Source organism: Archocentrus centrarchus, chromosome 3 (genome assembly GCF_007364275.1).
Source record: "Archocentrus centrarchus isolate MPI-CPG fArcCen1 chromosome 3, fArcCen1, whole genome shotgun sequence".
Classification (NCBI taxonomy): domain Eukaryota; kingdom Metazoa; phylum Chordata; class Actinopteri; order Cichliformes; family Cichlidae; genus Archocentrus; species Archocentrus centrarchus.
Genome location: NC_044348.1, coordinates 11,632,421 through 11,776,599, shown reverse-complemented (window position 1 = coordinate 11,776,599; position 144,179 = coordinate 11,632,421). Strand labels below are relative to the sequence as shown.

Below are 144,179 nucleotides of genomic sequence, written 5' to 3'. Positions count from 1 at the left end.
AAAGAGTCTAAACAAATACCAGCAGTGCTGAAAGCAGCCGAACATGAAGAATAATCTTTGAGATGGTTATGAATAATTTTTTCTCTAATGTCTAAAATTTTATTTGTAAAGAAATCCATGAAGTCACTACTAGTTAATGTGAAAGGAATACTCGGCTCTACAGAGCTCTGACTCTTTGTCAGCCTGGCTACAGTGCTGAAAAGAAACCTGGGGTTGTTCTTATTTTCTTCAATTAATGATGAATAGTAAGATGTCCTAGCTTTACGGAGGGCTTTTTTATAGAGCAACAAACTCTTTTTCCAGGCTAAATGAGCATCTTCTAATTTAGTGAGACGCCATTCCCTCTCCAGCTTTCGGGTTAACTGCTTTAAGCTGTGCGTTTGTGAATTATACCACGGAGTCAGGCACTTCTGATTTGAAGCTTTCCTTTTCAGAGGAGCCACAGTATCCAAAGTTATACGCAGTGAGGATGTAAAACTATTGACGAGATAATCGACCTCACTGGGAGCAGAGTTTAGGTAGCTGCTCTGCACTGTGTTGGCACATGGCACTGAAGAGCATAACAATGAAGGAATTAGATCCTTAAACTTAGTTACAGCACTTTCAGAAAGACTTCTACTGTAATAAAACTTATTCCCCACTGCTGTGTAATCCATTAAAGTAAATGTAAATCTTACTAAGAAATGATCAGACAGGAGGGGGCTTTCAGGGAATACTGTTAAGTCTTCAGTTTCTATGCCATATGTTAGGACAAGATCCAGAGTATGATTAAAGTGGTGGGTGGGCTCCTTTACATTTTGAGAGAAGCCAATTGAATCTAACAATAGGTTAAATGCAGTGTTGAGGCTGTCATTCTCAGCATCTACATGGATGTTAAAATCACCCACTATAATTATTTTATCTGAACTGAGCACTAAATCAGATAAAAAGTCTGAGAAATCAGACAGAAACTCTGAGTAGGGACCAGGTGGACGATAGATAATAACAAATAAAACAGGTTTTTGATTTTCCCAATTAGGATGGACAAGACTAAGAGTCAGGCTTTCAAAAGAATGAAAACTTTGTCTGGGTCTTTGATTAATTAATAAGCTGGAATTGAAGATTGCAGCTAATCCTCCTCCTCGACCTGTGCTTCGAGCATTCTGACAATTACTGTGACTCGGGGGTGTTGATTCATTTAAACTAACATATTCATCCTGCTGTAACCAGGTTTCTGTAAGGCAGAATAAATCAATACGTTGATCAATTATTAAATCATTTACTAATAGGGACTTGGAAGAGAGAGACCTAATGTTTAACAATCCACATTTAATTGTTTTATTTTTTGGTGCAGTTGATGAAGCTGTATTATTTATTGTTTTTGAATTTTTATGCTTAAATAGTTTTTTGCTGATTTTAGCTTTGGTTTTTGGTGGTCTGGGAGCAGGCACCGACTCTATGGGGATGGGGTTTTGGGGGGATGGCAGGAGGAGAGAAGCTGCAGAGAGGCGTGTAAGACTGCAACTCTGCTTCCTGGTCTCAACCCTGGGTAGTCAGTTTTTAGGAGGGTTAATAAATTTGGCCAGATTTCTAGAAATGAGAGCTGCTCCATCCAAAGTGGGATGGATGCCGTCTCTCCTAACAAGACCAGGTTTTCCCCAGAAACTTTGCCAGTTATCTATGAAGCCCACGTCATTTTTTGGACACCACTCAGACAGCCAGCGATTCAAGGAGAACATGCGGCTAAACATGTGGCTCCTGGTCTGATTGGGGAGGGGCCCAGAGAAAACTACAGAGTCCGACATCGTTTTTGCAAAGTTACACACCGAGTCAATATTAATTTTAGTGACCTCCGATTGGCGTAACCGGGTGTCATTACTGCCGACGTGAATAACGATCTTACCAAATCTACGATTAGCCTTAGCCAGCAGTTTCAAATTTCCATGAATGTCGCCTGCTCTGGCCCCTGGAAGACATTTGACTATGGTCGCCGGTGTCTCTAGCTTCACGTTTCTCAAAACAGAGTCACCAATAACCAGAGTTTGTTCCTCGGCGGGTGTGTCGCCGAGTGGAGAAAAACGGTTAGAGACGTGAACAGGTTGGTGGTGTACCCGGGGCTTCTGCTTAGGACTACGCTTCCTCCTCACCGTCACCCAGCTGGCCTGTTTTCCCTGCTGCTCGGGATCTGCTCGGGATGCTGTTCTGATTTTAACCCCATGTGGATTAGAGAAAATCCAAAATAAATTCTAATGAATAAAACCACTGCACCCAGTTCTTGTTTTTAAAGTCATTAGACATGTATGCTGTAAAATCATTCCACCCTGGAAAAAGCCCCCATTATGAGTGGATGTAAACTTCTGACCACAACTGTATAATCAGGGACTGTATCAGATGATAGGGAACGTGGACTGAAAGCCAAAGTCAGGGCTATCAGTGCTCCTGCATATGGTCCTTGTTAGTTTTTCTGTACCATGACCCCATTACTGCCCAACAGCAAGATTTCTGCTCTTTGCATTAAAAAAAAAAAAAAAATTCTATAAATGCAGTGCTGAGAATGAGGAGACCAGAGTCTAAATTTAAAATTTTTATTTGTCTTCTTCTCACATACCAAATGACATACATTCAGATTTGATTCATCCTCACAGAGTTTTTACTCATCTTCTCCATAATACCAGGATTAACTTTGCACGTCAGTCACCATCTGTTCAACTCAATATTATGTCTCCCGCTCTCTATCAACATATATCACATCCATTCACATATTAATGCTGCAGGTTAATCTTTGTGCTACAAAACAAGAACAAGCCACAGAAGGGAGGGTTAGCCATAGAGTTATTTTTAAGTGTGCCAACGCTCTCAGATGCTGTTCTGATGCCTGGCTTGCACGTAATAAACCAACAGTGAGCATCCTTTCACTAATCTGCCTTTAATCAGCATCTGTACTTTTTTACTTTTACTTGAGTAAAGAAATTGAATCATACTTCAACTTTTACCAGAGTATTTTTTAATGCACATATCTGTACTTCTACTAAAGTGCAAAATGTCTTTACTTTTGCCACCTCTGTTTAATTCAAACATCAGTGGGTAAACCTGATCAGCACGTGTCCCCACAGACTCAAGTGTTTTTAATCTAGCTTTTCCCTGACACCTAGTGGAGACTGAGAGAACACATGTGTTATATGATGAATATGTTTGAAAAGAAAAAAGAGTTAACTAAGGTTTGCAGTGTTAAAAAATACAATTTCAAAACTATTTTTGTGGGGGCACTCAATGGGATCATTAAAATACTGTGATAAACAGCTATAAATAAAATGTTTATTACTACATTCACGAAGCAATGAGGCTACACACACAAAAACACAAGTTAGTTCTTCCTGTACCTGCTGTGCTGCTGTACATACTGAGAGAAACCTCTTTTGTTTAGTTTTCATTTATTTAAGGATATGAGGAGGACAAAGGTAAATTAACAAATTGATAAAGTAACAATTTAATAAAGGTAACAATTTAATGAAGTTGACAAGTTAATAAAGGTAACAAATTAACAATGCTAACAAATTAATAAAGGTATAGAGTCAATAAAGATAACAAATTATTAATGCTAACAAATGAATAAAGATAACAAATGAATAAAGATAAGAAGTTAATAAAGGTAACAAGTTAATAAAGATAAGAAATTAATAGTGCTAAAAAATAAATAAAAGTAACAAACGAATAAAGATAAGAAGTTAATAAAGGTAACAAGTTAATAAAGATAAGAAATTAATAGTGCTAACAAATGAATAAAAGTAACAAACGAATAAAGATAAGAAGTTAATAAAGGTAACAAGTTAATAAAGATAAGAAATTAATAGTGCTAACAAATGAATAAAAGTAACAAATGAATAAAGATAAGAAGTTAATAAAGGTAACAAGTTAATAAAGATAAGAAATTAATAGTGCTAACAAATGAATAAAGATAACAAATGAATAAAGATAAGAAGTTAATAAAGGTAACAAGTTAATAAAGATAAGAAATTAATAGTGCTAACAAATGAATAAAAGTAACAAACAAATAAAGATAAGAAGTTAATAAAGGTAAGAAATTAATAGTGCTAACAAATGAATAAAGATAAGAAGTTAATAAAGGTAACAAGTTAATAAAGATAAGAAATTAATAGTGCTAACAAATGAATAAAGATAACAAATGAATAAAGATAAGAAGTTAATAAAGGTAACAAGTCCATAAAGATAACAAATTAAGAAAGGTAACAAGTTAATAATGCTAACAAATTAATAAAGATAAAAAAATGTTCAGTTACGCTAAATTGTAAATTCAATAAAGTCTCCAGTAGTATGAACAGTGGACTGCTGAGGCTCTGTAGCAAAAGCACAGGGACTGAGCTGTTTCAGCAGTGCCAGGAGGTCTTCTTCAGGGTCGCAGAAGAAGGCAGACATGGGTTTGATTGTTGAGACTGGAGAGGCCGGCAGGGTGGATGTAGGGGAATCCACAGGAGTAGCAGGACCCAAGGAGGGGTCTGAGTGAGGGAAGATAGGCTCCTGAGGCAGTGGAGCAAGAAGAAAGGCATCGAGGTGGTCAAACGCTGATAATAGGTCTTCTACAGTGTCACCGACAAACGTGGCCATTGGTTCAGTTGGTGCAACTGTGGATGGAGGGGAATCCACAGGAGCAGCAGGACCCGAGCAGGGGTCTGAGTGAAGGAAGACAGGCTCCTGAGGCAGTGTAGCAGGAAGATGGGGATCGAGGTGTTCAAGCGCTGATAATAGGTCTTCAGCACTGTCGCCAGTGAAGGTGGCCATTGGTTCAGTTGGTGCAACTGTGGATGTAGGGGAATCCACAGGAGCAGCAGGACCCGAGCAGGGGTCTGAGTGAAGGAAGACAGGCTCCTGAGGCAGTGTAGCAGGAAGATGGGGATCAAGGTGTTCCAGCGCTGATAATAGGTCTTCAGCGCTGTCGCCAGTGAAGGTGGCCATTGGTTCAGTTGGTGCAACTGTGGATGGAGGGGAATCCACAGGAGCAGCAGGACCAATGCAGGGGTAAACATAAGGAGAGTATGATGTAGATGCAGAGGGGTTTGTATGAGCTGTAGGGGGGACGTGATTTACTTGCGGCGAGTGGAATGTGCCATACGCAGGCACGTTCACACTTGGCCACTTGACCTGTTCAGGTTCCTGCGCAGGTTTAGGTGCAGATGCTGCAACACAAACAGAAACTCAATGAGTCTTCAGAGACTTTTAAAAATACCTTCAAGACAAGATGTTGATTTTTTTGTCTTGTTCTCATTTCATTCCATATGAAACAAAATCCTCTCTTACCTGTGCTGCAGGGGTCGCCCCGAATTCTCATCCTCTTTTTGCCCTAAAAACAAACACATGAGATGAGCTAACACAAACTGAAAGTGCAGTGATGTGGGCATGTATGTTTTCACTTTGGACATACATAATTGTCTTTAGTAGACCAGCCTGGATGTTGTTGGCTATGGAGCATTTTCTCCTCATTGGCCTGCTTATAGTATTTGTCCTGTTGGTCCTTTGACAGGGACTTCCACTGTGGACAGAAGAACACGCTGTCAGCATATACACTGCTACTACACATAACTGGTACACACAGCTGGTACACATGCACAAACATGAGCATAAAACATTAACAGATGCATAAATCTATGTAGAGTTACACACTTACCCTCTCTGCCACAACTGCATTCACAGCCGCACTCCCGTTTATTTTTAATTCTGCCTTCACTTTTTCCCTTTGCTCCCTCAAAAAGAGCATGAAGGCGTTCGGGGGCTTTTTAACATATGGCCTGTCCTCATCCTGGTGGCCATCACGCTTCCTCTTTCTATAGGAGTAAAACACAGAGTAAGAGCGCATGTTACCACTGTGTGCAGCTGTGAGGAAAGTATTTTAAAAACAGGAGTAAATCTGTATAGCTGAATCAAAGCACCATTAGAGGAGGCTGATTACAATAATTCAGGCATCAGCAGATAAATGACAGATAGCTGTAGACCATGAGACAATCCCACTAAAAAAAGGTCTAAAAGCAGCAGAGCAAACTTACTTTGGAGAGGGTGTGCGGAGTGGAGGAGACGCAAAGTCACACACCAAGACTCCGTTCCTATGCAGATATGAGAGAAAAGAGAGAGTTTATGAAGACACAGGTGTTCGGTAGCTGTGTTCTCTCATGTGTTTGTGTGTTTTACTTACAGTTCTCCGATAGGACGGAGGTACTCCACCATGTAATCCGGGAGTTTGAGCACATTGTTACACTGAAAACACACAAACCACAGAACAGGTGATCAGACAAGCTACAATAGTATCATCTACTGACCAGGTGGCAGAAGTTACCCTGCCTCTTAGATGTAAACACTGAAACTGAACATGTGAGAGAACAGTGTGAGAACGCAGTGTGAGAACAGGAACTTACCAGGTCTGAAGGAGCAGCAGGACGAATGATGGGTGCTGCTGCTGCTGCTGTGTGGACACAATTTACAGGCCACTGAAACAGTGTGGGTGTTTGCCCCAAAAGGTTAAATGTTGCATCCTCTGCAGTACAGTTAACCTTTGCTCTGTCCATCTTCGTGACGGAGGTTGAGGTGCTCTTTCTGTACTTTGGTGTAAAATAGTCTTCAAAAAAGTTTGCGTTTGTAGCTCTTCAAAGTAGGTGTTGATACAGCGATGTCGGTTGGTGAAGTGAATTATTTCAGCCTGAAGAATCTTTTTATAAGGTTCTATAGAATGCATCAGAACAGCTACATCATCAGTTCTGAACATTCCATTCCACTCCTGTCAGTTTGCAGCATCTCCTCAGCCACAGTCTTCAATGCTGGATCAACCTCCTCAGGGACCCCAGGGCAGAAAATAGTTGGCAGGCCCTCACTGAGCCTGCATTAAATGTAAGTTCAGTTCAGTTCAATTCAATTCAATTCAATTCAATTCAATTCAATTCAATTCAATTCAATTCAATTCAATTCAATTCAATTCAATTCAATTCAGTTCAGTTCAGTTTTATTTATATAGCGCCAAATCACAACAAACAGTCGCCTTATGGTGCTTTTTTTCATTGTAAGGTAAAGACCCTACAGTAATACAAAAATGTAAAAATGCTTCTTCCCTTAGAAACCAAATTATAAGCACACAAACCAGTTCTCAAAAATCTTAATATTTGTTTTCTTTTTGGAGCAATATTTTTCTCAATATTTCTAATACAATATGCAAAGTAGCTCATCAGTTATTGAGGAAAACAAATGAACCTAACCCCACTAACTGCATGTGTTTGGGCCATGGGGGGAACCTCTCTAAAAATAGGACTTTGTTCAAATAAAATCATCTTCTCTAGGTGCAGACACAATGTTTCTCTCTGTGTTTTTTCAGTACAAATAATATGCCCAAAACAGCCATTTAGGTTTTTAGCTTACTGCATTTCGTCTCATAATTAATGGGACAACCACCTCATTTGCATTTTTAAAACGGAATCTAAAAAAAAAATGTTTCGATGGTGATGTGTGTGTAATAGTTTTGAGTCTTCCCTTAAACCTCTGAAAGTCAGCAGTCAGTTAAGTCTGATATTTATCTTCAAATGAACTTCATTTGACTAATATTATATTTTCTATTGGCTGTCTCATCACAGTTCAATGTGCTTAAACAGTGCAGTTAAACTGAATCAGTGATGGATGTGGTCCACTCTTTCATGCTCACCATCAACTCAATATTTTGTTTGAATATTTTGGCTAATGATGGGTCACTGTAGCAGATATTAGGCTGCGTTAAATGAGTGTGAGCATATTAGTAACTCATCCTTTCAGCATTTTCAAAGCCAAGTCAAAAATACGTACTAGGATGTGCTGGGACGAATCTTCAGAGATTTTCCTGAGGTCCTCGGGTCTTCTTTTGACATCACACACCCACAGTCACCCCAGCCAGAATTAATTAGACCCTGGCTTGTGTCCCAGCAGCACTAGGCCACATTGCACCTGAGCGAAAGCTTCCTGATCTGGAGGCCCTTTCTGCTGCCTCCTTGGTGAACATGATGGCTTTCTTTTAATGCAGAGTAGCCTGCACCCCCACTTCAGTGTCCTCCCAGCCTCTTCTCCTGCAGAGCTCCACCAGCTGCTGGTATTTCAATTCAATTCAATTCAATTTTATTTATATAGCGCCAAATCACAACAAACTGTCGCCTCAAGGCGCTTTGTATTGTGGGTAAAGACCCTACAATAATACAGAGAAAACCCAAGCACTTGGCGACAGTGGAAAGGAAAAACTCCCTTTTAACAGGAAGAAACCTCCAGCAGAACCAGGCTCAGGGAGGGGCAGTCATCTGCCGCGACCGGTTGGGCTGAGGGGAGAGAAAGACATGCTGTGGAAGAGAGCCAGAGATTAATATCAATTAATGATTAAATGCAGAGTGGAGTATAAACAAAGTAAATAAGGTGAATGAGAAACAGTGCATTATGTGAACCCCCCAGCAGACTAGGCCTATAGCAGCATAACTAAGGGATGGTTCAGGGTCACCTGATCCAGCCCTAACTATAAGCTTTATCATAAAGGAAAGTTTTAAGCCTAATCTTAAAAATAGAGAGGGTGTCTGTCTCCCGAATCCAAGCTGGAAGCTGGTTCCACAGAAGAGGCGCCTGAAAGCTGAAGGCTCTGCCTCCCATTCTACTCTTAAGTATCCGAGGAACCACAAGTAAGCCAGCAGTCTGAGAGCGAAGTGCTCTGTTGGGGTGATATGGTACTATGAGGTCTTTGAGATAAGATGGTGCCTGATTATTCAAGACCTTGTATGTGAGGAGAAGAATTTTAAATTCTATTCTAGATTTAACAGGGAGCCAATGAAGAGAAGCCAATATGGGAGAAATATGCTCTCTCTTTCTAGTCCCTGTCAGTACTCTAGCTGCAGCATTTTGGATCAGCTGAAGGCTTTTCAGAAAGCTTTTAGGACAGCCTGATAATAATGAATTACAATAATCCAGCCTAGAAGTAATAAATGCATGAATGAGCTTTTCAGCATCACTCTGAGAAAGGATGTTTCTAATTTTAGAAATATTGCGCAAATGCAAAAAAGCGGTCCTACATATTTGTTTAATATGTGCATTGAAGGACATATCCTGGTCAAAAATGACTCCAAGATTTCTCACAGTGTTACTGGAGGCCAAAGTAATGCCATCCAGAGTAAGTATCTGGTTAGACACCATGTTTCTAAGATTTGTGGGGCCGAGAACAAGAATTTCAGTTTTATCTGAATTTAGAAGCAGGAAATTAGAGGTCATCCAGGCCTTAATGTCTTTAAGACATTCCTGCAGTTTAACTAATTGATGTGTGTCATCTGGCTTCATTGATAGGTAAAGCTGAGTATCATCTGCATAACAATGAAAATTGATGCAGTGCTTTCTAATAATACTGCCTAAGGGAAGCATGTATAATGTAAATAAAATTGGTCCTAGCACAGAACCCTGTGGAACTCCATAATTAACCTTACTGTCTGAAGAAGACTCCCCATTTACATGAGCAAATTGGAGTCTATGAGATAAATATGATTCAAACCACTGCAGTGCAGTACCTTTAATACCTATAGCAAGCTCTAATCTCTGTAATAAAATGTTATGGTCAACAGTATCAAAAGCTGCACTGAGGTCCAACAGGACAAGAACAGAGATGAGTCCACTGTCAGAGGCTCTAAGAAGATCATTTGTAACCTTCACTAATGCTGTTTCTGTACTGTGATGAATTCTGAAACCTGACTGAAACTCTTCAACTAAACCGTTCCTCTGCAGATGATCAGTTAGCTGTTTTACAACTACTCTTTCAAGAATCTTTGAGAGAAAAGGAAGGTTGGAGATTGGCCTATAATTAGCTAAGACAGCTGGGTCAAGTGATGGCTTTTTAAGCAGAGGTTTAATTACAGCCACCTTGAAGGTCTGTGGTACATAGCCAACTAATAAAGACTGATTGATCATTTTTAAGATTGAAGCATCAATAATTGGAAAGACTTCTTTGAACAGTCTAGTAGGAATGGGATCTAACAAACATGTTGCTGGTTTGGAGGAAGTAACTATTGAAGTTAACTCTGAAAGATCAACTGGAGCAAAAGAGTCTAAACAAATACCAGCAGTGCTGAAAGCAGCCGAACATGAAGAATAATCTTTGAGATGGTTATGAATAATTTTTTCTCGAATGTCTAAAATTTTATTTGTAAAGAAATCCATGAAGTCACTACTAGTTAATGTGAAAGGAATACTCGGCTCTACAGAGCTCTGACTCTTTGTCAGCCTGGCTACAGTGCTGAAAAGAAACCTGGGGTTGTTCTTATTTTCTTCAATTAATGATGAATAGTAAGATGTCCTAGCTTTACGGAGGGCTTTTTTATAGAGCAACAAACTCTTTTTCCAGGCTAAATGAGCATCTTCTAATTTAGTGAGACGCCATTCCCTCTCCAGCTTTCGGGTTATCTGCTTTAAGCTGTGCGTTTGTGAATTATACCACGGAGTCAGGCACTTCTGATTTGAAGCTTTCCTTTTCAGAGGAGCCACAGTATCCAAAGTTATACGCAGTGAGGATGTAAAACTATTGACGAGATAATCGACCTCACTGGGAGCAGAGTTTAGGTAGCTGCTCTGCACTGTGTTGGCACATGGCACTGAAGAGCATAACAATGAAGGAATTAGATCCTTAAACTTAGTTACAGCACTTTCAGAAAGACTTCTACTGTAATTAAACTTATTCCCCACTGCTGTGTAATCCATTAAAGTAAATGTAAATGTTACTAAGAAATGATCAGACAGGAGGCGGCTTTCTGGGAATACTGTTAAGTCTTCAGTTTCTATGCCATATGTCAGGACAAGATCCAGAGTATGATTAAAGTGGTGGGTGGGCTCCTTTACATTTTGAGAGAAGCCAATTGAATCTAACAATAGATTAAATGCAGTGTTGAGGATTTGAGTATTTGAGCTGCTTCCATTCATTCATCTCCTCCATGTGGTCCTCCGAGGGAACCGAGAGCACTGACTGGAGAACCTGAAGCACCACGCCTGGCCTCAGTGTGACTGAAAATTTTTTACCTTTTCACTGATTCATTTCAAAGTTGCTTCATGTACTGTAATATTATCTATTAACATTTCAGTTGCATTTCGAGATTTGTTTGTAAAATATGTCTTTATACTACAGGTTTTATTATTAATTTCTTTGTTTTTATTTGCAGTCTCCAGGTATGATTTAATATGAAATCTCTGCTTTGAATTAAAGTGACTTTCATGTCTTTATTTCTACTCTCCGTGTTGAACAAACCTCAGAAACAGAGAAAAAGCCACTCAGGAGCTGGAGAATCAGTCTGCTGTTCAGTGTGATATTTATCTATAAATCCATGATGCACTGCTGACAGCAGCTGCTGCTTCATCTCCAGCAGTGCACATGATCAGACTGGAGAAACAAGTTCAGGTTACAGCATTTGAAATCTGTTCGCAGCAGCAAAGACATTTGATGCAAAACACACAAAGAAACACTGAAAGTTTTCACCAGGTTTTCAAACGATATCAGCCTAAGCTGCGTTTCTTCTGATGGATTCACCCATCAGGATGAAGGCTTCGTGTCTCTGAGGATCTCCTCGGTTTAAGAAAGAGAAATGCCGCCCTCTGCTGGGACAAAGAAGAAAGTGCAGCAGTGTTTTTGTTTTAAATCTTTGGCTAAACAAAAGTGGGATGGATTCAGAGCATCAGGAGAATAACATTTTTTTTTTTTAAATAACTCACCTTTTTATAATGTCTAAGCTTGCATTAAGAGGGGGTGTGGCCTCAACCTCGATGATTCAGCCCCCACTCACACCGTGACCCCGTGACCATTACGACTCACATGATTATAGGACGACCTCAGAACCGCCTTCAAGGTGATAGCCTCACTAGAGGTCAGACACCCGTGGACCCCCCCCCATCAGTTTTTGGAACTGAAGAAGCCATTTGGATGAAGGTGAAACACCTTAAAGAATTCTAGTTGCCTTCGGCCTGAGCACTGAGGTCCCAAAAGTTTTTTTATTAGAATAATAGAAAAATGAGAAGAACCCCACATGACCTCTCTGAAAAACTCATTTAAGCTCCATTAAAAACTGCATCCAGGTCAGTTTCACACAGGCTCTGGTTTCTATTCTGTCAGCAGCTGCGAGCATCAGCATGATGATCTGTCATAGTCTGCAGCAGTTTGCTGCCTGTGACGCAGACAAGCCAAAACAAGCATTGATACCCCAGATGTTTGATCTGGTTCACTTCACAAAGTGCATTCTGGGAAAACTTTGAGGCTCTTATCAACACAGCTTTCACTGCAGCTCTCTGAGGATGTTTTGTTCCTCAGGTGAACTTTATAAAATCTTCTTTTTGGAAACTTTATTAATCCAGGTCTGACTTCTGCAGCTTATCAAAGAGCCACTGAAGGTGACAGCAGGAGCTCAAGAGGAAGTGAGGTCAGCTTCAGAGAAAGAAGAGGAGGGCGTGTTGAAGGCTGGCCGACCCTTTGCCTCCTGCTGACTACATGCGACTTGGCTGGATTCACATCACTGTTATCACATCACATCACTATGTTTTTGAAGTGTTCGGAAGTGAAAGGTCGCTGAGAGCAGCTGATCTTCTCTCAAAGCTGCACTTGGGGTACACCACATGGGAGCGAGGTGAATGATGAACAAAGTCAGGTATGACTTAAATCACTCCAAGGTAGTATCTCTAATGTCAACATGCTGTTCTAGGCAAAAAAATACATTTCTCCTTCTTAGATCTTCACTGAGTTCCTTGGACCTTCCCATTGTTCTGAGTATTTGTCATGGTCTCGGGCCGGTGCCCCAGTGTTTTGTGTACCTGTTGTAAAGTTCTGTGTTATTGTGGTTTCTGTCTCCCTGTGTTATTGTTTATCCGTAGGTGTTTAGTCTGTGTGTACAATGTTAGGTTTCTTCCTGTTTTATTTTGGTAGGTCTTTGGTCGGTGTGTTTTGGGTTTAGTTTTGTTTCCTGTGTTTCCCTCCCAGCTGTTTCCCATTTGTCCATCACCTCCTGTGTATATAAGTCTTGTGTTTTCGATGCCTGTTGTCGTGTCATTGGTTGTTCTCTGCTGTCCTTCATGTATGTCTAGTCGTGTTAGGTCAAGTCGAGTGAAGTCTAGTCAGTTTCGCGTCTCTCTCCTGTCAGGTGTATTCCGGGGAGAGCTCATATTTATTTCTGTATTATTCTCGTATGATTGGTGTAAATAACCGTGTGTGTAAATTACACCTGTCCTAGAGTTCTGCATTTTGGGGTCCTCCTTCCTGCCTGCACAGCGGCCAGCCGTGACAGTATTAGTCAGTCCAATGAGTGCTGTCAAACTAATCCTTCTTGTGCTGACAAAGAGAAACTACCAGTTATAGTCAATCATGTTCACTACTCAACTCAACTCAACTTTATTTATAAAGCACTTTAAAATCAAATGCAGTTGGCCAAAGTGCTGTACACAACTAAGAACAAACAAGCAAAACACAGACACAAGATAAGGAAAGAATTAATAAATAAATAAGAACCACAGCTAAGAAAATAAATGAAGTAAACCAACATCAAACTGAGTTAAAAGCTAACAAGAAAAAATGTCTTTTAAGAGAGGACTTAAAAGCAGAGAGTGAGTCAGCCTGCCTAATGTGCAAGGGAAGATCGTTCCACAGTTTAGGGGCAGCAACTGAAAAAGCCCGGTCACCTCTGGACTTCCTCTTTGTCTTTGGGACAGCCAGCAGTGCCAGATCAGCTGACCTGAGTGAACGTGAAGGAACGTACAGGTGGAGCAGATCAGACAGATATGACGGGCCGAGGCCATGAAGACATTTAAAAACAAATAAAAGGATTTTAAAATCAATCCTAAAACGAACTGGGAGCCAATGAAGTGAGGCCAAGATCGGAGAAATGTGCGCACGTTTTTTGACCCCAACTAAGAGTCGTGCAGCAGCAAGCAGTGTCTGACTGAGCCCAACATAGAGTGCATTGCAGTAGTCTAAGCGAGTCATGATAAAAGCATGGATTAAAATCTCAAAATGATGCCGTGAAAGAAATGGTTGCACTTTGGCCAGTTATCTTAGCTGATAAAAGCTGGACTTGACTACTGACTTAATTTGGGCATCAAGTTTAAGTTCACTGTCCAGCTTTACACCTAAGTTTGTCGCTGTCTTAGTCAGATGTTGAGTTAAGGGACTCAGATCAATAGTCATTTTTGAAGTATCACTGGGCCCAAGCAGCAACACCTCTGTCTTTTTATCATTTAGGTGCAAAAAGTTAGTGGACAGCCATGCCTTGATCTCTCCAATGCACCTGAGGAGATGGTTAGCAGAATATGCAGTTTGCTGCTTCAGAGGCACATAAATTTGGCAGTAATGAGAAGTTAATAGGCCTTGGCCTTGTCAAATTAAAAATACATTGTAGACCCTTCAACACCACTTATTAAAAGATTTAAGTGAGTGTGTATGTATATATTTGAGCCTGTATGTATAATTTTAACCCCATGTGGATTAGAGAAAATCCAAAATAAATTCTAATGAATAAAACCACTGCACCCAGTTCTTGTTTTTAAAGTCATTAGACATGTATGCTGTAAAATCATTCCACCCTGGAAAAAGCCCCCATTATGAGTGGATGTAAACTTCTGACCACAACTGTATAATCAGGGACTGTATCAGATGATAGGGAACGTGGACTGAAAGCCAAAGTCAGGGCTATCAGTGCTCCTGCATATGGTCCTTGTTAGTTTTTCTGTACCATGACCCCATTACTGCCCAACAGCAAGATTTCTGCTCTTTGCATTAAAAAAAAAAAAAAATTCTATAAATGCAGTGCTGAGAATGAGGAGACCAGAGTCTAAATTTAAAATTTTTATTTGTCTTCTTCTCACATACCAAATGACATACATTCAGATTTGATTCATCCTCACAGAGTTTTTACTCATCTTCTCCATAATACCAGGATTAACTTTGCACGTCAGTCACCATCTGTTCAACTCAATATTATGTCTCCCGCTCTCTATCAACATATATCACATCCATTCACATATTAATGCTGCAGGTTAATCTTTGTGCTACAAAACAAGAACAAGCCACAGAAGGGAGGGTTAGCCATAGAGTTATTTTTAAGTGTGCCAACGCCCTCAGATGCTGTTCTGATGCCTGGCTTGCACGTAATAAACCAACAGTGAGCATCCTTTCACTAATCTGCCTTTAATCAGCATCTGTACTTTTTTACTTTTACTTGAGTAAAGAAATTGAATCATACTTCAACTTTTACCAGAGTATTTTTTAATGCACATATCTGTACTTCTACTAAAGTGCAAAATGTCTTTACTTTTGCCACCTCTGTTTAATTCAAACATCAGTGGGTAAACCTGATCAGCACGTGTCCCCACAGACTCAAGTGTTTTTAATCTAGCTTTTCCCTGACACCTAGTGGAGACTGAGAGAACACATGTGTTATATGATGAATATGTTTGAAAAGAAAAAAGAGTTAACTAAGGTTTGCAGTGTTAAAAAATACAATTTCAAAACTATTTTTGTGGGGGCACTCAATGGGATCATTAAAATACTGTGATAAACAGCTATAAATAAAATGTTTATTACTACATTCACGAAGCAATGAGGCTACACACACAAAAACACAAGTTAGTTCTTCCTGTACCTGCTGTGCTGCTGTACATACTGAGAGAAACCTCTTTTGTTTAGTTTTCATTTATTTAAGGATATGAGGAGGACAAAGGTAAATTAACAAATTGATAAAGTAACAATTTAATAAAGGTAACAATTTAATGAAGTTGACAAGTTAATAAAGGTAACAAATTAACAATGCTAACAAATTAATAAAGGTATAGAGTCAATAAAGATAACAAATTAATAATGCTAACAAATGAATAAAGATAACAAATGAATAAAGATAAGAATTTAATAAAGGTAACAAGTTAATAAAGATAAGAAATTAATAGTGCTAACAAATGAATAAAAGTAACAAACGAATAAAGATAAGAAGTTAATAAAGGTAACAAGTTAATAAAGATAAGAAATTAATAGTGCTAACAAATGAATAAAAGTAACAAACGAATAAAGATAAGAAGTTAATAAAGGTAACAAGTTAATAAAGATAAGAAATTAATAGTGCTAACAAATGAATAAAGATAACAAATGAATAAAGATAAGAAGTTAATAAAGGTAACAAGTTAATAAAGATAAGAAATTAATAGTGCTAACAAATGAATAAAGATAACAAATGAATAAAGATAAGAAGTTAATAAAGGTAACAAGTTAATAAAGATAAGAAATTAATAGTGCTAACAAATGAATAAAAGTAACAAACAAATAAAGATAAGAAGTTAATAAAGGTAAGAAATTAATAGTGCTAACAAATGAATAAAGATAAGAAGTTAATAAAGGTAACAAGTTAATAAAGATAAGAAATTAATAGTGCTAACAAATGAATAAAAGTAACAAATGAATAAAGATAAGAAGTTAATAAAGGTAACAAGTTAATAAAGATAAGAAATTAATAGTGCTAACAAATGAATAAAAGTAACAAATGAATAAAGATAAGAAGTTAATAAAGGTAACAAGTCCATAAAGATAACAAATTAAGAAAGGTAACAAGTTAATAATGCTAACAAATGAATAAAGATAACAAATGAATAAAGATAAGAAGTTAATAAAGGTAACAAGTTAATAAAGATAAGAAATTAATAGTGCTAACAAATGAATAAAAGTAACAAATGAATAAAGATAAGAAGTTAATAAAGGTAACAAGTCCATAAAGATAACAAATTAAGAAAGGTAACAAGTTAATAATGCTAACAAATGAATAAAGATAACAAATGAATAAAGATAAGAAGTTAATAAAGGTAACAAGTTAATAAAGATAACAAATTAAGAAAGGTAACAAGTTAATAATGCTAACAAATGAATAAAGATAACAAACGAATAAAGATAAGAAGTTAATAAAGGTAACAAGTTAATAAAGATAAGAAATTAATAGTGCTAACAAATGAATAAAAGTAACAAACGAATAAAGATAAGAAGTTAATAAAGGTAAGAAATTAATAGTGCTAACAAATGAATAAAAGTAACAAATGAATAAAGATAAGAAGTTAATAAAGGTAACAAGTTAATAAAGATAAGAAATTAATAGTGCTAACAAATGAATAAAAGTAACAAATGAATAAAGATAAGAAGTTAATAAAGGTAACAAGTCCATAAAGATAACAAATTAAGAAATTACTTCATTTCGTTTCATAATAATGGGACAACCACCTCATTTGCATTTTTAAAACGGAATCTAAAAAAAAAATGTTTCGATGGTGATGTGTGTGTAATAGTTTTGAGTCTTCCCTTAAACCTCTGAAAGTCAGCAGTCAGTTAAGTCTGATCTTTATCTTCAAATGAACTTCATTTGACTAATATTATATTTTCTATTGGCTGTCTCATCACAGTTCAATGTGCTTAAACAGTGCAGTTAAACTGAATCAGTGATGGATGTGGTCCACTCTTTCATGCTCACCATCAGCTCAAAATTTTGTTTGAATATTTTGGCTAATGATGGGTCACTGTAGCAGATATTAGGCTGCGTTAAATGAGTGTGAGCATATTAGTAACTCATCCTTTCAGCATTTTCAAAGCCAAGTCAAAAATACGTACTAGGATGTGCTGGGACGAATCTTCAGAGATTTTCCTGAGGTCCTCGGGTCTTCTTTTGACATCACACACCCACAGTCACCCCAGCCAAGATTAATTAGACCCTGGCTTGTGTCCCAGCAGCACTAGGCCACATTACACCTGATCGAAAGCTTCCTGATCTGGAGGCCCTTTCTGCTGCCTCCTTGGTGAACATGATGGCTTTCTTTTAATGCAGAGTAGCCTGCACCCCCACTTCAGTGTCCTCCCAGCCTCTTCTCCTGCAGAGCTCCACCAGCTGCTGGTATTTGAGCTGCTTCCATTCATTCATCTCCTCCATGTGGTCCTCCGAGCGAACCGAGAGCTCCGACAGGAGAACCTGAAGCACCACGCCTGGCCTCAGTGTGACTGAAAATTTTTTACCTTTTCACTGATTCATTTCAAAGTTGCTTCATGTACTGTAATATTATCTATTAACATTTCAGTTGCATTTCGAGATTTGTTTGTAAAATATGTCTTTATACTACAGGTTTTATTATTAATTTCTTTGTTTTTATTTGCAGTCTCCAGGTATGATTTAATATGAAATCTCTGCTTTGAATTAAAGTGACTTTCATGACTTTATTTCTACTCTCCGTGTTGAACAAACCTCAGAAACAGAGAAAACGCAACTCAGGAGCTGGAGAATCAGTCTGCTGTTCAGTGTGATATTTATCTATAAATCCATGATGCACTGCTGACAGCAGCTGCTGCTTCATCTCCAGCAGTGCACATGATCAGACTGGAGAAACAAGTTCAGGTTACAGCATTTGAAATCTGTTTGCAGCAGCAAAGACATTTGATGCAAAACACACAAAGAAACACTGAAAGTTTTCACCAGGTTTTCAAACGATATATTGAGGCTCTTATCAACACAGCTTTCACTGCAGCTCTCTGAGGATGTTTTGTTCCTCAGGTGAACTTTATAAAATCTTCTTTTTGGAAACTTTATTAATCCAGGTCTGACTTCTGCAGCTTATCAAAGAGCCACTGAAGGTGACAGCAGGAGCTCAAGAGGAAGTGAGGTCAGCTTCAGAGAAAGAAGAGGAGGGCGTGTTGAAGGCTGGCCGACCCTTTGCCTCCTGCTGACTACATGCGACTTGGCTGGTTTCACATCACTGTTATCACATCACTATGTTTTTGAAGTGTTCGGAAGTGAAAGGTCGCTGAGAGCAGCTGATCTTCTCTCAAAGCTGCACTTGGGGTACACCACATGGGAGCGAGGTGAATGATGAACAAAGTCAGGTATGACTTAAATCACTCCAAGGTAGTATCTCTAATGTCAACATGCTGTTCTAGGCAAAAAAATACATTTCTCCTTCTTAGATCTTCACTGAGTTCCTTGGACCTTCCCATTGTTCTGAGTATTTGTCATGGTCTCGGGCCGGTGCCCCAGTGTTTTGTGTTCCTGTTGTATAGTTCTGTGTTATTGTGGTTTCTGTCTCCCTGTGTTATTGTTTATCCGTAGGTGTTTAGTCTGTGTGTACAATGTTAGGTTTCTTCCTGTTTTATTTTGGTAGGTCTTTGGTCGGTGTGTTTTGGGTTTAGTTTTGTTTCCTGTGTTTCCCTCCCAGCTGTTTCCCATTTGTCCATCACCTCCTGTGTATATAAGTCTTGTGTTTTCGATGCCTGTTGTCGTGTCATTGGTTGTTCTCTGCTGTCCTTCATGTATGTCTAGTCGTGTTAGGTCAAGTCGAGTGATGTCTAGTCAGTTTCACGTCTCTCCCCTGTCAGGTGTATTCCGGGGAGAGCTCATATTTATTTCTGTATTATTCTCGTATGATTGGTGTAAATAACCGTGTGTGTAAATTACACCTGTCCTAGAGTTCTGCATTTTGGGGTCCTCCTTCCTGCCTGCACAGCGGCCAGCCGTGACAGTATTAGTCAGTCCAATGAGTGCTGTCAAACTAATCCTTCTTGTGCTGACAAAGAGAAACTACCAGTTATAGTCAATCATGTTCACTGCTCAACTCAACTCAACTTTATTTATAAAGCACTTTAAAATCAAATGCAGTTGGCCAAAGTGCTGTACACAACTAAGAACAAACAAGCAAAACACAGACACAAGATAAGGAAAGAATTAATAAATAAATAAGAACCACAGCTAAGAAAATAAACGAAGAAAACCAACATCTCAAACTGAGTTAAAAGCTAACAAGAAAAAATGTCTTTTAAGAGAGGACTTAAAAGCAGAGAGTGAGTCAGCCTGCCTAATGTGCAAGGGAAGATCGTTCCACAGTTTAGGGGCAGCAACTGAAAAAGCCCGGTCACCTCTGGACTTCCTCTTTGTCTTTGGGACAGCCAGCAGTGCCAGATCAGCTGACCTGAGTGAACGTGAAGGAACGTACAGGTGGAGCAGATCAGACAGATATGACGGGCCGAGGCCATGAAGACATTTAAAAACAAATAAAAGGATTTTAAAATCAATCCTAAAACGAACTGGGAGCCAATGAAGTGAGGCCAAGATCGGAGAAATGTGCTCACGTTTTTTGACCCCAACTAAGAGTCGTGCAGCAGCAAGCAGTGTCTGACTGAGCCCAACATAGAGTGCATTGCAGTAGTCTAAGCGAGTCATGATAAAAGCATGGATTAAAATCTCAAAATGATGCCGTGAAAGAAATGGTTGCACTTTGGCCAGTTATCTTAGCTGATAAAAGCTGGACTTGACTACTGACTTAATTTGGGCATCAAGTTTAAGTTCACTGTCCAGCTTTACACCTAAGTTTGTCGCTGTCTTAGTCAGATGTTGAGTGTAGGAGCCTAAATGCAGTTCTGTGATATTTGGTTTGGGGGGGGGATTGGCCAATCATCAAGCCAGAAGATGGCACTGCACTACAGTCCTTTGCATTATTCCTCACAGGCTGTTCCAACACAATGACAGATGTTAGCTACATTGAAGATTTGGACAATACTGCTAACATAAAGGCACTGGCTAATAAGCTTCCATACAAGATGAAAGAAGCCTGGAGAAAGTATGCTTGTGACCTACAAGAGCAAACAAAGAAAAGAGCGAAGTTCAAGGACTTTGTCTATTTTGTAAATAAACAAGTCAAGTATATATTACACCCGCTCTTTGGAAACCTAAAAGAATCCAACACCATTACAAGAGACATAGTCCGGCAGAAACCAAAGGCACATGGTGCAGAGACAGTCAAACCTAAGAAAGTATTCACAACAGCTGTAGGTCCCCCCAGAATACAGGTGGAAAAGGATACACAAGCATCATCAAGGCCACAACCCACCACAGTGGATGCCAATAGCAAACCTTGCGTTTATTGCAAAGGTGAACAACACAGCCTCACAGTATGCAGAAAACTTAAGGGCAAACCACACAAAGAAAAGATTGAGTTCTTGAGAAGCAAAGGTTTGTGTTTTGCATGCTTGTAACATGGTCACATAAGTAGCAGCTGCAAACAGAAGCTTCAATGTCAAGACTGTTCTCGACTGCATCCCTCGCTGCTGCACATAAACACTAAAGACTCACGAGTAGAGGGAGCGAAGGATGAGGGGGAGAAACAGTCAGTGTCAAGTGCGCTTGTGCAAACAATGGAAGCTTTTAGTGTCACTGGGGCCGGGAGGGAAGACTGTGTTCTTTCAGTTGTTCCAGTGCATGTCAAGGCAAAAAAGGGAACCAAGACAGTGACAACGTACGCATTCCTGGATCCAGGTAGCTCAGCTACATTTGTTACAGAGTCATTGATTAATCAACTCAACATAAATGGACGCAATACAAGTATCTCGCTGCGAACAATGGGAAATGTATCCATTGTGAACACTTGCATTATAACTGGACTGGAAATCAGCAGCCTAAATGGAGACGAGTTCATCGAACTTCCTGAGGTCTATTCACAGAAGACCATCCCCGTAACCAAAGACAACATTCCCTGCCAAGAGGATGTTAACCGCTGGCCTCACCTGAAGGAGGTGAAACTTCCTCCTATTCAAGCAGAGATTGGATTGCTCATTGGAGCGAACGTTCACAGGGCGATGGAGCCATTACGAGTGATCAGTAGCGTGGATGATGGACCATATGCTGTGAGGACAATATTAGGCTGGACAGTAAATGGACCACTCAGAGGGGGAAGTGGTATGATGGAAACCGGCAACTCAAAGGAAGTCACTGCAAATCGAATCTCAGTAGCCAGGCTCGAGGAGTTATGGCAACAGCAGTTCAGGCAAGACTTTCCTGATGCTGGACTAAATGAAGACATTGAAATGTCGAAGGATGATCACCAATTCATTAAGATGGTATCTCAATCCTCAAAACTTATGGATGGTCATTACAGTGTCTGCCTTCCATTAAAGAACAAGGCGTTGTGCATGCCTAACAACAGATCGGTTGCAGAGCAACGTGCATTTAACCTAAAGAAAAGATTCTTAAGAGATACCCAGTTTCATGCAGAATATGTTGCATTCATGGAGGACATCCTTAAGAAAGGCTACGCAGTCAAGCTCAACGGTACTGGATATGAGCCAAGTGAGGGACGAATATGGTATCTGCCTCACCATGGAGTCAGGCATCCAGTCAAACAGAAGCTTCGTGTTGTTTTTGATTGTGGAGCAAGCTTTGGAGGAACATCATTGAACCAAGAGCTCCTGCAGGGACCAGACCTAACGAGCTCTCTAATCGGGGGTCCTTGCGAGATTCCGGCAGGAGACTGTAGCAGTTATGGCTGACGTGGAAGCCATGTTTTATCAGGTCAGAGTCAACGACGAAGACACAGATCTCCTCAGGTTTCTCTGGTGGCCTGATGGGAACTACAATAAGGAGCTTGTGGAATACAAGATGTTAGTTCACATCTTTGGTGCAACATCTTCACCAAGTGTAGCCACTTTTGCACTTCAAAAATGTGCAACAGATTTTGTGGAACAGTTTGGTCCAGAAGCTGCCAAGACAGTCAAGACAAATTTTTATGTGGATGACTGCCTTAAGTCAACTGCAAATGATGACACAGCAATCACCCTTTGTGCTAATTTGAGGAATATGTTGGCTAAAGGTGGTTTTCAGCTGGCAAAATGGTCAAGCAACAGCCGGAAGGTGCTCAACTCCATTCCAGAGCAGAGCCCAAGGTGTTCAGGATCTGGATTTGGAGGAACACATCTTGCCGACAGAAAGGGCACTGGGAATCCAGTGGTGTGTTGAATCAGATCAGTTCAAGTTCAAGGTCAACCTCAAGGATAGACCCTACACCAGGAGAGGTATGCTTTCTGTCGTCAGCTCCATCTTTGATCCACTGGGCTTCCTTGCTCCAGTAATACTTCCTGCTAAAATAATGCTGCAAGATCTATGCAGGCAGAAATATAGCTGGGATGAAGACCTGCCAAACAGTATGATTAAGAGCTGGAAAAGGTGGATATTTAGTCTACAGCAGCTGGAGAAGTTTGGAGTGAACAGATGTGTTAAGACAAAGCAGTTACAAGCACCAGTTGTTGCGCAACTACATCACTTCGCTGACGCAAGTGAAGATGCTTATGGAACAACAAGCTACCTACTCCTGCGCTCTGCTACTGGTGAATCTCAGTCTACGCTGATTATGGCAAAGGCAAGGGTTGCACCCTTAAAATCCCCGACTATCCCCAGAATGGAATTGACCGCAGCTACAGTTGCAGTCAAGATGGATAAGCTTCTGAGGAGAGAGCTTGAACTGGAACTTGCCGAATCTATCTTTTGGACAGATAGCACGGCTGTGCTAAAGTACCTGAGCAGTGCGAGTACAAGATTTAAAACCTTTGTTGCTAACAGAATCTCAGCTATTCTCGGGCACTCACAGGCTTCACAGTGGAGATACATCTGTACTACTCTGAATCCGGCAGATCATGTCTCTAGAGGACAGACTGTTGAAGCTTTCCTAAAAAATGAAAAATGGCTTTCAGGACCGGATTTCTTGTCCGACACACAAGACCAGTGGCCAAAGAATCCCGATCCTGGAATGCTTGAAATTGATGACCCAGAGGTCAAAAAAGTAGTTCAAGTACATACCACTCAGGCACAAGAGCCCAAAGATCCAGTGGACCAGTTGATGACCCACTACTCATCCTGGATGAAGCTAAAATGTGCGGTGGCCTGGTTTCTAAAATTGAGAGATTTACTGAAGGAGCTGAAAGCTAAGAGAAAGGAAGCAAACTTGTTAAGTGAGAAAAGCAGAATGAGTCAGTTTAAGAAGGCTTACAAGGGAACACACCTCACTTATGAGGATTCAACCAAGGCAGAGACAGAGATTGTGAAGTACTGTCAAAAGCAAGGCTTCAAGGAGGACTTGGCAATGCTAAAGGAAGGCCAAAGAGTGAAGAAAAGTAGTTCACTCCAGAAGTTAAATCCAATGCTCCAAGACGGAGTCATAAGAGTTGGTGGAAGGCTGAGTCGTGCAGCAATGCCAGACGACGCCAAGCAGCAAGCAATCTTGCCCAAAGATTCACACATTGCAAAGCTTGTGCTGAAACACGTCCATGATGTAACAGCTCACGCTGGAAGGAACCACATGCTGGCTCAACTCCGTCAAAGATTCTGGATCCCCGGAGCAAATGGAGCCATTAGAAAATTTCTGTCCAAGTGCGTTCTTGCAAAAAACTACATGGGCCTGCAGGCAAGCAACTAATGGCTGATCTGCCAAGATGCAGGATTTTGCCAGATGATCCTCCATTCACAAGAGTTGGAGTCGACTACTTTGGCCCATTCCTGGTGAAGAGGGGAAGAGGACAAGTAAAAAGATATGGCGTTATCTTTACGTGTCTTGCCATACGAGCCATACATCTGGAAGTTGCATCCTCGCTGGACACCAATGCATGTCTTAATGCAATCAGAAGGTTTATTGCCAGAAGAGGGCAGGTCAAAGAAATGTACTCCGACAATGGAACCAACTTTAAGTCGGCAGACAGTGAATTGAAGAGGTGCATTAAAGAATGGAACACCAGCAAGACTGTCAAACACTTGCAACAAAGGGGTGTGCAATGGCATTTTAACCCACCAACAGGATCCCAACATGGGGGAAGCTGGGAGCGACTAATCCGTTCTGTGAGAAAAGTCTTGAGCGTGACAGTGAATGAACAGCTTTTGGATGATGAGGGTTTGCACACATTGCTGTGCGAAGCTGAGGCCATTATAAACAGCAGACCCATCACAAAGGCTTCGTCAGACTTGAACGACTTAGAGGCCTTAACACCCAACCACCTGTTATTGCTCAAGGTCAAGCCGGAATTACCGCCAGGGGTGTTCAACAAGGAAGATCATTACGCTAACCGCAGGTGGCGACAGATTCAGTACCTTGCGGACATTTTTTGGAAACGGTGGTGCAAGGAATACCTCCCACAGCTCCGGGAGCGCCAACGGTGGTTCACGCCTCAAAGAAACTTCTGTGTTGGTGACGTGGTGTTGATTGTGGATGACACTTCACCCAGAAATTCATGGCCACTTGGAAGAATTGTGGAGGCTCTTCCTGAAAAGAAAGGCCTTGTGCGCCAGGTGAAAGTCAAGACCAAGACCAATGAGCTTTGTCGACCAATAACAAAGCTATGTCTTCTTCAGGAATCAGAGAACAATTGATGGACTGACTCTGAAGCCAAATACTGGTTCTGGGCAGATGGAAGAATAAGAACAGTTCTTTTGCTTTAAGTAATATTGTGGCATGTAGGCTCCATTGATGTAAACATGTTGTGCGTAATTGTTTCAAGGAGTTGATAACAATTAGGGGCCGGTAATGTAGGAGCCTAAATGCAGTTCTGTGATATTTGGTTTGGGGGGGGGGGGGGGGGGGGGGGGGGGGGGGGTTTAAGTTCACAGTGGTATAAGTTAATTGATTTAGAAGGGATTAAGAGGCTTATTTATAGGTATGTTGGATTATTTGTGTGTTATTGTAATAAATTGATTTCTTAAGGGGCATTTGATTTGTTTAAGAGGGATAAAAATGTAATTTCTGTGGTATTTCTAATGTATGGGAGCATGTAAGAGGTGATGGGGTTTTTGGTGCTGTAACTTGAATTGAGGCCCATAAGGTCGGTTTCATCTGTCCGTCGGGTGCGGTGAGGGGAGCCACACGGTTTTTTTGACCTCTCTCACTCTCTCTCTCATTTATGCTTTGGATATGATTGAAGATTAACGAACAATTTTGCGAATGTTCTGTACCACCATTTTTGTGTTTTTAGTTTAAGTAAACGTTTTTAAATGTTTACAAGTGGTCCTGTGGATTTCTTTTTGCACGGATATGGCAAACAACGGGGGAGTTATTGAGAGCGTCAAGCCGAGCTCCACGGTGTGGAAACCTACATTGAGTTAAGGGACTCAGATCAATAGTCATTTTTGAAGTATCACTGGGCCCAAGCAGCAACACCTCTGTCTTTTTATCATTTAGGTGCAAAAAGTTAGTGGACAGCCATGCCTTGATCTCTCCAATGCACCTGAGGAGATGGTTAGCAGAATATGCAGTTTGCTGCTTCAGAGGCACATAAATTTGGCAGTAATGAGAAGTTAATAGGCCTTGGCCTTGTCAAATTAAAAATACATTGTAGACCCTTCAACACCACTTATTAAAAGATTTAAGTGAGTGTGTATGTATATATTTGAGCCTGTATGTATAATTTTAACCCCATGTGGATTAGAGAAAATCCAAAATAAATTCTAATGAATAAAACCACTGCACCCAGTTCTTGTTTTTAAAGTCATTAGACATGTATGCTGTAAAATCATTCCGCCCTGGAAAAAGCCCCATTATGAGTGGATGTAAACTTCTGACCACAACTGTATAATCAGGGACTGTATCAGATGATAGGGAACGTGGACTGAAAGCCAAAGTCAGGGCTATCAGTGCTCCTGCATGTGGTCCTTGTTAGTTTTTCTGTACCATGACCCCATTACTGCCAACAGCAAGATTTCTGCTCTTTGCATTAAAAAAAAAAAAAACAAAATTCTATAAATGCAGTGCTGAGAATGAGGAGACCAGAGTCTAAATTTAAAATTTTTATTTGTCTTCTTCTCACATACCAAATGACATACATTCAGATTTGATTCATCCTCACAGAGTTTTTACTCATCTTCTCCATAATACCAGGATTAACTTTGCACGTCAGTCACCATCTGTTCAACTCAATATTATGTCTCCCGCTCTCTATCAACATATATCACATCCATTCACATATTAATGCTGCAGGTTAATCTTTGTGCTACAAAACAAGAACAAGCCACAGAAGGGAGGGTTAGCCATAGAGTTATTTTTAAGTGTGCCAACGCCCTCAGATGCTGTTCTGATGCCTGGCTTGCACGTAATAAACCAACAGTGAGCATCCTTTCACTAATCTGCCTTTAATCAGCATCTGTACTTTTTTACTTTTACTTGAGTGGAGTGATTGTAAAGCCTACATTTTAATGACTTTAAAAAACAGGAATTGGGTGCACAAGTTTTTTTTTTTTCTTTAATCCTCACAGGATCAAAAGTATACATACATGAACCTCCACTCATATTTGGTTAAATAATTCTGACTGGATATGTGACCACTTTTCAAGCTTTTCAAAGGGGTTTAAAGACAGTTTGTAAGTTATGTCAGTGTATCAAGAGGAGGCTTTTAAATACTCAGGTTAGTTTAAATTACTAGTAATAAAATAACAGGTGTATGAATGTATTTGCATACACCTCAGAAAGTATATAGCTGCACCCCTGCATAAGAGACAATCGTACTGGAGTCTCCTCCATCACCGGGACGGGCTCATTGCATACAAATATATTAAAGAGGCAAAACCATGTAATTTATGTTCCATATAATATATAAACAGGTCACCTTGCTGTACTGTATGGACAGTAAACCTCTGTGCTGGACTGGTGCACAGTGTCTGTGTTCATGGTCAGAGTTACATGAAGTGCAGCAGAGACGAGTTTGAATCAAAGCTGTTGACGCTTAGATTTCATTCACTGAAGTCAACATTTATACAGCCTGCTACTTTTACTTTCTTATTTTGAGTACATTTCAGAGCCTGTACTTTTTATTTTACTCAAGTAAAAAAGTTGAACCAGTACTTCAACTGGTAGACTGGGGTCTCATCTCTCCGTGCTCCTTATAGGTGGCTGGACTTTGGGCTGTGGGCGGATGTTGACTTTGTGCTTCTGGAGGGCTTTGGCTGTCGCTTTGTGACATCTGTGGGTCTGCCCTGGTTGGTGACGGTGGGGGGCCTGGGTGGGTCTTGCGATCTTGGGATGAGGGACCTGGGGTGCTTGCAGTGGCGGGTGCCTGCTCTGAGCCGGGTGACTGGCCTTTTGTGCGCCTGTCCCGGTGAGGGGTCTGGTGAGGGAGCGCCTGTCCCCATCTGGGGGTCGGCCACAGTGAGTATGGCCATCATCATGGCTTTGCTCATTGCCACCAACCCCTCCCCCTTTTAATTACACTATAGACATTACGGCTAACGACACGTCACCATACACATAAGGCGTCAGGGGGCAGACATGTTCCCAGAAGTTGCGTGGTGGGACTACTGAAGTGATCCCATTCACTTCTTCGCTGCTGTCGGCCCCTCAGTTTTATCTGCACCTTAGACATTGAGGGGTTTTGGGGGTAGGTGTGGATGAGCACTGCTGATTGGCAGTCGGGTGCTCATCATGCATCTGTCCCTCAATTTTAATAGCACTCTTGTTTTCATAGAGACATACTCATTTTTACGCTTCACACACTCACATATTCCAACACATTACAGAAAAATAGCTGGTAGAAACGTCCCCCAAAGAGCTACTTTTACTTTTGTACTTTGAGTAAATTTCGGGGCCTGTACTTTTTTACTTTACTTGAGTAAAGAAATGAATCATACTTCAACTTTTACCAGAGTATTTTTTAATGCACATATCTGTACTTCTACTAAAGTGCAAAATGTCTTTACTTTTGCACCTCTGTTTAATTCAAACATCAGTGGGTAAACCTGATCAGCACGTGTCCCCACAGACTCAAGTGTTTTAATCTAGCTTTTCCCTGACACCTAGTGGAGACTGAGAGAACACATGTGTTATATGATGAATATGTTTGAAAGAAAAAAAGAGTTAACTAAGGTTTGCAGTGTTAAAAAATACAATTTCAAAACTATTTTTGTGGGGGCACTCAATGGGATCATTAAAATACTGTGATAACAGCTATAAATAAAATGTTTATTACTACATTCACGAAGCAATGAGGCTACACACACAAAAACACAAGTTAGTTCTTCCTGTACCTGCTGTGCTGCTGTACATACTGAGAGAAACCTCTTTTGTTTAGTTTCATTTATTTAAGGATATGAGGAGGACAAGATAAATTAACAAATTGATAAAGTAACAATTTAATAAAGGTAACAATTTAATGAAGTTGACAAGTTAATAAAGGTAACAAATTAACAATGCTAACAATTAATAAAGGTATAGAGTCAATAAAGATAACAAATTAATAGTGCTAACAAATGAATAAAAGTAACAAATGAATAAAGATAAGAAGTTAATAAAGGTAACAAGTTAATAAAGATAAGAAATTAATAGTGCTAACAAATGAATAAAGATAAGAAGTTAATAAAGGTAACAAGTTAATAAAGATAAGAAATTAATAGTGCTAACAAATGAATAAAAGTAACAAATGAATAAGATAAGAAGTTAATAAAGGTAACAAGTCCATAAAGATAACAAATTAAGAAAGGTAACAAGTTAATAATGCTAACAAATTAATAAGATAAAAAATGTTCAGTTACGCTAAATTGTAAATTCAATAAAGTCTCCAGTAGTATGAACAGTGACTGCTGAGGCTCTGTAGCAAAAGCACAGGGACTGAGCTGTTTCAGCAGTGCCAGGAGGTCTTCTTCAGGGTCGCAGAAGAAGGCAGACATAGCTTTGATTGTTGAGACTGGAGAGGCCGGCAGGGTGGATGTAGGGGAATCCACAGGAGTAGCAGACCCAAGCAGGGGTCTGAGTGAGGGAAGATAGGCTCCTGAGGCAGTGGAGCAAGAAGAAAGGCATCGAGGTGGTCAAACGCTGATAATAGGTCTTCTACAGTGTCCACCGACAAACGTGGCCATTGGTTCAGTTGGTGCAACTGTGGATGGAGGGGAATCCACAGGAGCAGCAGGACCCGAGCAGGGGTCTGAGTGAAGGAAGACAGGCTCCTGAGGCAGTGTAGCAGGAAGATGGGGATCGAGGTGTTCAAGCGCTGATAATAGGTCTTCAGCGCTGTCGCCAGTGAAGGTGGCCATTAGTTCAGTTGGTGCAACTGTGGATGGAGGGGAATCCCAGGAGCAGCAGGACCAATGCAGGGGTAAACATAAGGAGAGTATGATGTAGATGCAGAGGGTTTGTATGAGCTGTAGGGGGGACGTGATTTACTTGCAGCGAGTGGAATGTGCCATACGCAGGCACGTTCACACTTGGCCACTTGACCTGTTCAGGTTCCTGCGCAGGTTTAGGTGCAGATGCTGCAACACAAACAGAAACTCAATGAGTCTTCAGAGACTTTTAAAAATACCTTCAAGACAAGATGTTGATTTTTTTGTCTTGTTCTCATTTCATTCCATATGAAACAAAATCCTCTCTTACCTGTGCTGCAGGGGTCGCCCCGAATTCTCATCCTCTTTTTGCCCTAAAAAACAAACACATGAGATGAGCTTACACAAACTGAAAGTGCAGTGATGTGGGCATGTATGTTTTCACTTTGGACATACATAATGTCTTTAGTAGACCAGCCTGGATGTTGTTGGCTATGGAGCATTTTCTCCTCATTGGCCTGCTTATAGTATTTGTCCTGTTGGTCCTTTGACAGGGACTTCCACTGTGGACAGAAGAACACACTGTCAGCATATACACTGCTACTACACATAACTGGTACACACAGCTGGTACACATGCACAAACATGAGCATAAAACATTAACAGATGCATAAATCTATGTAGAGTTACACACTTACCCTCTCTGCCACAACTGCATTCACAGCCGCACTCCCGTTTATTTTTAATTCTGCCTTCACTTTTTCCCTTTGCTCCCTCAAAAAGAGCATGAAGGCGTTCGGGGGCTTTTTAACATATGGCCTGTCCTCATCCTGGTGGCCATCACGCTTCCTCTTTCTATAGGAGTAAACACAGAGTAAACGCGCATGTTACCACTGTGTGCAGCTGTGAGGAAAGTATTTTAAAACAGGAGTAAATCTGTATAGCTGAATCAAAGCACCATTAAAGGAGGCTGATTACAATAATTCAGGCATCAGCAGATAAATGACAGATAGCTGTAGACCATGAGGCAATCCCACTAAAAAAAGGTCTAAAAGCAGCAGAGCAAACTTACTTTGGAGAGGTTGTGCGGAGTGGAGGAGACGCAAAAGTCACACACCAAGACTCCGTTCCTACGCAGATATGAGAGAAAAGAGAGAGTTTATGAAGACACAGGTGTTCGGTAGCTGTGTTCTCTCATGTGTTTGTGTGTTTTACTTACAGTTCTCCGATAGGACGGAGGTACTCCACCATGTAATCCGGGAGTTTGAGCACATTGTTACACTGAAAACACACAAACCACAGAACAGGTGATCAGACAAGCTGCACTAGTATCATCTACTGACCAGGTGGCAGAAGTTACCCTGCCTCTTAGATGTAAACACTGAAACTGAACATGTGAGAGAACAGTGTGAGAACGCAGTGTGAGAACAGGAACTTACCAGGTTTGAAGGAGCAGCAGGACGAATGATGGGTGCTGCTGCTGCTGCTGCTGTGTGGACACAATTTACAGGCCACTGAAACAGTGTGGGTGTTTGCCCCAAAAGGTTAAATGTTGCATCCTCTGCAGTACAGTTAACCTTTGCTCTGTCCATCTTCGTGACGGAGGTTGAGGTGCTCTTCTGTACTTTGGTGTAAAATAGTCTTCAAAAAAGTTTGCGTTTGTAGCTCTTCAAAGTAGGTGTTGATACAGCGATGTCGGTTGGTGAAGTGAATTATTTCAGCCTGAAGAATCTTTTATAAGGTTCTATAGAATGCATCAGAACAGCTACATCATCAGTTCTGAACATTCCATTCCACTCCTGTCTGTTTGCAGCATCTCCTCAGCCACAGTCTTCAATGCTGGATCAACCTCCTCAGGGACCCCAGGGCAGAAAATAGTTGGCAGGCCCTCACTGAGCCTGCATTAAATGTCAGTTCAATTCAATTCAATTCAATTCAATTCAATTCAATTCAATTCAATTCAATTCAATTCAATTCAATTCAGTTCAATTCAATTCAATTCAATTCAATTCAATTCAATTCAATTCAGTTCAGTTCAGTTTTATTTATATAGCGCCAAATCACAACAACAGTCGCCTTATGGTGCTTTTTTTCATTGTAAGGTAAAGACCCTACAGTAATACAAAAATATAAAATGCTTCTTCCCTTAGAAACCAAATTATAACCACACAAACCAGTTCTCAAAAATCTTAATATTTGTTTTCTTTTTGGAGCAATATTTTTCTCAATATTTCTAATACAATATGCAAAGTAGCTCATCAGTTATTGAGGAAAACAAATGAACCTAACCCCACTAACTGCATGTGTTTGGGCCATGGGGGGAACCTCTCTAAAATAGGACTTTGTTCAAATAAAATCTTCTTCTCTAGGTGCAGACACAATGTTTCTCTCTGTGTTTTTTCAGTACAAATAATATGCCCAAAACAGCCATTTAGGTTTTTAGCTTACTGCATTTCGTCTCATAATTAATGGGACAACCACCTCATTTGCATTTTTAAAACGGAATCTAAAAAAAAATGTTTCGATGGTGATGTGTGTGTAATAGTTTTGAGTCTTCCCTTAAACCTCTGAAAGTCAGCAGTCAGTTAAGTCTGATATTTATCTTCAAATGAACTTCATTTGACTAATATTATATTTTCTATTGGCTGTCTCATCACAGTTCAATGTGCTTAAACAGTGCAGTTAAACTGAATCAGTGATGGATGTGGTCCACTCTTTCATGCTCACCATCAGCTCAAATTTTGTTTGAATATTTTGGCTAATGATGGGTTCACTGTAGCAGATATTAGGCTGCGTTAAATGAGTGTGAGCATATTAGTAACTCATCCTTTCAGCATTTTCGAAGCCAAGTCAAAAATACGTACTAGGATGTGCTGGGACGAATCTTCAGAGATTTTCCTGAGGTCCTCGGGTCTTCTTTTGACATCACACACCCACAGTCACCCCAGCCAGGATTAATTAGACCCTGGCTTGTGTCCCAGCAGCACTAGGCCACATTGCACCTGAGCGAAAGCTTCCTGATCTGGAGGCCCTTTCTGCTGCCTCCTTGGTGAACATGATGGCTTTCTTTTAATGCAGAGTAGCCTGCACCCCCACTTCAGTGTCCTCCCAGCCTCTTCTCCTGCAGAGCTCCACCAGCTGCTGGTATTTCAATTCAATTCAATTCAATTTTATTTATATAGCGCCAAATCACAACAAACTGTCGCCTCAAGGCGCTTTGTATTGTGGGTAAAGACCCTACAATAATACAGAGAAAACCCAAGCACTTGGTGACAGTGGAAAGGAAAAACTCCCTTTAAACAGGAAGAAACCTCCCGCAGACCCAGGCTCAGGGAGGGGCAGTCATCTGCCGCGACGGGTTGGGCTGAGGTGAGAGAAGAAAGACATGCTGTGGAAGAGAGCCAGAGATTAATATCAATTAATGATTAAATGCAGAGTGGAGTATAAACAAAGTAAATAAGGTGAATGAGAAACAGTGCATTATGTGAACCCCCAGCAGACTAGGCCTATAGCAGCATAACTAAGGGATGGTTCAGGGTCACCTGATCCAGCCCTAACTATAAGCTTTATCATAAAGGAAAGTTTTAAGCCTAATCTTAAAAATAGAGAGGGTGTCTGTCTCCCGAATCCAAGCTGGAAGCTGGTTCCACAGAAGAGGCGCCTGAAAGCTGAAGGCTCTGCCTCCCATTCTACTCTTAAGTATCCTAGGAACCACAAGTAAGCCAGCAGTCTGAGAGCGAAGTGCTCTGTTGGGGTGATATGGTACTATGAGGTCTTTGAGATAAGATGGTGCCTGATTATTCAAGACCTTGTATGTGAGGAGAAGAATTTTAAATTCTATTCTAGATTTAACAGGGAGCCAATGAAGAGAAGCCAATATGGGAGAAATATGCTCTCTCTTTCTAGTCCCTGTCAGTACTCTAGCTGCAGCATTTTGGATCAGCTGAAGGCTTTTCAGAAAGCTTTTAGGACAGCCTGATAATAATGAATTACAATAATCCAGCCTAGAAGTAATAAATGCATGAATGAGCTTTTCAGCATCACTCTGAGAAAGGATGTTTCTAATTTTAGAAATATTGCGCAAATGCAAAAAAGCGGTCCTACATATTTGTTTAATATGTGCATTGAAGGACATATCCTGGTCAAAAATGACTCCAAGATTTCTCACAGTGTTTACTGGAGGCCAAAGTAATGCCATCCAGAGTAAGTATCTGGTTAGACACCATGTTTCTAAGATTTGTGGGGCCGAGAACAAGAATTTCAGTTTTATCTGAATTTAGAAGCAGGAAATTAGAGGTCATCCAGGCCTTAATATCTTAAGACATTCCTGCAGTTTAACTAATTGATGTGTGTCATCTGGCTTCATTGATAGGTAAAGCTGAGTATCATCTGCATAACAATGAAAATTGATGCAGTGCTTTCTAATAATACTGCCTAAGGGAAGCATGTATAATGTAAATAAAATTGGTCCTAGCACAGAACCCTGTGGAACTCCATAATTAACCTTACTGTCTGAAGAAGACTCCCCATTTACATGAACAAATTGGAGTCTATGAGATAAATATGATTCAAACCACTGCAGTGCAGTACCTTTAATACCTATAGCAAGCTCTAATCTCTGTAATAAAATGTTATGGTCAACAGTATCAAAAGCTGCACTGAGGTCCAACAGGACAAGAACAGAGATGAGTCCACTGTCAGAGGCTCTAAGAAGATCATTTGTAACCTTCACTAATGCTGTTTTCTGTACTGTGATGAATTCTGAAACCTGACTGAAACTCTTCAAATAAACCGTTCCTCTGCAGATGATCAGTTAGCTGTTTTAAAACAACTCTTTCAAGAATCTTTGAGAGAAAAGGAAGGTTGGAGATTGGCCTATAATTAGCTAAGACAGCTGGGTCAAGTGATGGCTTTTTAAGTAGAGGTTTAATTACAGCCACCTTGAAGGTCTGTGGTACATAGCCAACTAATAAAGACTGATTGATCATTTTTAAGATTGAAGCATCAATAATTGGAAAGACTTCTTTGAACAGTCTAGTAGGAATGGGATCTAATAAACATGTTGCTGGTTTGGAGGAAGTAACTATTGAAGTTAACTCTGAAAGATCAACTGGAGCAAAAGAGTCTAAACAAATACCAGCAGTGCTGAAAGCAGCCGAACATGAAGAATAATCTTTGAGATGGTTATGAATAATTTTTCTCGAATGTCTAAAATTTATTTGTAAAGAAATCCATGAAGTCTCTACTAGTTAATGTGAAAGGAATACTCGGCTCTACAGAGCTCTGACTCTTTGTCAGCCTGGCTACAGTGCTGAAAGAAACCTGGGGTTGTTCTTATTTTCTTCAATTAATGATGAATAGTAAGATGTCCTAGCTTTACGGAGGGCTTTTTTATAGAGCAACAAACTCTTTTTCCAGGCTAAATGAGCATCTCTCTAATTTAGTGAGACGCCATTCCCTCTCCAGCTTTCGGGTTATCTGCTTTAAGCTGTGCGTTTGTGAATTATACCACGGAGTCAGGCACTTCTGATTTGAAGCTTTCCTTTTCAGAGGAGCCACAGTATCCAAAGTTATACGCAGTGAGGATGTAAAACTATTGACGAGATAATCGACCTCACTGGAGCAGAGTTTAGGTAGCTGCTCTGCACTGTGTTGGCACATGGCACTGAAGAGCATAACAATGAAGGATTAGATCCTTAAACTTAGTTACAGCACTTTCAGAAAGACTTCTACTGTAATTAAACTATTCCCCCACTGCTGTGTAATCCATTAAAGTAAATGTAAATGTTACTAAGAAATGATCAGACAGGAGGGGGCTTTCAGGGAATACTGTTAAGTCTTCAGTTTCTATGCCATATGTCAGGACAAGATCCAGAGTATGATTAAAGTGGTGGGTGGGCTCCTTTACATTTTGAGAGAAGCCAATTGAATCTAACAATAGATTAAATGCAGTGTTGAGGATTTGAGTATTTGAGCTGCTTCCATTCATTCATCTCCTCCATGTGGTCCTCCGAGGGAACCGAGAGCACTGACAGGAGAACCTGAAGCACCACGCCTGGCCTCAGTGTGACTGAAAATTTTTTACCTTTTCACTGATTCATTTCAAAGTTGCTTCATGTACTGTAATATTATCTATTAACATTCAGTTGCATTTCGAGATTTGTTTGTAAAATATGTCTTTATACTACAGGTTTTATTATTAATTTCTTTGTTTTTATTTGCAGTCTCCAGGTATGATTTAATATGAAATCTCTGCTTTGAATTAAAGTGACTTTCATGTCTTTATTTCTACTCTCCGTGTTGAACAAACCTCAGAAACAGAGAAAAAAGCCACTCAGGAGCTGGAGAATCAGTCTGCTGTTCAGTGTGATATTTATCTATAAATCCATGATGCACTGCTGACAGCAGCTGCTGCTTCATCTCCAGCAGTGCACATGATCAGACTGGAGAAACAAGTTCAGGTTACAGCATTTGAAATCTGTTCGCAGCAGCAAAGACATTTGATGCAAAACACACAAAGAAACACAAAGAAAGTTTTCACCAGGTTTTCAAACGATATCAGCCTAAGCTGCGTTTCTTCTGATGGATTCACCCATCAGGATGAAGGCTTCGTGTCTCTGAGGATCTCCTCGGTTTAAGAAAGAGAAATGCCGCCCTCTGCTGGGACAAAGAAGAAAGTGCAGCAGTGTTTTTGTTTTAAATCTTTGGCTAAACAAAAGTGGGATGGATTCAGAGCATCAGGAGAATAACATTTTTTTTTTAAATAACTCACCTTTTTATAATGTCTAAGCTTGCATTAAGAGGGGGTGTGGCCTCAACCTCGATGATTCAGCCCCCACTCACACCGTGACCCCGTGACCATTACGACTCACATGATTATAGGACGACCTCAGAACCGCCTTCAAGGTGATAGCCTCACTAGAGGTCAGACACCCGTGGACCCCCCCCATCAGTTTTTGGAACTGAAGAAGCCATTTGGATGAAGGTGAAACACCTTAAAGAATTCTAGTTGCCTTCGGCCTGAGCACTGAGGTCCCAAAAGTTTTTTTATTAGAATAATAGAAAAATGAGAAGAACCCCACATGACCTCTCTGAAAAACTCATTTAAGCTCCATTAAAAACTGCATCCAGGTCAGTTTCACACAGGCTCTGGTTTCTATTCTGTCAGCAGCTGCGAGCATCAGCATGATGATCTGTCATAGTCTGCAGCAGTTTGCTGCCTGTGACGCAGACAAGCCAAAACAAGCATTGATACCTCAGATGTTTGATCTGGTTCACTTCACAAAGTGCATTCTGGGAAAACTTTGAGGCTCTTATCAACACAGCTTTCACTGCAGCTCTCTGAGGATGTTTTGTTCCTCAGGTGAACTTTATAAAATCTTCTTTTTGGAAACTTATTAATCCAGGTCTGACTTCTGCAGCTTATCAAAGAGCCACTGAAGGTGACAGCAGGAGCTCAAGAGGAAGTGAGGTCAGCTTCAGAGAAAGAAGAGGAGGGCGTGTTGAAGGCTGGCCGACCCTTTGCCTCCTGCTGACTACATGCGACTTGGCTGGATTCACATCACTGTTATCACATCACATCACTATGTTTTTGAAGTGTTCGGAAGTGAAAGGTCGCTGAGAGCAGCTGATCTTCTCTCAAAGCTGCACTTGGGGTACACCACATGGGAGCGAGGGTGAATGATGAACAAAGTCAGGTATGACTTAAATCACTCCAAGGTAGTATCTCTAATGTCAACATGCTGTTCTAGGCAAAAAAATACATTTCTCCTTCTTAGATCTTCACTGAGTTCCTTGGACCTTCCCATTGTTCTGAGTATTTGTCATGGTCTCGGGCCGGTGCCCCAGTGTTTTGTGTACCTGTTGTAAAGTTCTGTGTTATTGTGGTTTCTGTCTCCCTGTGTTATTGTTTATCCGTAGGTGTTTAGTCTGTGTGTACAATGTTAGGTTTCTTCCTGTTTTATTTTGGTAGGTCTTTGGTCGGTGGGTTTTGGGTTTAGTTTTGTTTCCTGTGTTTCCCTCCCAGCTGTTTCCCATTTGTCCATTACCTCCTGTGTATATAAGTCTTGTGTTTTCGATGCCTGTTGTCGTGTCATTGGTTGTTCTCTGCTGTCCTTCATGTATGTCTAGTCGTGTTAGGTCAAGTCGAGTGAAGTCTAGTCAGTTTCACGTCTCTCCCCTGTCAGGTGTATTCCGGGGAGAGCTCATATTTATTTCTGTATTATTCTCGTATGATTGGTGTAATAAACGTGCGTGTAAATTACACCTGTCCTAGAGTTCTGCATTTTGGGGTCCTCCTTCCTGCCTGCACAGCGGCAAGCCGTGACAGTATTAGTCAGTCCAATGAGTGCTGTCAAACTAATCCTTCTTGTGCTGACAAAGAGAAACTACCAGTTATAGTCAATCATGTTCACTACTCAACTCAACTCAACTTTATTTATAAAGCACTTTAAAATCAAATGCAGTTGGCCAAAGTGCTGTACACAACTAAGAACAAACAAGCAAACACAGACACAAGATAAGGAAAGAATTAATAAATAAATAAGAACCACAGCTAAGAAAATAAACGAAGAAAACCAACATCTCAAACTGAGTTAAAAGCTAGCAAGAAAAAATGTCTTTTAAGAGAGGACTTAAAAGCAGAGAGTGAGTCAGCCTGCCTAATGTGCAAGGGAAGATCGTTCCACAGTTTAGGGCAGCAACTGAAAAAGCCCGGTCACCTCTGGACTTCCTCTTTGTCTTTGGACAGCCAGCAGTGCCAGATCAGCTGACCTGAGTGAACGTGAAGGAACGTACAGGTGGAGCAGATCAGACAGATATGACGGGCCGAGGCCATGAAGACATTTAAAACAAACAAATAAAAGGATTTAAAATCAATCCTAAAACGAACTGGGAGCCAATGAAGTGAGGCCAAGATCGGAGAAATGTGCTCACGTTTTTTGACCCCAACTAAGAGTCATGCAGCAGCAAGCAGTGTCTGACTGAGCCCAACAAAGAGTGCATGCAGTAGTCTAAGCGAGTCATGATAAAAGCATGGATTAAAATCTCAAATGATGCCGTGAAAGAAATGGTTGCACTTTGGCCAGTTATCTTAGCTGATAAAAGCTGGACTTGACTACTGACTTAATTTGGGCATCAAGTTTAAGTTCACTGTCCAGCTTTACACCTAAGTTTGTCGCTGTCTTAGTCAGATGTTGAGTTAAGGGACTCAGATCAATAGTCATTTTTGAAGTATCACTGGGCCCAAGCAGCAACACCTCTGTCTTTTATCATTTAGGTGCAAAAAGTTAGTGGACAGCCATGCCTTGATCTCTCCAATGCACCTGAGGAGATGGTTAGCAGAATATGCAGTTTGCTGCTTCAGAGGCACATAATTTGGCAGTAATGAGAAGTTAATAGGCCTTGGCCTTGTCAAATTAAAATACATTGTAGCCCTTCAACACCACTTATTAAAAGATTTAAGTGAGTGTGTATGTATATATTTGAGCCTGTATGTATAATTTTAACCCCATGTGGATTAGAGAAAATCCAAAATAAATTCTAATGAATAAAACCACTGCACCCCAGTTCTTGTTTTAAAGTCATTAGACATGTATGCTGTAAATCATTCCACCCTGGAAAAAGCCCCCATTATGAGTGATGTAACTTCTGACCACAACTGTATAATCAGGGGACTGTATCATATGATAGGGAACGGGACTGAAAGCCAAAGTCAGGGGCTATCAGTGCTCCTGCATAGGGTCCTTGTTAGTTTTTCTGTACCATGACCCCATTACTGCCCAACACAAGATTTCTGCTCTTTGCATTAAAAAAAAAAAAATTCTATAAATGCAGTGCTGAGAATGAGGAGACCAGAGTCTAAATTTAAATTTTTATTTTGTCTTCTGCTCACATACCAAATGACATACATCAGATTTGATTCATCCTCACAGAGTTTTTACATCATCTTCTCCATAATACCAGGATTAACTTTGCACGTCAGTCACCATCTGTTCAACTCAATAGTATGTCTCCCGCTCTCTATCAACATATATCACATCCATTCACATATTAATGCTGCAGGTTAATCTTTGTGCTACAAAACAAGAACAAGCCACAGAAGGGAGGGTTAGCCATAGAGTTATTTTAAGTGTGCCAACGCCCTCAGATGCTGTTCTGATGCCTGGCTTGCACGGAATAAACCAACAGTGAGCATCCTTTCACTAATCTGCCTTTAATCAGCATCTGCCTTCTCTTCCTCTTTCTGTCATTGTCACGTATGCACACACTGACATAACCACACTCCTGCACAGTCACTGATTGATGTCATGACTTAAGAGGCATATATTAATAGACGTTCTTTTCTATTTTTGTGAATAAAAATGTTGGCTCGTATGATTCTCAGTTTTATGCCATTAACAGACACATACACTTACACACTTGGACATGCAGTGAAACACACACTTGTGGTTTACCACAGGGCGTAACCACTTTAACTGACTGAAATAATGCACGTCAGAAAGATCTTTAAAAGCCACATTTTCCTATGTGATGCCATGCATAGAACTTCAAAGAAACTGCATTCTTCTCCTCCCATTTTGCAGTTGAGACACATATTTTGAAAGTATGCCATGATAGTGACTCCCCCTTCACTCTTCACACTCTGCACTGTACAGTCTTATATGATGGTGATTTCAGTGTTCTTGCAGCTTTGCACAAAACAGTACAGTAAACATCAGAGTTCTCCAACTATCTGCTGCGATAGCGCTACTATAAATTAATTCACAGCCACAATCGCCCCTTGTTGCTACTAGATGCTCATATGAAAATGATTGACGTGGACATCCTAGGGGACTTGTATTTATTACTTTGCATGCTACCAGGCAAGTTTCCCTTTTCAGTGGTTATTTATGCACATGGGCATACCATGGGTTTATCTATGAAAATAGCCCCAGACATTTAGAGGAGGTAGTCAATGCAGGCAAATGCTGTTGTAATTGCATCACTGGTATTCACCCTCTCACACAATATGTATATTCAGTCAGTGGTGGAAAAAGTTCAGGTGACTCATTTTCCAGTAGTTTTTGGTTTGTACGTATTGCCTTGCAATTGCAGATGATAAAGGGAGAACTAATATTGAAGACTTTATATGATGCCGATAGTTTATATTGTAATAATGCATCATTACATATTTTCTGATTGTGATTATGTTTTTAAAAAAAAAACAAAAAAAACTTTATTATAATGCTGCATTCGAGCCCTGTGACAGGCTGGTGACCTGTACAGGGTGTACCTTGTCTCTTGCCCTTTGACAGCTGGAATAGCCTCCAGTTCTTCTATTTTCTCCCTCACATTTGCTATGTTTCTCAAGAAAAGTCCATCCATCCATTTTTGTTAACTGCTTCTCAAAGGGTGCAGATGTGCTGAAGCCTATCTCAGAGGTTGGGTACACCCTGGATAGTCCATCACAGGTCTAAAACAGAGAGGGAGACGAACACCATTCACATCTGCAGATATGATGGATTTGGAATTGCTAGTGAAACATGCATGTCTTGGACTTGGGTGAAATCGAGAGCGCCAACAGCTCCCCACACCACACGTTCACTTTTTTTTTTTTTTTACTGTCCACAAATAGGATTGGAAAGTAATCTGTAGTGCGTGGACAGAAAGTTGTTGCTGTGTGTGTGTGTGTGTGTGTGTGTGTGTAATTTATCTTCTTGATGAGGGTTTTACATGCTAACAGGCTAATGAGACATGCAGCCTTATTAAATTTAGAGCTGTTCTAAAGGCGTCGCGGCTAATCCCAGCACGCTGCAGCTAAACGTTCCTATTCCTGCTACAGAGACTGTCCGACTGTTCTTCAGCCCCACATCTCTGCTGGGCTGGGCTGCTGGGTTTATAGAGCAGCCCAGGCCAGGAGTCATTCTATTTTGAGGAATGTGGTTAAAGTGATCTCAGAGGCGTGGCCCAATAGGCTCAAGCGTGGGCTGATGATGTGTCTTTCACCTGAATGGATCCATGTGTTAAATTTAAACTTAACGTCTGAGTCGACAAGAAAACAAGGACCACTTAGTTTTTCCAGTCCGCGATCATCTTTAACTTCCATCCAAACTGTACTTAGCATTTTAAGGACTACCGACTGAATGAACCCCTGTAAGAAACATTATTAGTTTTGTAATAAATGTCAGCAGAATGTCTCTGGTCAGCGAAGGTTTCCATTACATTTGTTTGAAAAGAGTTTGGTGATGATTCAGATTAACTGATAGCATTTTAATCATATCTTTACAGATTTTAAACAATTCTGAGAATAATTTCTCTCTAGTGTTAGTTGAGAACTGCACACATGCTGCCTTCTAGAGAAGAAAAATTTAATAGATTGTAAAACATGATTTCAAAATGTCCCATGAGTTAGGGAGTCCCCCCCCCCCCCCTCCATTTTGGTGTCTTTTTAATTTGGAAGCTAAGGATGATGTTCAAGGACTTACCTTGTAAGAAGCCTAAAATGTTAAATGTTCCTTTACTGCTTGTGCAGCATAGGTCATGGGAACAGAAATTAATAGAAATAAATAAATAGAAATGACAGTTTTGCTGTTTTTTGTAGTAAATAATCAGTGGAGATTCAGTAGCAGCTCCTGCTGCTGCATGTAGGGCTCACTCTCATGGATGATACATTAACATCAGAGAAAGGGGACAGATCAAATCTGAATGTGCAGGGATACATGTGCAACCTAGATTTGCTGTGGTTTTATTTTAAACCATTCACATTTCTCATTCACAGTTAATTACAATTCAATCTACCCACCCTTATGATGTTGTGCTAATGTATGAGGGATGATTAATGCCAGCAGAACGTGGAAAAGCACTGCTGTTTTCTGCTGATGTTTTGAGGGAATTTGTGCGCTGACAACAGCACACAATTTTGTGTATCATACCTGGCATGACGTTTTGGAGACAAAGTTAGAGAGGCAAAGCTGAGATTGTTTGGACATGTGCAGAGCAGGGATAATGGATATACTGGACAAAGGATGTTAAGATGAAGACAGTGTAATGGACCAAAAACAGACCCTTTAGGAACCCCTGATTGATTGATTGATTGATTGATTGATTTTTTGCACAGATCTAAAACTGGTAATGGAAACATAAAAGCTTCTACCCTTTGGATATGATGAGAGCAAATCAACAACCTGACCAGTTAAACCAGCTGTGTCATGAAAGCCTTTGAATTAAGATGTCATGATCTACAGTGTTGAAGGGAGCGTCAAGCAGAACTAAAACTGAAATTTCAAATCTCTTTGAATCACTATTTTCCTTGTTTCCCTGTATTTTGTGAGTTCCAGCAATAAAGCTGCGTTTAAGTTTACATTAGTCTCTAGTGTCCTGCATTTGGGTCCACATCCTGCCTGCCACACTGCCAACTATGACATCATTCAGTTGTTTGCAAACATTTTTTTTTCAGATATTTTGCTGAGCAAAGAAAGAAATGGATAAAAAGAAATGGGTCTATATTATTAGTTATCAATGGATCAAAGTTATTTTCTTGAGTAATGGTGTGATTACTGCACATTAAAGAAAAACAGGGAAAATGCTTGTCTGCAGAGAGGTGCTGATAATATGTACTAATGATTTGTAAAACAATGAGATGCAGATTTGAATAGCTTGGTGATTAAAAAAAAAATTCTTCCAGATCTTTAGAATTATGGTGCATAATAATAACTAATGAAAGCAGAGTGGTGTATAAACAGAGCGAAAAGAGGTGAATGAAGAAGAAACACGCAGCGCATCATGGGAAGCCCCCAGCACCTTAGGCATATTGTAGCATAACTAAGGGGTGGTTCAGGGTCAACTAACTAAAAGCTTTATCAAAAAGGAAAGTTTTAAGCCTAATCTTAAAAATAGAGAGGGTGTCTGTCTCCCAAATCCAAATTGAGAGCTGGTTCCACAGAAGAGGGGCCTGAAAGCTGAAGGCTCTGCCTCCCATTTTACTCTTAAGTATCTGAGGAACCACAAGTAATCTTGCAGTCTGAGAGTGCAGTGCTCTAATGGGGTGATAAGGTACTATGAGTTCTTTAAGATAAGGTGGGGCCTGATAATTCAAGATTTGTATGTGAGATGAAGGATTTTAATTTCAATTTTGGATTTAACAGCAAGCCGATAAAAAGAGAAGCCAATATGGGAGAAATCTGCTCTCTCTTTCTAGTCCCTGTCAGTACTCTAGCTGCAGCATTTTGGATCAGCTGAAGGCTTTTCAGGGAGCTTTAGGACAGCCTGATAGTAATGAATTACAATAGTCCAGCCTTGAAGTAATAAATGCATGAATTAGCTTTCAGCATCACTCTGAGATATGGTGCAAATGCAGTCCTACATATTTGTTTAATATGTGCATTGAAAAAACATATCCTGGTTAAAAATGACTCCAAGATTCCTCACAGTGGTACTGGAGGCCAACGCAACACCATCCAGAGTAAGTATCCGGTTAGACACCATGTTTCTAAGGTTTGTTGTACAAAAACTTAAGTTTTATAAGAATTTAGAAGCAGGTAATTAGAGGTCATCCAGGCCTTTTAGTTTAACTAAGTGGTGTGTGTCATGTGGATTCATGAATAGATAAAGCTGGATATCATCTGCATAGCAATGAAAATGTATGCAATGCTTTCTAATAATACTGCCAAAGGGAAGCATGGTGTAAATAGAATTGGTCCTAGCACTGGAACTCCATAATTAACCTTAATGCGTGAAGACTCCCCATTTACCTGAACAAATTGGAGTCCATTAGATAAATATGATTCAAACCTCTGCAGCGCAGTACCTTTAATACCTACGGCATGCTCTGTAGTAAAATATTATGGTCAGCAGTATCAAATACTGCTCTGAGGTCTAGCAGGACAAGAACAGATATGAGTCCACGGTCGGAAGCCACAAGAACCTAATTTATAACCTTCACTAATGCTGTTTCTGTGCTGGTTCATATGCTTGTGAAGGCAGATGAGCAAACATTTTCAACAGTACAGTGTATACTAGAAAAATCATTTCCTGAAGAAAATGCACTGTGAATGCTGCATGCTGAAATATTGGAGCTGAAATGCCAAGAAAGGCTTCAAACAGCTGGAACTTTATTTGCTGAATGAGCTTCAATGAACTGCTGAATACCTGAACTGCTGAATTGCTGAATACCTGAATTGCTGAACTGCTGCATTGCTGAACCGCTGAATTTCTGAACTGCTGAACTTCTGAATACCTGAACTGCTGAACTGTTGAATACCTGAACTGCTGAATTGCTGAACTGCTGAATTGCTGAACTGCTGAATACCTGAACTGCTGAATTGCTGAACTGCTGAATTGCTGAAGAGCTGAATTGCTGAACTGCTTAAATGCTGAACCGCTGAATTGCTGAACTGCTGAATTGCTGAACTGCTGAATTGCTGAACTGCTGAGAAAACTGCTGAACAGCTGCTAAACTGCTGAACAGCTGTTAATAATGCTTCAAACAGCTGAAACTTTATTTGCTGAATGATTGGAGCTGAAATGCCAAGAAAGGCTTCAAAGAGCTGAAACTTTATTTGCTGAATGAGCTTCAATGAACTGCTGAATTGCTGAACTGCTGAGTACCTGAACTGCTGAATTGCTTAACTGCTGAATTGCTGAACTGCTGAATTGCTGAATTGCTGAACTGCTGCATTGCTGAACCGCTGAATTGCTGAACTGCTGAATTGCTGAACTTCTGAATACCTGAACTGCTGAACTGTTGAATACCTGAACTGCTGAATTGCTGAACTGCTGAATTGCTGAACTGCTGAATACCTGAACTGCTGAATTGCTGAACTGCTGAATTGCTGAATACCTGAATTGCTGAACTGCTGAATTGCTGAACAGCTGAATTGCTGAACTGCTGAATTGCTGAACTGCTGAATTGCTGAATTGCTGAACTGCTGAATTGCTGAACTGCTGAGAAAACTGCTGAACAGCTGCTAAACTGCTGAACAGCTGTTAATAATGCTTCAAACAGCTGAAACTTTATTTGCTGAATGATTGGAGCTGAAATGCCAGGAAATGCTTCAGAGCTGAATTCTGATTGGCTGAAAGAGTTAAAGCAGCTGACAAATGCTGAAAATGAATTTTAAATGCAAAACAGCTAAAATTGTCAAGAAAGTAACTAAATTAAATTCGATTGCTTAAAGGGCAGAAAAACAACCTGAAGAAATTTTAACGGCAGCTGAAGAAAAACCATAAAAGACATTGAAATGGGTAAAATGGGCCACCATGAGTGAGATGGCTATGCAGCTGATGACCTTGGGCCATTTTTCCTGGTCAAGTTTGTCTAACTTAAGTGCAATACCTATGTGCAACCAGTAGGTGAGCACAGGGTTGGCGAAGAGTTAGAAGATTTCTTTCTTAAATTAAGTTTGTTTAATTGCCACTCACTATAAAGAGATGTGAAAGTTAAAAAAATGATAAATGCCTAGAGACATTTAAACTGCAGCTGAACAAAAACCATCAAAGATATTGAAAGGGCACCACCATGACTCAAGTGGTTATGGCAGTAAATGATGATGGTCCATTTTTCATGTTTAAGATGTTCCCACTTTGTCTAAATTAAATGCAGCTTTTCTCTGTAACCAGTAGGTGATCACATGAATTGTCAGAAGCTACAAGGTCTTTAATTGTAGTTCATGAATTTGACAAGTATTGAATGCCAAGAATCAGCCTGAAGAAATTTAAACTGGAGTTGAAGAAAAACCGTAATCATATTGAGAAGTTAAATCCAAGTTTAGTACTGTAGTTTAATGTCTTGCAACTGAAGGCTTTCAGCTGAATTGCTGTCATTCCTGAAATATTTGAGAATGTTGTTGAAAATGTTAAAATACAATGAATGATTCTCCTAAACATGGAGGAGAATGAAAGTGCAGAAAACTGTGGACAGAATGAATCTGCTGTTGTGGCAGCCAATGGGAGGAGCCACAGAAGCAGGGACTTATGGGAATGTTCTTTTTTGTTGGTTTCACTGTGATTGTTGGTTTGTGATGTCAATGTGATGTCAATATGTTGCTATTCAGTGTGGCTGGATAATGGGCCACCATGACTGAAGTGGCTATGGCAGCTGATGACCTCTGCCCATTTTTCCTGTTCACACCGTTCTGACATTGTGTCATTAAAGCTGCTGCTTCTCTGGTTAGCCACTAGAGTGAGTGCAGTCACAGCAAATTAAAGCAACAAGATATTTTTTTTTTTGTTCAGCTGAAATTTGCTAAAGTGTTACTATAAAATAGCTTGAAGAAATAAACAGACACTAAAATTTTGTCTAAACATGAAGGAGAAAAAAGGTGCAGAAAACTGTGAAAAAAATGAGTTAAATATGTTTGAATATGAAGACATTTAAAGTTCCAAACCCAATGGAAAATCTTTTAAGTTTAGGGTAAAGTGGGACTTGAACCTGCTCTCTCTGCCTTTTCTGCATTCATGGTCCAGTGTTTCTACCACTAAGCCAACAGGAGTCTCACACAAGCAGTGAGGTTTGCATGCATACATATTGGAGAGCTCTCCCAAGTTGAATGCTTGCAAATGCGCAATTGAAAACACCTGCCAGGTGCACTGCCTACCTGCTGAGGTGCATGGACTGTTTATGCTGATGTTTGGGAATTTTAGTTATTGGTCCTCATCAGTTATTCAGTGATGTCTTGTTGGTTTCAGTGTGATTGTTGGTTTGTGATGTCAATGTGTGGTTATTGAGGGTGGCTGATAATAGGCCACCATGACTGAAGTGGCTATGGTAGCTGATGACCTCTGGCCATTTTTCCTGACATGCTGTTCTCACTTTGTGTTATTAAAACTGCTGCTTCTCTGGTTAACCACTAGGGTGAGCGCAGTCACAGCAAATTAAAGCAACAACTTTTTTTTTTTTTTTTTTTTTTTTTTCCCACCTGAAAATTGCTAAAGTGTTAATATAAAAAGTTTTAAAGGATCAAATGGCTTGAAGAAACAAACACACACACAAAAACTTTGTGCTAAACATGAAGGAGAAATAAGGTGCAGAAAACTGTGAAAAAAATGAGTTAAATATCTTTGAATATGAAGAGATTTAAAGTTCCAAACCCAATGGAAAATCTTTTAAGTTTGGGGTAAAGTGGGACTTGAACCTGCTCTCTCTGCTTTTTCTGCATTCATGGTCCAGTGTTTCTACCACTGAGCCAACAGGAGTCTCATACAAGCAGGGAGGTTTGCATGCATACATATTGGAGAGCTCTCCCAAGCTGAATGCTTGCAAATGCGCCAATTGAAAACACCTGCGAGGTGCACTGCTTACCTGCTGAGGTGCGTGCACTCTGGCCAAATTTGACTCGGCGCAACTGTCAAATAAGTGCTTCTAAATCAAAAACCGTAGCTCCTATCAAAATCATTTTTGAACTGTGAGCACCACAAGGACCTGCTCTAAACAGTGGTGTCATTTTTATTTTCCTGGGCTCAAAAGTGTGGTTGTGGGAGCAGTTTAAAAAAGGTGCTCATTTCTGCTTTGGAGAAAATCACCTCTCAGAAATTACTATGGAGGTTAATGAAGGAGTTGGAAGGTACTCTCTCTGTTTGAATGCTTACAGTTTAAAAAGTGTACATTTGACAGGGTTTAAAGACACATTTTTTGAAAGTAGAGAAGCAGCTCTACATTTTGAGCAAAAAATCATGGCTGTAGAGTGAAGAGTGTGGACACAGCGGCAGTTTAGAAATAAATTTTCCATCTGAAAGTTTTGAAGTCTCCCACTCTACTAATCAGGCTCCCACTCTAGCAAATGCAATACACAACCATTATAGACTCTGAAACGCCTGAAAAACCTCCTCAAACTTAAATGCTCACTGTGCTTAAACCGTAAAAGATTTAAAACACAAAGTAATAGCTGAATAGCTGAAAGGCTTGGCTTCATTTTAAAGCTAAATGGTTTCTCTAGCTTAAGGTATGCTGAAGTTATTAGCTTTTAAAGCCTGAAAGGATTTTTAAAGGATTTGAAACTTCCCCATTCATTTTCAATGGGGCTAAAAATTCAGAAAAATATTAATATAAAATCAATGCTTAAAGATTTGAACCAGAAAAGTAATAGCCCACTTCTCCCGAAGAAGCTGAACGTTTTGATACCTTAATTATTTTGTAGCTTAAGCGGTTTTTGAGTTTTAGCGGTCAAAAAACGTACGGAAGAACATATAAATAATAACTAGAAAAAGCATTTCCTGAAGAAAAATGCACTGTGAATGCTGCATGCTGAAAGATTGGAGCTGAAATGCCAAGAAAGGCTTCAAACAGCTGGAAACTTTATTTGCTGAATGAGCTTCAATGAACTGCTGAATACCTGAACTGCTGAACTGTTGATACCTGAACTGCTGAACTGCTGAATTGCTGACTGCTGAATTGCTGAACTGCTGAATACCTGAACTGCTGAATTGCTGAACTGCTGAATTGCTGAATACCTGAATTGCTGAACTGCTGCATTGCTGAACCGCTGAATGCTGAACTGCTGAACTTCTGAATACCTGAACTGCTGAACTGTTGAATACCTGAACTGCTGAATTGCTGAACTGCTGAATTGCTGAACTGCTCTGTGAATACCTGAACTGCTGAATTGCTGAACTGCTGAATTGCTGAATACCTGAATTGCTGAACTGCTGAATTGCTGAACCGCTGAATTGCTGAACTGCTTGAATTGCTGAACTGCTGAATTGCTGAATTGCTGAACTGCTGAATTGCTGAAATGCTGAAGAAAACTGCTGAACAGCTGCTAACTGCTGACCCAGCTGTTAATATGCTTCAAACAGCTGAAACTTATTTGCTGAATGATTGGAGGCGGAAATGCCAAGAAAGGCTTCAAACAGCTGAAACTTTATTTGCTGAATGAGCTTCAAGGAACTGCTGAATTGCTGAAACTGCTGAGTACCTGAACTGCTTGAATTGCTAAACTGCTGAATTGCTGAACTGCTGATTGCTGAACTGCTGAACAGCTGTTAAAAATGCTGACAGGTGAAACTTTATTTGCTGAATGATTGGAGCTGAAATGCCAGGAACTGCTTCAGAGCTGAATTCTGATTGGCTGAAAGAGTTAAAGCAACTGACAAATGCTGAAAATGAATTTTAAATGCAAAACAGCTAAAATTGTCAAGAAAGTAACTAAATTAAATTTGATTTGCTTAAAGGGCAGAAAAACAACCTGAAGAAATTTAACGGCAGCTGAAGAAAAACCATAAAAGACATTGAAATGGGTAAAATGGGCCACCATGAGTGAGATGGCTATGGCAGCTGATGACCTTGGGCCATTTTTCCTGTTCAAGTTTGTCTAACTTAAGTGCAATACCTATGTGCAAGCAGTAGGTGAGCACAGGGTTGGCGAAGAGTTAGAAGATTTCTTTCTTTAATTAAGTTTGTTTAATTGCCACTCACTATAAAGAGATGTGAAAGATAAAAAATGATAAATGCCTAGAGACATTTAAACTGCAGCTGAACAAAAACCATCAAAGATATTGAAAGGGCACCACCATGACTCAAGTGGTTATGGCAGTAAATGATGATGGTCCATTTTTCATGTTTAAGATGTTCCCACTTTGTCTAAATTAAATGCAGCTTTTCTCTGTAACCAGTAGGTGATCACATGAATTGTCAGAAGCTACAAGGTCTTTAATTGTAGTTCATGAATTTGCAAGTATTGAATGCCAAGAATCAGCCTGAAGAAATTTAAACTGGAGTTGAAGAAAAACCGTAAAACATATTGAGAAGTTAAATCCAAGTTTAGTACTGTAGTTTAATGTCTTGCAACTGAAGGCTTTCAGCTGAATTGCTGTCATTCCTGAAATATTTGGGAATGTTGTTGAAATGTTAAAATACAATGAATGATTCTCCTAAACATGGAGGAGAATGAAGTGCAGAAAATTGTGGACAGAATGAATCTGCTGTTGTGGCAGCCAATGGGAGGAGCCACAGAAGCAGGGACTTATGGGAATGTTCTTTTTTGTTGGTTTCACTGTGATTGTTGGTTTGTGATGTCAATGTGATGTCAATATGTTGCTATTCAGTGTGGCTGATAATGGGCCACCATGACTGAAGTGGCTATGGCAGCTGATGACCTCTGCCCATTTTTCCTGTTCACACCGTTCTGACATTGTGTCATTAAAGCTGCTGCTTCTCTGGTTAGCCACTAGAGTGAGTGCAGTCACAGCAAATTAAAGCAACAAGATATTTTTTTTTTTTGTTCAGCTGAAATTTGCTAAAGTGTTAATATAAAATAGCTTGAAGAAATAAACAGACACTAAAATTTTGTCCTAAACATGAAGGAGAAAAAGGTGCAGAAAACTGTGGAAAAAAAATGAGTTTAATATCATTGAATATGAAAAGATTTAAAGTTCAAAACCCAATGGACAATCTTTTAAGTTTAGGGTAAAGTGGGACTTGAACCTGCTCTCTCTGCTTCTTCTGCATTCATGGTCCAGTGTTTCTACCACTAAGCCAACAGGAGTCTCACACAAGCAGTGAGGTTTGCATGCATACATATTGGAGAGCTCTCCCAAGTTGAATGCTTGCAAATGCGCCAATTGAAAACACCTGCCAGGTGCACTGCCTACCTGCTGAGGTGCATGGACTGTTTATGCTGATGTTTGGGAATTTTAGTTATTGGTCCTCATCAGTTATTCAGTGATGTCTTGTTGGTTTCAGTGTGATTGTTGGTTTGTGATGTCAATGTGTGGTTATTGAGGGTGGCTGATAATAGGCCACCATGACTGAAGTGGCTATGGTAGCTGATGACCTCTGGCCATTTTTCCTGACCATGCTGTTCTGACTTTGTGTTATTAAAACTGCTGCTTCTCTGGTTAACCACTAGGGTGAGCGCAGTCACAGCAAATTAAAGCAACAACTTTTTTTTTTTTTTTTTTTTGTTCACCTGAAACTTGCTAAAGTGTTAATATAAAAAGTTTTAAAGGGTCAAATGGCTTGAAGAAACAAACACACACACAAAAACTTTGTGCTAAACATGAAGGAGAAATAAGGTGCAGAAAACTGTGAAAAAATGAGTTAAATATCTTTGAATATGAAGAGATTTAAAGTTCCAAACCCAATGGAAAATCTTTTAAGTTTGGGGTAAAGTGGGACTTGAACCAGCTCTCTCTGCTTTTTTCTGCATTCATGGTCCAGTGTTTCTACCACTGAGCCAACAGGAGTCTCATACAAGCAGTGAGGTTTGCATGCATACATATTGGAGAGCTCTCCCAAGCTGAATGCTTGCAAATGCGCCAATTGAAAACACCTGCGAGGTGCACTGCTTACCTGCTGAGGTGCGTGCACTCTGGCCAAATTTGACTCGGCGCAACTGTCAAATAAGTGCTTCTAAATCAAAAACCGTAGCTCCTATCAAAATCATTTTTGAACTGTGAGCACCACAAGGACCTGCTCTAAACAGTGGTGTCATTTTATTTTCCTGGGCTCAAAAGTGTGGTTGTGGGAGCAGTTTAAAAAAGGTGCTCATTTCTGCTTTGGAGAAAATCACCTCTCAGAAATTACTATGGAGGTTAATGAAGGAGTTGGAAGGTACTCTCTCTGTTTGAATGCTTACAGTTTAAAAAAGTGTACATTTGACAGGGTTTAAAGACACATTTTTTGAAAGTAGAGAAGCAGCTCTACATTTTGAGCAAAAAATCATGGCTGTAGAGTGAAGAGTGTGGACACAGCGGCAGTTTAGAAATAAATTTTCCATCTGAAAGTTTTGAAGTCTCCCACTCTACTAATCAGGCTCCCACTCTAGCAAATGCAATACACAACCATTATAAACTCTGAAACGCCTGAAAAACCTCCTCAAACTTAAATGCTCACTGTGCTTAAACCGTAAAAGATTTTAAAACACAAAGTAATAGCTGAATAGCTGAAAGGCTTGGCTTCATTTTAAAGCTTAAATGGTTTCTCTAGCTTAAGGTATGCTGAAGTTATTAGCTTTTAAAGCCTGAAAGGATTTTTAAAGGATTTGAAACTTCCCCATTCATTTTCAATGGGGCAAAAAATTCAGAAAAAATATTAATATAAAATCAATGCTTAAAGATTTGAACCAGAAAAGTAATAGCCCACTTCTCCTGAAGAAGCTGAACGTTTTGATACCTTAATTATTTTTGTAGCTTAAGCGGTTTTTGAGTTTTTAGCGGTCAAAAAACGTACGGAAGAACATATAATATATAATAATAAAGATTACAAGAACAATACTGTGAATGCTTGCAGCATTCACAGTAACTAGAAAAAGCATTTCCTGAAGAAAATGCACTGTGAATGCTGCATGCTGAAAGATTGGAGCTGAAATGCCAAGAAAGGCTTCAAACAGCTGGAACTTTATTTGCTGAATGAGCTTCAATGAACTGCTGAATACCTGAACTGCTGAACTGCTGAATTGCTGAACTGCTGAATACCTGAACTGCTGAATTGCTGAACTGCTGAATTGCTGAATTGCTGAACTGCTGAATTGCTGAACCGCTGAATTGCTGAACTGCTGAATTGCTGAACTTCTGAATACCTGAACTGCTGAACTGTTGAATACCTGAACTGCTGAACTGCTGAATTGCTGAACTGCTGAATTGCTGAACTTCTGAATACCTGAACTGCTGAACTGTTGAATACCTGAACTGCTGAACTGCTGAATTGCTGAACTGCTGAATACCTGAAATGCTGAATTGCTGAAATGCTGAATTGCTGAATACCTGAATTGCTGAACTGCTTAATTGCTGAACCGGTGAATTGCTGAACTGCTGAATTGCTGAACTGCTGAATTGCTGAATTGCTGAACTGCTGAATTGCTGAACTGCTGAGAAAACTGCTGAACAGCTGCTAAACTACTGAACAGCTCTTAATAATGCTTCAAACAGCTGAAACTTTATTTGCTGAATGATTGGAGCTGAAATGCCAAGAAAGGCTTCAAAGAGCTGAAACTTTATTTGCTGAATGAGCTTCAATGAACTGCTGAATTGCTGAACTGCTGAGTACCTGAACTGCTGAATTGCTTAACTGCTGAATTGCTGAACTGCTGAATTGCTGAACTGCTGAACAGCTGTTAAAAATGCTGAACAGGTGTTAAAACTGCTGAAAGGCTGTTAATAATGCTTCAAACAGCTGAAACTTTATTTGCTGAATGATTGGAGCTGAAATGCCAGGAAATGCTTCAGAGCTGAATTCTGATTGGCTGAAAGAGTTAAAGCAGCTGACAAATGCTGAAAATGAATTTTAAATGCAAAACAGCTAAAATTGTCAAGAAAGTAACTAAATTAAATTCGATTTGCTTAAAGGGCAGAAAAACAACCTGAAGAAATTTTAACGGCAGCTGAAGAAAAACCATAAAAGACATTGAAATGGGTAAAATGGGCCACCATGAGTGAGATGGCTATGGCAGCTGATGACCTTGGGCCATTTTTCCTGTTCAAGTTTGTCTAACTTAAGTGCAATACCTATGTGCAACCAGTAGGTGAGCACAGGGTTGGCGAAGAGTTAGAAGATTTCTTTCTTAAATTAAGTTTATTTAATTGCCACTCACTATAAAGAGATGTGAAAGTTAAAAAAATGATAAATGCCTAGACATTTAAACTGCAGCTGAACAAAAACCATCAAAGATATTGAAAGGGCACCACCATGACTCAAGTGGTTATGGCAGGAGATGATGATGGTCCATTTTTCATGTTTAAGGTGTTCCCACTTTGTCTAAATTAAATGCAGCTTTTCTCTGTAACCAGTAGGTGATCACATGAATTGTCAGAAGCTACAAGGTCTTTAATTGTAGTTCATGAATTTGACAAGTATTGAATGCCAAGAATCAGCCTGAAGAAATTTAAACTGGAGTTGAAGAAAAACCGTAATCATATTGAGAAGTTAAATCCAAGTTTAGTACTGTAGTTTAATGTCTTGCAACTGAAGGCTTTCAGCTGAATTGCTGTCATTCCTGAAATATTTTGGAATGTTGTTGAAAATGTTAAAATACAATGAATGATTCTCCTAAACATGGAGGAGAATGAAAGTGCAGAAAATTGTGGACAGAATGAATCTGCTGTTGTGGCAGCCAATGGGAGGAGCCACAGAAGCAGGGACTTATGGGAGTGTTCATGCTGATGTTTGGTAGTTTTAGTTATTGGTCTTTATCAGTTATTCAGTGAAGTTTTGTTGGTTTCACTGTGATTGTTGGTTTGTGATGTCAATGTGATGTCAATATGTTGTTATTCAGTGTGGCTGATAATGGGCCACCATGACTGAAGTGGCTATGGCAGCTGATGACCTCTGCCCATTTTTCCTGTTCATACCATTCTGACATTGTGTCATTAAAGCTGCTGCTTCTCTTGTTAGCCTCTAGAGTGAATGCAGTCACAGCAAATTAAAGCAACAAGATATTTTTTTTTTCTTCAGCTGAAATTTGCTAAAGTGTTAATATAAAAGGTTTTAAAGGGTCAAAAATAGCTTGAAGAAATAAACAGACACTAATATTTTGTCCTAAACATGAAGGAGAAAAAAGGTGCAGAAAACTGTGGAAAAAATGAGTTTAATATCATTGAATATGAAAAGATTTAAAGTTCAAAACCCAATGGACAATCTTTTAAGTTTAGGGTAAAGTGGGACTTGAACCTGCTTTCTCTGCATTCATGGTCCAGTGTTTCTACCACTGAGCCAGCAGGAGTCTCATACAAGCAGTGAGGTTTGCATGCATACATATTGGAGAGCTCTCCCAAGCTGAATGCTTGCAAATGCGCCAATTGAAACCACCTGCGAGGTGCACTGCCTACCTGCTGAGGTGCATGGACTGTTTATGCTGATGTCTGGGAATTTTAGTTATTGGTCCTCATCAGTTATTCAGTGATGTCTTGTTGGTTTCAGTGTGATTGTTGGTTTGTGATGTCAATGTGTGGTTATTGAGGGTGGCTGATAATAGGCCACCATGACTGAAGTGGCTATGGTAGCTGATGACCTCTGGCCATTTTTCCTGACCATGCTGTTCTGACTTTGTGTTATTAAAACTGCTGCTTCTCTGGTTAACCACTAGGGTGAGGGCAGTCACAGCAAATTAAAGCAACAACTTTTTTTTTTTTTTTTTTGTTCACCTGAAACTTGCTAAAGTGTTAATGTAAAAAGTTTTAAAGGGTCAAATGGCTTGAAGAAACAAACACACACACAAAAACTTTGTGCTAAACATGAAGGAGAAATAAGGTGCAGAAAACTGTGAGAAAAATGAGTTAAATATCTTTGAATATGAAGAGATTTAAGTTCCAAACCCAATGGAAAATCTTTTAAGTTTGGGGTAAAGTGGGACTTGAACCTGCTCTCTCTGCTTTTTCTGCATTCATGGTCCAGTGTTTCTACCACTGAGCCAACAGGAGTCTCATACAAGCAGTGAGGTTTGCATGCATACATATTGGAGAGCTCTCCCAAGCTGAATGCTTGCAAATGCGCCAATTGAAAACACCTGCGAGGTGCACTGCTTACCTGCTGAGGTGCGTGCACTCTGGCCAAATTTGACTCGGCGCAACTGTCAAATAAGTGCTTCTAAATCAAAAACCGTAGCTCCTATCAAAATCATTTTTGAACTGTGAACACCACAAGGACCTGCTCTAAACAGTGGTGTCATTTTTATTTTCCTGGGCTCAAAAGTGTGGTTGTGGGAGCAGTTTAAAAAAGGTGCTCATTTCTGCTTTGGAGAAAATCACCTCTCAGAAATTACTATGGAGGTTAATGAAGGAGTTGGAAGGTACTCTCTCTGTTTGAATGCTTACAGTTTAAAAAGTGTACATTTGACAGGGTTTAAAGACACATTGTTTGAAAGTAGAGAAGCAGCTCTACATTTTGAGCATAAAATCATGGCTGTAGAGTGAAGAGTGTGGACACAGCGGCAGTTTAGAAATAAATTTTCCACCTGAAAGTTTTGAAGTCTCCCACTCTACTAATCAGGCTCCCACTCTAGCAAACGCAATACACAACCATTATAAACTCTGAAACGCCTGAAAAACCTCCTCAAACTTAAATGCTCACTGTGCTTAAACCGTAAAAGATTTTAAAACACAAAGTAATAGCTGAATAGCTGAAAGGCTTGGCTTCATTTTAAAGCTTAAATGGTTTCTCTAGCTTAAGGTATGCTGAAGTTATTAGCTTTTAAAGCCTGAAAGGATTTTTAAAGGATTTGAAACTTCCCCATTCATTTTCAATGGGGCTAAAAATTCGGAAAAATATTAATATAAAATCAATGCTTAAAGATTTGAACCAGAAAAGTAATAGCCCACTTCTCCTGAAGAAGCTGAACGTTTTGATACCTTAATTGTTTCTGTAGCTTAAGCGGTTTTTGAGTTTTTAGCGGTCAAAAAACGTACGGAAGAACATATAATAATAATAATAACTAGAAAAAGCATTTCCTGAAGAAAATGCACTGTGAATGCTGCATGCTGAAAGATTGGAGCTGAAATGCCAAGAAAGGCTTCAAACAGCTGGAACTTTATTTGCTGAATGAGCTTCAATGAACTGCTGAATACCTGAACTGCTGAACTGATGAATACCTGAACTGCTGAATTGCTGAACTGCTGAATTGCTGAACTGCTGAATACCTGAACTGCTGAATTGCTGAACTGCTGAATTGCTGAATACCTGAATTACTGAACTGCTGCATTGCTGAACCGCTGAATTGCTAAACTGCTGAATTGCTGAACTTCTGAATACCTGAACTGCTGAACTGTTGAATACCTGAACTGCTGAACTGCTGAATTGCTGAACTGCTGAATTGCTGAACTGCTGAATACCTGAACTGCTGAATTGCTGAACTGCTGAATTGCTGAATACCTGAATTGCTGAACTGCTGCATTGCTGAACCGCTGAATTGCTGAACTGCTGAATTGCTGAATACCTGAATTGCTGAACTGCTGCATTGCTGAACCGCTGAATTGCTGAACTGCTGAATTGCTGAACTTCTGAATACCTGAACTGCTGAACTGTTGAATACCTGAACTGCTGAATTGCTGAACTGCTGAATTGCTGAACTGCTGAATACCTGAACTGCTGAATTGCTGAACTGCTGAATTGCTGAACTGCTGAATACCTGAAATGCTGAATTGCTGAACTGCTGAATTGCTGAATACCTGAATTGCTGAACTGCTGAATTGCTGAACCGCTGAATTGCTGAACCGCTGAATTGCTGAACTGCTGAATTGCTGAATTGCTGAACTGCTGAGAAAACTGCTGAACAGCTGCTAAACTGCTGAACAGCTGTTAATAATGCTTCAAACAGCTGAAACTTTATTTGCTGAATGATTGGAGCTGAAATGCCAAGAAAGGCTTCAAAGAGCTGAAACTTTATTTGCTGAATGAGCTTCAATGAACTGCTGAATTGCTGAACTGCTGAGTACCTGAACTGCTGAATTGCTAAACTGCTGAATTGCTGAACTGCTGAATTGCTGAACTGCTGAACAGCTGTTAAAAATGCTGAACAGGTGTTAAAACTGCTGAACGGCTGTTAATAATGCTTCAAACAGCTGAAACTTTATTTGCTGAATGATTGGAGCTGAAATGCCAGGAACTGCTTCAGAGCTGAATTCTGATTGGCTGAAAGAGTTAAAGCAACTGACAAATGCTGAAAATGAATTTTAAATGCAAAACAGCTAAAATTGTCAAGAAAGTAACTAAATTAAATTTGATTTGCTTAAAGGGCAGAAAAACAACCTGAAGAAATTTTAACGGCAGCTGAAGAAAAACCATAAAAGACATTGAAATGGGTAAAATGGGCCACCATGAGTGAGATGGCTATGGCAGCTGATGACCTTGGGCCATTTTTCCTGTTCAAGTTTGTCTAACTTAAGTGCAATACCTATGTGCAACCAGTAGGTGAGCACAGGGTTGGCAAAGAGTTAGAAGATTTCTTTCTTTAATTAAGTTTGTTTAATTGCCACTCACTATAAAGAGATGTGAAAGATAAAAAATGATAAATGCCTAGAGACATTTAAACTGCAGCTGAACAAAAACCATCAAAGATATTGAAAGGGCACCACCGTGACTCAAGTGGTTATGGCAGTAGATGATGATGGTCCATTTTTCATGTTTAAGATGTTCCCACTTTGTCTAAATTAAATGCAGCTTTTCTCTGTAACCAGTAGGTGATCACATGAATTGTCAGAAGCTACAAGGTCTTTAATTGTAGTTCATGAATTTGACAAGTATTGAATGCCAAGAATCAGCCTGAAGAAATTTAAACTGGAGTTGAAGAAAAACCGTAAAACATATTGAGAAGTTAAATCCAAGTTTAGTACTGTAGTTTAATGTCTTGCAACTGAAGGCTTTCAGCTGAATTGCTGTCATTCCTGAAATATTTGGGAATGTTGTTGAAAATGTTAAAATACAATGAATGATTCTCCTAAACATGGAGGAGAATGAAAGTGCAGAAAATTGTGGACAGAATGAATCTGCTGTTGTGGCAGCCAATGGGAGGAGCCACAGAAGCAGGGACTTATGGGAATGTTCTTTTTTGTTGGTTTCACTGTGATTGTTGGTTTGTGATGTCAATGTGATGTCAATATGTTGCTATTCAGTGTGGCTGATAATGGGCCACCATGACTGAAGTGGCTATGGCAGCTGATGACCTCTGCCCATTTTTCCTGTTCACACCGTTCTGACATTGTGTCATTAAAGCTGCTGCTTCTCTGGTTAGCCACTAGAGTGAGTGCAGTCACAGCAAAATAAAGCAACAAGATATTTTTTTTTTTTGTTCAGCTGAAATTTGCTAAAGTGTTAATATAAAATAGCTTGAAGAAATAAACAGACACTAAAATTTTGTCCTAAACATGAAGGAGAAAAAAGGTGCAGAAAACTGTGGGAAAAAATGAGTTTAATATCATTGAATATGAAAAGATTTAAAGTTCAAAACCAAATGGAAAATCTTTTAAGTTTAGGGTAAAGTGGGACTTGAACCTGCTCTCTCTGCTTCTTCTGCATTCATGGTCCAGTGTTTCTACCACTAAGCCAACAGGAGTCTCACACAAGCAGTGAGGTTTGCATGCATACATATTGGAGAGCTCTCCCAAGTTGAATGCTTGCAAATGCGCCAATTGAAAACACCTGCCAGGTGCACTGCCTACCTGCTGAGGTGCATGGACTGTTTATGCTGATGTTTGGGAATTTTAGTTATTGGTCCTCATCAGTTATTCAGTGATGTCTTGTTGGTTTCAGTGTGATTGTTGGTTTGTGATGTCAATGTGTGGTTATTGAGGGTGGCTGATAATAGGCCACCATGACTGAAGTGGCTATGGTAGCTGATGACCTCTGGCCATTTTTCCTGACCATGCTGTTCTGACTTTGTGTTATTAAAACTGCTGCTTCTCTGGTTAACCACTAGGGTGAGCGCAGTCACAGCAAATTAAAGCAACAACTTTTTTTTTTTTTTTTTTTTTGTTCACCTGAAACTTGCTAAAGTGTTAATATAAAAAGTTTTAAAGGATAAATTGGCTTGAAGAAACAAACCCACACACACTGAAACTTTGTGCTAAACATGAAGGAGAAATAAGGTGCAGAAAACTGTGAAAAAAATGAGTTAAATATCTTTGAATATGAAGAGATTTAAAGTTCCAAACCCAATGGAAAATCTTTTAAGTTTGGGGTAAAGTGGGACTTGAACCAGCTCTCTCTGCTTTTTCTGTATTCATGGTCCAGTGTTTCTACCACTGAGCCAACAGGAGTCTCATACAAGCAGTGAGGTTTGCATGCATACATATTGGAGAGCTCTCCCAAGCTGAATGCTTGCAAATGCGCCAATTGAAAACACCTGCGAGGTGCACTGCTTACCTGCTGAGGTGCGTGCACTCTGGCCAAATTTGACTCGGCGCAACTGTCAAATAAGTGCTTCTAAATCAAAAACCGTAGCTCCTATCAAAATCATTTTTGAACTGTGAGCACCACAAGGACCTGCTCTAAACAGTGGTGTCATTTTTATTTTCCTGGGCTCAAAAGTGTGGTTGTGGGAGCAGTTTAAAAAGGTGCTCATTTCTGCTTTGGAGAAAATCACCTCTCAGAAATTACTATGGAGGTTAATGAAGGAGTTGGAAGGTACTCTCTCTGTTTGAATGCTTACAGTTTAAAAAGTGTACATTTGACAGGGTTTAAAGACACATTTTTTGAAAGTAGAGAAGCAGCTCTACATTTTGAGCAAAAAATCATGGCTGTAGAGTGAAGAGTGTGGACACAGCGGCAGTTTAGAAATAAATTTTCCATCTGAAAGTTTTGAAGTCTCCCACTCTACTAATCAGGCTCCCACTCTAGCAAATGCAATACACAACCATTATAAACTCTGAAACGCCTGAAAAACCTCCTCAAACTTAAATGCTCACTGTGCTTAAACCGTAAAAGATTTTAAAACACAAAGTAATAGCTGAATAGCTGAAAGGCTTGGTTTCATTTTAAAGCTTAAATGGTTTCTCTAGCTTAAGGTATGCTGAAGTTATTAGCTTTCAAAGCCTGAAAGGATTTTTAAAGGATTTGAAACTTCCCCATTCATTTTCAATGGGGCTAAAAATTCAGAAAAATATTAATATAAAATCAATGGTTAAAGATTTGAACCAGAAAAGTAATAGCCCACTTCTCCCGAAGAAGCTGAACGTTTTGATACCTTAATTATTTTTGTAGCTTAAGCGGTTTTTGAGTTTTTAGCGGTCAAAAAACGTACGGAAGAACATATAATAATAATAAATAATAATAAAGATTACAAGAACAATACTGTGAATGCTTGCAGCATTCACAGTAATAAACTAGAAAAAGCATTTCCTGAAGAAAATGCACTGTGAATGCTGCATGCTGAAAGATTGCAGCTGAAATGCCAAGAAAGGCTTCAAACAGCTGGAACTTTATTTGCTGAATGAGCTTCAATGAACTGCTGAATACCTGAACTGCTGAACTGATGAATACCTGAACTGCTGAACTGCTGAATTGCTGAACTGCTGAATACCTGAACTGCTGAATTGCTGAACTGCTGAATTGCTGAATACCTGAATTGCTGAACTGCTGCATTGCTGAACCGCTGAATTGCTGAACTGCTGAATTGCTGAACTTCTGAATACCTGAACTGCTGAACTGTTGAATACCTGAACTGCTGAATTGCTGAACTGCTGAATTGCTGAACTGCTGAATACCTGAACTGCTGAATTGCTGAACTGCTGAATTGCTGAACTGCTGAATACCTGAACTGCTGAATTGCTGAACTGCTGAATTGCTGAATACCTGAATTGCTGAACTGCTGAATTGCTGAACAGCTGAATTGCTGAACTGCTGAATTGCTGAATTGCTGATTTGCTGAATTGCTGAACTGCTGAGAAAACTGCTGAACAGCTGCTAAACTGCTGAACAGCTGTTAATAATGCTTCAAACAGCTGAAACTTTATTTGCTGAATGATTGGAGCTGAAATGCCAAGAAAGGCTTCAAAGAGCTGAAACTTTATTTGCTGAATGAGCTTCAATGAACTGCTGAATTGCTGAACTGCTGAGTACCTGAACTGCTGAATTGCTAAACTGCTGAATTGCTGAACTGCTGAATTGCTGAACTGCTGAACAGCTGTTAAAAATGCTGAACAGGTGTTAAAACTGCTGAACGGCTGTTAATAATGCTTCAAACAGCTGAAACTTTATTTGCTGAATGATTGGAGCTGAAATGCCAGGAACTGCTTCAGAGCTGAATTCTGATTGGCTGAAAGAGTTAAAGCAACTGACAAATGCTGAAAATGAATTTTAAATGCAAAACAGCTAAAATTGTCAAGAAAGTAACTAAATTAAATTTGATTTGCTTAAAGGGCAGAAAAACAACCTGAAGAAATTTTAACGGCAGCTGAAGAAAAACCATAAAAGACATTGAAATGGGTAAAATGGGCCACCATGAGTGAGATGGCTATGGCAGCTGATGACCTTGGGCCATTTTTCCTGTTCAAGTTTATCTAACTTAAGTGCAATACCTATGTGCAACCAGTAGGTGAGCACAGGGTTGGCAAAGAGTTAGAAGATTTCTTTCTTTAATTAAGTTTGTTTAATTGCCACTCACTATAAAGAGATGTGAAAGATAAAAAATGATAAATGCCTAGAGACATTTAAACTGCAGCTGAACAAAAACCATCAAAGATATTGAAAGGGCACCACCGTGACTCAAGTGGTTATGGCAGTAGATGATGATGGTCCATTTTGCATGTTTAAGATGTTCCCACTTTGTCTAAATTAAATGCAGCTTTTCTCTGTAACCAGTAGGTGATCACATGAATTGTCAGAAGCTACAAGGTCTTTAATTGTAGTTCATGAATTTGACAAGTATTGAATGCCAAGAATCAGCCTGAAGAAATTTAAACTGGAGTTGAAGAAAAACCGTAAAACATATTGAGAAGTTAAATCCAAGTTTAGTACTGTAGTTTAATGTCTTGCAACTGAAGGCTTTCAGCTGAATTGCTGTCATTCCTGAAATATTTGGGAATCTTGTTGAAAATGTTAAAATACAATGAATGATTCTCCTAAACATGGAGGAGAATGAAAGTGCAGAAAATTGTGGACAGAATGAATCTGCTGTTGTGGCAGCCAATGGGAGGAGCCACAGAAGCAGGGACTTATGGGAATGTTCTTTTTTGTTGGTTTCACTGTGATTGTTGGTTTGTGATGTCAATGTGATGTCAATATGTTGCTATTCAGTGTGGCTGATAATGGGCCACCATGACTGAAGTGGCTATGGCAGCTGATGACCTCTGCCCATTTTTCCTGTTCACACTGTTCTGACATTGTGTCATTAAAGCTGCTGCTTCTCTGGTTAGCCACTAGAGTGAGTGCAGTCACAGCAAAATAAAGCAACAAGATATTTTTTTTTTTTGTTCAGCTGAAATTTGCTAAAGTGTTAATATAAAATAGCTTGAAGAAATAAACAGACACTAAAATTTTGTCCTAAACATGAAGGAGAAAAAAGGTGCAGAAAACTGTGGGAAAAAATGAGTTTAATATCATTGAATATGAAAAGATTTAAAGTTCAAAACCAAATGGACAATCTTTTAAGTTTAGGGTAAAGTGGGACTTGAACCTGCTCTCTCTGCTTCTTCTGCATTCATGGTCCAGTGTTTCTACCACTAAGCCAACAGGAGTCTCACACAAGCAGTGAGGTTTGCATGCATACATATTGGAGAGCTCTCCCAAGTTGAATGCTTGCAAATGCGCCAATTGAAAACACCTGCCAGGTGCACTGCCTACCTGCTGAGGTGCATGGACTGTTTATGCTGATGTTTGGGAATTTTAGTTATTGGTCCTCATCAGTTATTCAGTGATGTCTTGTTGGTTTCAGTGTGATTGTTGGTTTGTGATGTCAATGTGTGGTTATTGAGGGTGGCTGATAATAGGCCACCATGACTGAAGTGGCTATGGTAGCTGATGACCTCTGGCCATTTTTCCTGACCATGCTGTTCTGACTTTGTGTTATTAAAACTGCTGCTTCTCTGGTTAACCACTAGGGTGAGCGCAGTCACAGCAAATTAAAGCAACAACTTTTTTTTTTTTTTTTTTTGTTCACCTGAAACTTGCTAAAGTGTTAATATAAAAAGTTTTAAAGGATCAAATGGCTTGAAGAAACAAACCCACACACAAAAACTTTGTGCTAAACATGAAGGAGAAATAAGGTGCAGAAAACTGTGAAAAAAATGAGTTAAATATCTTTGAATATGAAGAGATTTAAAGTTCCAAACCCAATGGAAAATCTTTTAAGTTTGGGGTAAAGTGGGACTTGAACCAGCTCTCTCTGCTTTTTCTGTATTCATGGTCCAGTGTTTCTACCACTGAGCCAACAGGAGTCTCATACAAGCAGTGAGGTTTGCATGCATACATATTGGAGAGCTCTCCCAAGCTGAATGCTTGCAAATGCGCCAATTGAAAACACCTGCGAGGTGCACTGCTTACCTGCTGAGGTGCGTGCACTCTGGCCAAATTTGACTCGGCGCAACTGTCAAATAAGTGCTTCTAAATCAAAAACCGTAGCTCCTATCAAAATCATTTTTGAACTGTGAGCACCACAAGGACCTGCTCTAAACAGTGGTGTCATTTTTATTTTCCTGGGCTCAAAAGTGTGGTTGTGGGAGCAGTTTAAAAAAGGTGCTCATTTCTGCTTTGGAGAAAATCACCTCTCAGAAATTACTATGGAGGTTAATGAAGGAGTTGGAAGGTACTCTCTCTGTTTGAATGCTTACAGTTTAAAAAGTGTACATTTGACAGGGTTTAAAGACACATTTTTTGAAAGTAGAGAAGCAGCTCTACATTTTGAGCAAAAAATCATGGCTGTAGAGTGAAGAGTGTGGACACAGCGGCAGTTTAGAAATAAATTTTCCATCTGAAAGTTTTGAAGTCTCCCACTCTACTAATCAGGCTCCCACTCTAGCAAATGCAATACACAACCATTATAAACTCTGAAACGCCTGAAAAACCTCCTCAAACTTAAATGCTCACTGTGCTTAAACCGTAAAAGATTTTAAAACACAAAGTAATAGCTGAATAGCTGAAAGGCTTGGCTTCATTTTAAAGCTTAAATGGTTTCTCTAGCTTAAGGTATGCTGAAGTTATTAGCTTTCAAAGCCTGAAAGGATTTTTAAAGGATTTGAAACTTCCCCATTCATTTTCAATGGGGCTAAAAATTCAGAAAAATATTAATATAAAATCAATGCTTAAAGATTTGAACCAGAAAAGTAATAGCCCACTTCTCCCGAAGAAGCTGAACGGTTTGATACCTTAATTATTTTTGTAGCTTAAGCGGTTTTTGAGTTTTTAGCGGTCAAAAAACGTACGGAAGAACATATAATAATAATAAATAATAATAAAGATTACAAGAACAATACTGTGAATGCTTGCAGCATTCACAGTAATAATAAAGATTACAAGAACAATACTGTGAATGCTTGCAGCATTCACAGTAATAATAAAGATTACAAGAACAATACTGTGAATGCTTGGCAGCATTCACAGTAATTATCTGTGGTCAACTGCTGAAACTTAAAAAACAAAAATGAATTCAAGCACATGTGAGATTATGTTAACTCAATGGGGGTGATATTTTCTCTTTAAGACCTTAATTGGAAGCAGGATCATGGCCAGATAAAGTTATTGTTAATATTATTTTACATCTAAACTTAGATGTTTTATTTACTGCACAGTTTCCCTGATGAAGCTCCTTCCGCTGCACTCCCACTGCCTGGCACTGTTTACCCTCCATATGTGGGCGGTGTTGTACAAACCACACCTCCTCTGGCGTTGCTGCCGCTGCTGCTGCTGCTGCTGCGGGTCTGAAGCTGAATCCGCTTGTTACAGTTGAACCAGCCAGCAGCGGGATCATGATTGCCGTCTGGGGAGCATAGATGTGCAAAACCCCTGGAGTATCCAGCGCTGGAGAGGCCACAACCGACCACCGTGGAGGACTGTCTTCATTTAGTCGTCATAAGGGAAACTGCCACGGTGAAAGCATGGCGGTAGAAGAGGAAGGTCTCCGGGTTTTCCAGAGCGTTAAAATAAAAATAGGTAAGAAAAAAAAAAAAAAAAAATCCCTACCCCCCAGCCTGAGCGCCTCAATGGATGGCCCCGTATTCACGGGTGAAGCAGGCAGGCGGGCAGGCAGTGAGGGCTGGAGACCGGAGGCACCCAGATCTGTGTTGTTCAGCCTGGTATTGTAATTCAAATCACACTCTTTCCTCTCAGCGCACAGACCCGGGCTGTTTTGCGATTAGCGGTCCGCTAATCGCAAAACTGAAAATGTTTAGGGGGGAAAATTTCGAGAGATCCAAAGCCTTCTCGGATATTGTGGGAATTTGGCAGCTGGCATTTGGATCCAGATCATGTGCGTTTGATAGAGGTCTACATATGCAGACTTGAACCGACTGGAGCAAACTGTGGGGGCTTCACACCAACTATCCAGATGTTTTTATTATTATTATTATTATTTCAGATAATATAACACTTGATTTCGCTTAATCTGCAGCCAGCCACTCATGTTATTGCACCCCTCCTCCCCTTATCCCTTCTTTCTCTGCACTCCCCCCTTCCAAAAAGCTTTATGCATGACTGTCTAGCTATTGATTGTTAGCCCAGATTTCTATATTTAGAAATCTCGCTGGTCTTCAGTGGGTAACCCCGGTTTTCTGAGAGATATGTGGTGCATGCGTATCTTGTGAATGAGGACTCTTGCAGTGGGTGCTTTATTGGAGAGGACAGTGTTCCAGTGCAGTTGTTTAACGGTAATATAGTAGTAACCCCGCATATATCATGGACATGAACTGATAATACTGGCAATGACAACAGGAAATACTGGAAACAAATACTGCTTTTTTCTGTTTTTGTTGTCATTACTCTTTAATTTATCGTACAAAACAGAGGACTCCACTAATCAGTCTTCATATGATGCCCAAACACGTATAGATTGTAAATGTTTTGCCAATGAATCTGTGGGAATTTTGCTAACATTGGAAACACATTTAAGCAATAAGCTGAATTTTCAAAGTAGGTTTTGAATTACACGTTTCAGGTGCAATGAGAGGGAACACTGTGACATTTGTTTTGTGCGAGGAAGTGGTCCGAATGCAGCAGCCTGACCTGTTTAACAACACATTCATGTGTTTGGCTTTTTAACATCAAACCACTGGAAGCAGGCAGTCACTTCCTCTGTGTGCCCTATCTCCTATCACAGCTCCTTTTCACTGACATCTGGCACCCAGTTCATCCCGTCTGTGCTGTCCAGTTTGTTTTGACTCCAAACAGGCAACAGAAGGGATGAGCAGGGGGGTGAAGAAAAATTGACAACAAACACACATGCAAGCTGTGGGGATGTGTGGTGATGCCAGACAGTTTTTGGACAGTAACGCTCCGGTTGTCCTCTTCTCAGTCAAAGTGATATTCAAAGTGAGGCTGCGTTTCTAAGCTTCTTAACTGCTGGTAAAATCAGCTCCAGAGTTCCTGGGAGAAAGTGAGAGAAAGAGCCTGAAATCGAGTTTGTGAAATGGTCGTAGTGTGATAAAATACTCAGACTCCTGGGAGAGTTGTAATATTTAAATCACAACGGCCTCATTAGTTTGTTGCACTTTCTGAATGAGTGTTCAGACAGCCAGCAGCTTTTGAGTTCCTGTGAAGAAAAACTGAATGACTGGAGCAAATCTTCCCATCACAGATGTCTTTCCTAGATACAGTTCTGCTCACAAATCATGCCAGGAGAAAAAAAAGAGAAAAAAAAAAACACTGGTGGAGGACTCATATCCTTTATTTCAAGAAAAGTAAAAATAGTGCTCTGTTACCAGTTAAAGTCCAGACCAAAGTGTACCTAAAGTCTTAAAAGCCAACACAAACACATGCCAGAGTGAGTGTCATATACAAATGTATTGGATTACTGAAGGACTACTTAGGCATTAACATGTAGTCAGCGTTTGTAAAAGCCTGCCTGATATAGGATTTTTAAGACCGATACCGATATTTGATGATTTGAAACGCCAATCAGCCAATATGTTGGCCGATATTTTTCTTTCTCTTTCAGACACCTTAAACATTAACAGATTCCCCTAAAGTTTGTTACGGATGGTTATTTATTTAGTCATTTAAGCTTTGCTTGACTGTCTGGATGAGCTGGTTGTTGTTGCTGTTTGTTGCCTTCCAACCCCATGTGACTCCTAGTGGAAAAACTATGCAACGCTATCACTCATAACATAATTAAAGGGTGTTTCTCCCGTCCCTTCTATATTTTTTTAAAAGATATTCATTGTAAAAGCCAATACAGATATATTGGCAAATATCGGCCCACCGATACACACTGTGTTTTTCTGCTGGACAACATTTGATCATTAATTAGCATTGGGGTTTTGAGTGTTTGTTGGACAGAAGGAAGTTATTGGACATTTTTTCACAGTTTTTCTGAAACATTATGGGCTTATTTTGGGTTTACGCACTATTTTGAGAAACAATTGCAGAAATTAACACATAAAAATAATATTAGTTGAAGCTGAATTACATCTGTCCCTAAAATCTAATCCATCAGAAAAGTTTTACCAGTAAGTCACGATTACTGACATTCATGAGGAACATTTACTGTGTGCTTTCATCACTTCCAAGAACAGACCCCAAGTTTCCTCCATCCTTGTTCTTCTGTGTCATCAAACAGTGATGACAGTAGAGTTTATACTGTGCTGTTGCCTGGCAGCGGTCATCAATATGATTCCCATGGCTCTCTGCTCCCAGTAATGTCCATGTAATGCTTGCATCACATTGTTTTCATCAAAGTTGTCTCCTTTGGCACAAGAACACGTTTAGCTGATGACTCAGAGCTGAAAATATGCCACTTAGTTGAAGGCGAGAGAGAGAGAGAGAGGACTTATTATTGTAACGCTCTGCCAGGTGATGACTCGTCTCAGTTTCCTGGAGGAACGCGCGAATGTCGGAAACTGAACGGGGCTACTGGGCCTGAGTCCGTACTGTCTGGGGATCGCAGGAAACAGGAAGCTGCCCCCAATTCTCTTCCTGATTGGCTGGAATAGACTACAAAAGAATAGTGTTTTTTCCTGCATGGCAACAAGCTAATACAAAGCAGATGTAGTGAGATGCAGAGAGAGGGACAGAGGTGGTGTCTCACGTACCGGAGCAGGCTGCGCTCCGTCTGTCGGCGGCTGTGCCTGTGTCAGCGCTCGGAGAGATGGGAACTCGCAGTGGCACAGCTGGAGTCGGGACTTTGCACTAATTAACAACAACATATGTGCATTTGGCTTCTCTGTTGCTGCTAGAAACATAATCTGACAAACACAGTGAAAAACACACTGAAACAATATCTCGGCTCAAGTGACCGTGCACCCCTTTGAAGAACTGCATAAAAATATAATCTTAAACTTCGGTGTGAGCGTGTTAGGGATTACACACTCAAACCTACAGAACTTAAAGGTCACTTGTTAAGCTTTTGACCGCTAGTAGCGCTATAAAGCAAGGTTTTTTATTAGTGGCTCTCTCTTTGTGTCTGTTTCATGCATGAAGGCAGCGCACGTCGGGCCCCATAAACTGCACCAGTGCAGTGAAGAAGAAGACTTGCTGCTTGCAAAGATGGAAGTGAACCGTGATATGAAACACTGAAAATTTGGAAGTGTCTTTTGTGGCGGGAATGCATTCCATAGGTCAGTTAGACCTTGATGTTATTGAAGCTGAACTAAAGCTGTGTTTGGAGAATCGAGTTGGGACCTCGTCCAAAACTGTCCTTTCTTACACGACTTTAGGTGTGTTCTCACCACACAAAGTAATAGCTGCCTGGGTAGCATGAGCGTGCAGGAGGTAGGACACATGACGCCCTCTCGCTCTCTTTTTTCTTTGTTTCTTTTTTTATTGGGATTTCTTGGAATAATTACTTGCTCTGTTTTCACACGGTGCAGCTGGATCTGACCAATTTGATTGATTTTGAAATTTGCGTTCTCGAGGGATCGAGGGAAGCTCTCATCATAGCCAGTAAGAATTTTGGGAAACATGCATAAAGCTTGTGCAAAAAGAAGCTATCAGACATCATGGAACATCCTTAAACCTGCAACAGTCGATTGTCTTTTGGGCATTTTTTGAGCATGACTAAACATCAGTAACATTTGCTTGGAGTTGGTTCCCATTACCTGATGAATATCTCTCTCCTCAGCTGTTCAGTGCTTCCTGTGCTCACCAGTTGATACTAATTTGTATGCTTATCAGTGCTGTGTGGGTATGAGGGCATACAGTATTAGCTGAAAACCACTACGGCTTTTCCGATGGGAGCTTTGAGACTCAACCAAAAGACAAAAGTTCTTACTGCATGCAGACATTTCATTATATGGTCAATATAGAGGTATTAAGGGGAGATATTCAGGACTTTAGATCACATACATGATGCATCTGTTTGTTAACCAATTTGTTTCTGGTGCACTGGCACCATTTAGCTGCAGTATCATTTCTTCATGTTTACAACTTGCTGTTTAAAGACTTTCAAAGTTCAGTCGTCTGATTCTACCTAATGCAAGTCACCGGTTTAGTCTGGAATCAGTTCTCCACATAAGCCGCACACCCCAAACTGTTTTCATAGGCTACACGGTGCTGGCACAGCACCATTGTGTTGCTGCTTAATGGCGCCGTAACAATACAAGTGTGATTTTTGGATCCAGTGAAAAAAGTGTAGTGAAAGAAACTCTAGATTACATGTTGTGTAAAGGAGAAAAGGCGGCCGAGGTCCAGGAAACAAGAGTGGGCGGCTGAATGAAAGAGACTCAGGCTGGGAGGGAGAATTTGGTTGAGAGTGACAGAGCCTGCCCCCCCCCCACCACACACACACACACACACACACACACACACACACACACCACACCACCACCACCCCTCCTCCCCCCAGCATTGCCTTGCCTTTCTCTTGACAGCTGGCCAACAGAAGTTCCCAAACTTCCTCCTGTCCAGACTGAATAGGAGATGTGGAGTGACGGGCAGCTGCGTGAGGAAGGGAGGGGTCAGAAACAGTTCATCTGTGTGCACGGTTGAAATCTGATTTAGTTTAATAAAAGTAACAAGATTGGTTTGTTGCTGTTATTATGTTATATTCATGTACAGTAGATGTTAATACACTGTGTGTGCAGAGTCCTCCATTTTGTCCTAGAAGGCGAGCTCTCTGGGAAACGGTTTGCTGTAAACATGTGTGTTGACTGTTTAGATGCAGCCTGTGTTTCGGTCTAGGAGCTTTAGGCTGCTGGAATAATCTGGGTTGAGTACAGCTGCTCTCCTATGTCCTCCACAAGAAAACAGAACCCGAATAGTGGCTCATCCTCCATGTCCTGCAGATGCCTTGTGGAACTGGGGGATCGACTGGAAGATCTCTACCAGCTAACAATGACATAAGCATGAAAGCATTAGAGAAACTCCAGTGCCACGGAGTGTCACAAGAAGAAACCGTGCTATTTCCATGTTATGAAAAAGCTGAATGACTTCGATGTGAAGTTGAACTTGTGTGACAAATGTCTGCACACATGCTGATTAAATCGGGTTTTGCAACAGCGCTTTCCTCCTCTGGCAACGCCGGCAATGTCAACTTGCCACATGCGGGGACGTACACCCAACTCACTCTCCCTTCCTGTGCTTGCAAAAGATAACGTATCTTTGTGTTTGCCAACCCTGTTTGTGAGTCTGCACATGTGGGAAAAATAAGGTGGCTGAGCTTGTTTTATGTTATTTAATAGCTTTTTTTTTTTTTTCTAGGAGTCATAAAAGCAACCACAGAGATTTCTGAGAATTACGTGAACAGATAGAAAGCCTGGAGGGAGAGTTGAGGTTAAACTGACCAGAACGTACAGGAAATAAGAAGCAGTGAAACCAGCTCTCTTCATTACACTCCACTGTGACACATCCCGAATGAACACACCGGGACTCTGACGAGAGCTTATGTTAAGGCTGACTGTCCCTGCACAGTTGTGTGCATGTGTGTGTGTGTGTGTGCACGCACGCTTCTGTATGCATGTTTTTAGTTGTGTATTTTTGCTTCGCTCAAGTTTTCCATTGAGACTTATGAAACTGTGTAACCATTAGCTCTGGGCTGCAGTAGAAATAGATTGGGTTTGATCAGTAACTGAATGCTGGTTTATCACACAGACGGTGGTGTGCAACCTTTAACCATAAACTCTTTTGATTTTCCATGCTGTTCCTCCACACATGCTCCTCCAACAACTGCTGCGGTTGGGTGGAAACTTCAGGATAGGACAGCTCAGCTGGTTGCATTATAGACATTGTGTAACAAGCTGCAGTGCATTTGAAAGTGTTAGACCAGCACAACCATATGATAGACAGACAGTTATTCATTCTAAATATTAATCTCATTTATGATTTAAATTATACTAATTTCCACACGCATGCTTTCATCCTTGGATTCTGTTGGACTACCATTGCATGATTCATACATTAAGAAAACGTATTCGTCCTATACTGGGCCCTGGTGCAGCGTCAGCCCCCCTTGCCTTTCCCTTTAATCCCTTCTTGTGATTGGTGGCCCCTCCCAAACAGCCAGAGCTGTGTGAATGTGATGATTATATTAGGAATATCTGCTCTCACTGACATCATATGAAGCCAAGCGTAGAAAAGTGACTGAAACAGAGTGTTTGGAGTGTCCACTACTGAAAATAAAGAAAAGAAGATACCCAGCACACATAGTTGACACCCTGACAGAGGATGCTGGCGTTCCCAAGTAGAATAGAGGTCTTGGCAGTCTTGTAAAGGGCTGGCTGGCTGGTGGATTTGAACCCAGGGCCTCCTTGCTGTGAGTCAACAGTGCTAGCCACCACTGTGCCACGCTCTGTTTATGTTTTTGCATGTCTAAAGTTTGTCTCAGTTTATTGTGGACTAGTAGAACCACCGTTTGTCTGCTGCTGATGTTAACATTGTAAATCCTGCGATGCAAATGTCTGTATTAGACCTCAGAGCAAAGGTCACACTCATGCAGCATACTTTTTCTTTCTTCCTTGAAAGCCTGCCAAGGATGTCCAGGTCACGCTCGGGCTCTACCTTGAGCCGACCTCGAGACATGACCTTGACAGCAGTTCAACCACGACTGGATGTTGACAAAAGGCCACCAGCCAACAGTTTTTCATTGTTGATTTCCACAGAGATTATGCTCAAAACTCGGGGATGTTTTAATGCAGGTAAAATTATATGCTCAAAACCATAAATATGGCTTTAACTAAGTGTTAAAAAAAGCTGATTCTTTAAGCGTGCTTTCCATCCTTGGATAGAAGATAAGTAGATCATGCTGCAGTGGTGCTGACTTTTAACAGCCCCCCACGACCCGTGAAGTAGCGTGGGTGAGGTTTTAGCACTGCACAGAAATTGGTGGGGCGGAAGCAGAAGCACGAAATGGGCTAGCAGGTTTTCAGTGATTGTGGGTTTCAGGATGAGCTGGAGCAGGTTCACAGCGGTAAGTGTGGCTTCTTGTTGATGACTGTATGGCTTATGCTTATGACTGTGCTGTAATCTGCTGCTGCTGTGCCATGTTTATTCTCTGAACTGGGCTTACTGTGGGCTTAGTGCTCACTATGGACGGCTGTAGTTAAAGCACAGATGCAAACATATTGCCTCCTCTTGTTTTGGAGTTAAATATTTGGGAATTTTGTTGGCTTCTTTAAAGAAGCGCTCCAGCAATTTTAAACGTGAAGAGCAGCTTAGTTAGGAGTACGGTTGGAACTGCAGTAACTTGCAGTTATTTGGGTTAAATGAAAAGTTTGGGTCAAAGGTGTGTAGAGAAATAAATATGAGATGGAAAGAAAGTTGCTCTTTGTCCACATGTTCTCTGTGTCACACCTGAATAGGTCTTTTAGGCTGTTGGATGTGACATGACAATACTCAGGAGGTTAAATTTGAAAGACACGGTCAGTGTTGGAGCTGCGTTGCGCCGAGTGTCGGGCCTTCTTGGTGTCATTGTCTGCTGCACTATTTTTTGTCCCCCATTGTTTTAACCTCTGCCGCTGAAAGTACAAAGTCACTGCGTGATCTGAGTGCACGTGGTCATGTTTTACAGAGCAAATTATTAATCAGATAATAGAAAACTTGATCAGGAGATTAACTGATACTGAAAATACATGCAGGCTGTAATCCTGGTTTCAATGATAAAGCAAGATTTCCTGAAAGAATGAAGTCCCAGCTGTGAAGATCCACAAAAAAGGCCTGTGTGTGTGTGTGTGTGCGCGCGCGCGCGTGTGTGTGCACGCGCTTGTGTGGGTGGGTGGGCGTAATGTTTTTATGTTTAGTCAGTAAGACTGTAATGTCTTCCAGTTTTGTTTCACTTCTCGTTTTGACTCTAAAGCCAGAAGCATCAAAGGAAATGAGCAAAGACAGCGGGATAATATAAATGAGTTTCACTCCTTTCCATTCTCACGGTGGCTCTCTCTCTCCGCCTTCACACACTCACTCTCAGGGGTAACTGGGTTGTTCGCTGCTTTTAAACTTCGCCTTGAATCCAGTTGAAATTCCTTTCTCCTCATCTCATTTCCTGTTGTCGCTTTCCCCAAAGCTAACCGCTCTCCAGTTTTCTATCTGGCTGACTTCTCTCTCTCTCTCTCCTTCTTTCCCTGCAGTCTTCCTCGTCTCTCACCCTTGATTGAGTACACTGCTTGTATTTTTCTCAGTAACAACCCCCCCCCCCCCTTTTTTTTTCTTAAAGCCTGTGTTTCCCAGGCCTTGCTATTTGAGCTCACAGCGGCTCAAAGCGTTCGCGCCTGTGTATCCTCGAATGTGTTGGTGTCAGAGAGGATTAGAATAACGAGCCGAGCGGTGCGTCCGTAACTGTACGCGGGAGCGTGGCCGAAACCAGCCAAGCAGAAGGAGAAGGAGGAACAGAGCTTCACATTTGCTGCATCCATCACTTTGGCTTCAGCCACTTGTGTTTCCTCATTTCATCCGCTCTTTTTCTCCTCTGCAGGGATGGGCGGGGGGGTCACCCTCCCCCCCTTTTTTTCTTGAATTGTGTCACTTGGCTGTTCACTCTCGTCCTGTCATCTTTATTTCCTTGTCGTTCTGCTCAGTGCCTCCCGCTGTTTTGCGTGCACACAGAAATGTGCACACTCTGTGTGTGTGTGTGTGTGTGTGTGTGTGTGTGTGTGTGTGTGTGTGTGTGTGTGTGTGTGTGTCTCTGCTTGTTTTGCACAGATAGTAGGGCAGGATATTCTCTAAGGCCAGCTCCGGTGATGCTTGATGAAAAGAAAACAAACACTGCTGCTGCTGCTGCTGTTGTTGTTGGTTTTTTTTTCATATTTTCTGCTTATTATGAATCTTGAGAGAAGGCACACACACTGCGCTGGAGAAGGCGAAAGATGAAAAAAAAAAAAAAGGGGAAGCGGCATGAAATGTAGGGAAAGTGAAATCAGGTTAAAGTTTATCTTGAAAGAGAAATCGAAAGCAGCCATGAAAGACAAGTCTTGCACTGATAAAAAAAAAAAGCAAACAAAGGAGGCTTCAGAGCAAAAGAGAAAAGGGATAAAAGGAAGAAAATGATAGGCAGGCGGAGGCAGAGGATTACAGACTGGTTTTATAATAAAGTCTTTAATCTAACATGTTGAATGGCAAATTACTGAAGAGGCTTATCTTTTCTTTTGTAACAGACTCACTCACCATGAAACATAAACACATGTACAGATATGTAAAACTGGAATTTGTACACTCCACCCTCAGACCAACAAACTTGTCATCCAGAAAAATAAAACCGTCCATCTCTTCCTTCTCCCCTGAACGGGAAGCTGTCACGCTGCATCTCTAGTTTTGGTAAAGACAGATGGTTTGTTAGGCTTGTTGCCATATTTACAACAGATCACATAGTTTTTACCCTGCATGTGACCATTTTCTGAGCACAGTTTAATTTAGTTCCCCAGTAAAACTCAGCAGGCAAACACTCTGATCATTTATTGTAGCTGCCTTTGTTTTAGCCTGTAAATCGCGCGGTAATGCAGCTGGAAGCAGGAGCTATTCAGATGAGTTTACAGATACTCAAGCACAGTGTTAGCAGCTTATTCAGGTCATTCAGCATGCAAACCAGTCCAAGCTGGAGGTGGAATAGAAGAGAAACAAGTCTTTTAGTCCTTTCAAGCTTGATCCTGATGTCGTGCGTTTGCGTGCTTGCTAACATTAACCACTGGGAAAGTGTACGTTCAGGTGTCAGCTTACACAGTGGGAAGGTATTGAGGTTTTGCAGTCATGTGACTGCTAACCATGAGATGTTACCTTGGCCGCCATTTTACGTGTAACAGCACGTGTCAGGTGATTAAGGCCCCAGTCACACTGGCCTAGAGACCGGTCTGCAACCATCTGACAACCACCGGTCAAGAGGGAAAAATAAGATATTCCCCGATCAGTTGAGGAGTGGTTGCTGGAGGTTGAAGGCGGTCGCTGTGACGCTAAAGCTAAAGCTCCTCTTTGCGATTGCTTTGGTTGCTAGCGGATTGTCGCGGTAGCCTTTGGTTTTCACAGAATGGTGACTTGCCTGCAAACATTCAGCAGCTACACCCAGAGCGGTAGTGAAACTGTAAAAAGTGTGACACAGACTGGAAACTGAGACCATTTGCCTTCAAAGTAAAAGTTGCACCTGATCAGTAATAGACGGTGGATGAAATGTCTCGCTGTCTTAGCTGCTGTTTGACCATTTCAGCTCTACATTTACTGCAAAGAAACGGTTAAAACGTAAAAAAATAAATAAAGGCGAGTCGAGCCACGTGGGCGGCTCTTTGGATGTGTGTAAAATTGTCCAGCTTGGATAATTTTGATGACTCTGGTTGTAGTTTGCCGTCCACAGCTGGAAAGAGACGGTGTGAGATGACTGTGCAGGGTCTGTGTACAATGTGCAACACTGATTTACTACAAAACATACAATTTTGGCAGAGCAGTGTCACCAGAATAATTTCACACATCCTGGTGGTTATTGTGGGAATGTAGAAAATTAGACTTTTTACCTGTTAGAAAATATGCTGTAATTTTACTGTTACACTGTGTCATCAGAATGCCTTCATACAGCAATGGTCTGATGAATACACTGCTACAGTTTTGTTTTTTTTTAAAGCCTTTGCCAGTAATCTTTTATGGTGCATATTCATAAATTGAATTTTCTGGCTGATTGAAAAATGAATACATCAATAAAATGGTTGGGGGAAGTGTTTTTTTTATAGATTATTTCTGCTCTGGAGTAGTTTTGGTTTTGTAAAATGAGTCATTAAAACACAGTCACACACATTAAAACACTCACACTGGGAATGCTGGAGTAAGCCCATGATGTTTCTGGTTACTGGGTTGAGCAACATCCTGCAAGGTCGCAGGTCATGAATGAGAGCGGGAGGAAAAAGAAGATTGGAGGGAATTCGGGTGCGCTGGGTGAATGAGGAGGATTACAGGACGGAGATGAAATAAATATATGAGGAAAGTAAATGAGAGCAAGAAGAGGCAGGGGAGGGAAATCTAATAACAGCGGGAAGTAAAGGGATAAAGACTGAGATAAGAGGCAGTTACGTCATCTTAAAACGCAGATAGCGCTTGTATAGTTGCATCAACAAGTCAAAGCGGTGGAGCGTGTGCCTTGTTGCAGAGCTCAGGTGTCGTCTTAATTTATGAATGAAGGTTGTTGTTGTGAATTATTGTGCAATGATTCACACAGTGCATGAATCAGCCTCCAGAGAAGCAGTCATAACACCGTGTTGTATTACAGACCCCACAGGGTGCGCTTCACCGTCTTTGTTTGTCTCAGCGAGGGTTTAAGGTTTATCCAGCGTCACAGATTGAAGGCAGAGGCACCAGATCGTATCTTGCTCGCAGCTGGCTGCTTGCCACTTATGTATTTTGCGAAGAATAAGTGGGACTAACAACAGGACATTGTGAATACGCTTAAAGGACACGTCTGGTATTTTGCATTGTCAGCAAGTCATTGATTTGATTGTTTTGATTTTTCTTCATGGGGTTTGTTGGAGGAAGTGTAGGGCATCTTCCCAGCAATCTCACATAATCTACCCTCCAAGCTGGTTCTGTGATAAGGTACAGTTCTCAGGAAGCCTTAAACATAAACTGTCAGAGCTGGGTGGCTGAACTGAAAGCAGGAGAATTATGTTGTACTATTTATTGGATTTGAAAGCTGACTGAATGGGACTCCAGTGGGACTGCTGCATTAATGTTCAGCCATACTGACAAACAGGAAAAGTAATCTGAAGATGGCTATCTGTTTTGCAGTTTCACACCCGGCTATCCAGTGTCAAATGTCAGCTCTGTCCCCTTCCCCCCTTTAGGGTCAGATGCAGGGTCAGAAAATCGGCAGTGAAGGTCTAGCTTAGTATGTCTGAACTATTTCCTGGTGCAGCAACAGAAATTCAGTTTAGTTGAATAAAGTTCTTTTTTTTTTTTTTTTTTTACATATCACATGACAGGACAGCTGATTCACTCCCATGATAAATACAAGGAGACACAAGATGTTTTAAGGGAAATATTTTTGCTCTTTTTTTGGGGAGATCCTCATCAGGGCTTTAGACATCTTTAAAAGACAACCATTTTAAGGATTAAAAATAATAAGGAGACGTTAAATACTGTAAGGTAAAAAGCAGAAATGTGGTGAAATACTGTGTTAAAGAGAAGGTGTCACTTTGCATATAGCAGCACCCGCCCTTTAAACTCACTTGCACAACTCGCTTTTACTGTGAAGACATTTTAAAGCCAGAAATAACAGCAGCATATGCTAGCAGTGTCATATTCCCACACAGACAATGGAGAGTTACTCAAGCACACACTCACAACATCGGTTCATACATGTGTAACTGCAGACTACAGAGGCCTGTATGTCCCCAGGGTGAAGAGCGTATTGACTAAAGTGGATGCACGGCTTCACAAATGAGAATAAATTGGCCCCGCGGGACTGGAGCACCACCTTTATGGTTTGCGTGTGTTTGTGTTTATGTGTCTCGGTGGGTAATTGGACCACATTCTTGTTAAAGGGAGTGCTGTCACACATGTTTGATGCAGAGAAATCAGGAAGTGTCCCACGCAGATTCTTTCATTCACAGATGTAACATCACAGATGCGCTCGACACAACGCAACTCACGGGCACGGCTTTCACGTGTCCCGCTTTGTTTCTGAGGCCACAGCTTTATATCTGCGTATAAAAGCAGTCGCCCAGGCAGAGTTAAGCTCATTATACATGGTGTCGGATGTGGTGATGTAATGACAATGAGAGTGCGCATTAGGAGACTCTGCCAGCTTAGCCAGGACCCCCAACCCCACCCCAAACCTCCTCCCTCCTTCATACATTCATAACTAAAACAACAAACTTTACATAATCCTTTTGTTTTTTTAACTTTGCATGCTTACTTTGAGTGCTTTCACACTTAAATAAGTAATGACCTGTAGCCTGAATAAACACATTGTTATTTTTGCTAATTAATAATGCCTCACTCGCCCCTCCTGCTTATGCCTCCCTTCTTCTTTTTGTTGTGCAGGAGAAGCAAAAAACATCCCTCCTTACCCGGGGCCAAACAAGATGAGGGACTGTTACTGCACAGTCAACCTGGACCAAGAAGAAGTCTTCAGGACCAAGATTGTGGAGAAGTCACTTTGGTACAGGCCCAGTTGTCCTTTTTCTACTCTTTCTTTTCGTACTCCTTAACCTTTTTGTGTAGCTTACTTGTGACAGTGAAATAATAACCACCTTCTCACTATGTTAAAAATGCCATTTTGCTTGAGAGTTGTCCCCCGGATTGATACAACCACCGGCTGCTTGGGGAAAATTTGTATTCCCCAACTGACTGGGGGTGGTTCCTGCAGGTTGCTAGCTCTCGCTGGTGAAACTGAATGCAGAGAAGGTGTTGTGCCAACGGATTGCCACAGATACCTGTAGTTTTTCATGTTTGCCTGCAAATACTCGCCAACTGCAACCCGAGCACCGGAAATAGAGAAAGGCTCGCCTTCAAAGTAAAACTTGTAGCGAACATTTTTTGAAGGGTGCAGCTTTTACTTTGATCAAATGGTCTTCATTTCTGGTTTGTGTTGTACTTCACACAGTTTCGCTACAGCTTGGAGAGTAGCTGGACAGTGTTTGTAGACAAGTCCATCACTTCCATTCAAACCACATCAACATGCTAGCGACCAAAGCAATCACAAGGAGGTTTTTGCCAGGGAATACCCTAGCAACACGTGGTTGCCAGATGGTTGCAGACCAGTCTCTAGACCTGTGTGATTGGGGAGACTTATTTACGTGACCCTACACTGACAAAATGATTGCCAGATGCCTAAAATGTTACAACTTAATACAACTTAAAGTTGTTTTGACACCTGCAGTTTGTTTACTCTGATTTGATTCAGTGGATGAGTGGGTGAACTCTATGCAAACCTAAATGCATCACTATGGAAACTTTCAGTGCACTTATTGGTTATTACTATGCTTAAATCTTCACAAATAATATGGGGGGGGGGGGGGGGGGGGGGGGTAAACTGATTAAACAGGTGTTCCTCAGATGAATAGACTACCATGCTTTCAACATGATGATATCTGTGCTGTTGCTCACACACGAGGGAAAGCTGAGAAGACAAAAACAGTGGAGTCAAAATGTACATAGCCGGAGGGGCTTTATTTTCCTCAAGTGATTCATTGACAAAATCAATCACCGCTGAAGAAGAAAAGGAAAAAAAAATTGTGATTGAGATGTTTACACAGAGGGGAAAGTACACTCACAACCTGACTATTAGTTTCCCCAACGAAGACGCACCTTGTCAGACAATACTGAAAAATACTTTGGAGGCAGGAATAGTTTGCAGATTAACCAACCAGTCCATCGATTAGCTCACCTTAACGTGACAGGGTCACTTTGTTACTTTACGAACATGACAGGGTGTGTTTCATAGAATACTTAACATCAAAATACTTGTGTAGAAATAAAAGTATTAATTTAAAATATGATGTTATTATCAGATAATCCATTTATTTTAGTGCATCCTGGAAGGCACTTATTCGGTATAGCAGAGAATGCAGCACAACTTTAATAGCAAGGCTCACAACAGAATGCATTTACCGTAGCAAGAAACACTTGCTACACTTTGTTACTATGACTTCTATATCTAAACCAGTAGTTTCTCATGATAATGAGAGAACTGATCAGTTTTTTCTCCCTTAATTTCATTATATTTGTGACGTGGCTCTGCATTTGGCAGAACACATTACTGACATGTGACCTGAATTTCTTTAGTCATCTTTCAAAGTCTGTGTTTGTTGTGCAGCATGCTCTATCAGACAGATCACAGTTTGCCTTTCCCTCTTCTCCCCTCCAGTCCGTTCTATGGGGAGGACTTCTACTGCGAGATCCCGCGTAGCTTCAGACACCTCTCCTTTTACATCTTCGACAGGGACGTCTTCAGGAGGGACTCCAGTATCGGTGAGTAAGCAACTGAAAACTCACCTTTTCACCTCTCATTACGGGTGTAACGATTCTGAAACCAAGGCTAAATCCTGTCCCACCCTTTGCTTCAACTGCTGAGTTCTTTTTCATCGGTAGTAGTGTCCTAGAAAAGACACGCAGTGCAGCAGCTCGGCGTGCAAGTGTAGCCACAGACAAACAAGATATGTGTTGTGTGGGTGCCATGGTAAATATATTCACCACAGGTTTTTTTGCTATTCTTCCTCACACCTCCCACCATTGTTAGGCCTCCTGCTGTGATTGGTTGTTAACTTGTATCTCGTATCTGACTAGACACTTCCATCGTAGGCAGACAGGTGACTGAAAACACTGTCAGCTCCAATTCTGTCGAAAACATTTTATCACCATGAGCGTCCCACTGCATGCATAATTTGGACAAGTTTAAGCTGTTGGTTGGGAGAGGCAAGCACGGCGGTGGTCTCACTATTATTTTTTCATGGGAGTCCGTTTAGGTGGGTGCACACACCTGGTGAAACCATTCGTGTGTTGCTCTGAGGGTGTAAAATCAAAAGTAAAAACTTGGTTAAGTTCATAGCTGACATTTAGCTGACTTAACCTTTCGAAGTTCTCAGAGTGTCAGCTGTTAACTGAAAGGGAAAGAGCCAGTCAGAGCAGAACAGAGCATCCCTCCCACTGATCAGATTCAGCACCTACCGCATACCCAACCACGCTTCACTTCCTGTGTTTTGATTTGCTGTCATGGGTGACGGGGTCTTACATGTTTACATTCCACCAGGCGCTGATTGGGTACCAGTGTCTGTCTCCGTGGAGACGTGCAGACTCAGTGATGTTTCATGGTAGACTTAAATGAAAAATAAAAGTATCTGGACGTTTAGTTGTTCCATGACTCAGCATCCCGCTGCTCTGGATCAGGCCGCCTTTTCAAAGACCTCAAACTGCTGCAACAGCTGAGCTTCTTCTTCTTTGCCCACAGATAACATTGTTTGGATTTCTTTTTGTCTTGCACAATATAGTCTGGTGATCTTAATATTTTATGGAATCCCGATAGTTTAATGGCCATTTTTGGCAATTCAGCTGCTCTTACTGAAGGAGAGACAGATATTGTGGCTTTTGCGTCACTCAGCCTCTTCCAGATGAGATGATTTGATGCATTTTCTGCATTCTGGAAAAAAATACAGTCAAAATTCTCCAATTAATGCTTCAAGATGAATGAGAAAAAAAGAAAGGATTTTTAAACATCACCGTTTTCACCTGAGGAGCAATCTTTAACCAGCTATTACCCACTACAGCTCCACATGGCTAATTATCATGTTATTACAGAACCGGCAGGATGTCAGAAAATGGGAAGAGGAACTTCATCATGAGCTGTGGATGTTTATATAATGTCTCAGCTTCAGAACCGTTACACCCTTAACTCTATCTGCTAACTTCATGCTTTTTTTTCTTTTCTTTTTTTGTGTACTAAATGCTATTGCAGGCTTATGAGGTACAATTCATATCCATGTTTTCATTAATTTAGTTTTTAGTTAGCGCAATGAGCACAATGAGGAGCTTATTTTGTAAATCAGGATGTTCTGGAACAAAGAGAGAGGGTGCTTTTGAAAAATCCACAGTGCCATCCACACTCCACAGTTTCTACATTTTATCACCAGCACTGGTCCATAAATTTTCCAGTGACAAAGTGCACAGAAAAAGTTGTCTACAATAGGATATCAGATCCTAGATTAGAAAAATGCTTTGACTTAAATCACCATATCAGACTTGCCACTTTTTAACATTGAAATAAAAATGTCCCTAGAGCTGTGAAGAAGCTCAGGACTCAAACTGAGGATAGCTCCTGATTTAGCAGTAAAATTGTGACTGTTTGTGTGACAGCTTATTTGTGCATGGTCCAGATTAGTACAGATTGCATCTTATGTGCATGCAATAGCATTCCTTGCTGTTGGATATAGTAAAAAATAAATAAATAAATAAATAGACCCTCTGTTACTACTAAATACTAACAGTATTGCTAATGTTTTGGGGGGGTTGGTAGAAAAGGGGGGGGGGGGGGGGGGGGGGGGGGGTAGAGTTAGCGATTAAAGAAAATCCCAAATAAATTCAAATTTGTGCACCTAAGTCTTAAGTCATTAAAGTAGTATGCTGTACAATCACTCCACCCAGGAAAAAGGACAGTTCAAAGAAATGACTAATGCCCAGAATTATCAATACATTCATACCCACGATGAGTGGATATAAACCTCTGACCACAGTTGTATGTAGACTCTGTGTATGTATATGTATGTCGGTATGGTGGGTGTGGCTGCTATATAACAGTGTTTTGGATAGAAATACATCTCAAAGGTGTGTGTGTGTGTTTGTTTGTGTGGGCAGATGTTTCTGTCAGTGTCATTGGGTGTGTCAGTGTATGTATTGGTGGGTTTGGATGTGCTGTGTGTGTGTGTGTGTGTGTGTGTGTGTGTGTGTGTGTGTGTGTGTGTGTGTGTGTGTGTGTGTGTGTGTGTGTGTTAATGTTAGTGGGTGTTGCAAAAAACTGGCTGGTTTCAGAGTAGAAATAACAGGTCATTTCCAGGCTACTGAAGTGCACTCTGTGCGTATTTCTGTGCTGGGTGACTGTGTGCATTAAAAAAGCAATTAGCTAGTTGTTTTACTGTACATGAACAGACATGTAAGTGTGTATGTGGGTGTTTGTCAAGCATTCACTGTATAGGTCACAGTGGAGCACGTAGGCTTTTTGGGCTGCATGAAGTAAGTTGTGTTTTTCAGCTCATTTATCTTTTTGTGTTAACATGTGTGTAGGCAAGGTTGCCGTGAAGAAAGAGGACCTGCAGAAATATCATGGGAAAGACACCTGGTTCCAGCTACAACCTGTCAGCGCTGACTCAGAGGTGCAGGTCAGTACAAAAAGAGCACGCAGACACACTTCTTGTACAATCTCCAGTTGTTTTGTTTTGTACAGGACTGGAGACTTTTTTGTGTCTCTTCTAAAAAAAAAAAAATGCGCGGAGTTAAAAACATAATATTTTTAATGCCAAGTAGCTGCTTCAGTTGAAGCAACATTCAAAGCAAAACTAAACCATAAATCGTCAATAGCAAGAGGAAACCTTAATTTGGGTCAGTCTTATAATAGCTGTAGATTTCTAATCTCCACTTAATGCAAATTTAACAGTTCACAGCATTAATCCCATCACACAGCAGGACAGCCATGTTCCCTTTTTCCCTATACACTGATAAGCTTTGAAATTTTTGTTGTAGTAGCTTATTGGAAGCCCACACGGATTTATTTTTTGGTTCCCTTGTTGTTTCAGTATGAGAGTTTTTAATGAAAAACCAAAAACAATCAACAGTGGGAGTGGGGGGGGGGTATCAGGAAGGGCATCTGGTGTAAAAATCTGCTAAATCAAATATGGAGATCCATCCCCTGTATCAAGGGAGCAGTTGAAAGAAACATTTAGCTTCCGCTAGCAAATACTAGCTAAAGTTAGTTAACAGCTGACATTAGCGAACATTATCAGTTCAGTACCAAAGGCTAGGCTCAGGTAAGGTCACCTATTCAACCAGGTGAGCACAATTAATATTAGCTAACTTTCATTACCATTAGGAAACATTTGCTAAAGTAAGCTAAATCTAGCAAACATTAATTAACATTAGTTAATATTAGCAAACACTAACCTTTGCTACATAGGTCACCTGCTTAATCATTGATTTTGTACGGAAATAGAAGTGTTTCAAAAGTGCTTGTATCAAAATTTTTAAATATTACACACATGCCCTACATGAAGTACATGCATATATGCAGCGCGAATCAGGGCAGAACCCAAACAAACAGACTGTGTGTGCACCTGAAACATTTGAGGCTGCAAGGTCAAAGTCACCTGTGTCTCTGTGTCTACATAAAAAACATTTCTTCACCTCCAAGAGTGAACGCACAGCTTCTATAAAATTACTCTGTGTGTGTCAGGAATGAATGAAATCAATGGCAGCTGACTGACAGATGTGAGAGCTGGTGTTTGGACTGCAGGTTGTTGTTTCCATCGGCTGTTCCCGTGTGAGAACAGGTTCATGTGTTCATGTTCAGTGTGGCACTGTTTGCAATCTCTCTGTTACCACTGACATGTCTCTGTCAGTCAAATGCAAAACATTAGGCAAAGAAACAATATTTTGCATTGTGTTCTTCTCTTTCCCCTCACTCCCAACCAGTCATGGCAGATGACCGCCCCTCCCTGAGCCTGGTTCTGCTGGAGGTTTCTTCCTATTAAAAGGGAGTTATTCCTTCCCACTGTCGCCAAGTGCTTGCTCACAGGGGTCGTGTGATTGTTGGGGTTTGTTGGGGTCTTTACCTTGCAATATAAAGCGCCTTGAATTGTTGTGAATTGGCGCTATAGAAACAAAACTGAACTAAATGGAATTTTATAGCACTGTCCACCATAGTTAATATACATGTGCAGTATTTTCTACTATTCACTATTCAGCAGTGTCAATCACCCACACACATGCACACACAGAGTGTGAGACACAGTGAACAGTAACATCTGCAGACAGATGGGTGTGTGTGTAACCCTGGAGCAGAGATCTGAAACAGAGACACATTCATCCGAGGAGCCAGGGAGAGGAAGGATGTGTGAGAGAACGAGACAAGAGAGAAAAAGCGAATGTGATGGATCAGATGAAGTAGGAAGATAGAGTGTCTCTCTTCTCTTTTCAATAGAGGACACATTGTTTTGCCTGTGTGCGCATGTGTGTGTGTGTGTAAGTGTGCGTGTGTTTGTTCTCTCTGCTTGAATCGCACAGAAAGAGCAATGCCTGTAGGTTTGCATACTGATGCTGTTAATTAATGGAGCTTTTCTAGACAGCTGCACTGCTACACTGTCATCATGTCATTAATCCAATCACTTCAGAGGAAGAGTAACTTCAGGCTCACAGCTATTTTCAGAGAAGTGTCTCTGTTAGTGAAGGAATTCCACTTGGTCATGATTGTGTGCTTTTTGTTTCGGTGTGGAGATTTATCAGAGATGAGTTACTCTGTATTTGTGTGTGTGTATTGAATCAAACTTACTATCTATGGATCGGCCCTTTTCTGAGAAACTGTTGCAGCCATAATGCCCTACATAAGATAAAAAAAAAAACCACAAACAAACAAACAAAAAAAAACAAGATGCCATATTTGGTTAGATTGCTGTTGAAATTTGTCTTATGTCATAAGCCAACTCTATTTCCTGGATACTTGTAACGGTTAAAGTACGTGACCCTACTGTGGGCTGAATTTTGTATTGTGCGCTCGGTGGACAAACAGTGGGTGTGCTTTTGTATTCTACAGGGAAAAGTGCACCTGGAGCTTCGCCTGAGTGAAGTCATCACTGACAGTGGAGTCATCAGCCATAAACTGGCCACACGGTGAGGCTACACATACACACACACACACACACACACACACACACACAGATAAAATGTTTTCCTGCTTACATTCATGTGCATTTACACATAAAAATATGGCGCCCTGTGTTTTTACTACTACTGTCTTACTTCATTTGGCAATTTCATACCACTTTTCTTTGTACCGCTGATGGTGGTACAAAGAAAGTGGAGTTTATTGAAAGAAAAGAAAGTAAAATTTACTTACTCTTCTTCACAGATTCATAGCTATATTCACTTATGGCCACTTTATTAGGTACATGTTGCTAGTAATGGGTTGGAGCTCCTTTTGCCTTCAGAGCTGCCTTAATTCTTCATGGCATAGATTCAACAAGGCGCTGGAAACATTCCTCAGAGATTTTGCTCCATATTGACAGGACAGCATCACACAGCTGATATAGATTTGTCAGCTACACATCCATGATGCGAATCTCCCATTCCATCACATCCCAAAGGTGATTGAGATCTGATGACTGTGGAGGCCATTTGAGTACAGTGAACTCATTGTCATGTTCAAGAAACCAGTTTGAGATGAATTGAGGTTTGTGACATGCATTATCAGAAGATTGGTACACTGTGGTCATAAACATTTGGTTGGCAGCAATTTTTTGGTAGGCTGTGGTATTTAAATGATTCTCAGTTGGTACTAATGGGCCCAAAATCTGCCAAGAAAGTATCCCCCGCACCATCACACCACCCGCAGCCTGAGCTGTTGATACAAGGTAGGATGGATTCATGCTTTCAAATTCTGACCCTACCGTCTGTATGAGACTCATCAATTGTAGCCTCAGTTTCTGGTTCTTAGCTGACAGGAGTGGCAGCCGGTGTGGTCTTCTGCTGCTGTGGCCCGTCTGCTTCAAGGTTTGATGTGCTGTGTGTTCAGAGATGCTCTTCTGCATGTCTTGGTTGTAACAAGTGGTTATTTGAGGTAGTGTTGTCTTCCTATCAGCTCAAAGCAGCATGATCTCTGACCTCTGGCTCTCACCAGATATTTTCTTGTTTTTGGTCCATTCTCTGTGAAGCCTGGAGATGGTTGTGTGGGAACATTCCCAGTAGATCAGCTGTTTTTGGAATACTCCCAACAACCATGGCACATTCAAAGTCACTTAAATCACCTTTCTTCCTCATTCTGATGCTCAGTTTGAACTTTTTAACTTGGATATGTTTTGGCTTCCCAAGTTTCCATCAAGCTGTCCTTTTCACACCATGCTAAGAATGAAACTCTGCTATTTGAAGTATAACGGTAACTTCACTGTGCTATAATGTTTTTGGACTGGCAGCGAGTTACTCATTTACAGTCCCTCCTCTTTTATATGTGTGAATCAAAATGTGGCAAAGACACTGTTTTTCTGTACGCGTCCCTTTGCAGTTGTAAAATGTGAACGTATTCATATGTGACAGGTAAACTTGAGCGATGACTAACAGATCGTGCTCATGGATGAGTTATTGTGTTTACGAGTGTGTGTGTGTGTGTGTGCTTGTTGGCTTTCCGGCCTCTGCAGCATGCTGCAGTACAGTCTGATGGTGAGCCAGTGTGGCTCTGTTCCCAGAGCACATCGCGGGTAAGGAGCTTAGAGCAGAAAGCAGCAGGTCATCTAGTCAGATTTCTCTAGAAAGACACGTGTACGAGAAACGGAGAGAGCTTTGTCCATTCAGCTCTCAAAGGAATCCTAGCCGTCATTAATTTAACGTTAAAGTGGCGTAAACTGAAGCTTCAGCTTCATTCACATCTTCAGAGTTGAGTTCTGTGTGTGCATTTTACTTATTGCACTGCATTATCCTCTATATTTGATACTTTTACACTGAGCTGCTTTAATTTCAACACGTATTTGTTAAGTTCTTTTAACTACATTTAGTAGGCCATTTTAAATTCTGCTTCTGTTGATCATGAAATTATATATTACAATATTACTTAATAGTTTAATTAAATTAACGTAGTTATTTTGATTTTAGATTAGGTTTTTTTTTTTTTTTTAACCTTATTGGTAAAAAACATATTGGGCAGCATGGTGGTTAGCACTGCTGCTTCACAGGTCCTAGGTTTGAATCCGCCATCTGGTCGAGGCCTTTCTGTGTGGAGTTTGCATGTTCCTCTCGTGTCTGTGTGGGTTCTTTCCAGGTACTCTAGCTTCCAACATGCAGTTAGTGGGGTTAGGTTAACTGGTGATTCTAATTGCCCATAGATGTGAATGCGAGTGCGAATGGTTGTCTGTCTGTATGTGTTAGCCCTATCTTATTGTGATATTTGTTTGAACATAATGGTTTTATTTCATTAAGGTGCATGTCATCCTGCTTATTTAAGCTTTCGTCTTATTTTTGTGTTTTTAGTTCATTCTGTTGTAACAAAGGAAATTCTCAGTGTTGGGATCACTTCTTATCTTGTCCTCAGACAGCGTGGCTCCAGAGTAACATGCAATATTATGATATTAATTTTGGCATGTTAATGTGGGTCTAAGCCTCAAGTGGCCATTAAAGGAACTGCAGTTTTGCTAACTTTTAGTCCCAGATGTTGCTGCTTGACTTAAAGGTACAGCGTGGAAAATCTCACTGCTAGATGCCAGTAGATTGCAGATTGCAGTCAACTCTTACCCCTCCCAATCCAAGTGCATAATTCTAGCTGTGGTGACCACTATAGGACAAACATGTTGAAAAAACAAAAAAACTTTTCAGATGGTAGAACATACTGTAGGTATGATCCTTCATATCTGGAGTCTGAAGGTGCAGGTACAAATTAAAATTTGCCTCCATGACATGCAAACACCTACAAATTCTGATTTACTCCACCTTAGGCATACTACGCATGTGTCCGGTCTCTATAGTCACATACAGAAGACACGATTAGGCAAAACAGTGATGTACAACTCAGCTACTTTATTCAAGATGGTGGGGCATCAGTTAGTTGGAAGATGTAATAACACTGATATGTATATTTATGAATACAACATTCTTTTTTTCTACTAAATAAACTCAGAAAAATTACTTTCTGTACCTTTTAAAAAAAAAAAAAGAGTTATCCTGGTTTTGCAGATTATGCACATTTCCTTTTCCTTTCCTCCATCTGACACCTGGGTGAAGGCTACATGTTATTCTACATGTAGCCTCGAGCCTTTCAGGATGAGTTGCGGTTTGTAATGCTCACTTGTTTCTAATTTCCACCCTCTGTATTTCCCCCCCCCCCCCATTTCTCAGCTTGCAACCGCAAATATCACTGACTCAGATTCCCTTTAGGCAGTGTATCAGAGTTCATGCACGATCTTTGTGGGGCCTGTGTGAAAAGAGACAGGTGAACTAAGGCTGAGAAAACTGATGACTCCCGACTTTACATCGTAAATCCTTCTTCCATCACTGGGAAACATTGACAGACAGAGTTAAGTTGGTCACATAAAACCATGAGATACATCAGAAGATAAGACGTGCCTTATAATGCCCCCACTCTCATATGATACAGTGGTGCAGCCATCAATGACACTGATTCATAATCTACTCTATTTGTCTGGGCTGTGATGTAATTGGTTTCCCTTTTATTTGAGTGATATTGTTTTGACAGGAACGTGGGCGCAGCAGTGAAGCACATTAACCTAATATGAGCGATGTCGCCTAAAAAAATAATACGTCTGCATCCCCACCGCTGTCTGGCATGCCAGAGCTCACAGCAGCGATGAGAGAGTGAGAGAGAGCGGCCGGGATAGTAGGCCAAACGGGGGTTATATAAACAAGCTTACTGGACAGGAAGTGCTCTGGCATTAGTGACGCTTAACCCAGCCCATTCCTTATTCCTTATTAGGGGACGTGTGTGTGCGCGCGTGTGTGTGTGTGTGTGTGTCTCTTCAGTTGTGGACAGCGCTGTGATTTGCTGTGTAATTTATCATGCAGTGTGACTAGTGGTGCATCACAGGTGGTGACACACAGGAAGTGATTCGTCCCGCTGGGTGTCCTGTTTGGGTGCTAATCTCCTTACAGAATGATGTCATGGGGCAGGAGGACAGCGGTGACGCGTAAACATAGATAGATGACGGTGAATCACACTGAAAACTTGTTTTATTTCCTGACCTGAACTGTTTTATGGACGACCAAGTCTAAAATTTGCCATTTTCAGTGACTTTAACCAACGTTCGGTTATTTTTTTCAGTCTTAGTGCTTTAAAAGGCAACTTTGTACTATACAGAGTGTTTTCTGTAGCACATTAACAGGCAATGTCCCATAAATGAAATCAAAAGTATACTTACAGTATACTATAGGGTGAGAATTAGCATATGCAAATGTAAATAACATAAAATGTTGCTTGTATACTGTGTTTGCAGCATAAATTATCTGGCATAATTTCATACATCTGCATATTGTCTAATTTTTAGCGTCTTGAAATGCAGCGTGTTTATTTATAATGAAATAGGTGAACTACATATCGCAGTTTTTTAGAAAATTAAACATTCATGAGTCCTGCTGATGTACCAAAAATCTGCCTGTGCTCAGTTTGCTCCCTTAAACTAAATCTTTGTCTATTTTCCTGTTTTTGTGCTTATTATTTTATTTTCCTGTAACCTCTCACAAAGTGACGGCCGTGTCGTGACCGTAGTTGCCGAATCGTGCTGGATTTAAAATTGGCACAGGCACTTGCCAAACAGCTCAAAGGGAATTACTTTCTTACATCTTTTTTTTTCATGTGTTTCTCAGCACTGCCCAGTGGGGGATTTGTCCCAGAATGCCCCAATGTTCACATTGTGCCAGCCGCTGGCATTAAAATTACTTTTTTTTTTTTTTTTTAATAAAGTGTTCACACAGAATGGTGGCAGAAAGTTGTGATAGAAGATTTAGTTTTTCCCCAATTTGAAAACAGAGTTTTATTCATGCATACAGTTGATTTTGAGCTGCGATTTTGGATGTGTTGCCATACACTGTTATGTGGTCGATTGGCAGGTGCACCTAAAGTCGCTGCCTTGCATTGGTGCAGCCAAGCTGAGAGCTGAAAGCACAACATATCTGCGGGGAAATGTATGCCCCCCCCCCCACACACACACACACACACACACACACACACAAAATGACATCACCAGCCCATGATGGCAGCACCCATTTCTGCCTCACTTTTTGCACAATAGGAGGAAGTGGTGACACATTGTCTGTTGTTAAATAGTCCATGGGTAAAGCTGAATGGACATTTCCAGCGGGAAAAGCACGGCATTAATCACATTAATCATGGTTTAAACTGCATTTAACACGTAACAAAGCCTATTGGCCAGCAGCAGGAATACCTTTCTTAGAAAGAGCTTCAAGTGTTATCTGAGACTCTGGATTATTTTTAAAAAGTTTTGTTTTTCTGAGAGGGACTGATGGTAAATTTCTATAATGTCTTTAAACTAAAAAAAAAAAAAGATTCTTAAGTGAAATTTAAACTACTTTGAGTCATTTTTAGTACTAAAATACAGAGAGCCTCCAGAACAAACTCATTACAACAGCACAATCATCTACTCTTCACATGCAGGTCGTTCGTTGGCCATTTACCTCCACAGAAACGTGCCCGTGTGTTAATATGCTACATAGTCTGAGACTCTTACTGTCTCCGTGGGCTGATGAAGGATTGCGTGTCAGCTCTCAGCGATCTTGACAGTACTCATGACCCTATTACTAGTAATATGATTAACTGATTATATAAAGTGTAATGGTGCTTTAAGAGTCCTTCGGGAGTATATTCAGACTGTTTTGTTTTACCATTGGCATTTTGTCGAACTCTTTATCCTGCCCCCCTTTTTCTTCCTTTTGCTACTTTTCTTCTGCTGCTATTTTTACATTAAACAACCAAAGTGTTACTCTTTAGTAAGAATTGGATACTATAATAATAAAAGAAATGCATAACACTTAGAATAATTAAGATGTTGTAAGAACGTCTGGCTTTTAAAAGCTGTTATTCTACACGACTTGTAGGACTATGATGTGTAATATTTGGATGAATAACAGGTTAATGTGTTGCAGTTGTGTGTGTGTGTGTGGTGTGTGTGTGTGTGTGTGTGTGTGTGTGTGTGTGTGTGTGTGTGTGTAAGGCTGTACAGCACGTGCTCCTTCACTGATGTTCGTTTTGTCTGTTTCTGCAGAGTGTTGGAGTGCCAAGGTCTTCCGATCGTCAACGGCCAATGCGACCCCTACGCTGCCGTGTCCTTACTAGGTCCTTCAAGGTGAGAGTTCGTACATAATTCAGCATGATTTTACTACTCAGCATGCGTAACTTGTTTAGCTTTGGATAAACATGGGCCGGGGGAGGACTTATCTCAGTCTGCTTTTCTTCACCACTCAGGTCAGAAGCCAAGAAGACCAAGGTGAAGAGGAAACCAACAATCCACATTTTGAGGAGGTTTTCTATTTTGAGGTAGTTGAACAAGAACTTAAAATAAAAAACAAACAAACAAACAAAAAAGCAGGAAGTGGACACATGAACAACACAAACAATTTTGTAATGTCATGGTCCTTAATTTTGAATAATATGAAGTCTGATTCAGAACAAGCATCCCGGTTCCTCTCTAAGGTATTTGGTTAGTTCCAGTCACTGACGCTACCGTTATCATTATCATAACTGAACTTGAGGGAGATCAAGTTTTAAGATAAAACCTCAAACATCACACCTCCTCCCGCCCTATCAGCAGCAGTATATGCACAGGCTTCACAGCCCATGAGCAATGGGTGCTGCACTTTAGCAGGCTTCTGGAAGTTGACCAGTCGGAAGAAAATGGGCTTTTAGGGAGCAAGGCATTTAAGAAGCAGGAACCTTTTTCAAAGGATCAGCTGAGGGGCAGCATAAAGATAAATAGAGTTTTTTTCAGCTGTGAAATCTGCTAATTGTAGTGGACTTCATAATAAAACATAGAGTTAGAAATGAACATAATAAGTCCTCTTTAACTCTTTAAAGCAGCCATTTTATTAAACATAACATTAAGTGTTGCAAATAAACAAATTCCAGCGTGTAATTGAGAAGCAACAGTCATGTGAAAAAGAAAGTACATGCTTACTGCTTCTATAGGAATTAAGGGGTTAAGTAGCAGCCAGGTGTGGCTAATCAAATGCACTTGATTAACTGATCAGCAGCATGAGCACTTCTATAAAAGCTGAAGTTTTGGCAGTTTGCTTTTCTGGAATAGTCAGGTGTGTGTTCGCAGAGTCCCACAGTCTTCTTAGGAGCGGACATGTCAGCAAATTCATCCCAAAGTCAGACTGAGCAATGCTCAGAGAAACTGCAATAAACCCAAGAGCTACATCTCAGACTATACAGGCCTCAGTTAGTATGTTAAATGTTAAAGTTCATGACAGCACAATTACAAAAAGACTGAACAAGTATGGCTTGTTTGGAAGGGTTGTCAGGGTAAAGCCTCTACTCTCCAAAAGAACATGACAGCACGGCTTACGTTTGCAAAGCCGCATCCGAACAAACCGCAAGACTTCTGGAACAGTGTCCTTTGGACATACAAGACCTAAGTGGAGATGTTTGGCCATAATGCACAGAGCCATGTTTAGAGAAATCCAAGCACAGCATATCAGCAGAAACACCTCATACCACCTGTGAAGCACAGCGGTGGAGGGTGAGGATTTGGGCCTCTGTTTACCAAAGTATTGTAGAGTCAAACATGAAGCTTACAGCTAAAACTTGGCTGTAATTGGGTCGTTCAACAGGACAATGATGCCAAGCACAGCAGCAAATCTACAGCAGAATGACTGAAAAGGAAAGAATCAAAGCGTTGCAGTGGCTCAGTCACAGGACTGCAACTTTCTTTCTCACATGACTGTAGTTTCCTTGCAGAAAAGTATATTTTGTTTGATTAAAAAACACAATTATTATAAACATTTTTAAAGATAATTATGTATTGTAATGGTGAAGTGTGATAAAGGTTAAGAATAATGAGAATAATGTAAAGCAAATTGAAAGAAAAATGTTAGAAGCATGAATGGATTTTTACAAACAACTCACCGTTTGCATTTATTTATATTGTCTTTTATTTAAATATATTTTTCATAGACACACACGCCAGCTTTTATACTGGCCCCGTTAACCCTCGCTCGCTCTGACATTTTTCCTTTGCTCCTCCCTCTCGCTGGAGAACTTACACTGCTGTGGCCTCCTCGCTGTAGCACCAGCAGACAGCAGGACAAGACTGGGATTGATTCAGGCAAACCAAACAATCTGCCCCATTGATTTCTAGCTGACAAGAACGTCCTATTTATTCCTAACCACCACATGAACACAACTGTGCGTTCCCTGACATGGTTCGAGGCGCCAGCCTCCCCCCCCTCCTCACTCGAACGTAGCCCATCCATCATCTTTCTGTCATGTGATCAGATTTTTTCTTTTTTCTTTTATTTTCTTTTTTTTTATTGCTTCAAAATTTCTTTCCTTACTGCACCAAACCAAAATGGACTAGAGCTTCTTTAGACCCAAGTCTGATAGTGATCATTAAAATAGTTTTTCTTCTTAATAAGCTGTAAAACAAAAGTCGTGGCATTCTCTTACTGATGACCTTGGAACTCTCTCTCCATTCTAGGTGACGCGGCCACTGAGCTACACAAAGCGGCAGTTTGACGTCGAAGAAGAGGATGTTGACAAACTGGCGCTGAGGTGAGTCAGCAGCTGTCTTATCTGTGCCTGGATCAGCGCTAAACTTGGCGTCGCTTCAAGCCTCTCTGGTGTTTCATCGGCTCCGTGTTCTTTGCGTTCAGGGTGGACTTGTGGAACGCCAGCAACCTGAAGTTTGGGGATGAGTTTCCTGGAGGGGTGCGTGTTCCCCTACGGGTCCTTGGTCAGGCTGGAGTCCACGATGCATGGTGAGAGAAACATGGCACATATTTCACTCTCGACCCAGTCCTCACGTTGGATCTGTCTCATGTTTTTTTCCACTGATCAAGTTCTGCACTGCGCTGCTTTCTAACATTATGTCCCAGCAGTTTTCTGGGATTCACTTGTGGTTTGAAAAAATAAAATTGTGAGGACTTTGACATCAGAAAAATGTTAAAATAATTGCCAAATGAGGAAAATAAGCCCAATATTCAGTCTGTTTTAGCTGATTTGGTCTCCTCCAAACCCCTGATTTGGCTGCTAAATCCTCTGTGTTTACCAGCTAGTCTCTTAACTGTGCCGTATGTTTGCTTTTTGATGCTGGGCTTTGAGTCTGTAGACAGTTTTTTGAGGGTAGAAAAGAAGGACAGGTCTGGTAAGTGAAGCCGGTGTGCACCTGCAGTGGCGACTTCTGTGGTTCACTTAATACCTCAGTAAAAACTTTCCTAGTGAGTTTCAATTTCTCCTGGAGTCTTATTAATACATGTTCACATCATGTTCACTTAATAATTAGTGTCAGATTTAGAGTGAATTAAGTAAAGCAGGGTATGCTTGGAGTCAGTGGCTGACGTATCCGGTCTTTGAGGTTTTATCGCTAAACATGAGCTGGATGAAGGTGGCGAACCAAAATATACAGTTGTGGGCCATAATAATGCTAGGATATGCTACACAGAGCTTTGGGAAACACAGAAATCATGAGATATTTCTCTGTGGACAGCAGCACCATGTGTGTCATTTAATTGCTAATATTATGAAACTATACTTTTTCCTGTCCAGGTACTTTCTGCAGCCCAGGGAGAACGGAGGGAAGTCCGTGAAGGTCGAAGAGCTCGGCTCTCTGCGTCTGAACATCGTTTACACCGAGGACCACGTCTTCCCCTCCGAACACTACACTCCCCTCAGAGATCTGCTGCTGCACTCTGCTAATGTCGAGGTGTGCATACGCGAAGGTGCCTCGGCTCCACTTGTTTGGCCACCGGGTGGTTACTTGTGCCGTTAACTGCTGTTTCTCTTTGCCCCCCCCCCCCCCCCCCCCCCCCCTCTGTGTTCAGCCTGTTTCAGCATCCACAGCTCACATTCTTGGGGAGGTGTGTCGAGAGAAGCAAGAAGCGGCCATTCCTCTCGTGCGTCTCTTTCTTCATTACGGCAAAATAGTGCCTTTCATCAGCGCCATTGCTCATGCTGAAATTAACCGCACACAGTGAGTGACTCATTACAACTTTTACACCAAAAATATATATCACATAATTTTCTTTCTTTTTTTTCTTCAGGTTGTTTATTGAATGACTTGTAGGAGTCACGTTGTTTTATTTCTGACAAGTTTTATTGTTTTGATTTCTATTTTTTCTGTTACTCCACAGCCAAACTCTTTTGTTCTTTTCACAGGGATCCAAACACCATTTTCAGGGGAAACTCGCTGACTTCTAAGTGCATCGATGAAACCATGAAGCTGGCAGGGATGCACTATCTGCAAGTCACACTCAAACCAATTATAGATGAGGTGTGGTACTTCGATCCCAACGTGTCTTATTTCCCTAGTTATATATTAAATATCTGTTAGGAAATAATACTCACATGCTTTTGTAAATCACCACAGATCTGCACTGAACACAAGCCCTGTGAAATCGACCCCGTTAAGCTCAAAGAGTCAGAAAACCTGGAGACGAACAGGGTAAGAAGAAGAAGTCGATGAAGAGCATTAGTTTCTCTTAGTGTGTTTGTGTGCTGTTTGTCTTTTCTGACACCTCTGACCTGCCCCCCCCACCCCCCACCTCAGGAAAACCTTCGTCAGTATGTAGACCGCATCTTCAACGTGATCACAACCTCCGGTGTTCGCTGTCCCACCGTCATGTGTGACATCTTCTTCTCTCTGAGAGAGTCTGCTGCCACCCGTTTCCAAGGTAACTCAAACTGAATGACACAGAGGGGGTGAAAAAAAGCTGCTAATATGAAACAGGAAATAAAGGACATTAAAGGGAGGACGTGCGAGATGTCCAAGGACACTTTTCTATTCACTCAGAAACAGAAAGGCTTTTTCTGCTCTGCTAACCACTTAAACCACCTCTACACCCCTTCATGTAATCCACAGTGCATTATGAAGTGTGTGTCTTATACTGTGCTGCCTCCTGTCGACCATCACGTGGCACTGCATTCAGGACTAACAGGCAGTTTACATGATAGAGAAACATTAGTGTACTTTGTGTGTTTAACCTGCATTAAAGAGATTCAATCCTGTTTTTGTGAACAGACATGGACTTTCTGAATAGGTCTAACCAAAAGAGAAAAAGCTAACGGGGTTAAGCAAATATTGTCTGTTACTGTGTTTACTGCTCTGTAGTTGACCAAGACGTCCGATATACAGCAGTGAGCAGTTTCATCTTCCTGCGTTTCTTCGCTCCAGCCATCCTCTCTCCAAACTTGTTCCATCTGCGACCGCACCACCCGGTGAGTTTGATGTTTAAAACAACGTAAACCAAGTTTTTCTGTGGTCTAATGAGGTCTGGGTTGCAAACTGATTTAGTTTTGTTCATAAAATGTTTTTGTTCTGTAGTAATACGCCTCTTTGATTTATTTTCCTTTATTCCACGTTTGTTTGTTTTTTTGTTTGGTTGGTTTTTTGCCCTCAGGATCCCGCCACTTCGAGAACCCTCACCCTCATATCCAAGACGATCCAGACCCTGGGGAGTCTTGCCAAATCGAAATCTGTGAGTTTCTCAGCTCAGCTTGTTTTTGTTCCTGCCGCTAAACTGGGCTTCCTTTGTATTTCAGTTTAAACATACAAATATGCTGACCTCTGCCTCTTTACATACTTGTCTTTTTTTTTTTTTTTCTTTCAAGGCCAATTTCAAAGAGTCTTACATGGCTGCTTTTTACGACTACTTCAACGAGCAGAAATATGCAGACGCTGTGAAGAACGTGAGTGTTTGATGTTTGGTGTCTTCTGTTCTTGTATGCAGTGAATTTCTGCCAGTTTGCAAACACAAGATCAAATATTCTTTTTGCCTTGTGTTCTGTGTAGGATAAACACAGATGAACAGATAGTGAATGGAGTGAATAAAGGGATGTCAAAGCATAAATTTTACAGATGGGGGAGAAAAAAGTGATTTGGATGAGAGTGAGCATAACTTTTACCACAGCAATAAATATTTTGATTAATGGCATCCTACACTTAACCTCCACAGTTTCTGGACCTGATCTCCACGTCTGGCAAATGGGATCAAAAGAGCATTGAAACACCTATTATGCTCAAAGAGGGGTAAGTACCCAGCTTATTTTTTAAAAACTGTTTATGGTGGAGACTATAAACAGTACCTGACCTTAAAGATTCTTTATAGATAGATAAGTAGAAATATACTCACTGGCCTCTTTATTTGGTAGTTAGCCAGATCACATGGCAGCAAGTCAGTGCATTTATGCATGGAGACTTGGTCACAACAACCTGTTCAAACTGAACACCAGAATGGGGAAGAAAGGGGATTTAAGTGGTTTTGAATGCAGCGTGGTTGTTGGTGACGGGCTGGTCTGAGTATTTCAGAAACTGCTGATCCTCTGGGATTGTTCCCGCACATCTCTAGAGTTTACAGAGGATGGTCTATAAACAGAGAAAATTATCCAGTGAGCGGGTGAAAAAGCCTTGTTGATGCCAGAGGTAAATGACCAGACTGCTTTGAGTGGATAGAAAGGCAACAGTAACTCAAATAACCACTCGTTACAACCAAGGTATGTAGAAGAGCGACTCTGAAGGCACAGCACATCAAACCTTGAAGCAGATGGGCTACAGCAACAGAAGATCATACTGGATGCCACTTCTGTGAGCTAAGGACAGGAAACTGATGCTGCAATTCACACAGGCTCACTAAAATTGGACAACAGAAGAAAAACACTGCATAGTCTGTTGAAGCTCAGTTTCTGCTGCAACATTTGGATGACAGAGTAGGAATTTGGTGTAGACATCATGAATACATGGATCCATCCTGCCTTGAATCAACAGTTCGGGCTGGTGGTGGTGTAATGGTGTGGAGGATTTTTGCTTGGCGCCCTTTTGGCCCCTTAGAACCAATTGAGCACCATTTAAGGAGGAATGTTTCCAGCTTCTTGTTAAATCTATGCCATGAAGAATTAAAGCAGTCCTGAAAGCAAACCAGGGTCCAACCCAGTACTAGTAAGGTGTGCCAAAAAAAGTGGCCAGTCTTTTTTCTGTACTCCTGATAACACTGCTGCAATGTTTACTTAGGCATCTATTTCTTTTAGATGAGAGAGTCATAAATGAGAAGATGGCCCCACCTCGAATTTCTGTGTATCCAGGGTACTGCATTCCTTAGTTCAGTATTGGCTCTTTTATATGTGCAATAAAGGAAAAACAATACTCTGTTAACATGCATTGACCCTCCATTATCATATCAAGGGAATACGAAGCAGGAGAACACGCTTATCAAGGCTGGGGAAAATTAGCTGGGACCAAAGGAATTGCCCCAGTGAATATGAAGAGCAGTTGGTTAGCTTATACCACAATCGTGTTATATTCTTATGTTATATTCTTTTAACCAAGCAGCTTCTGATTTATGATTTAGACTCAGATATAACAGGACTTTGGTTAAAAAATAAAAATATATATATATATATATATATATATATATATATATATATGTACACACAGGCTATTTATCTGGTGTGACTGTGAGGTTAGCTCTAGGACTAATCACCTTGTCGCAGTCAAAGCAGGCACTATTACACTGAAGGTAAAGTGAAGAGTTGTCTGTTGGTGGTTTGGATATAAACACAGTGCGCTGATTGTTGCATAGATAGTTGGTAGGTTACTGTTACCATTGCACCTCCTGTTTCCTTCTCATTTGACTGTCAGCTAGAATTCCACAAACTGTCAGAGCAGTCCACTATGTTACAGCGATGCAGATTTAGCATTTGCATACATGACCCCCTAATACAAACATTTACACTAAAGCTCCATCTGGGGCCGTAAACAGATTCTTTTGTACCAACATGTTGGCTGTTGATGATAAATGAAGCAGTTTCCATTTGTCAGTAGTTGTGCCAGCACTTCACTCACCAGCATCCCCACCCTCTTTTGTTTTTGCAACTGCGCGTAGGAGTGTAAAACTCACTATAAAGAGGGTTGATGGGAAGGGGTCAAAAGGCACGAAGGGCAGGTAAGAGCTTCTCTATATAAAGGCTTTGCCCTTGTGAGCCCCTCACCCCCCCTCCTGTTTGTGCACTGTGTCCCCCACCTAAATCAAGCCGGGTATTTTTTTTTCCTCCCACAAACATCATGCGCTGTGGTAGATGCTGCTGCACTTTACTTTATATCTGGCCTGTATACAAGCAGCCTGTCATGTTATTCTGTCTGAATCTCTGCTCTGGATTTTGATCTTTCTGCATTTACATGGCAGTATACTGAAGAATACAGTGACTGTACTGGTATAAAGTAAAGTGTTCACCTTTAAGCCTGCTTACTTAGGTAGTGTAACCAGTGTTGATGGCCTTCGTTTTTCCTCCCCATGCCAGACTTTGCTTAGTGTGAAACAAGGGTACAAGTACCCCAACAGAGGGTTTTTCTTTTTCAACTAATCTTAACAAATAACCCCAAAACAAAAAGAAACCAAAAACAGACATTATAGTTTATTCTAACAATTTAGTGGTCCTGAAAATGTTTAAGGAGAAAAGTTAATAGCAAAATTAAAAGTAACTAAAGGTAATGGTCAAAAGTAGAAAATAGCTAGCTAAAATAATTGCAAACTGTAGACATTGTTATGGATAAAATGTTGAAACTTTGGATATGACTAAAGTATGGTTAAACAGTTGGCATTATTAGTTGAAAAATATAGATTTACAGTTACAATGGCTAGATACAACTAAGTAAGATTCTTAGTTAATATTACTGCAAGCAGTTACTGGCTAAACATGTACAACAGTTCAAATTGATCCCTAAATATAATGAATGTGTTAAAAGGAGTCATAGTTAAAATTATGACTGAATAGTTAGAAATTAATAAAAAAAATATAAGCTTGTTAGTTGAAATCATTAACTAAAAATATGGATTTTTAGTTAAAATAGTTTGATAATATTTAATTTTTGGATAACAGTATAAATAAAGAAGCATAGTTTGTGGCTAAACATGAAAAACAGTTAAAGGTTAAGGTATTAGCTCAAATTATGACTAAAAAGTTCCATCCATCCATTCGCTTCCGCACATCCTGAGAACACGCAAACTCCACACAGAGAGAGGGAGAGGCCTGGGCCAAGGTGGAATTGAACCCAGGCCTTCCAGATGGTGTTCTATCTGTGAGGCAGCAGTGCTAACCACTGCGCCACTGTGCTAAAAAGTTAAAACTCATTAACTAAAAATATATTTAGCAGTTCAAATGATTAGCTAAAAGGGTTGATTTTCAGGTAAAATAGCTGGATAAAAATTGTCAGCTAACGGTATGGCTAAACAAGCACAGTTCAGGTTAAACATGATAAAGAATTAAAACTGGTCCCTAAACATAATAACTGTTAAATGGGTTTGTAATTTAAAATATGACTAAAAAGTTTACAATTATTAACTAAAAATAGCAGCTAAAATTGTAAACTAAAATGTGGTTTTACAGTTAAAATAGTTTATAAAAGTTAACTGTTGGCTTACAGTATAGATAAGAAAGCACGCTTTCTGGCTAATCATGAAAACCGGTTAAAATTGGTAACTAAACATAGTGAATACGTGTTAAATGGGGTGTTAGCTCAAATTATGATTACAAAGTGAAAAATTAATAGCTAAAAATATAGTTAGCAGTTGAAAGCATTAGCTAAAAGGATTGATTTTCAGTTAAAATAGCACAATAATAGTTAGTTGTTAGGTAATGATACAGATAAACAAGCGCAGCTTCTGGTTCAACATGATAAAGAATTAAAACTGGTCCCTAAACATAGCGAATAGCTGTTAAATGGGGTGTTAGCAAAAGGTAGTGGAAGAATAGTAAGCCAATGGATAAATGGCTGAGACAGTTCGCTATAACTGCTAAATGGCGAGATGATTGAAATTGCTCAAAATAAATGGTAAACTGAGAGTAGTCGAGTCCGAGTTCAAATACATTTTTGTTGATGATGAAGGGGTTTTGACTCCATCTCCAGGCATCGACGGGTAAAAAAAAATTGGGACCACTGGTTTACTGTATGAACATTACCTGGATCACATATCTGCCCCCATCCTGTCCCTTTACGTCCCCACTCTAGACCGTGACTGTATCACTACTATACACAACACAGCTCGCAGCAGGTGTGAAACCAGCATGACTGATGCAGAGTGAACTCTGTGATAAAGAGTTCAGATTGTGCTGTAAGAAAGCGGTGATGCTTTGTATTTCACATGACCTTTGGCCCTGAAACGCAAAAACCAAGGCATTCTGCTGTTTACTATCCTTTAAAGGACCATACCAGTGGTTTTACATGTTTTATCAATGAATTGTGTGTGACTCACAGAAATTTCAAACCATTCACATAAAAAGCATTTTAATACAATGATTTCAAGCAACAGGTAACCACTGGTTTCTTTTATTTAGTGTGAATATTACCTTACAGACATTATAATACGTCCTTGAGGAGATCAAATCCAATTATATTGGTTATTTAATTTGTTAACAAAGACTGAAGAGAGTGACCCTGTCATCTGTTTGCTATGATAAAGCTGGACCTGGACCATTTTTTGTTTTAAAAATGTTTTTGGAAAACTGCAATTTTTTTAAATACTTTCAGAATATATTGGCTTGTTTCCTAAATTATTGCATTAAAAATGAGTGCTGTTCAGCAGCTGAATGTAATTAGTCAATTTTTCTCACATTTCAGCTCTCTGCATGTATATTTTCATAATGTAATGAAATAAAGAGAAATCAGTGGCTATGTGGAAGATTGGAAATAATTTACTAAAAAACAGTTTTAGTCAGTGATTTATCCACAATTTGTTGGTAGTGGGGTAAAATATGCAAAAACGCTGGTACCTTTGATCTGCTGACCCATCTACGTTTTCATTCATGGGCTCATGATCTGTGAGTGCTGTACTGAAGTTTGTTTGTTTTTTAACATGTACAGCAGCAGTTAATTCAAATAACTGCCAGCATGTAACTGGAATGATTAATGGAGGACTGCACATGCTCCCTTTATTCAGTTAAAATACTGTTTACAAATAGCTTTATGCAGTTTTGCACATTCAGGTAGTGCACTTGCTGGAGCGGAGAGATAAAAATACTGCGAAGCAGGAGCTCATCTCACTGAGTTTTACTAAAGTATTTCTCCTCCCCATTTCTGTACAGATTCATGATAAAGAGGGCCCAGGGGAGAAACCGGTTTGGAATAAAAAACTTCAAGAAGAGATGGTTTCGTCTCACCAACCATGAATTCACCTACCACAGAACGAAAGGTAAGCTCTCAGGATCTGCTTACAGTCGTCTTCTCACCTGATTGATTGTGAATCTAAGCTCCCTGCTCTGGGATTTGTGTCCGCTCACATAAAAAGGGACGTTTTACGCATCATTTGACTTCCTATGAGTGCACCCTGCTTCAACTGAGATATTATCAGGTGATAAAATGGTGTTAAAAATCTATAAAGACCTTAAAAATATAAAAGTAAAATGCAAAATTTTTACAAATGATGCAAGAGAATAATGCTGCAGAAAATTATTAATCTTGGCATTTAGCACACAGAGCAGTGAAATAAACATTTTAATTCAAGTTAATTATTTAATGCTTAGTGCGCTCTCAGTGCTGCTGTTTATTTCCGAAGTGATGGCTGCACATTAGAGCTCTGAAATTTTAAACATTAAAGGTCACTGCCCCACAGCGATGTGGAAATCGCTTCCGTTTGTCTGAGGATCAAAGTGAAATTAAGGTTATAGGTGTGATAAACAACCTGATCAATTTTCCAGTCTGTGTTCTAGTAGCTGTAATCCCAGCAGTGTAAAACAGGCTTAGCAGCAGATCAAAAAGAGGAAGAAAAACATTTTCCACACCACCAAGCAATGCACAGTTTGCACTGCCGTAACCTTACAGCTGGGCTTCATTCGTGATGTTACTAAGGTACGGCTTGACAGCTTGCACATATAAAACGTATCCTTCCAGCATCGCACTTAAAACACGCTGTAAATTTTTAAAAAATCAGTATAAACATGGCTCTTCCTGACAATTTTAAACTGAAACTCTGAACATAATCTGCTCCCGACCAGGTTATGTGTTCACCATAAGCTACCGTGGTGATTTAGCCAGAAAAAAGGGGCACCTTCGCGACACAGAAAGTGCTGACTTTAAGCTCCACGTAGCTCGTTGACCCATTAATCTCACTTCATAGTACGCCCCTCAGGTTCTAGTGTGTTCAAATATCCCTGAATTAGTCAGTATAATTTGTGTTGTTGATAGATGTAGTTTTCTAGCAACAACACAACGGAAGGTCATAAGATCGGCTGCTTGGTGCTGCAAAAAAAAAAAAAAAAGAAAAAAGCTGAGCACTATTTTCTATTATACAAAGCTGGCAGTTTTTCATGAATTGAGGTGGAATAAACCAGCTGTGCTTTTTAATGTATTGTTTCACATTAAATCTTCCACGTATATAGATCCTTCTGATTTTTGCACTGTTACATAATGAAGAAAGGTGAAATATTTTCCCACAAAGCAACCATAAATAGGTGAGAAGTTTATAGTTTAACAATGTTAAAATTCACCTAAACAATGTACAAGGGTGTAAAATGTGAAAAATTAAACATCATGGAGATGGATGGATGGATGGATGGATGGATGGATGGATGGATATCAAAATCCATAAAAAATAACATATTCTATCACTGAAGTGGACAGTTGCTGTAAAATTGTTCACCAGTGGTACTTTCAATGGAGACAATTTGCCAAAAAGCAAAAATACTTAAAGCACAAATGTAGTCTAGGTAATATTAATAAAAAACAGGACAGACCAGCCCAAATAATGGGGATATAGACTATCTTTCCCAATGAAAGACATAACAATCCACTTTTCTATTAGCTCCACAGTTTGTGTTTTCCATGTCTGATGTTGTTCCTGTTCCCTCCAGGTGAGGGAGCTCTCTGCAGCATTCCCATAGAGAACATTCTGGCTGTAGAGAGGCTGGAGGAGGAGTCTTTCAAAATGAAAAATGTAAGGTCCCCATTCTCCCCCCTCTGAGCCCCTATGAAATATTTGAGGTTTTGAGCATTTGTCTCCTACGAGTGTTTAGCTTCTTCCCTAACTTGCTCTGCCTCGCCCCCCCCAGATGTTCCAGGTCATACAGCCAGAGCGGGCACTCTACATCCAGGCCAACAACTGTGTCGAGGCACGCGACTGGATCGACATCCTGACCAAAGTCAGCCAATGCAACCGCAAACGCCTGAGCACCTACCATCCTTCAGCCTACCTCAACGGCCACTGGTTGTGCTGCAAGCTCTCAGCAGACACAGCTCCAGGGTGCACGCCCTGCACCGGGTATATAAAGTTGTTAACACCTATGCTGCGTCACATTCCTGTGCTTTGTTTCCATGCTCTCTTATTTCCTGCATGCACAATTTTTCAGTGGCCTCCCAGCAAACATCCAGCTGGACGTAGATGGAGACAGAGAAACTGAGAGGATTTATTCCCTGTTCAGCACATACATGACCAAACTGATCAAGATGCAAGGTCAGACACTGTTATCCTTTTTTTTTCCTCTTTGCAATTACCTCCTTCCCACATTTGTTTTCTCACATTTTGCTCTGCCTCTCCGCAGAGGCCTGTGGCAGTAAGTCGGTATATGACGGGCCCGAACAGGAGGAGTACTCCACCTTTGTCATAGATGACCCCCAGGAGACCTACAAAACCCTGAAGCAGATCATTTCAGCTGTGCAGATGCTGGAACAGCAGCACACCAAGTACAAACGGGACAAGTTCAAGAAGACGAAGATAGGCAGCCAGTACGTGCGCTGTTGTTTATTTATGCTTGTAGCTCAGATTATGATGTATGAATACTGCAGCCACATCGTTTGTGGGCCAGCCAGTGGTGCAGCTGTGCTGTTAAACACCAACACTGAGCCATCACTTTGAGTTTCTCTACAGTCTAGTCACATTGTTTGTTTGTTTTTTCCTTTTGTCCTCAGGGAGCATCCGATTGGAGACAAGAGTTTTCAGTGCTACATCCGCCAGCAGTCCGAGAGTTCCACCTACTCCATCTAGCCGCAGCCTTGGATCTGGTTTCTATGATGCTCAGAACCAGCATATTTTTCTCTACTGCAGAAAGATCCATCTGAACAAAGCTCTTTGTGTGGTATTGAGTTTTAAAAGCATTTTCCCCTTACAATAAGCAAAGCAAACTATGCCCCTGATCTGCCCGGTCTTGAAAAAATATACCACTTTTATGACTCATTGCCAAACTCGAGGAGCCGTGTATATGGACTTCCTGCAGTTTCTCAAAGTGCATCGCTCCAAATTCGGAGAAACAGACCTCAGATGTAGAAGAGAGAAAGGAAAAAAAAGAAAAGAGGAACAGTTGTGGAGGAAAGGAGGGATATGAGTGAAGAGATAATCACACCATTCACCTGTTTGCGTCTCCTTTCTGCGACGTGACGAGAGAACAAACGTTTTCACTGGACAGTTCTGACAGTGACCAACACGCACTTTAATCGCCTCCAAATCTTCGGACAAACAAGCCTCGCAGCACACTTTCAGAAAGTGACTGTTATCTCTTTGATTTGTGTGCGGTTATTTTAAAATGTTTATTTGAAATGTTTCGTTTCTTTTGGCGTCTGACAGACCAAACTCTAGACAAAAGGAAGGACTGTAACTTTTCCCCTCTGCAGGTGATGTTGTCCCTGTGTACCGTTCACTTTCTAGCTTTGCCCACAGCCTCCTCAGGATAGACGCTCGAGGAGACCCACAAAGGGATTGTTGGGACCAATCGCAGCCCAAGCGGCTTCATTTAAGCTATCAAAAGGCACTCCACGCACAATTTTAGCCTGCATTTTAAAACCCTGTTAACAGATGTTTCCACGTTTTGTTTTGAAGCTTTGTTCTGTTGTGGTTGGATATCGTGCCCCAGTGTAACCAGTAGCCAGGTTAAGTTAAAGGAATAGCATGGCATTTTTTTTCCTCCTACCTACACAGAGTATGCTGTTTAGTCTTGAATCCAGGAAACTTAATTATGTCATTCAAAGCTGATTTCTGTAGATGCAGAAAATGTGCACATGAAACAAGGATTTCTGTTTCAGGTACAGCCACACAGTCTAGTGGACCACATTATTATTGATACACACAGAAAGGGAGGCAGAATATTAGAAAACCCTGATTATAGTACAGCCCAATACAAATAGTGGCTTTAGTAATTATGGCAGAGCAGCTATACAGATTGCATAAGACTGCACAGTTTTCACCACTAACTAATTTCTGCACATACTGTTCATTTATGGTGGATAAATGTTATCAATGCTGGAAAAGCAGCTTTTAATGATAAGATGGAAGGATACTTTTCCTGGCACCCAGCAGTGAGCTGAGATCACGGTTCAGCATTAGCTCAAAGGCGCGTTGCACTCGGTGTTAGTAAAGCCAATCCACCCCTTCAGCTATCACAAAGCAGACCATTAACGAGGATTTTTTTTTTTTAGATACTCTTCTAATTAACATACTAACATTTTAACCCGTCTTAGTTTATAATTGTGAAATGGATAGTGTGTGACTGATTTTGTTGCCCCGGTGGCTGCTTAATAATGTGGTTCTTCTGTTCTGTGAATTAGTCCTCTTACCCCATGCCCCCCCTCCCTTGTAGTTTGAAACCTATTTATATGCATTCCACTGAAAAGCTACCTGCTGTGAAGCACCTCACACTCTATTGAAGGTACAGGATTTGTTGTCGCTAGCCAGCTGTGTTGTGTTGTCCCACACTTTCCAAAGGCAGCCGCTCTCTTTGACTTTTTTTTCCCTTCACAGTAGGAAGTGAAGTGTAGACAGCAGCCTCTGCAAGTGACTGCAAACCACGATTTTTGTGTTTTCCAAATCTAAGTATGTGCTTATGTCCTCATGGATGTTCCCCGTGATCACAGGATCCCAAACAGTGCCAGTCATCACTTTTCTAATATTTACTTTTTGAAAAACAAAAAAGTCCAAAAAATGTTTTTTTAAATAATATATATATATATATATATATATATATATAATATATATCTCTCCTCTCTCTCTCTCTCTCTCGCTCTCTTCTCCTCTCTCTCTCTCTCTCTCCCTCCCTCTCTGCCCGTCCTGAAACCCAACCTACTCTCTCTCTCATCTCTATCTCTATATCTCTCTCCCCTGTGCTGATTTAACCGTCGCGCAGTTATTCTCAGTCATTTGTTTGTTTGTTGTCTTTATGGTCAAATCTGTTGAAATGCAAAGGAAGGTTCTCAACATTTTGACAGTTTTCTATCTTGTCATACAGAAATCTTTTTGTGTATCTGAGCTGAATGACTGAGCTAGATGAGCTCTGTGTGTGTGTGTGTGTGGGCATGTTTATTTTTGTTTGTGGACACGTGACTAATATGATGGGTTGTGTTGCCAATTGATAAAACAGTGTTACAGGTCAGGAAAGGCAGATCACTGCCTGTAATAATACTGAAGACACTGTACTACTCCGCTCTGGCCTGGACGTTGTGTATCCCCTCTTTCCCTCGTATAGAACCACTGCTCCTTCTCAAGAAGACTTTGCCAATCTGATCTCCCCAGATGTTTTATGAACAGTAAAAACACTGATAAAACATTAAGAGAGCAGCCTGGCTTTAACCTCTTTTTTTCTTTTTCCACCGGTTACTAACTCTCCTCAGGTTTATGAAACTCATATTTATATAAGTCATTTAAACCTTCCCAGAATTTCCAGTTAAGTTGGTGTGGGGATGGTAGTTACAGAAACTCCTCCAACCCCCTGAAACCCACAAAGGAATGAGCAATAATGGTGTTTCAGCATGCAATAATATAAACAAGCCCTCGATAAGCCTGTCAGATGATCACAAATTAACAATGCACATCTGCTGATCTTTTGCAGTCAGATGCCTCGTCAGATAAACACATATTATAAAAGGGAGAACAGTGTATTTTACAAATATTTTAAAAGTATTAAAATAAGCCTGTTATTTGTGTACATAAAACAGTTGAATGAATGGTGAAAATGTGATGTTTTTTTTTCCCTGAGTAACTAAATGAAGCAAAATAATGCAATCTGGATGTCTGTGTCATTTATTACATATCAGTAATGTCTGCTGTACAAACTCACACCAACAGCTATATATTATTTTAGAGTAGTGTTAGTGTGTTGGAGAGCATGGGTGGGACCAGTAGGAATGTCACTGAGTGCATTTACTCTTTACGAAATTACAGCTTTAATGTACTTGTAGTTTAAGTACACTCACCCACCTCTCATTAGATACAACTTGCTTAGTTGGACTCCTTTTGCCTTCAGCGCTGTCTTAATTCTTTATGGCATAGATTCAACAAGATGCTGGAAACATTCCTCAGAGATTTTGGTCCATGTTGACATGATGGCATCTCACAGTTGCTGCAGATTTCTCAACTGCACATCCATGACATTAATCTCCAGTTCCATCAGTCAAAGGTCAAGGTCACCAAAAAAAATCGGGAAAAAAAAATTGCATTTGTGCAATTTTAGTATTTGTAGTGAATCCCATTGGGGTACAACACGGTGGTGTCGAAGTTAGCACTGTTGCCTCACAGCAAGGAGATCCTGGTTCAAATCTGGGCTTTTGGCTTTTCTGTGTGGAGTTTACATGTTCTCCCTGTGTCTGCAGGTACACAGGTAAGACGTGTGGGGTTAGGTTAACTGGTGATATTAAAGGTGTGAATGGTCTGTGTCAAGGATGTCAAACTCATTTTACATTGTGGGCCATATACTGCCCTCCTCAATCTTAAGTGAGCCAGATCAGGAAAACTCTCCGTCACTGTTCAGAAGTTTAAGTGCACATTTAATTCAGGAAAAATGTGCAATTACAACAGTACGTCATTTTTCTATATGATAGAGAAATCCATCAGCACAACTCTTTAGGCTTAAATTGTAAGAAATAAATGTGTAAAATTACAGAAAAAGTTCTGGTAGCTCATTGTCCAGACTGCCTGTAATTATAGAAATTAAAGTTTTCATTAAATTTGTCATCATCATTATTTTTACTGTGGATCCAGACAGTGAAAAAATGAACATTTCTGTCATTTTGATACTTATCTATTATTTAATCACTTTGGTGTAGGATGAACGACCATGGGAGAGGTCTTTATTAGTAGGGAAAGCTGTAAAACTTATGACAAAACAGTTAAAACTCCAAATGTATGCCCTCCCTCACATTTTTCCGAAACAGTCCAGTGGACCAGATTGGAGTCTGTCAGCTGATCCTGGCCCCCAGGCCTTATGTTTGACACCCCTGGTCTATGTGTTACCTGTCTTTGGACCTGTGACAGAAACCCTGAATTGGATAAGTGGACAAAAAATAGATGGAATTATTTATATAGTTTTTCCCTATCAAAGCAATTTACAAATGATAAAAAGCTGAATGCTTTTTACATTTATTTATAGATTAGGAAAAACATGTTTTATTAGCTTTGGTGATAGCTGATTGTTGTTCCTAGTTTAACTGAAGCTAAAACAGCAGCTATGGCAAACAAAGTGATAGCTTATAGTTGGGGCTGGAGTAGACCCCGGCTGCTGGGAGTCCCATGATGCACTGAGCATTCTTTTTCATTCACCTCTTTTACTCTGTTTATACATCACTCTGCATTAAATCAGTAGTTATTATTAATCGCTGGCTCTTTTCCACAATGTGTCTTGTGTCCTGCCTCCCTCCCCTCACTCCAGTGGGAGCCGATGACTGCCCCTCCCTCAGCCTGGTTCTGCCAGATGTTTCTTCCTGTCAAAAGGGGTTTTTTTCCTTCTCACTGTCACCAAGTGCTTGTTCATAGGGGGTCATTTTGATTGTTGGGCTTTCTCACTAATTATTGTATAGTCTTTACCTTACAATGTAAAGTGCCTTGAGGCGACTGTTTGTTGTATTTCTAATACTCAAACAGCCTGTTAGGGACAAGGTTTTGCTGCTATCACACTTCCACAGTGTGCTCTGGGCCTCCTTTAGTAAACCTATTTTCCGCATGAGTTCAGCCTGAGCCGAGGTCAAAAACAACGGCAGGGCGCGTGAGCGTGCGTGCAGCGCTCCCTAGCTGCCTCCCCTCCGAGCCCGCTCTGCTGGCAGCTGCCTCTGCTCCCCCCTCACCACCTCTCTCCCTACGAAAAACACTTTCGGGAAAAATAAGCCCCCCCTCACGGACCTGCCGCTCAACCAGTCTGTACTCGCAGCCAAACCGTGGCCTGAGCAGGAGGAACGGCCCGACTATGTGGAGAAAGAAGCGGGCTCTTGGGGAACCCCTGGCTTGTCTCCTGTTACTGGTGACGCTGGTCGATGCTTATCGGTGTAAGTACTTTTGAGGTTTTTGCGGTTTTTCTTTTTACATGCTGGGCCGGACTGGTAATCCACGGAAAAGCCTGATGGAGTCTGTTTAGTCATAGTGCCCCAGTTTGAAACGGAACAGTTCACAGACTGGAGGAGACCAGCTGGGAACGCTTTCTGGACTTTTATCATTTTTAACATATGTGAGGGTCACGTGGCTGTTCACCGTGAAACAATGCTTGGACTTGCTTGTTACAAGAACTAGGGGTCATTTCTGAGAAATAACAGTTTCGCAATACCCCCCCCCCCCCCTTTTTTTTTCTTTTCAGGTCAGATAATCTAAAAGTAATTAAGCTGTCCTCCTTTTGATCCATGACAAATAGATTATAGATTCATGACGAAGGGGGTTTTAATTTCTGCAGAGATCAGTCAGGTTTTTTTTTTTGTATAATATAGATGCATGTGGGTGTTTATATTAACCAGTCATGGTGACTTGTCCAGCAATAGGTTTATTGAACTCAAAACAGAGCTGACAATTAAAGTATTTGTGTGTGGTTGATTATTTCTTTGTTGTAACAATGTTTCTCTGCAATAAATCTTATACTGTTGAAAGCTTGCTTAGTTCCCCTTAAATGGTGCCTCATTTGTAAGGAAAATGCAGGGGCCTCAGTAACATGTGGAAGATCCATGCAGCCACAATAGCCTGGCACCTCCTCCTCATGCTGGTCACCAGCTGGGTCACACACTGCTGTGGGATGGCATCCCATTCTTCAACCAGCATTTGTTGCAAGTCAGCCAATTTGGTTGTGTTGGTCACTCTGGCACAAATGGCACACCCAAGCTGATCCTACAAGTGTTAAATGGGGTTGAGGTCAGGACTACAGGCAGGCCATCCCATCCTCTCCACTCCCAAATTCTGGAGGTAGTCTCTGATAAACCCGCTCTGTGGGGACGAGTGTTGTCATCTTGGTGGATAGCATTCAGTCACACACTGTGGAGACATGGGACTGCCAGTGGTTTCAGAATCTCATCTCACCGTTTAAGGGGAAATAAACAGGCTTTTCAACGGTATAAGATTTATTGCCAAGTAGCATCGTTACAACAAAGAAATAATTGATCAAACTCAAATTTCCTTACTTTTTGTGCTAAGTTTATTTTTAAGTGCTTCTGTGTCTGCCCTAGTCATGAGCCAGAGCACAGCCTCACAGTTCCTGAGCAGGCACAGGAGGGCCAACTCACTGTTTGAGGAGAGCAAGAAGGGCAACCTGGAGAGGGAGTGCATCGAGGAGCTTTGCAACAAGGAGGAGGCCAGGGAGATCTTTGAGAACCAACCGGAGACGGTGAGAGCTGAGGGGAAAGGCGGCCCCAACTGATTATTAACAGCAATTCAGATAAAGAATGAAGTTACTAGATGGCAGTGAAGAAGAAGTTAAATTAAGCAGCAAAAGTCGTGTCAGTGGAGTTAATTTCTGGCTCGTATTCAGCAGGTGTTACTAATGATATTATGAAGATACAGAACCTTAATTAATGTGATTAGTAACACAGGAGCAAGGGTCTGTATTTGTTGGTTTGCGAGCTCTAAGTCATTGTCTCTCTACTGCACCTGTTAAAAGTAAAAAGTCTTATTCTTTTGGCTGCTCTCTTTTGGGGTCGCCACAGCAGATCATCTGTCTCCATTTCACCGTATCCCTAACATCCTCTTCTGTTGCACCAACCTTTTTCACTGCATCCATGAATCTTCTGTGCTCGATTGAGCTGTCCCTCTGATATACTCATTTCTAATCTTGTCTAATCTGCCCTCACTCTTCCAGCTAAAAATGCTTCAGCCAAGTATTTTACTAAAGTTGCACATTTCCTTCGTTCTGTCCTTATCAGTAAATATCAAACTGTTGAGAGTCTGTTATCTTTTTATTTTTATTTTTACAGGAATACTTCTACCCTAAATATGTTGGTAAGTCTGCTAAATTCATCCCATTTCTTAAAGTTTTGCACCGTCTCTATTGGCCTTTTTCTCTCACACACAAATGCTCACTTCTTTCTGCAGCGTGTCTGGGTTCACACCGTGTCGGTATCAACGACCAGAACTCAGATACCGCCATCCCCTCAGACCTTCGCACCTGTGTGAAAGGTGAGCTTAACCCTTAAACTAGGCTTTTCAGTTGCTGGTCACACTTCTCTGTAGCTGTGAAATGCTTTCAATGACATCCTCTGTGCGTGTGTATGCGTGCGTCCTAAACCAGAGATCAGTAACCAGTGCACGCCGTTTCCGTGCTACAAGGAGGGTTCAGAGGGCTGCGTGGACGGCCAGGCTGCCTTCACGTGTGTGTGTAAGCCTGGTTGGAAGGGGCAGCGCTGTGAGGATGGTGAGTTTTCGCAGTCTTTTGAGATTTTAAACATTTTGCATCAGTTTTTACCACAAATACAATATTGTCAGTCTTACATACATGTCTAATCTGTAACCTTCAAATCTTTTGATGTGATTGGACCGACTGCTGATTATTGTTTTTGTGTGCCATATCAACTGGGCAGACATCGATGAGTGTTCAGATCCTGAATTTCCTGCTGGATGTAACCAAATATGTCAGAATATCCCAGGTAGTTTCCACTGCATGTGTGAAGAAGGCTACATAATCACTGACAACATCAACTGCATGGGTAAGACTCTACTAGATGGTCATTCTATTAATAATTTGAGACTTAACTGATTTCATTTACATACTTGTGTCGCGTATGCCACCTGTTTTACAGTCCCTCTGCTGGAGACACATCTCTCGCAGAGTTTTGCATGGCAGCTGAGCAAACACACAGGATATAATTCTTTCTGATTTCTTTCTTTTTTATTTATTCATATGGATGCACTGCAGAACAAAAAAAAGTCTGCTCCCCAGCTGTTGCCCTCTGGGCCCGCACCATTTGTTCTTTCTAAAGCTGACCTGAGGTGACTCCTTATGTAACAGAAGGGGGAAAGCTTTTAACATCTGAAAAAGATGACCCATCCTGTTTGCTGTAAACACACCAGCAGGCTCATAGCTCAGAGCTTTTAAAACTGCTTATAGTTTCTGACTCTTGCCTGATTTCTGTACATTTCCCTGCATCCTGTTTTGCTGTGTGTGGGCAGTCCAGACTCTGTTTATCTTTCAGCCTGACCGATGCATGTAGAGTACAAAGTCTTCACAAACATGGACTGAGTCAGTTTGATAAATTTGCCCCATTTATTTATTTTTGATGGGCCATTAGAAAATCAGGTGGGGCTGGGCAGGGCCAAAGAGCTGAATCTGTTCTTCTTGCTGTAAAGGATCCCCCTGTTGCTCCTCCCCACATAGCAGATGTCTTAACACATCTCCACCATCAATCCATCCCCTATTCTGTTCTCCCTCCTCCGTGCTTGGCTTAGGTGCACAGTATCCCCCAACCCCTTTTGGATTTTCCTGCCTGTACGTGAATGTGACGGCTGCTCAGGTGAGGAGACCTGGAGCACCTACATCAAGGCAAGACTGCAGACCCTGAGGGTATCAGTGCCAGGGTCCTGAAGTCCTGTGCTGCCCAGCTGTCTGGCATCCTGCAGCTTCTCTTCAGCCCGAGTCTGCTGCAGGAAACAGTACTGGTGCTATGGAAGGCATCATGTTTAGAAAGCCACCCTTTCAGAGTCTAACAACTTCAGATCTTTACGTGAAGGGACATGAGAGACTGGTTCTGGCCAGGCTTAGCTCTGAAGTGAAACGTGTGACCTTCTTCAGATTGTTTACCAGCCTCGTGTGGCGGTGGATGATACTGTTATTTACCTGCTGCGGCATGCTCACTTTCACCTGGAAGATACTGGTGGCATTGTGAGAATCATTTTTTTTTTTTTTTCTTTTTTCAGTGCCTTTAATACTATCTAACCCCTTTTGCTGAGTTAGCAGCTGCTCAGGATCACCACATCTACTGTCTCCTGGATTGCTAACTACCTGTCAGAGAGGCTTCAGTTTGCACAGCTAGGGGGGCACCCTGTCTGATGATGTCTGAGGTTGAAGAATTCACAAGGCTGGGACCATCATTGGCCAGAATCTGGAGGTGTTTGAGCTACTGAAGGACGGGAGGTCACTGAGCAAACTGCTCTGCATCATGTACAGTCGCACCAGCTCCATTCCACACTACAGCAGCAGCTGAGCTCATTCTCCATTGGACTGATTCAACCCCACTGCCATAAAAAAAACACTTCAGGAAATCTTCCTTGCTCTTCCCTAAAAAAAAACTCTACAACAGCTGTCCTCTTTGTGACAGGTGAACACACCTGTCAGGACGTAAACCTTATTGCTTCTGTTTCTTTAGAGTTATAGTGTACATGTTATATCTGTGCCATTTGCACTACTATTTGCTAGAATTCTCTTTTGCACAGTCTCAGTACAGTACTGAACATATCTATTGTTTCTTTAACATCAATTTATTATGATGATTTCTTCTTCTTCTTCTTCCTCTTACTATTATTATTATTATTATTACACCTCATATATACCAACTGTCAACCCTGATGATGGAGGGCTGATGATTCGGACTTGTTTTGCAGCCACAGGACCTGGGCACCTTGCAGTCATTGTGTTGACCATGAACTCCTCTGTATACTAGAGTCAGATGTGAGGCCATCTGTCTTACAGCTAAAGCTTGGCTGAAATTGGGTCATGCAACAGGAAAATGATCCAAGCACAGCAGCAAATCTACAACAGGACGGCTGAAAAAGAATCAAAGTGTTGCAACGTCCCAGTTAGACTCCAGACCTCAACCTGACAGAAATGCTACAGCAGAAAGCTGTGCATGAATGAAAGCTTGCAAGCCTCAATGAACTGAAGCAATGTTGTAAAGACGAGTGGGCCAAAATTCCTACATAATGATATAAGAGACTGATAAAGTCATACATAAACCAATTACTTCAAGCTATTGCTGCTAAAGGTGGCTCTATAAGCTACTGAGTCACAGGGTATACTTTTTCACATGAATGTGTCTCTGCTTGCACTACGTTAAGGCACAGTCAGTTCACCAAAGCAAAGTGTCTAAAACTTTATGTGAAAAATGTATTAGATATTCTTTCATGTGTATTCATGTCACCCATGTACCAAAATTACACTTCCTTATTCTGAATTTCAAATTCCCACCACACCGTTTCCCCTTTGTCACTTTTCACTTCACATCTTCCAGATGTCAATGAATGCCTGCTGTACCCCAGCATCTGTGGAGAAAGAGCTGAATGTGTCAACATACCAGGCACCTTTGACTGCCAGTGTCCTCTGGGATTTAAATACAACTTCACCTCCAGGGCATGTGTTGGTAAGCTTTCAAACTGTACTAGCTAGAGTCAACCAGTCTCACAGGCAACAGCTGAACACATTTAGCCAAATCAAACAGACAGAATCAAAGATCACTGCTGATAAAGCCTTCCCATCCTGTTGTTGCAGATGTGGATGAGTGCGAGATGAATGTGTGCAAGGGGGTTTGTATAAACACTAAGGGCAGCTATTCGTGCCACTGTGATGGTCGCCAGGGTTTGCGTCTGGCACAGGATGGGCGGCGCTGTGAGAGAATCCCCGTCTGCGTAGATCTGTTTGAAGTTAGACACCCTGAGATGCTTTACCTGGGAGAGCAGTTCGCAGGCCTTCCTGTCATCTATCTGCGCTTCCGTCTGCCGGAGAACACAAAGTAGGTGACCAAGGATCACGCTCTATTTAGTGCAAAGGGGCTACCTTTTTATACTAAAGGTTTCTGCTGTTGTCAGTATTGGAGCTTCATGTTAGTGGTCACAGAAAACATGATGTATTTATGTCAATCACAGGTGTGTAGTGTGATTAATATATAAACACTCCCCATGTGATTATACAGCTCTGCAGCATGTATATTTTTGTCTTCTCTGTCTTTTAGTGTGTTGTTTTTTCCATCTTTCTTTGCTCTCTTTTTTTCCCTTTACTTCTCTCTCCCCCCACGCCCAGCCGGTCATGGCTGCCCCTCCCTGAGCCTGGATCTGCTGGAGGTTTCTTCCTGTTAAAAGGGAGTTTTTCCTTCCCACTCACCAAGTGCTTATTTGATTTTTGAGATTTTCTCCCAAATACTGTAGGGCCTTTACCTTAGAGTATACAGTGCCTTGATGCAACTGGTGTTGTGATTTGGTGCTATATAAATAAACCTGAACTTAATTGAACTGGAAAGTGATTATTGATCCAGAAAAAGGGTTGCTCATTTGAAGATGCAGTTGAAATATTTGTTTCTGTGCTATCAACCACTTTAACCAATTCCAATTAGAAAATTTAAAAAGCGTAAAAGATGTAGTCATAAAGTTCTGCAACTTGGCCCATAATGATCAAAAAGCTTATCTGTTTTAAATTTGGCGGCTTTCTCCTCTCCTTGTGCATCTCTGGGCTGCTTTCAGTGCTGCTGCTATTTTTAGGATTCTTCTTGCATGTCCTTTTCTGACCACTTGAGCCCTCTGCATTTCACTGTGGACCTCAAACTATTGTAGAGAACAAACATCAACTTCAGTGTCAAACTAGCCCAGCTGTCATTGTCAAAGGTTAGCAGAAATCTTAGACATCAATTGCTTGTCATTTTCACATTCTTGAGAGTCAAACTGTCAACGTGGAGCTCTGCTGGGATATCCTGAGGCATCTGAATGAGGAGGACATTCAATGGCAACCACCTGAACTGGCAGGTTGCCATTAAACTCCCATTGAAAAGTCAAGAGTTTAATGGCCACAGCAGCATAGTCTTTGCACACCATCTGAAAATCAAGTTAAAAGAGATCCACTGTGCACTGCGGATGCACAAGTTTTGTGTCCCCACCTAGACATTAATGGAGTGATCTAAAAGTGGTAAAAGCAATGCAGTGCAGCCCACAAAGATGACTTGGAAAGGAACATTAGCCAAATTTAAGTGGTATGTTGATTTTTATTGGGGGTTCATGTTACTTTGTTTTTGCACCTCGTATAGCGGGTCAATCAGTCACAACAGCCTAGGAGGGGTTGCCTAAACAGGCGTGGCCATAATTTAGAGAGACAGGTAATACTAGAAAGAGGGAATTGTTTTAAGAAGAGAAAATATTTTCCAAAAATACCTCGAAATTGTACACAGTGCTGTCCTGGCTTTGTGCAGTGGACAAATTAACGAGGCACAATAAGGGACAGTAAGGGTCCCACACGTTATTTGTCACTTCCTGTAGGCTACAGCCTAGACTAAGGACGGCTGTATTTTAATTACTGTGTAAATTTACCTGTCTTCCTCCTGATAGGTTTGCAGCTGAGTTTGACTTGCGTACATTTGACCCAGAGGGAGTCGTTCTGTATGCAGAGTCTTCCCAGGGCTCGTGGTTCATGTTGGGACTCAGGGGCGGTCGCATTGAAATCCAGTTTAAAAACCAGCACACGTTTAAGGTTACCAGCGGAGGAAAAGCAGTCAATGATGGACAATGGCATGTGGTGAGAAAGTGCTCCAGTGGTTTCCTACATGTTATCAGTTGATAAGCTAAAATGATGAAAAGTGCATTATGTTGTGGTAACATGTACTGTGTGGAGTAAATTTTACAGTGAAGTGCTGTAGTGCGCTATAGTGTTATTGTGTGACATGCAGATCTCTGTGGACGAGCTGGAGAGCAGCATCAGTGTGAAGATCAGCAAGGAAGCTGTGATGAGCATTAACACCCCCGAGAGTCTTTTTACTTCAGTCAATGGCAAACTGGAGACCAAAGTCTACATCGCTGGCCTGCCTAACCGCACTGACAACGTCATCAAGCCTGTAAGCTGGTCATCTGAAGGCATTCACACATAACTAGCCAGCCCAGGAGACATGATGTTACCACAGGGGAGAAATAATCATCACACCATTAACTAAATCTGTGTGAATTTAAATTGGTTGGCTAAGAAACTGTGTTCAAGACCAGACGTCCACACAGCTGCACTGTCTGTTTATCAGATCAACCCTCGACTGGATGGCTGCATCCGGGGCTGGAACTTGATGAATCAGGGGGCGTCTGGGGTGAAGGAGGTCATCCAGCAGAAGACAAGTAAACACTGTTTCGTGCATGTAGAACGAGGATCTTTCTTCACCGGGGCAGGACTGGCACACTTCAACATAGACTACAGTGAGTAAGTTATGTTGCACTTTATTAATCCCTGAGGGAGTGTTTGGCGTCTGCATTTGGTCTACACTAACAGCTTAAAGGCACTGAGCAGACTTAGCACATTACAGCAGCAGGTCTCAAATTTAGTTTTTGTGCAGAGTTCCCTGGTTTAAAGGCTTTGAGAGGGGAGTTAATGCATTGGGTCGAAGCACTCTGAGGTAACACAGGAACATAGTGAGCATAAACTTTCCTGCAGCTCTTAGGTTTGAACAAAGACTTGCTGATACAGTTAATACATATCTAAACTAGACACATGGATGGGTGATGCATTAAAGCAGTGCTTCCCGAAGTCAAGAGTGCTGCGGCCCACTTAAAAACCATTCATATGAATGGGAAAGTGTGTCCAAACTTTTGACTGGTACTGTATAGAAATATGTAACTGTACACATTTGTGAGTAATTTCTGAGTTCATTCAGTTCATTGCATTATTATTATTATATACTGTGACTGATCTCTGCCTTGGCCAGGGCCTGCTGTGTCTTCGCCTGTGTGCCCCTCCGTGTTGACTTGTAGTGAAAGCTCCCCTGGGTCAGGAAGGACATCTGGTGTAAAAATCTGCCACATCAAATGTGGGGATACCTGCTTTGGCAACAACCCCTTGTAAATAAGGGAACAGCCGAAAGTAGCTTTGGTTAATAAATTGATTAAGAAAGCTCATTTGATACAGAAACTCCCATTGATACATCCAGAGGGATCGAGGGGCTGCTGAATTAAATGATTTGCATATGACAATTATGTGCAAGACTATATACAGCGGTCAAACCTTTACTAAGACGTTCCACTGAGCATAGACTCTATATATACATCCTACTTTGTTTTACCCAGCACGTTACTAGAAAACCATACCGGATAGGGCCTCCTTCTCAAAACAGCTTCAGTTTTTGGTGTTGTAAATTCCACAAGATGTTGCACTCTTTTGAGACTCATTAATGCTGAATCTTACATTCTACCATATCCCAAAGGTTTTCTGGTGACTGGAGAGGTCACTGAATTCTTTGTCATGTTCATTAAAACCTTTGTGGTTTTTCCTCTGTGAGATGATGCTGGAAACAAGCCACTAAAAGACGTGGCCACAAAGGGAGGGACACTGTTACTAAGAGCTCTCAGGGGTGCTGTGGGATTGAAACTATGACTGAATGGCTGATGGTCAGGGGGCCAAAGTACTGCACTGCTGCCATGCACAGCCCACCCTACAAAAATAATGCAGTGCATCTGTGTGTTTCTTATGACAGAGCCTTTTATATGATTAAGACTACCTTAAGAGGAACAACAATTTGATTTTGAGAATGTTGTAACAGACCCATGAGAAGATATCTGGTAAAAGTTTGTAGAAAGTCCTACATTTCTAACCTGACAAAAGAAATAAATGTTTCTTGGTGTTTATATGTAAGCAGGTGATTCTGGGAGCTGGAAAATGGATATAAAGATGAACATTCGTCCATCCAGCAGCACAGGTGTCCTCTTTGCTCTTGTCCACAACAATGCAGTCCCCCTGTCAGTCGCTGTTGTAACAAAGGGAGACGATGTTGCTGTAAGTTTGTTCACACTCTGGCTGAAAATAAGCATGTGTTACCTATTTATTATTAAACCAATGTGCTCTCCAGAACTTGCAGGTGTTCCTGCACGGTGCCGCGGTGGCCACGCTGGACACGCTGTTGCTGTGTTACCCCGAGCGGCTGATGGTGCAGCTGAACATGACTCCCACAGATATCCAGATCTCAGCCGACGACTCCACTGTTACTTACATGGAGCCTAACGCGCTGCAGAAGGAGTTGGAGCGCCTCAACAGCACCATGCAAAACCCCGTCAGCACATATATTGGTGGAATACCTGGTTAGTATCTATGAAGTACCTCAAGCAGAAATTTTCTTCCTACAGTTGCTGATGCTTAGTAGGTGTTGTTTACCATTATTTGTGTTTGCTAGAATAGGCTGATTAGCACGAACCACGAAAGCACAGCTGAGAATGAAGCGAATTAGAAAACTTTAGATGACTGCACTAGATGAAAAGCACCAAAACAAGGGCTCCTTTCATGTTGGTAGTAATATGAATGACCACGCTAAATATCGTGATAACCCATCAAACAGTTACCGTCTTTCTCTCCTTCAGAAGACATCCCGTTCCCTGCCACCCCTGTGACGGCCTTTTACCACGGGTGCATGGACATCAGTATCAACGGCCAGCAGCTGGACTTTGATGAAGCTCTCAGCAAACATAACAGCATTAAGTCCCACTCGTGTCCTCCTGTCTCTGCCCCTGAGATTCACCTTGATTCAGAACACACTGAAAGTGACCCTAATTAACAACCACCTTGCATTAAAAAAAACCCCTTAAATTAGCCAATGTCTCACAGGGGCCACTTTTTGGGATATTTTGGAAAGAGAATCTAGAAGAGGAGATGGAGGTAGAGAGTGTTTTTAAGCTTTTCATACCTACAGTGTTATTGTTTGTACCCTATTTTGTTCTGGTTTTACTTTAGTGAGTCACAACCAAGGCTGGCCTGCCAGCGAGCTAATCGGAAGCTGGATGACAGTTGTAGCAGTTTGTTGCAGTAAGATAAATGTTTTCCAAAAAAGTGGAAACAAAAGAAAAGGAGCTGAGCTCTGCAACGTGCATGCCACGTGTTGAGCAACAGATGGTTATGTTTGTGTAGGAAAAATAAAGAAACGGTCACTGCTGACCAGGCTGTGAAACCACCTGCATCTTCATCCCTGCTGCTGAATCATGGTACGATCTCTAAATTGTTTGGAGACAACTAGTTGTGGGAGGAGAAGCCACAGAGGAGATAGCTGAGCCTTCAGGTGTTCCTATCCAATTCTGCTTCATCTTTTTTTGTTTAAAGCACCATCTGGAGCTCTGCCTTTCTGAGATATGGTTTACACCTGTCATAATTACAGCTTTTATTCTGCTGTATCTGTCCTCATCTTCAGGGCTCTCCTGGTTGGAATTTGTCCAGAATTCATGTTGTATATAAAACATGCCATCTTTAATATATAACTTAAATGTAGTTGTTTGGTGTTGTGTTTGTTGTTTGTTTTAATAAAACTGTTATCAAAGCTGCCTCATTATTGGATTCCAGCATTGCTTTGTTTTGGTGTCTTGCCATAGCGCAAAAAAACAGGTCTGAGACTGGGAAGAGATTCAGAATTAGTTTCATGAACATATCAGTGTCTTGTTCGGTGTGTTTTCTTTGTAGCTGCAACTGACATGTTAAAAGCTTTGACGTTTAATGTGTCAGCATCAGCAGAACAGACTGAAATACACACTGCTTCTGTCTTAAGTACTTGGTGACACAACAAACCCATAAAGCTGTCATTTACAAAACAGCCTGACCCAGGTGTTTTCACATCAAGTGATTTCCTCTGCATTTTAAATTTTCAGCAAAGCCCACCATCACACTGATGAAAACCAAGTAAAACTGAGGACTAACATGGACTGAAAGCTAAAGAAATTACAGGAGAAGAGATTGCACAGCTTTCACAGTAAGTAGAACAGAAGTGGAATGGGCCTAAAATAAACTTTCCTGAAAATGAAAGTAAAAGTGGGGATAAAATGCTCACTTACAAGAAACGGTCTTGCTTTAAATGTTTTAAACAAGCATGCAAACACTATAGTCAACAAAAGACTCTTCATACATATCCATTAAGCAGAATGGCTCTGTATGTAGGCATGTAAACCACTGAATTAGTATAATGGATATTTTACTTGAGAAGAGCAGTTTAATGCTAAATTTTGATGTGTACATAATGGCTGTGATCAATGCTGATTTATATCAGGTAATTATAGCCATAATTTACAAATTACAACACCATAAGCAGTGTTCGTTCTACTGCGAAATCTGCAAAGCGGCTGTTAAAAATCTATAAATTAACAAATGTACTGTACTGAGGAGGTAGATGTATTTTATTTACAGTTTCTGTTTCTGCATAGCTGTAATACTCCACTACATACTAGCATTGGTAATCAGTTTTTCACACAGCCTACAAAACAGTTGATGAAGTCTGAAAAACTATCCAGGAACATCACAGTCCTCCTCAGTCACAAGGAACAAGAACATCCGTGATAAGGTTTTAGATACTTGGAATCAATTAGTAAATTAAGACAGGCATTGGCAGGATTTTATTTTTCTTTTTACATGCAGTGGCACAGAGGAGACCAAGAACAAGGCAGGTGGGGCCCCGCAGGAAATCAGAAATTGAAACTGAAATAAGATCAGTGTAGAAAAATGGCATAAAAACATCGGGTACAATTTTAAGACTCCTGCAGCCCTGTGTCCTATTATAAATTTATTATGAAAGAAATGGTGCTACACAAAATTTTAAACAGAATTTTGTGTTGGATAACTGTTTTGCAAAGTTAAAAAAACACACACACAAAAAAACTTTTTACTTAAGCACAAGTTATAATCCAGCTAAAGCCTGACTGATATATTGGTGGGGGCCAATATACTGGCCGATATTAGCAATTTGCTGATAAATGAAAATTAAAATGGTAAAGAAGAGATGGGAGAAACACCCTTCAACCATGTTATGAAGGTTGATGTTACATAGTTTGTCCACCAGAGGGAACTCTGCAACTTCCCTGTTGGCAACAAACAACAGCCAGCTGATCCAAGCCACAAACAAGTAATTCAGAACTTGGTGTGACATTAAAACAAGATTATTTTTAAACTGCATTGTCATATTATCTCAGTAAGAACTCATAAATAACTACAGATAACAAATGTTAGGGAAATATGTTTACGTTTCATGTGTCTGAAAGAAAAAAAAAAAAATCCAATCCAATCCAATATAGTGGCAGCAGACGCAAACATGAATAAAACTGTAAAACCTGGAATCTGCACTGCCACTGTTGTGTATTTATGACTCGCTAAATACTCGATACAAACAAAGCGCTGAACATGAATGTGCTGCAGCTGTTTGTAAGTGCAAACAGAAATAGGCACTGCATGAGTGGCTCTTGCTCCTTGCTTTTTTTTCACTCTCAGTTCCAACACTAAAGCACTTAGGCCAGTGGTATTGGTAGGGGACACTAGTGCTATACTTTGGGGTGGTCAGTGCCACCCCATGCCCCCCTCTGGATACGCCCCTGGACTAACATTTAAAATGAAATACTTTTGAGCTCATTTCAAAGTATTCAGGGATTACCTACTTTAGCACAAGTACTTAGTTACTTGCCACAAGTACAGCACACAAATGGGAGTTAAAGTTTGGAAAACGTTTACCATTGTGCCAGATTATGTGATGGGCGCGCGCACGCACGCACATAGAGAGAGAGAGAGAGAGAGAGAGAGAGAGAGAGAGAGAGAGAGAGAGAGAGAGAGAGAGAGAGAGAGGAGGGCAGGCAGGCGGGCAGGCAGGCAGGCAGGGAGGGAGGGATGAAGAGGTGTCTGCATCACTCCAAACTCCTGCCTGCACTTCGAGCAACTCCCCCTCCTGAAGCAGAGCCGAGCAGTCTTTCTCCGCAGGCTGTCCGGTCCCACGGAGCGACAAACGCCTAATAAAAGTCCGCACACACCACGATGGGGACGAGCTGAACCGCAGGGGTCAGGTCGTGTAATTTGCCCGTGTAGTAGTGAGCGTGTAGGAGGAGGAGGTGGACACACACACAAGCACGACGCTCCGCGGCAGTGACTCTACTCGTGCCCTATCGGAGACGTTAACGGCCAACGGTGTGAGCTAGTTACCTGAATACCTGCGGCGCTTCGCACCGACATTAGCGCCGACACCGAGAGAGACTGGAGGAGGAGGAGAGGGGGGAGGACCGGGGCAGGAGAAAGTTTCTCAAGCTTGGTGCAAACACAGCGGTCAAACAATGCGGCTGACCCCGACGGAGTCCCTTTCATCAGCGGCGCTGCTAATCCTACTGCTCGTCCACTGGTCCGACAGTGGTAAGTAAACAATTACATGCTAGGCGGCTAGCTAGCTCGCTAAATCCTCTGTGACATTTCAGTTGCAGCTGGTGATGATACATGTCTCAGTTCTTACCATTACTGACGGTTAACGTTACATATTTCGCAACATCTCATTATTTTTCTGCGCCAGTGTATTGCTTAACCGCAGTGTTGACATTAACTTGAGTTTTCTTCCCCCCCCCCCCCTTTTTTTTTCAAGGTAACTAAACTTTGCGCGTTTTGCTCTTTTTGTTTAGTTTCATTGTCCCCTCAAGAGGCGAACCAGTTTCTGAGCAGACACAGGAGGGCGAATCAAGTCTTCGAGGAGACGAAGCAAGGACACTTGGAGAGGGAATGCGTGGAGGAAAAGTGCAGCAAGGAGGAGGCCAGAGAAGTGTTTGAAAACGACCCGGAGACGGTGAGTGGTATGTTCACAAGTTAGTCTCAACTGCAGCTTCAGAGGTTCCAGTCAAGGCTGCATGCGAGCAAAAGCAGGCTTCCTCCTCCTCCTCCTCCTCCTCCTCCTCCTCCTCCTGCTGGTGCTGCTCCTGTGAGCACTGCAGTACCACGAACTCCATCAGAGCACCGTTACCGGCTGAGGTTTTGTTATATACTATAATTTTTGCAAGGCTGGTTGATGCAATCATGTTCATATTGACTGTCGCTTGGTGACAGTAACACGCTAATGATTCATTGTCTGGGCTGCTGGTATTCATGCTCCAGTAAATCCAGCATACTGATTGCTGTCAGGACACAGAATATTCCCGTGTCTGGGACTTGGCCGCTTTCCTTGTCTTTTTTTGTTTGTATCTGTGACAGATACTGAGTCAGCGTGACTCTGCTGTTGTTTGTGAAATCCAGTTTTTTTCTAGCACTAATCTCCTTTTCATATTGATATGCATCCTTAAACATTTGCTTAAGTTGATTAAAAAAATATGGGAAGTAGCTGGATGCCATTCTCCATGTACATCTTTTTATGTTGTACATGCACAACCTTGTGAATGAACCACCCTCCCCGCTAATCTGAAGACCCTGGTTTTCTACTTGACAATTAGCAATGCACAAAATCCATAACACTTAGAAACATTTACTGGAGATTAGTTCCATGCTGCATTCAAAGCATACAGGTCATTCTTTCCATCTATGTGAATATATAAATCTATTTTATATGTTCACAATAAATAAGCAAGCTATAAATAATCTGATGTGTGTAGGAAAAAAACACATGGAGCTTTGGGTCCCTGGGCTTTATCAGGAAGATAAGATGTGTTATGGGCCAATAATAGTGTAGTCTTGTGCAGAATCTTCTGCAACAAGTCTACCCTCACATGTCTTAACGCTTTTGATTTTGCATGTTATAATTTTGTTTAATTCATAGGTCTGACATTCAGATTAAAGTGTTTTAAGTAGACAACAGAGGTATACTTGTGCTGGTGATGTGGTGCCCTTTAAAGGTCCCTTCTTAAGCTTTGATGCTGTGAATTGTAGCAGAGAGGGAGCGAATGAGGCAATCGATGACTTAAGATTACTCGTAAGATTAGTCCAGCGCTGAGAGAGAGGGGATTAAACTCAAGCTGAGGTGGAATCTGGTGAAAAATCTGGTGAAGTTGGGTGATGTCTGAATGAGATCCACGCACGCCACTGGCAGAACAACAAAGTACTCCTGTAAGTTTCTAACCATGTCGTGACACAAAGCTGCAGTCTCACTCGTAGCTGCATTATTCATCCTCAAAGGGCCTGTCTCTGACTCTGCATTTTATTCTGCTGCAGCTTTGTGGCTCTGCAGAGAGAGAGAGAGAGAGAGAGAGAGTCTGAGGTGTTCCGGTGCTCATGATCATCCTTGGCATCACGCACAGTCATACCAAGTTTCTGGTATCTCATTTATTTGGTGACCTTTAAATAAGGCTAGATAACCAATAAGAAAGTGCCAGAACTGACTTACTCCATGTGAGGGTCAAGTTCAGTAGTTTTGATCAACTAGACAGGATTCACCTTTGAAGGTCAGCTTCCATTTTAGATCAGGGTATAATCAGGCTTTACCCCAAACAGATTTTTGCCTGATTACTTTCACTTAATACGACACTGATTTCTCCTGAATCTGCTGCGTCTGGCATCTACTGCAGCATGAGTCGTACTCTGTGCCTCCAGAGTCAGACTTTTTATTGGTTCATCTCAAATTTTGACCTACATGTGGAGGAAGCAACCAGGAAGCGGGAGGGATGTTACTACTATCAGGAATGCAGAGAATGGAAGCTCCTGTTCTAGGGCTGCAGTTGAGCAGACAGAGCAGATTACAGGGTGATCGTAGTGTAATCTCTGTATAACACTGCCACATTTCACTATTGTTTATGAGCCACTTTTCCTGCAGTCAAGTATAAACACATACCTGTTACTAAGTGCAAAGGTTTATTTAGATTATCTTTCCCTGTTTTGATTTTTTTTTTGTTTGTTTGTTTGTTTGTATGCCCTCATAACTTTACCTCTCTCCTTTTTCATCTGTCCTCCCTGGTGCAGAACTACTTCTATCCCAAGTATTTAGGTAAGTTATCATTCTGCCTAAAACCATTTATCTGTCACACTCTAAACTGATTATACGTTTGTCATCCCTTCAACTGAATTCCGTTTTTGTCTCCGTCTAGCGTGTCTGAACACGTTTGGAGATTCTGAAAAGAAAAAACAGGATCTGGTCACATGTGTCCACAGTAAGTTTTACCTCCGCTTGTCTGTCTTTCAACTTTATTGTTAGACTGTGAATAGGTTAGATTAATGGGTATCTGCATCCTGATCTCTCATTTTGTTCACCTTTTCATTTCACTCTGACAGTATTAATAGATAAAGAGACAGGGAGCTAGTTATGTTGCAGGGTTGTGCTGCACTGCAGTATCACCACTCTGCATCATACTCCAGTTTGCACTCTCTGTAGGTGCAAAAGGCAATTGGAAGCAGAGAAGTGCTGAATCTCTCTGTCACCTCCAGGTCCATTTTTCCTCAATGTGACATACCTGGCTGCTTTAAAGTGGGCTGCGTGCGCATGAGTATCTATGAGTAACATTGCAGCACTTTGCTACAGTGATGCTACACATTGGTGAATGAGTGACACACCCCTTCAGGCGTCACATATTCGCTCACTCACTTCCTGAGCGACTGCACCAGCCTCTTCGTGAGTGGGCTCAGTAGGGGAGTGACGTAGAGAAGATGGTCTGACGCGAGTGGAGCTCAGGATTTCTGCTGCATCAGGATACACAGGACCGGCTTTATTGCTATTGGCTGATGATCCCCTCGGAGGGTGTGTTTCCATGACTCAGCTGCAGCATCGTGGCATATAAAGATACAGCAGTACTTTTTTCACCAGCTGTCAGCACCATCTCCTTTCCAGCACTTTTCTATCTTGCCCATCAGTCACCTGTCAGTGCTGATGGTATCACAGCAGATTCTGGTTTTCCACTCATTTATTTATGGAATATTTCAGACATGCACAGCGTATTATGGAAAGATGCACTGAAAGCAGACCGGGTTAACTCTCCCACTGCTCCCTGCTTCAGTTTCCTTAAGCTCAATTTTTCTGTGAATGGCACAATAGAAAAATGGATAAAAATAGATCACTGGAAACCATGTTTCATTGTTCTTTGACATCTGCACTATGGCACATAAATTGTTGCTGCTTTGTAACACTAGGCTGGGATCCCACAGTGTGCGTTTTAATAAATGAAACTCAATTGTGACTCTCTGTTGAGGGACCATTAAAGTCTTAAGTAGAGGAAACAAGCTTGGCTCCTGCAGTTACCCCCCTTGTTTAATGGTCTACAAAGTGTCACTAACCAGGAGCATGGTGGCATTCTTTTTTTTCTTTGTTAGGGAGTGTGGTGGCACGCGCTGATGCTAATGTGGAAATGTTATCCATTTTACTCTAATTTTCATGTTTGTAATTAAAAGCTGGCCTAATTGTGATTTGGACTAAAAGCCAATAAAGAAAGAGCTTTATTTGTCACATACATATACATGCAGTGAGATTCAGTCTCTGCATTTAACCCATCACACATGGAGTATGTAGCACGCACAGCGCAACATGGAGCGGGGGGGGCAGCCAGAGGGCGCCCGGGGAGCAACCTGGGTGGGTAAGGGCCTTGCTCAGGGATGCTCAGCTGGGATGTCAGCCCAAGGAGTCGAACCAGGGTCCTCTCGGTGATGAACCCTCTTCTGTACTTTTGTTAAAATATTTCTGCTGTTATTTATATTCAGTTCAATTTTATTTATATAATACCAAATCACAACAACAGTCACCTCAAGGTGCTTTATATTGTAAGGTAAAGACCATACAGTAATAAAGAGAAAACCCTAACAATCAAAACGACCCCTATGAGCAAGCACTTAGTGACAGTGGGAAGGAAAAACTCGCTTTTAGCAGGAAGAAACCTCCAGAAGAACCAGGCTCGGGGAGGGGCAGCCATCTCTGGCGACCGGTTGGGGGTGAAGGGATGGAAACGAGACAAAAGAGGTGCTGTGGAAGAGAGCCAGAGATTAATAATAACTAATGATTAAATTCAGAGCGCTGTATAAACAGAATGAAAAGATGTGAATGAAGAAGAAATACTCAGTGCATGATGGGAAACCCCCAGCAGCCTAGGCCTATTGCAGCATAACTAATGGATGGTTCAGGGTCACCTGATCCAGCCCTAACTATAAGCTTGATTATTTGCTGGTATTAGCTGATAATTGAGAAGGTTAACCCCATTCGGGTACATGAGTTTTAATCACTTCCCAAGACAATAAGATGGCCCATACATTAACTCTTAAAGAAAATGTAACTTAATGGTGCTACTTAAATGTTTTTATTGCAGTCTCAAGATTTTTGCTGTCTCACTCAGGATTGTCCCGTTGCTGGCATTCATGCAATTCTTTAATGATTTTCTTTTGATGTCTTAATTCAGTTCATACAAATATTGTCTCTATTTCTATTTTGCTCTTTCCTAATGAGACAGCTAGCTTTGGCTTTACACATCTGTAACTTGTAATTGCGACTACATCTAGCACTCGTGTACTTGGATTTAAATTTTGATTTTTCCTCTGAGCATCTTATATACTGCCCTGTTTCTGAGAAAACCTGGGATACTGTAAAATATCAAAGAAACTCAGTTAACACTATATTTAAATGGTAATAATGCAACGACAAGATCTCAGAAGTGAGAAACTGTCCTGTGGTCTGACAAATCAAAATCTGAAAATCTTTCTTGAACCCATGGAAGTAGTGTCCTCTAAGCTAAAGAGGAGAAGGACTTTCAGAGCTCAGATCACAAGCTGGTATCTGTGATTGGGTGGTATGGACATCTTCTATCTCTGTGTAGGCACCATTAATGCTGAATGATACAGTATATACAGGATTTGGGGAAATATATGCTGTCACGTGGACAATGGTTTTTCATGTAAGGTCTCGCCTACTTCAACAAAATAATACCAAATCCTGTTTTACATGGAGTCTGTTTCTTTTCAGGGGTGATGGGGTAGGGGGGGTCAACTGAAACCAGAACATATTGTTGAGCAGCTGAAATCCTGTAACACACAACAAATTACAAAACATTTCACTTTTTTAAAAGTGAAAATGATGTTCTAAGTTCCCAAAAGAGTGTTGTTACAAGACTGTGTACCTGGGTATGTCGTCTTTGTATGACTTTAAATTAAACACAGGTGTGTAAATGGTTTCCAACTCATTATATTATGTTTTTGTTGACACTTTCACAGCATCCCAACTGTAATATGTGAAGCTGCCAGTACAGATTGGATAAACAAAGTGTCACAGTTGCAAAGTACTATAAGGTATTAGTATGCAGTTTTGTGCAGCTGTCATGCAGTGAAAAAAAAAAAAAAATGCCTGAGGTGAAAGTTGTGCCTTTGGGTTTTGGTTTCATATGTGAAAACCCAAACCTGCTGTCTCCTTTTATTTTCTCCAAGCTCTGTCCCTTTCTCTTTCTCTGAACTCCACCTAACATGTCCAGACTTGTCGAGTACTCAAACTTCACTGCTCGGAAAAGGAAGCACTTGGGAGAGAAAAGATCTGCACTCTCTTACACAAGCTCGCAGGGGAAAAAAGGGGTGGTGGTGTAGGGGATCAACTGAGAAGAGTCTATAGAAAAACATGAATAAAAAAAAAATGCTGAATATCAATTTGATAGTGTTTCTTGAGAACTGGAGGACAGGTACCTTGGGGAGACCTAAATTAGGGCATCTCCGGAATGAGAGTTTAGCCTGGGTTAGGCTATTTATACTGATCTCCTGACATGCCGAACCTGAGAGATTCTGCACATCAGGACTGTCCTCTGCCTGTTATGGTATCCAGTTACTCTGACTGCATGCATCCAGCTTGTGCAGACATAACACTTAAAGCAGTAATGACATGTACTTTTCTTTGTCTCCGTTTCTCACACTTTAAGATATTCCGGATCAGTGCTCACCCAATCCATGCAATACCCGAGGTACAGTCCGCTGCGAGGACAAAAAGGGGGACTTCCTCTGTCATTGTTTCACAGGCTGGACAGGAGCCACATGTGAGAAAGGTACTGTCATCATTATGGAAAGCTGCTCCTAGAGCTCAGCAGAGGTTGAATTTTTGCTTCGTCATTCAGTGTCACACCCGGTACATCAGTATAGATGTCATCACTCTGACCTTGGCTCTGACAGCCAACCCTGGTCCTGCCCACTGATTTAAAAACAACCTGCTTTCCATCACTTGTGTGTAAAGTAATACTATTATATATCTCAGTGGAGTTGGAATTAATTTGACCTTGAAAAAGCTGTTATTGATGGCATGCATGTCTAATATTGAACTGCTGCTGCAGTTATTAATGATGTGTGAATGGTGTGTCAGGTCAGTATGAAGTGCACTTATGGGAAATCCAGTCCCAGAGTTCAAACTGGGAATCCATGCCTCTTTAGAGGTCTCTGATATAAGGGGAGGTTTGCGTGCCCGTTAGAAGTTAAATGCACACATAAGTTTTAAACACACACTGAGAGAGAGAGAGAGAGAGGGGAACATGTTTCTCTGATTTATGGCACAGCCATTAGTCTACACATTTCCACTGTGACTCATCCCGCCACCTTACTGCGAGAGGAAACCAAAACAGATTCAGTTTGAGTCGGACTGAGCCTTTTCCACTTGACGACTGCACTCCTCCTAAACACACAGCCACAGTTACATAGTGTGTCCATGATTTGGAAGGCACAACAAATTCATAGTCAGTAAACTCCATCCAACTGAAAGCTCCTGCAGTTCCCACCTCTTCAGATTAAAAAAAAAAAAAAAAATTTAACTTTGACGAACACAAATAACCTGATGGTCGTGACATCTTCACCAATGATGATCTTTTTCCTCCGTTTGTGTCAACGGTGCTTCCATCTTCTTTGCAGATGTTGATGAATGCAGCAAGAGAAATGGAGGGTGTGACCACGAGTGCAACAACACTATGGGTAGTTACCGCTGCTCCTGTCACCAAGGCTACATGCTGTCAGGACGCCAGCTATGTAATGGTAAGCCACAGACTTAGTCTGACAGCTGGAATCAATGCAGTGCTGCAGCAAATAAACACAAATCGCCATTTATTAATTTTGAATCCACTTCAAACTCTGAAAATTTGAGTGTTATTAGGCTTTTTATGTATAATTGATTATATTATATATATTTTATAGTACAGACATAATGCTAATTAGTGTTAAATACTGGACTAATAAGATGAGTTTCACTCTGTATAACTGAAGGACAAATGTTTTGGATGGGCTGTGTTCTTTGTTAGATAATCCATTAAAATGCTCCAGAAGGCATCTGCAGCGCGCGCGCACACACACACACACACACACACACACACACACACAAGTCCCATTTAGTGACTCCATTTAGCAGCAGTGGTTCTCAATTCCAGGCCTCGTGGCCCAGTGTCCTGCAGGTTTTAGGTGTGTCCCTGATCCAACACACCTGAATCAAATGGCTGAATTACCTTCTCAGTATGCAGTCAAGTTCTCCAGAGTCCTGCTAATGACTTCTATATTTGACTCAGGTGTGCTGAAGCAGTGACACATCTAAAACCTGCAGGACACTGGGCCACGAAGCCTGGATTTGAGAACCACTGATTTACCAGAGCAGACACTAGTCAGCTCCAGCTGCTTATGTTGGGACGCCTGTCAATCAAAGCAGCCACGCCCCTAACTCCTGTATCCAGAGGGATGAGTAAAAGAAGGGGGAAAAAAAAAAATCACCTTTCTCAGATATATTTATAAAGGGGGAAGCCGTCCACAGAGGCTAAAATATTTTTTTTATTTAATCAGGCTGTAAACATGTTAAACCATTTAATGGCTGAAGGCATTTTTAACATGGGTGTCTATGGGGATTGAGTGGCCACCGGAGGAACTGCAGTTTTCAGTCTCAGAGGCTGCTGCTTGGCCTGCCTGCCCACAGACTGCAGATGGAAATAAGTCAACAGCTAAATGTGGTACGAGGTGCTTTTCCTCTTTATGAGATCAGTGTTTTTGTTCGTAGTCCCTGACAAATAAACAATTAAAGCGAAACTAAATATTTGTAATTATTTTGTGGTTGAAGTCCCTGAAACAGTCTAGCAGCAGTGTTAGTCTGTCCATAACTATCATTGTGAGTCCATAAAGAACATGTGGTTTTGATTAGTGAACAAATGAAGCAGAAAACAAAGTCTTACAAGCTCATGTTGTCCAAATGACCCCTGTTTAAACTAAACAGCTTTATTTATAGCTCAAGCTTTCCCCAGATAGAAGTAAAATCCTCTGAGAAAGACCTCAAATTACATGTGATTAGATGTCCTGAAAGGTTTCTTCTATAAATATTTATTTCAGTGCAATATGGAACATGCATATACTGTTTGTATTAACTATGCAAACAATCCATTCATTGATGTAATTGTGCGTTCCTTTGGGGGATTTTATGGTAGGCTACTTCTGGTCACTCTGATTAATGTGGTTAGCACATCAGGACCAGGTTAAATTTCCATTCTTCAAATTAGTCCCACTTGGTTGTCTGATATCTTTTCCTGTGAAATGTTTCTGATCCCTGTCAGGTGAAGACATGACCGTTCTGCTGAATTTAATCCAGACTTGGAGTTTCCGAGCTGAGGATGTTTGTGTGTCTTTCAGATGTGAACGAGTGCGAGATCGCGGGCATGTGTGGAACGGCACAATGTGAGAATAAGGAGGGCAGCTATGACTGCTTGTGTGATATCGGCTACGTCTATGACAACGAAACCAAAAGTTGCATTGGTAAGTGTGTTTAACCACACACATAAACACACTTAGTTTTAATGAGAACTGACTGAGGAGCAGCTTCAGGGGGGCTCGGTGCAGCTGCAGGGTCAAGAAAGGAATGCAAAGACATTTGGAGAAATTCTCTGCAAGTAGGTAACAGGTCACTGTCTGCTGGTAGCCTGTCTGTTTTCATGCTTTTAGAAAAAGTTAATTCAGGGAGTAAACACACAGCCCGAGCCAGTGATTCACCTTTCCTTGGAAATTAATGTTAATGACTCCAAATGCGGTAAAGCGAGAACACAGCAATCCTGTATTTCAGGATTTGCACATGACAGCTATCACACATAATCCTTTTAGTTACCTTGGAGCTCAGTTATTGGACTCAAAGATATATATACAAGTATGATCTTACACACTTTTTTGGTGCTATTTTTTTGTTTTTCAAAAAAAAAATTTCCCTAACCCTAACCCTTTTTCCAAAAAATCTGCGATAACTTAACCACAACATCAGATCTGTTGAATCAACATGGAAAAGAATCTGCAGACTTAATTCAAAGCTATAAATTACTCATGTTCTGTTTTATTATGTACTGGAAACCAGACTTTTCATAACCTCGAGTGTCCCTCCTTAGAGACTTAATGCTTATCATAGGCTGCTCATGGCCATGTAAGGTTATATATGAATCATGGAGATACCATACAGTCAGCGTCAAAGGCCACTTGAATCAAGTGTTGTTTGCATTCTCGGATGGTGTTTTTGTTTTTGTTTTTTTTAAATCATGCATTCCTGTGGATCTGGTGTTTTGTTGATCCTTGTGGGGTTATACTTTGGCTGATTTCTTCCCTGATGTGACTTTGATAAATTTATGAACTCTCTGCTTCTCTGTAATTCTCTCATGTTCCAGTCATCACTCTGAGCTCTCCCTCCCTTTAATTTCTCCAACCTTCTGTCACTTGTCAGATGTGGATGAGTGTGAGACGGATGTGTGTGCAGAGGAGTGTTTAAACACTCCGGGGAGTTTCCGCTGCTTCTGCGATGGACGCCAGGGCATGAAGCTGGCGCAGGACCTCAGGAGCTGTAAGGTGAAATACATTAACTGTGACATTAACCAGCCTCCTCTGTTCTTAAATGTTGATTAAAAGTTACACAATATTGCCAGAAGCATTTACTCGTCTGCCTTCATTTGCGTATGAACTTGAGTGACATCCCGTTCTTAATCCATGGGGTTTGACACACACACAATCCAAGAAGGTGAAGAACTTGGTGCAGGACTAAAAGCAATCATAGAAAAGAGAAGTAGAGTCTGCACTCCAGGAGTAGCTCCTGAGCAATTTTAATAGAGATCACCCCATGTGACATTTCGGGTTTAATTGCCGTACTTTAGACATTTCTAAAGAAGGGCAATTGATGTCGGCCCACCCTTTGTAACTTCAACTCTTCTGGGAAGGCTTTCCACAAGGTTTGGGAGCGTTTTTGTGGGATTTTTTTGACCATTTTCCCAGAAGCACATTAGTGAAGTCAGACATTGATGCTGGATGAGAATATCTGGCTCACAGTCTCCACTCTAATTCATACCAGAATTGTTCTATCAGGTAGAGGTCAGGACTCTGTGCAGGCCAGTCAAGTTCTTCCACCCCAAACTCCCTCATCCATGTCTTTATGGTCTTTGCTTTGTGCACTGGTGCGCACTTATGTTGGAACAGGAAGGGGCCATCCCCAAAATATTCCCACAAAGTTGGGAGATTGAAATTGTCCAAAATGTCTTGGTATGCTGAAGCATGAAGAGTTCCTTTCACTGGAACTAAGGGGCCGAGCCCAACTCCTGAAAAACAACCTCACCATAATCCCGCCTCCACCAAACTTTACACTTGGCGCAGTGCAGTCAGACAAGTACCATTCTCCTGGGAACCACCAAACCCAGTCTCATCCATTGGATTGCCCGATGGAGAAGCGAGATTTGTCATTTCAAAGAACAGGTCTCCACTGCTCTAGAGTCCAGTGGCAGTGTGCTTTACGCCACTGTGTACGATGCTTTGCTTGGATGCAGCTGCTCGGCCATGAAACCCAGTGATTGGAACATCTGGATTCAGTGATTTTGGTTGGGTGAGGGAATACTTTTGGTAATGTAGTGTACATGTGTTAGACCACATGTAGCTTTTTCTTGCCTAAACAAGTCTGTTGGGGATGAAAACCCAATTTTAAGCACACTTCATCTCACAGATGAGATATAAAAACATAAAGAAGCGTCTGTGCAACCTTATTTAATAGAAAAAAAATGGATACAGATATTTTTATCACAGCACTGATGATTCTCCTTTGGGGGGAAGGCTGGAAAAAACTCTGTGTTAAACACATGGATTGTGTATGTTGGTCTCAAAGCACTAAATTTCACTGGGTCATTAAAACAACATCAACAGCCTTGAATCTTATCTTAAATATTTAAGTATTATGTCATTGTATTTAAACAAGTGACCCCCTCCAATGGTTTCTCACTGTATTTTTATAATTTGGCTGCTCAGTTACATTCTCTGCACAAACCCTGTATCTCATCAGTATATGTCCACCCTGATTGTGTATTTGTTCTGTCCTCCAGCCTACAACTCCCTGTACGACGCTGTCTCTGAAGAGGAATCCTCGCTCTCTTTATCTGGGCCGCATGTTTAGCGGCGTGCCGGTGGTGCGGCTGCGTTTTCGCCGCAGAGTTCACACGGGGTGAGAATTTTCTGTTCTGTTCTGATGCTCATCAGCAACTGTTGTCTCCTTTTGGAGACACTTTTACCTTTAGGACAAAGACTGACAAGTGATTCTGGTGGGTCTCCTGTAGTTTAACTTAAGAAAGTGAACGAGTACAGTTTATTCATGAGTGAAAGCAGTTCTTATGGCATTTTAAGGACGTAGGAAGCAACTAACCAAATGGGGAGCAAAGAGTTCCCTAATGTTTTAAATGTAGTGGAATATAAAAAATGATTTAATTTGGTTAAAGACCCTTTTTTAAAATTACCATTGACTGTTTGAAATTCTTTTTTTTATATTTTTTTTTACTTAGAGAGCATAATGAAAGATTAAATATAGTCTTTCTGCTATTAAGAGTGCTAAATTAATAATTTTTTTCCTGTTCCCCTTTTGTGTTTTCTGTTCTTCACATGCACTCCCACCTTGTTCTTGTTTTACTGCCTCATTCCAACACTTTCACTCCTCTGCATCTTCATTGCTGCTTCCTGCTTCCTAGCTTTTCAGCTGAGTTTGACTTCCGCACCTACGATCAGGAGGGGGTGATCTTCTTTGCTGGAGGTCACCTAAACAGCTCCTGGATCGTGTTGGCGATGCACCACGGGAGGCTCGAGCTGCAGCTGAAATACGGTGCCGTCAGCAGGGTCACCAGCAGCGGACCTGTCGTCAGCGACGGCCAGTGGAGAAAGGTTGAAGTTTTCTGTCGGTGATCAAAATGAGCAGTACTATGCTGTCTCCATTATCTTCATTAGCTGATTGAAAGCTTGTTAAATATCTGGTTTTAATCTCAGATCTCAGTGGAGGAGCAGGGGCGGAGCCTAGTGATTAAGATTGACAGGGAGGCTGTGATGAAGATTGCGGTAAACGGGGACCTGTTCACACTGAAGAAGGGGATGCATGAGCTCAACCTCACTGTGGGGGGAGTCCCTTTCAGAGAGGATGGCCTTGTCAATCAGGTGTTTGTTTGTATGTGTTGTTTTTTTCTTAAGTATGTGTAAGAGGCCATCACATATTTTTTTAACTGTCGTGACTTTGTTTATTACTCAGGTGAACCCCCGTCTGGACGGCTGTATGAAGGAGTGGCGCTGGCTGACAGGTGAAGACACCTCCATACAAGAAACCATTAGGTCTAATGATAACATGCAGTGTTTCAGCACTGAGGATCCAGGAGTGTATTTCCCTGGTACAGGCTTCGCTCTCTTCAACATCAGCTATGGTACGTTCGTGTTTGTGTTCATAATTCTTTGTGTTCATTGTACAGACATGTGGTTGCCTTTGTTGATCTCCCCCTGCCTCCTCTTTTCAGAATCACAGAACCTGAGCGTAAGCTTGACCCTGCGTCCAATCACTGCTATCGGAGTGCTGTTTGCACTCGTTCACCAGGACACAGTGCCTCTCTCCGTCGCTCTGGCTGATTATAATCCCATAACTGACGAGTGGCGAGATGTGAGTAAATTACTGCTCACTCTGTGCAGCTCACACTGCATTCATAGCCTGTTGCAAACTGACCTTTTGTGTGTCTTTAGTTTGTTCTGGTATCTGTAGGTAATGTTGTTATTGCCAGCTCTCCTGCGCCCTTGTGTGATGGTGAGAGTCATGAAATCCAGGTGGCAGTCTCAGGCAACCAGACCCTGCTGCTGGTCGATGGCCATTCTGGACGAAGTGAAGATGCTGAAGTTCCCACTGGACTCCTGTCACAGTCTAGCACCTTCATAGGAGGCCTTCCTGGTGAGGACACACACACACACACACACCTTTACACTGACATATTCAAATTTTGAATTACTTACTACATATAGTACATAAGAATTTCAGCCTTTGAATTACTTAAAAAAGTTGCTGTGCACACATCCACAGACCATTTTTAGGTATCACACAAAAAAAAGGTGTATTATGTTTGCTGGTGTTTTCTTAGATTGCAGTGCATTTGACCTCTCAGAGCCACCATAGTATTGGCATAGAAAACATACCAAGATAGGAAAAAAATCTTTTTTTATATACAGAGAAACATAATTTAGAAAACACTACAGTGAGATAAACAATGAAACCCTCCAAACTAGACTACTAAAATACACAGCTAAACAAGAACATTTAAATAAAGATATCATTTTTTTATTACAGAGCCACCTGAGCCTGCAGATATTCAGTTTTCTTAATGAAGGGTTACTCTGCCTAATTTATGCACAGACTCAACATGAGCTTCTGTTATTATCTGCATGACTGTTGTGTTCAGACTGGAAAACCTCCCTGTCAGTGAATAACTGTTACTAACATTTAAATCTGTCTTTACTTTTTTTGGCTTCTTGTAAACATCACTCCTCCACTGCCTGCCAGCTAGAATCTGCTTCCACATTTCCCACAGCTGAAAGAACAACATGATACGGATTTTGTGCCATGATTATAAAAAGAAAAGAAGAACATGGCAACAGATTGATGAATGTTTGCTGACACATACTGAATAATGGTCAGACCTCTCAGGTCATCAGGAGCAGATCTTTTAAATGTTCCTAGAATTAGATGCAAGTATGCTGAGGGTGCTTTCGGTGACTGTGGGTCTGTTCTTAAGAACAAGCTGCCTGCTGACCTGAGATCAGTTACATCTGTGCTTACATTCAGAAACAGCCTCAGAACATTTTTGTTCACACAGCCTTTAATAGCTGTTTTATTTTGCTGTTTTTACTGCCTTACAGCATTGTAAACCTACACGGGGTGTGAGCACATTGAGTTTACATACTCAGATGTGCTCTATAAATAAAATTGCCATTGCGAATATTGTTTGCACACTTTGGGTCACACTTGTCTTCTGACTCGCCTGCTGTTATTTCCGCCCTCAGATGTTCCCCTGGTGTCCACACTGGTGTCGGCACCCTACAGTGGCTGTATGGAGGTCAGCATAAACGGACAGCCTCTGGACCTGGACCAGGCTATCCACAAACACAATGACATCCGCTCGCACTCCTGCCCCCTGCTGGACTCTCACCAGTGAGCGCCCCTTAAACCAGCCAAAACCGATCCATAAGCAGTTCACCGAGGCAATGGGGATGATGCTGTCCAAAAAAAAAAAAAGTATAAAAGGGGAGAAAAAAGTGGGGAGATGTTTTTGATTGGAATATGTCTGTGCAGCTGGAGCCTTATCCCAGGATCACCCCCCCCTTCCCCCACTCCCTTATACTGTGATGGCACTGCTGCCTAGAAGCAGTGGCAGGGATTTCCACAGTAGTCTCAGTATTATGACTCAGTAAGTTAGTTCTGCCAGTCAGTAACATCCTCTGCACAAAGCTATGGGAATAAATGCTGCACAGCATTGCCTCAAAAACTGCCCATGTATCAAAGCCTTGTAAGCTCACAAGAACATGCAGGGCCTTATCTGGATCAGTGCTACAAGGCTGGTCCTGGGTCACCCTCCTATACCTGGTATCCTGTGCTTAAACGCAGATCTACCTGGAGCTTTGTAAGCAGTGACTACTCTGTGCTCATGTTGCTTGCCTCCAGTTCACTTAAGATCCACGTTCACGAAGCTTGAATTAATCGAGCGCTAATGTCGAATCTACAGTGAAGTGGAAAAACTAAAACCATGGGGACCAGAAAGATAGTCCTACATCAGCTACTTCACTCAGAGAAAATATATGAACAGGTGCTCAGATTTTCAATGAATATATCCCATTTGCCCTTAAAAAAGCTGAATCCCCTCCTTCGCCACACCGTGGAGGCGTGGTATGAGGCACAACTTTGTGTTCTATAGAAATCGTTGCACATTGTTGCAGGTATAAATGGACTGCCACATAAAGCCATTTTTCTTGATTTCCTCTCAATTAGAGAAGCACTCCATGTCTGCCTGCAACCTTGAAAATCAACCGTGTGCCTACAAATGAACAAACCAACTCACACTTGTCGACAGCTTCCCTCTAAACAGGTGAATCATTTCCCAAAGGTGCAGCACTGTAATGACCCAACGAACTGACCGACACTTCTCTGATAAAATCATGGTCTCTTTGCAGTGTATGCACTGCATTAAAAAGGCTAACACTCAATCTTCAATCACCAGTTCATTACAAAGGCCCCTTCTTTCCCCCAGAATCACCCAGTCACAGTTAAAGCCTGCCATATACCGACCTGAGGACAGTAGACTAGCCACAGAAGCACAGGGAGACAGGAAGGGGTCTTCTCCACACGGGAGAGAGCACTGCATCGATCGCACCACACAAGCTACTGAGAAAGAAAAGAGTGCGCTGTAATATACTGAATATGTAAATAGAGTGATTGTACAATGCTTTATAAAAGACAGCAAACACTACCTTATATTCCCCTGAGGCACATTTAAGTTGATCCAAAGTTCAAAGAAAGATCAGAGTCTCTCAACTTCATCTGCTTCTTAAAAAAACAACAACAACAAGGTTTTAGTGACAAATCATACTTCAAATGGGGAACTGGGAGACTGTGAGAGCAATAGCCAGGGATCAAAGTAGCATCAATCTTTAGGGACTCCGTTTTTAATTTGATTTTATAGGTGCTCAGCAAATCAAACTACAGTAAAAACAAAGAATGTCAGTAGAGCAAATGCCAAAAGGGCTCCAGTGTTACTTTACATCCCTGTGTAATGTATCATTTTATAGTTTTTCTGATGAATGAATGCCAGAATATAGAGCTTGACTTTTTTTTTTTTAAATCATATGTGATGTATCTTGAACTGTAGTGTTTATTTTTCACTTTAACTGCCAGTATGTGTATGATGCTGAGAGAAGTCTGCCTTTTTGAGTTTTAACTTCCCTCGGCAGTGAAAATCCTATTTAAAAATAAATAAAAGCAGCTGTATGAACATCACAGAGTACAGTTGTATTTTGAAAACACACACCTGTACAACATGTGCTTCTGTTTAGATGTTGCTGATGTTCAAAAATCGCGTCTCTCTAGACTGTAGCGGCGTTTCGTGGATGTAAGAAAGGTGACGTTTGCATCGTCCTCGCTTCTCATCTCGTCATCGCCGAGCTTAAAGTTGCAATAGCGATTACTGCTAGTGACAAAAATTGTTCTTTAATATTGAATTTTGTCAGAAATGTAACAGAAATCATCTTTCGACAAAATATAAAAAATTAGCAACTCACAAATATGCCAAGAAAGAAAATTTAATGTTGGAAAGCACCAGGTTTGGTTATTTATTCCTCCTCGAGTGCCAGAGAAACATGCTTCTGATATATTTTTTTTTTTTTTTTCAGCACAAAAATGATGCAACTTCTACCATCTATAAAAACCTTTTATTCGCCCATACAAAGGTCTGGATCAGTTGATTTCTCAGTGCAGATTTGCTGTTTGGTGCCCATATTTTTGATGAAAGTTTAGAATATGATGATCAAAGTTTCAGATAATGAGGTCAGAATGAACGCATGTGAGCAAAAACATCTCTGGATGGGAACACAACAGGCCCATCCAGCTGCTGTTTCTCTTTGCCAGGGGCAGCCAGTCAGAGGGAGGGTTGAAAAGAGGAGCTAAAATGTCTTTTAGACAGAGGATAAACTGAGGGGCTGAACCAGGGGGTCTCAAACCTGTGACTCTGGAGCCGTGTGCGGTTCTTTTGCCCATCTACAATTGCTTTCACAAGATAAATCTAGATGAATATGGAAGTGAACAGTAGTTCATTGTTTAATCCTGTAAATGATTCACAGTGTCCATTTAAAAAAATTGTGTAACCTGTGTACTGATTTTTTTTTTTAAAAGAAGTGTTAATATGTGCATCATAGCCTGCATCTTTTATCCTCTTAACTTTGCTGAACCTTAATAGCGGTGGCTAGCATTGTAGATATAACTGGACCACAGACAAACTTGTTTCCTTTCAGCACT

At 41.0% G+C, this 144,179-nt stretch overlaps 4 protein-coding genes across 5 annotated transcripts; 3 read left to right on the top strand and 1 right to left on the bottom strand.

The window, feature by feature from the left end:
• Window positions 1-4,192: 4,192 nt before the first annotated feature.
• On the bottom strand, window positions 4,193-6,551 carry LOC115778199 (transcription factor 7-like 1-B). The gene is made up of 8 exons (XM_030726255.1): window positions 6,402-6,551; window positions 6,182-6,243; window positions 6,036-6,092; window positions 5,660-5,816; window positions 5,417-5,524; window positions 5,293-5,335; window positions 5,004-5,171; window positions 4,193-4,655 (listed from the first exon to the last, which is right to left on the bottom strand). The coding sequence occupies exons 1-8, from the start codon at window positions 6,549-6,551 to the stop codon at window positions 4,279-4,281; spliced, it is 1,122 nt and encodes a 373-aa protein (XP_030582115.1). The 3' UTR covers window positions 4,193-4,278.
• A 59,547-nt stretch (window positions 6,552-66,098) lies between these two features.
• rasa3 (RAS p21 protein activator 3) lies at window positions 66,099-109,034 on the top strand. Its single transcript, XM_030724598.1, is given in 25 exon segments — window positions 66,099-66,312; window positions 79,753-79,870; window positions 81,578-81,681; window positions 84,484-84,578; window positions 87,002-87,078; window positions 93,183-93,263; window positions 93,383-93,411; window positions 93,414-93,454; window positions 95,616-95,689; window positions 95,791-95,895; window positions 96,683-96,839; window positions 96,958-97,106; window positions 97,292-97,406; window positions 97,503-97,577; window positions 97,683-97,806; window positions 98,244-98,350; window positions 98,533-98,610; window positions 98,744-98,821; window positions 99,088-99,161; window positions 104,207-104,313; window positions 105,971-106,053; window positions 106,169-106,377; window positions 106,466-106,569; window positions 106,658-106,841; window positions 107,025-109,034. Coding segments are annotated over 25 exon segments (2,604 nt in total). The 5' UTR covers window positions 66,099-66,152; the 3' UTR covers window positions 107,101-109,034.
• A 3,063-nt stretch (window positions 109,035-112,097) lies between these two features.
• pros1 (protein S) lies at window positions 112,098-123,534 on the top strand. Of its 2 annotated transcripts, none has more exons than XM_030722862.1 (14): window positions 112,098-112,355; window positions 113,514-113,671; window positions 114,258-114,282; window positions 114,376-114,459; window positions 114,572-114,694; window positions 114,861-114,986; window positions 117,504-117,632; window positions 117,761-118,001; window positions 119,581-119,767; window positions 119,919-120,083; window positions 120,261-120,429; window positions 121,863-121,999; window positions 122,073-122,301; window positions 122,578-123,534. In XM_030722862.1, exons 1-14 carry the CDS (start codon window positions 112,277-112,279, stop codon window positions 122,769-122,771), a joined length of 2,046 nt encoding a protein of 681 aa, XP_030578722.1. In that variant the 5' UTR covers window positions 112,098-112,276; the 3' UTR covers window positions 122,772-123,534. The 2 variants fall into 2 exon arrangements, with proteins under 2 accessions (XP_030578722.1, XP_030578719.1); XM_030722859.1 differs by having other exon boundaries at window positions 121,860-121,999.
• Window positions 123,535-125,820: 2,286 nt separating this feature from the next.
• On the top strand, window positions 125,821-143,160 carry gas6 (growth arrest-specific 6). The gene is made up of 15 exons (XM_030724729.1): window positions 125,821-126,358; window positions 126,619-126,779; window positions 128,876-128,900; window positions 129,001-129,063; window positions 132,787-132,909; window positions 133,760-133,879; window positions 135,506-135,628; window positions 136,575-136,696; window positions 138,208-138,326; window positions 138,844-139,033; window positions 139,136-139,300; window positions 139,392-139,560; window positions 139,651-139,790; window positions 139,871-140,072; window positions 141,179-143,160. The coding sequence occupies exons 1-15, from the start codon at window positions 126,283-126,285 to the stop codon at window positions 141,328-141,330; spliced, it is 1,950 nt and encodes a 649-aa protein (XP_030580589.1). The 5' UTR covers window positions 125,821-126,282; the 3' UTR covers window positions 141,331-143,160.
• The last annotated feature ends 1,019 nt before the right edge of the window (window positions 143,161-144,179 follow it).

What these genes read in the sequence shown, in the direction of transcription:
- pros1 (XM_030722859.1), top strand. Translation starts at nt 112,277, where the DNA reads ATGTGGAGAAAGAAGCGGGCTCTTGGGGAACCCCTGGCTTGTCTCCTG. An exon ending in GCTGGTCGATGCTTATCGGT is followed by an intron (nt 112,356 to 113,513) that starts GTAAGTACTTTT and finishes TGTCTGCCCTAG; the next exon opens with TCATGAGCCAGAGCACAGCC. An exon ending in CGTCTGCCGGAGAACACAAA is followed by an intron (nt 118,002 to 119,580) that starts GTAGGTGACCAA and finishes TCCTCCTGATAG; the next exon opens with GTTTGCAGCTGAGTTTGACT.
- LOC115778199 (XM_030726255.1), bottom strand. Translation starts at nt 6,551, where the DNA reads ATGGACAGAGCAAAGGTTAACTGTACTGCAGAGGATGCAACATTTAAC. An exon ending in CTCCGTCCTATCGGAGAACT is followed by an intron (nt 6,093 to 6,181) that starts GTAAGTAAAACA and finishes ATATCTGCATAG; the next exon opens with GAACGGAGTCTTGGTGTGTG. An exon ending in GGTCTACTAAAGACAATTAT is followed by an intron (nt 5,336 to 5,416) that starts GTATGTCCAAAG and finishes GTTTGTTTTTAG; the next exon opens with GGCAAAAAGAGGATGAGAAT.
- gas6 (XM_030724729.1), top strand. Translation starts at nt 126,283, where the DNA reads ATGCGGCTGACCCCGACGGAGTCCCTTTCATCAGCGGCGCTGCTAATC. An exon ending in CGAAACCAAAAGTTGCATTG is followed by an intron (nt 135,629 to 136,574) that starts GTAAGTGTGTTT and finishes GTCACTTGTCAG; the next exon opens with ATGTGGATGAGTGTGAGACG. An exon ending in CTTCATAGGAGGCCTTCCTG is followed by an intron (nt 140,073 to 141,178) that starts GTGAGGACACAC and finishes TTCCGCCCTCAG; the next exon opens with ATGTTCCCCTGGTGTCCACA.